This window comes from Loxodonta africana, chromosome 23, assembly GCF_030014295.1.
Source record: "Loxodonta africana isolate mLoxAfr1 chromosome 23, mLoxAfr1.hap2, whole genome shotgun sequence".
Classification (NCBI taxonomy): domain Eukaryota; kingdom Metazoa; phylum Chordata; class Mammalia; order Proboscidea; family Elephantidae; genus Loxodonta; species Loxodonta africana.
Genome location: NC_087364.1, coordinates 69,264,293 through 69,408,471, shown reverse-complemented (window position 1 = coordinate 69,408,471; position 144,179 = coordinate 69,264,293). Strand labels below are relative to the sequence as shown.

At 37.9% G+C, this 144,179-nt stretch overlaps 2 protein-coding genes across 2 annotated transcripts; both read right to left on the bottom strand.

Moving 5' to 3' along the window:
- Positions 1 to 16,313: 16,313 nt before the first annotated feature.
- On the bottom strand, positions 16,314 to 41,993 carry LOC100671111 (arylacetamide deacetylase-like 2). The gene is made up of 5 exons (XM_023555391.2): positions 41,368 to 41,993; positions 38,519 to 38,741; positions 33,483 to 33,552; positions 31,588 to 31,759; positions 16,314 to 17,168 (listed from the first exon to the last, which is right to left on the bottom strand). The coding sequence occupies exons 1-5, from the start codon at positions 41,506 to 41,508 to the stop codon at positions 16,566 to 16,568; spliced, it is 1,209 nt and encodes a 402-aa protein (XP_023411159.1). The 5' UTR covers positions 41,509 to 41,993; the 3' UTR covers positions 16,314 to 16,565.
- A 21,937-nt stretch (positions 41,994 to 63,930) lies between these two features.
- Positions 63,931 to 105,761, bottom strand: LOC100671395 (arylacetamide deacetylase-like 2). The gene is made up of 6 exons (XM_064275386.1): positions 105,610 to 105,761; positions 101,840 to 101,933; positions 83,285 to 83,507; positions 80,058 to 80,127; positions 77,170 to 77,341; positions 63,931 to 64,533 (listed from the first exon to the last, which is right to left on the bottom strand). Exons 1-6 carry the CDS (start codon positions 105,759 to 105,761, stop codon positions 63,931 to 63,933), a joined length of 1,314 nt encoding a protein of 437 aa, XP_064131456.1.
- Positions 105,762 to 144,179: the final 38,418 nt, after the last annotated feature.

The following is a 144,179-nucleotide window of genomic DNA, read 5'->3' as shown; positions in this document are numbered from 1 at the left end:
TGCCAAGAGATATGGAAGACAGCTTCCTGGCCAACTGACTGGAAGAGATCCATATTTATGCCTATTCCCAAGAAAGGTGATCCAACTGAAAGTGGGAATTATAGAACAACATCATTAATATCACACACAAGCAAAATTTTGCTGAAGATCATTGAAAAACGGGTGCAGCAGTATATCGACAGGGAACTGCCAGAAATTCAGACCGGTTTCAGAAGAGGATGTGGAACCAGGGATATCATTGGTGATGTCAGATCGATCCTGGCTGAAAGCAGAGAATACCAGAAGAGTGTTTACCCGTGTCTTATTGACTATGCAAAGGCATTCGACTGGGTGGTTCATAACAAATTATGGATAGCACTGCAAAGAATGGGAATTCCAGGACACTTAACTGTGCTCATGAGGAAACTTTACATAGATCAAGAGGCAGTTGTTCGGACAGAACAAGGGGATACTGATTGGTTTAAAGCCAGGAAAGGTGTGTGTCAGTGTTGTATTCTTTCACCATATCTATTTAATCTGTATGCTGAACAAATAATACGAGAAGCTGGGCTATATGAAGACAAAGGGGGCATTAGGATTGCAGGAAGACTCATTAACAACCTGCGTTATGCAGATGACACAACCTTGCTTGCTGAAAGTGAAGAAGACTTGAAGCACTTTCTAATGAAGATCAAAGACCACAGCCTTCAGTATGGATTACACCTCAAAGTAAAGAAAACGAAAATCCTCACAACCGGACCAATGAGCAACATCATGATAAACGGAGGGAAGATTGAAGTTGTCAAGGATTTCATATTACTTGGGTCCACAATCAACAGCCATGGTATCAGCAGTCAAGAAATCAAAAGAAGCATTGCGTGGGGTAAATCTGCTGCAAAGGACCTCTTCACAGTGTTGAAGAGCAAAGAAGTCACCCTGAAGACTAAGGTGCGCCTGACCCAAGACAGGGTATTTTCAATCGCATCATATGCATGTGAAAGCTGGACAATGAATAAGGAAGACGGAAGAAGAATTGACGGCTTTGAATTGTGGTGTTGGTGAAGAATATTGAATATACCACGGACTGCCAAAAGAACGAACAGATGTGTCTTGGAAGAAGTACAATCAGAATGCTCCTTAGAGGCAAGGATGGCAAGGCAGTGTCTTATATACTTTTGGACATGTTGTCAGGAGGGATCAGTCCCTGGAGAAAGACATCATGCTTGGCAGAGTACAAGGTCAGCGGAAAAGAGGAAGACCCTCAACAAAGTGGACTGACACACTGGCTGCAACAATGAGCTCAAGCATAACAACGATTGTAAGGGTGGCTCAGGACCGGGCAGAGTTTCGTTCTGTTGTGCATAGCGTCGCTATAGTCGGACCTGACTCGATGGCACCTAACAACAACAACAAGGACCAGAAATACTGTTTTCGGGTTGATTTTGATATTTGTTTGGGGTGGGGTTGGGCCACACGTGTTTTCTATGGGGCTTGGGTAAGGGCTCCCAACTGCAAATAAGAACATTTTAAGATGACAAAATAGAATTTGTCAGTAAGGAGAGGTGGGAAAAATCACCAAGTGCTAAAGAGAACGTCCTGGGACATGCGGTTCTAATGGGGCCATTTTTTGAGGAGCCATTTATGCCATGATAAAAGGAGCCTATATTATCTTGTGATGTTTCTAAAACCAAGGGCTGAATGTTCTTAAAATGTCAAATATTCACTAAATTTTAAATTAACAAACATTTATTGTCAAATGTCATACTTCTATGCTGGATTAGAATACACATTTTCTTTCTTTTTTCTTCTTTAATATTAAAATTAGAAGCATCAGGGTAATTTTTCTTTGTTTCAGGGCTTACCTTCATTTAATTATTTTACCTTCATAAAAATATTTCCATTCTTCAGGGATATTTTGCTGGAAAAGTTTGCAAAGCATAAATTTGGACAGTGAGAATTCATGGGTAACTAACTGAGGTACATGCGGCATGGTTAGATTTTACTCTAGAAACATTACTTTATTGTCAGTGGTGACTTAATTGCCCGAAAATGATAAACAGTACCATCACTTATCTGCTACAATTTATATTCCAACCCACGTTAATGCCCAATCAATACCTCTTTACCTCCTACCGCAGAGAGGGGCCTGTTCCACCATTTTTGTCTTGCTAAGCCTTCCCCTTCATTCTGAGCCCAATTATCTCCCCATATCCCCTAGGTCAGTCAAACTCCATCCCACCCCCCAGGCCCTGTATATTCCTTTAATGCATCTCTATTACTGCCATCTTTACCTTGAGCTTATGAGCATGTTCATACAAAAAAAGACACACACACACACCCATTGCCGTTAAAGCCCATTCTAACTCACCACGACCCTATATGACAGCGTAGAACTGCCCCATAGAGTTTCCAAGGAGCATCTGGTGGATTCAAACTGCTGGCCTTTTTGTTAGCAGCTGTAGCATTTAGCCACTATGCCCCCAGGGTTTCCATACATGTTTACAGAGCTCTCATATGTAAAATGGAAATAAAATACCCTTATTCAACTTTTCCTTCCTTTTCCATCTAACACCTGCTTTCTAATTTCCTTCACGTCTTAGCTTATTGGAAGACAGGAGTCACCATCTCCATTTCCTCACTTCTTATCCACTACTAATTTCATTTTGATTTTCACTACATCAAATCTGAAATTAACAAGATTAATATAAACTTGTAAGTTCATGAAACACTTTCTTTTCTTACCTTACTTTGGCTACAGTTTTTGACATTGACTATTCCCTCCTTCTGAAAGAGATTTAACAGGACTTCATCTACCGTAAGACCAGAAGAACTAGATGGTGCCCGGCTACCACTATCGATAGATCGTTTTGATGAGGGCCACAGTAGAATGAATCCTGACAGAACAGGAGAAAAATGTGGAATAGAACCAAAATTCTAAAAAAGTCCAGATTTATCAGACCAGTTGAAAATAAAAGACTCCCAGAGACTATCACCCTGAGATACTCTTTAAACCTTAATCCAAAATATTCCTTGAGGTCGTCTTTTTAGCTAGATAACAGATTGGCTCATAAAATAAAAAATATCACCCATGAGTAATGAGCTCCTTTAAAAAATGATCTATATGAGACCAAATGTTCAAAAATTTCTCCAAAGCAAAGATGAGAAAGTAAGGGGGCAGGGAACTAGAGTACTGGAAATGGTACAAACAGAACAGAATGAGTGAGAATGGTAACACATTGTGAAAAATGCAACCTATATCATTGAATAAATTGTGTAGAACTTCTTAAATGGTAACCTAATTTGCCGTGTAAAATTTTACCTTAAATACAATATAATACTATTTTTAAGAAAGATTTAAAATAATTCCTTTAAACTAACACAGCACCAAAGAAATCAATTTCAAACAGCTGAAGTGTTTTGTTATCTGTGATAATGCTTAACATATACATTGCTATGTCAGAAATGAAATCTTAATAAAATGTTTCTTATATGAGAAATTACATTTTTCAATAAGGGGAAAATTTTTCAATAAGAAGAACATACCAGCACTTCCGAAACACCAACCACCACCATGAATATAAAATAAACCCCTTCTTGGTTTTTCTGACTTTCGCTTTGGCACATATACACGAACAGGAATGTTGTTGAAAGTCATCTCTGTCACAGTGACATTTTCATCAGATATGGGTGGGACTTCTTGAAGGCTTATAAGGAACTTTGCAGCGTCCATTAAATTGGTGATTCCCAATAGTTCAGCAAATATAGCCTAAAAAAAAAAAGAGGGGAAAGAACCCATCAGATTAAAAATATCAAATGCCAAAGTTGTTTACAAACATAGAATTATACAAAAATGTTCAGTATTCAACCAGTGATGTGGTGCCACACTCTCATAGCTGAATCTGAATGACATAGTGAGCGACACTGGAGGTTCAAATACATCAAGCACAAAAGACACCTAAAGAATTACTGAGTTATTACAATTACATTACAAGTGGCAAGTACTGTTAGTGCAAAAACAAATAAGGCAAGTTCTTGACTCTAAAGAAGCTCAGATCGAGTTGGAGACATAGACACATAAGCAGTTATGAAACAACATAACTGCATGTCTCTTAGATATGTGCGAAGAACTTTCTTTGGCAGTACTCAACGGGGAGATAAACTAATTACCTGGAAACAAAGAATGGGCAGGAGTTTTCAAATAATAAGAGACCTTTGATATAAGTATTGAAAAGGGAGTAATGTTTGCCCAAACAAAGGAGGAAAATTCATTCCAGGTGGAAGGAATAGCCACGGGGAAACTCCTATTGTAATCAGAAAAATGCAGGTTATTTGGTGAAGCTGTAAAGCCAGGTCCGCAGGGGGCGCAGGAAAGAAAAGGAGCATCAAGACATGAGGTCTGAGCCAGATGATAAAGGAGCTGTAATGTTGCACTTCTAAAAGTTCAAAAGATTTACTTGACCAGGGCAAAGTCATAGACGCTTCACAGACACATCCAAACTTCCTCAGCGGCTGAGTTACGGGGCTCAGGGCTGGAGACCGTGGTCTCGAGGGAGCAGGGGGAGATCTAGCTCAATCGGAGTAATAAGTCTATAAGGAAAGTTTTCTACATCTGACTGTGGTGAGTAGCGACTGGGGTCTTAAAAGCTTCTGATACATCTAAGATACATCTACTGGATCCATCCCAGTTGGAGCAAAGGAGAATGAAGAAGACCAAAGACATAAGGACTAATGGACCACAACTACCACAACGTTCACCAGACTGAGCCCAGAACAACTAGATGATGCCCGAATACCACCACCAACTGCTCTGACAGGGATCACAATAGAGGGTCCCAACAGAGCAGGAGAAAAATGTAAAACAAAATTCTAACTCACAAAAAAGATCAGATTTCTGGTCTGACAGAGACTGGAGAAACCATGAGAGTATGGCCCCCAGACACCCTTTTAATTCATTACTGAAGTCACTCCTGAGGTTCACCAAAGATTAGATAGGTTTATAGGGCCAAAAATAACATACATGAGGAACGTGCTTCAGAGTTCAATCATGTATAATAGACTAATGGGCACATCAGCCCAAAAGCAAATAAGAGAAGGCAGGAAGTGACAGGAAAACTGGACACATGAAAACAGGGAAACTGGGATGGAGGAGAAAGTGTTGATGCATTGTGGGGTTGGCAACCAATGTCACAAAACAATTTGTGTATTAACAGCTTAATAAGAAACTAATTTACTCTGCAATAAAAAATTATCACAATAAAAAAAAAAAAAGATTTGTTTTCCAAACTTAAATTGAACACATATGGACTATGATCCCAAGTAATCAATTTAACAGCTTACTGAGCTTCTTCCACATTAACTGAGATTAAAAACTAAAAACAAGTTGCCTTTGAGTCAATTCTGACTCAAGTTGACACCATGTGTGTTAGCATAAATCTGTGCTCTGCAGGGTTTTCAATGGCTGATTTTTCTGAAGTAGATTGCCAGGCCTTTCTTCCAAGGCCCCTCTGAATGGACACTGGTGGATAAATTGCCAAACTTTCCATTAGCAACCAAGTGCATTAACCATTTGACCCACCCAGGGACTTCATATTGAGATTAAATGACTACAAAAAGGAATTACCAGGTCACTGAATATCAAAAAGAGAAGTCAGAGAAATATATTTCCCAGAATTCCTTGCCAGTGTTGAGTATAGATTAAACAGTGCTGCAAGGACACACTCTTTTAAGACTGAAAGGGCAGGAAATAAAGAAAAGTCATTCTTTTTGACAAACCACTGTGTGCATTCCTATGGACACTGAAAAACATGACCTCCTGAGAACTACACTTCAGTGATGAAGGTCCCTAGAGTTACTGGTGGCTTCTCCTCATTCCCCCATTTAAAGATTGTGTATATCAAACTCTCTATCCTTAATCTATTCCTGTTGTAGCGTTTGTGTTGTGACACAACCATGACTGATGGAGAATATAGTCTGGAAAGAGTTCTTGGAAAGGAAAACATTTAAGAAGTGCTAAATTAGGCACCGTACCTGGCCTGATTAGATTTAAAGACAGTATTGACTCATCGCCAATGTAAAATGGAACCCTGGTAATGCACAGAATACGTAGCAGAACAGTCATTTAATTCAACACTGGGAGTAGTTCCTATTGAGGGAGAGTTTTGGGAGACTAAGTATTTGTTGCAATAAAATATTCGGGTGAAATTGATGAGTTCAAGTATAGAATGTGCTTGAAAGTTTACAGAGAGAAAATTATATTTTTATACCTTTAGTTTTTCAGCTCAAATCATAGTCAGAAAAGCAGATACCCTCTAAAACTGCCCTGAAAGACATTTCTTATCTTTTATACCTGTCTGAAAATAAAAAAAAGTTTGATCTTACAGATTGGGGAATTACAACACAAAGTGAATTCACAGTCCTGTCAGGTGTCCTAGTTGAAAGTTTAGTCTAACTAAGCGATATCCTGAGTATTGGATAGAAACTTTTGTAGGGCTTCTGATGCATCTAAACACCCTGAACTCCAAGATCTCACCAATTCTCCCAAACCAGCAGTAGCAACCAGTCTCAGCCACAGATACATCTAATGAGGTTAGATGCCAGAATTTTCCACATATTAGAAAAATAGTCATATTGGAGCTAATTTACTATTGTAACTCATGTCCTATTCCCTCACTGTGTGTCTCAGGAAAGTCAGAGGATACCCTCTATACCAAGACATTGAGGAATATATTGATGGGTGGAACGCCAGCGTAATTAAAAAACCTGTAGTGACAGTCATCTGCTTTCCAGGGATGACAGTGGAAGGGGCCGTCATTTACATGGGCCTTCTGATTTCAGCAGAGACAATGACATCCTAAAGTGGTGGAGGTCAATTGGCAGGGACTAACTATCAGCAACAAAGTAGGTGGCATTACTGAAAAGAACAACAGTAGTGAAACAGGCATCTCAGAGATCTCTGGCAATGACTAAGTGATCACGACGTCTAGAAGACTGCAAAGGTTGGCCAACTGGATGGAATCTGACTTATCTCTATTAAGTCATATCTTCTCATCCAATTTCCAAAGATAAGCCACTTCACAGACCCAGAATCCCTTGAACGAAGGGGAGCTAGTGTCACCAAGAGGGAGACTCACATAACCCTATCACAAACGTACTACAGCTTGCCTCCTTGCATTCCTACAAGGAACCAAGACTTTTTGCCTAAATGACTTTACTGGGGAAAGAGAAATATCCAGACTTTGGGTGGGGGGAGGGTTACTGGACATGGTTTCTGAAGTGATATTAATTCATCAGGATATCAAAGCTACCATGGGTGAGTGGAGGGCTTAAGGATATCTGGTGAGAAATGGTGCTTTAGACTGGTTTCACCTTAAAATGGGCCCATTGGGTCTGAAAATCCACAGTATTTATTTCCCATTGCATTCACTGAGTAGTTGAAATAGACGTACTTGGCCACTAATAGTATCTTCGCATGGCTCCTGGTTCTATCAGCTGAGAAATATCATGGAGGTAAAAGCCAAGTAAAAACACCTGAAATGCCTCTTCCCCACTAAAACAGTAAAATGAAAGCAACTGTGCATCCCAGACAATCGCAAAGATGAACGCCACCGCGAAGATCTGAAAGCTTCAGAGGTGGTCGTTTCTGTCACGATCCTAAAGGGCGTGTTGGCGATACGTGCAGAGGACAAATAAATGTTTGAGAACGGTAATGGGCTTATCCTAAACTTATTCAGGTGGTGGATCCTATAGCAGCTGATCTTCCAGATGTGATTTCATTAATGAAGTAAATCGGCACAGTCCCTGGCATCTAGTACGCAGCTCCTGACTTCTTGTTGTTGTTGTTTTGGTTGTTTGTTCTGTTTGTTTTTTTCCCCCTCCTTTGCAGTTAGCAAGGAAAACAGCACATCATCTTTTTACTTCAAGTCTGTACACTTCTGGATAGAGTTGCTGGATAAAATATAGAATACCCACTTCCATTTAAATTCCAGATAAATGGCAAATTATTTTTTGGACAAATAGGCACCAAATACTGCCTAGGACATACTTACACTTAAAAAAAAAAGAATGTGTTTAGCTGAAGCTGAAATATACTTGGTATCCTCTATTTTATTTGCTAAATCTGAAAATCTTACTTCTGGAGAATGATCAAAATGTATCTATATCATACACCAGACAAAATCAGAATGAATCAAGTGTTTAAATATATAAAAAAGTAGCCATAAAAACACTGGAAAGCAACATGGGTGAAGTAATTTATAAACACAGAGTGGAAAAGATCTGTCTAACTTAATTCAAACTCAGCAACCATAAAAGATAACATTAGTAAATTCAAACACGTTAAGACTAAATACGACAAAACTTCTGAATATCAAAGTCAGCATAAGTCAAAAGACAAACAGAAAACTGGCGAAAACATCTATAATAGCAGAACAGAGCTAAAAGAAATTGAATAGCAAAAGGCCTACAACCCTTTAGAAAAAAAAAAAAATTAAGTACTTGAACATATAACCCGTTGCTGTCAAGTCGATTCCAACTCATAGTGACCCTATAGGACAGAGTAGAACTGCCCCATATGGTTTTCAAGGAGCACCTGGTGGATTTGAACTGCCGACCTTCTGGTTAGCAGCTATAGCTCTTAACCACTATGCCACGAGGGTTTTTTACCTGAACACATAGTTCTATAAAAATCAAACAAATAGTCTCATGGAAATACGTCCAAAATAACTCATAAGGAAGATATAATCTCTCATCTATCAAGTGAAAAATAGGCAAGGTTTGTCACTTCTATTGTTGAGGTATGGAGAATACAGACGCCAAACTAAACCAAACTCATTGCCATTAAGCTGATTCTGACTCATAGCGACCCTGTAGGACAGAGTAGAACTGCCCCATAGGATTTCCAAGGAGTGGCTGGTGGGTTTGAACTGCCGACCTTTTGGTTAGCAGCCGTAGCTCTTAACCATTGGGCCACCAGGACTTCATATATTGTTTAGGGCATGGTGCAAAATGGTTCAGTCATTAGGGAGAGTATCTGGGAAGAACTTTAAATTACAAACGCATTTAACTTTTGTCTTTGCAATATAATTTCAGGTAGTTTACCCTAGAGATACACTCGTACACATATGAAATTAAAAATGCATTAGGATATTAATGACAGCATCGCTTGTATTACCAGAAGTCTGGAAGCATTTACTTGACTTCCAGTAGAGTTCGAGTTTTAAAAAAAAAAACCACTGTGTACATTCACACAATACATTTTTAAAAAGCTGAATGGGGCATTTTTCTGCATTCCGATAATGAACTGATCTCTTGGATATATTAAGTGAAAAAAAAATTTTAAGGAATTTAGAATCAAGTAGTATGCTGTATTTTATATACATAAAGGTGAAAAATTAAAAAAAAATGTACTGATAAATGCGTAAACTTTCCTGAGGCACTAATAGATATACACTTAGAGGAAATGGGTAGTAGAAGTGGTTTGGACAGTGACTAGAATGAAAGCCAGATTTCTTTCTTAACCCGTATGCTTTTTTTTATATTCCTAAAAACATTTAAAAACTTAAAAAAAAAAAAAAAACCTGAATGAGCCACCTAGTGAAATAGTCAGCTCTCTATCAGTAGAAATGTTTAGCTAGTCCCAGTGTTCAGCTATTGGCTTTTAAGTTTACTACTAACATTTTCCTGCTCCAGAAAATAATTGCACAGAACCCTCAAGAAGATGGGCCTTCAGATTGCTTTGCTACAGGGAAGCAGTTTGCTATAGAGAAAGTTAAAAGAGATACGGCATGGTTTCATTTCCAAGTAATGAGCCTCACCAGAGAAGAATGGAGCCGTGGTGGCACCGTGGTTAAGAGCTCTGCTGCAAACCAAAAGGTCAGCAGTTCGAATCTACCAGTCACTCCTGGAAATCCTATGGGGCAGTTCTACTCTGTCCTATAGAGTCACTATGAGTTGGAATCGACTTGACAGCAATGGGTTTGGTTTGGTTTTTATAGAGAAGAACCACAGGTCTTTGAGGGCCAGCCATGGAAACCAACAGGTGACAGGTCCTCCCAGCTGATCTGTCACCACAGCATCTCACCCTTCACAACTGCAAACTGTACTGATCCAGTTTTCTCTGGTGCTGTACCAACTGGTCTGTTACTTACTATTTAAGTAAGAATTCATTTTTGCATCTGAATCTACATAAAATGTAGATTACTACATAAAATGCTATAACCAATCACAGGGCTACTCAGTCCTACCATTTCTAAATTCCATACTTCAAAATATGTTCATCCCCTGTCTTTATTCTAACACTATTCATGCTATGAAACTCCTAAGAATTTTTATTTTTATAAGCTAGCACATTGCATTGCTTAATGTTTTAAATAAAAACTCACTCCTCCAAATTCATTCTGTTAAGGGTCTACATTAAAGGTTAAAGACATAAAGGGGTTAAAAAGCCAGCAAGTAAAATTTGAGATCCAACATTCGAAGAAAACGGAAATTTTCAAAAAGTAAAACAGGTAAATTTTCTTTTCTCCTGATCAAACTGTTAAACACCCAGAGTCGACAAAATTCTGAACTTACCAAATTTTTTACAGTTTTTATATAGGTGGCTGTCCACATCAGTCTCCACGGCTCTTCCAAATTATCTGGGAGAGGTATGTAAGCATAATATGCCAGGAGGACTCCCACCGTCAGAAGCAAAAGAGTCTTCTTTCCCATGATGTTTTCCTTCTGCTCTTTCTACTTTGGCTACGCAGCAGATGCACTTGGACACATTAATTGCAGTGGGTCCAAGGCCAGCCATAAAGTGCTACCTAACTTCCGGAATACAAAGTCCACTGCACAGTTTGTCATTTCATAGGCTGTCCAGAAATAATTATATTTAGTAAAAATAAAAGGAGAAATCACTGCAAAACAAAGACCACTTCTTGTCTGCAAGTTCTGTCAAACCAACAGCCTTATTATGTCACTAGGTAGGCAGCTGGACAAACATTTATTGCCCGGTTTCTAGATGCAGATATTTTATATAAAAGAAAGACCATAGGAAAATACAGGAAGCCTGAAATAACAAATTTTAGTGTAGAGGAGAACGAACAAAATATTTTCAAAGTATTGAGAGCTTTTATGAAGTAAGATGGGTGTGGCCACACTTAATATATGTTACTTTTATTCTCTTGCCATAATTACAGTTATCATGCTAATATTATGCAATAATCATGGCGATACCAGTTTTTCCAGTGTCACAGCAACACACAAGGCACTACGGTATGACAAACTGACAGACACATAGTGGTATTCCCAATACCAGCAGGGTCACCATTGATGGACAGGTTTCAGCAAAGCTTCCGGATGAAGATAGACTAGGAATAAGGACCCGGTGGTCTACTTCTGAAGAAATTAGCCAGTGACTAGCAGCAGAACATTGTCTGATCTAGTGCTGAAAGATGAGCACCTCAGGTTGGAAGGCACTAAAATACGACTGCGGAAGAGCTGTCTCCTCAAAGTAGAGTCAGTTTTAATGACCTGAATGGAGTCAAGCTTTAGGGACCTTCATTTGCTGATGTGGCATGACTCAAAATGAGAAGAAACAGCTGCAAACATCCATTAATAATCAGAACGTGGAATGTCAGAAGTGTGAATCTAGGAAAATTGTCAAAAATGAAATGGAACACATAAATGTTGGTGAGATGAAATGGATTGGTTTTAGCCGTTTTGAATCAGTCATATGGCCTACTATGCTGTGACTGACCAATCGAAGAGAAATGGCCTTGCACGTTCATTATAAAAAAAAAAAAATTCAAGATCTATCCTGAAGTACACGCTGTCTGTGATATGATAATATCTATACGCCTACAAGGAAGACCAGTTAATACGACTATTATTCAAATAATGCATCAACCACTAAGACCAAAGATGAAGAAATTGAAGATTTTTACCAGCTTCTGCAGGCTGAAATTGATCAAACTGAAATTAAGATGCATTGATAATTACTGGTGATTGGAATACAAAAGTTGGAAACAAAGAAGAAGGAACAGTAGTTGGAATATATGGCCTTGGTGATAGAAATGATGCTGGAGGTCACATGACAGAATTTTGCAAGACCAATGACTTCATTGCAAATACATTTTTTTTCATCAACATAAATGTCCACTGTCCACATGGACCTCACCAGATGGAGGTCCACAACTACATTTGTGGAAAGAGACGATGGAAAAGCTAAGTATCATCAGAACAAAGTCAGGGATCGACTGTGGAACACACCATTAATTGCCAATATGCAAGTTCAGCTGACGTTGAAGAAAATTAGAGCAAGTTCACAGGAGCTAAAGTTCGACCTTGAATATATTCCACTTGAATTTAGAGACCACTTCAAGGATAGATTTGCTGCATTGAACATTAATGGTCAAAGACCAGGTGAGTTGTGGAATGACATCGAGGACATCATACATGAGGAAAACAAGAGGTCATTAAAAAGAAAGGGAAAAAGAAAAGACCAGAATGGATGTCAGAAGAGATTCTGAAAGCTGCTTTTGAACAGAGAGTAGCTAAAGTGAAAGGAAAAAATGAAGTAAAAAAGATTAACAGAAGATTTCAAAAGGTGGCTCCAGAAAACAAAGTATTAGAGTGAAATGTGCAAAAACCTGAAGATAGAAAACCAAACAGGAAAAACATGCTCGGCGTTTCTTAAGCTGAAAGATCTGAAGAAAAAATTCAAGCCTTGAGTTGCAATATTGAAACATTCTACAGAGAAAATATTTAAAAGATACAAGACATATCAAAAGAAGGTAGAAAAAAATACACACAGCCACTGTACCAAAAGGAATTTATCAAGTTTCAACCATTTCAGGAGATAGCATATGATCAAGAACCGATGGAAGTGCTTCAAGCTTCACCGAAAGCATTGGCAAAAAGCAAGTCTCCAGGAATTGAAGAATACCAGTTGAGATGTTTCAACAAAAGGATGCAGCACTGGAAGCACTCATACATCTATGCCAAGAAATCTGGAAGACAGCTACCTGGCCAACTGACTGGAAAAGGAAAGGCAATTCAACAGAATGTAGAAATTATAGAATATCATTAACATCACACACAAATGAAATTTTGCTTGAAGATCATTCAAAAGTGGTTGCAAGGAGTACATTACCAGAAATTCAAGCTGGATTCAGAAGACAATGTGGCACAATGAATATCATTTCTGATGTCAGATGGATCCTGGCTGAAAGCAGAGAATACCAGAAAGACGTTTACCTGTGTTTTATTGGCTATGCAAAGGCATTCGACTGTGAAGATCATAACAAATTATGGATAGCATTGCAAAAAATGGAAATTCCCAAACACTTCATTGTGCTCGTGAGGAACCTGTACTTACACCAGCAGACGGTTGTTCAAAAAGAGCAAGGGAATACTATGTGGTTTAAAGCCAAGAAAAGTGTGTGTCAGGGTTGTATCCATTCACCATATTTATTCAATCTGTATGCTGAGCAAATAATCTGAGAAATCGAAGAACAAGGCATCAGGATTGGAGGAAGACTCATCAACAACCTGTGATATGCAGATTACACAACCTTGCTTCCTGAAAGTGAAGAGGATTTGAAGCACTTACTGATGAAGATAAAAACCACAACTTTCAGTATGGATTACACCTCAACATAGAGAAAACAAAAATCCTCACAACTGGACCAATAAGCAACATCATGATAAGTGGTGAAGGGAGGATTGAAGTTGTCAAGAATTCCCTTTTGCTTGCACCTACAATCAACATCCATGGAAGTAGCAGTCAAAAAATCAAACAACACATTGCACCAGGCAAATCTGTAAAAGACCTCTTTAAAGTGTTAAAAAAAAAAAAAAAAAGATGTCACTTTAAGGACTAGAGTGCACCTGACCCAAGCCACGACATTTTCAATTGCCTCATAGGCATGTGAAAGCTGGATAATGTGTAAGGAAGACTGAACAAGAATTGATGCCTTTGAATTATGGTGTTGGCAAAGAATACTGAATATACCATGGACTGCCAGAAGAAAGAACAAATCTGTCTTGGAATAAGCACAGCCAGCATACTCCTTAGAAGCAAGGGTGGTGAGACTGCATCTCACATACTTCAGACATGTTATCAAGAGGGACAAGTTCCTGGACAAGGATATCATGCTTGGTAAAGTAGAGGGTCAACGAAAAAGAGGAACACTCTCAACAAGATGGATTGACACAGCGGCTGCAATAAGGATGGCACAGGAATGGACAGTGTTTTGTTCTGTTGCACATAGGGTCACTATGAGTCAGAACCAAATTGACGACACCTAACAGTCTTTTCTAGTTGTCATCTAGCTGACTATGTCTCTTGGCAACCTCGTGTTTGTCAGAGTAAAACTTTGCTCCTTAGGATTTTCTAATGGCTAATTTTTCAGAAGTAGATCACCAGCCTTTCTTTCAAGACTCCTCTGGGTCAATCAAAGTGCCCGCCTTTCAGTTTGCAGCAAGTTAGTTAACTGTTTTCACCATCCAGGGACTCCAATCATGGAGATAGCTAAGAGTTTTTGAGCACTTTTCATCCTGGACAGTGAACTAAAGCATTCAATCTTAGTCCTCTCAATAGTGTTATTCTCCTGTTAGAGAGAAGCTGAGACTGAAGAAGTTCAGGAAATTGTACAGGCTCATTCAGTGGTATGTAGGGAAGCCAGTACATTCTTCCATGAGATCACATTAAAAAAAATTACTTGTCCCGGTATATGATTAGTCTTCTACTACAGATAGGCAATTCAGTTTAAGAAGATTAGTGATTGGCTGAGGTCATACAAAACTAAATGGCAGTGGTAGAGACAGTGACTGTTCACTGAATATCCACGTGCACCTCCTTACATTTAAGATCGCTTACAGCGAGTGAAGATATGGGACTACTACTGACCAAAAGGACCTGATAATAAGTCATGTGTGTCACTTCCAAGCTGAAGTATTTAAGATCAGTGGGATATGGAAACTATCACAAATACGGGTAGTTCAGATTGTTAAGCACCCAAGAGTTCAGTGCTCATACTTCATAAAGATTTTATTGAGGAGCAAGTAAACTGTGCTGTTGTTAGGTGCCATCGAGTCAGTTCTGACTCATAGATGCAGAGATTTAGTACCTCGATGGGGAGAAAAATAACTGATTCCTTCGATATTCACTTTGTTTTGTCTGTGATTATCATGGATGTTTTTTTTTTCCCCCCTTGAGGTGCTGAACTTGAGCCTAAAAAACGGCTCTTAAAACAGAGTTAACCTCTCTGTTTTTTATTTTATTTGCTTTGTGGGCTGTTGGAATTTTAATCTTTAATTGCCTTCTAAAAAATGGAGGTTTGGTGTAATGTCTGGTCTCAATCGAACAAGTTAGATGTCCATTGTTCTTGGCTCAACTAGCTTGGTAGACTTTCACACACAAAATGAAATTCCTTACCACATTTTCAGCTTCCGATCTCGAGTCAACTGATTATGCCTGATACCCAAGATTCATGCTACTCTGCTTCGGATGTTTTCACCTCAATAAATTCTCAGATAGCTGTTTATGATTCCAATCAACAAAGGGATTGCAGAAATTATTTATTATTTGGGGATGATATATTTGAGAGTTTTTTGGAAAATTTTCTACTCCATACTCAGATGTGCTTCATGTTGAGTGTGTATTTAGATTGAATTCTTGAACCGTAATCTTTATCTGCTGCTTTTTTTTTTCTTAAGGAAATTTGACTTAAAATGTTAAATTAAATTAAAAAAAAAAAAAATGAGCCACAGACGATATCCAGTCCTAATCCCTGAAAGCTGTGAATGTTACTTTATGTAGGAAAAAAAAAAAAGTCTTTGCAAATGTAATTAAGCTAAGGATCTTGAGATGGGGAAGTTATCCTTGATTATCTGGGTGGTCCAATGTAATCACACATGTCCTTATAAAAGGGGGACAGAGGGAGATTTGAGACCTATAGACCTATAGAGGAGAAGGCCATGTAAAGTCAGAGCAGAGAGAGATTTGAAGATGTTGGCCTTGAAGACTGGAGAGATGTAGTCACAAGCCAAGGAATGCTGACAGCCACCAGAAGCTGGGGGAGGAAAGAAACGGATTCTCATCTCTGGCAATATCCTGATTTCAGTCCAGTGGTATTGACTTTGAACTCTAATCTCCAGAACTGTGAGAAGGTAAATTTATGTTGTTTTAAGCTACCAAGTTTTGGTGATTTTTTATAGTAGCCACAGAAAACTAATAGAATTATCATGCAACATTTTTTCTTCTTTTTTTTTTTTCTCCTCTTCCCACTCACTACTACAATTTCTGTGCCTGCCTGTAAACTTCTTGAACTTGCCAGTAACCATTCTTATTTCTCAACTTTAATGAATGTTGGCCATTGTTAGGACTAATACAATTATAATCAGTTATAAGAAAGGGAGAACACAGAAAAAAATACAATTATAATCAATTATAAGAAAGGGAGAACACAGACAGGATTACATATATTTTACATATACAGAGCCAATCAGTTAGAAAACTGAAGAACTAGTTCAAGGACACATAGTATACAAAGTATCACAAATTACAATCCATAAAGTGATGGTCGTATGTATATATTCCATGTTTACAAATTCTTATCCAGCCAACTAATATACATATCTCTTATCCTAAGGCCTAGATGTAAATAAAATGGTGAGGTCATATATGATAAAGCTGCATGGAATCCATCCTCTACGTGGTCGTGAGCAACTGGAACTCCAGCATTTCGAAGTCGTGTGACATACATAAAACCATCATCTCTGAAGATATCATATTCACAGGTAAGAATGTAGGTGGATGGCAAATTCCGTAACTGTGAATCATTGGCCAATAAGGGTAATGCTCTATTATCCATAAGTCCTGGTAGTGAATAATTAGGTCTGCCAAGGATTGGTTCAGTATAAACATAGTCCTTTCTGTATTTCTCGGGAAGTAGCGTGCTCCAGTTAACAAACTTGAACAGATGCCTTGACTCCAGAGGCATATGTTGGTTTCTTCGTATCGCCGGGGGAAGTGCTTCATCCTTAGTGAAATATAGACTTACGAGTTTGATGGCTATATCCCGTGTCAAGAGTAAGCCATTCTCGTTTTCAAGGTGAGATGGCAAACAAGAATCAATTACCTGTAAGGCAGGGTAAAGTAAAGCTTGTATCTTGATTTTATGTTTTGTGTCAGGATCATTCTGCATCTGAAAAATATCATGGTATCTTGTAAGGCAAGGACCACCAAAATACAGGAGGAGGAAATTAAATTTGAATCATGTAAGAAATCACCCCCATTAAAATCCATTGCCTTTGAGTCGATGCCTACTCATAGTGACTCTGTGTTAGCTAAAGTAAACATTTCAGTATCTGGATCTAACATTCCTTCTGGGATGCCATATGAAATAACTGGCTTTTTCCACATATGTATCACTATTTTCCACCTCTCTGCCTGCATTATGTTATTTGTTGCCTCATGTTCAATGCTTTTACCTGTCTTTTTGCATCTTTAAGGATCAAGGCAAAGTCAATGTCCTTCAAGATAATGGAAGACAAGCTGCTGGCTGGATCCTCCAAGGCTGGCAATTTTGCCCTAGTCTCAACAGCTATGTTATCAGTCTGGTGTGGACCTTTTACTACACATTGAACATATACTTTTAAACATATATGTGTGATTTTGCATTTAAATATTGATCAAAGCAAACTCCTCTTTCTCTAAATAACTCTGGACTACCAAGGTTCTTTACCTCCTCAGGCCAATTATTACTTTTCTTATAAAATCTTATAAAAATGTCTATGATGACTCTTTCTACTTGATTTTGAATTCCATCAACACTGACATGATATTAAATTATCATTATTTCCCTCAATAGGCCTAACATAGTGAAATGCTCAGTAGTACAAAAAAATGATAGAAGGATAGATGAATGAATGAATGAATGTTGCTGTTCAGTTTATAATTATTTTAATAGGACATTATCCTTGGGATCAGAAATCATGGATGCAAGAAGCAGTAAAATGTATATAACAAGTACGTCCCAACCATACAACTGGATTATGAACTATCTATAGCTTTTTTTTTTTTTTTTGTAGCTTAGTGTTCTCTCCTAGAACTACATAGATTCAAAGACAAGCTACTCAGAGTGCAAAGGTGCAAATAAGTATTAATAGTGAATCACAAGCCCTGAAAGTATCATCTTGGAAAAAGGACAGGGAGATCATATAAATAGATGTTTAGCTCTCATTTTGTGGGTAACTAATATGTACCTAAATGCAAAAAAAAAAAAAAAAAAAAAAGATATTCATCTTAAGATGTTATTATTTCTAAAGTAATAATAAAGTACAAAAGTCAAAAAAGTTGGGAGAACTTATTCAGCTCACGGTAATGAGGTTTAGACACTTCGATAACTGAAGTTGGATTGTCCGTTGTTGTTTTTTTCAAAATGACAGGATCATTGGGGGTAACATCAGTAACTAAAAATCATGGATGAGAGTCCCCACATCCTATCCTAACTCTTAGTATTTTTCAATAATAGCATTATTTCAATGAGACAGCAATGAATATTATGCATCTGAGCTTTCCCTTCATACTTAAACATCATTAATCCTAAACTTACAATATTTACAGTATAATTCTCCCATACAAAGTATTCATTCTGTTCCTTCTTATTAAACCAACCCAATCTGAATCTCTAATTTTTCAAGTTATAGGTCATACTATTTATATTGTGGTCATAAAAAAGTAGTTTAACACTGTAAAACAAAACCAAACCTGTTGCTGTTGAGTTGAGTCCGGCTCATAGCTACCCAACAGGACAGAGTAGAACTGCCCCATCGGGTTTCCAAGGCGCAGCTGGTGGATTAGAACTGCCAACGTTTCAGTTAGCAACAAGCTCTTAACCACTGTGCCGTTTAATTCTCCTAAGTCTATATATTTGAGAACAAAACTTAAGATCATTTCTCAAAAGGCCTTTAATGCCATTCTAAACAGTTTCCAGTGATATGGCCTCATAAGCATTTTAAAAGGACATATTTAATACTAGTATGCTTAAAGTTTAAGGAGACCTAGTAGCGCAGTGGTTATAGTACTCGGTTGCTAACCAGTAGGTTGGTGGTTCCAACCCACTAGCCACTCCGAGGGAGAAAGATGTGGCACTCTGCTTCCATAAAGATTTACAGCCTTGGAAACTGATGGGGCAGTTCTACTCTGTCCTACAGGGTCATTATGAGTTGAAATCTACTCAATGGCAGTGGGTTTAAAGATTGAGGCTGGAGAATTGATTGAGAGTTTATTGCCAAGGTCCAGGCAAGGGATCATCTGAGGCAACAGGGATGACTAGGATAGAAAAGACGTGTGAGATGTTTAGAAATAAAAATATTCAGTAATTTTTAACTGACTAGATGAGCAAGAAGGAGAGACAGAGATGGAGAGAGATCACAGACAACTATCTAAAATACAGCTCAAAACTTTTTTGAAGAGAGAAACTATATTTTATGATTAGGAGAGTCCAAACTAGTCTAATACCCTTAACAACAACAACAACAAAAAACCCATTGTGGTTGAGTCGATTCCGACTCCTAGCGACCCTGTAGGACACAGTAGAATTACCCCATAGGGTTTCCAAGGAGAAGCTGGTAGATTCGAACCGCCAACCTTTTGGTTAGCACCTGAGCTCTTAACCACTGTGCCTCCAGGGCTTCTTTAAGTACATGGACAGGTTTCCTTTACCAAGCACTCACACTTAAACTTTAGCATTTCAGGAACACACTAGCCTCCATTCCTTGAATGTCTTTGTGAGTAATATGATGTCCTGATGATGGTGTATGTGTCAGCAGTTACTGACCCATCACCACGGTATATGTGATGGCCACCTCATCAGGACCCCTTCAGGGTTATGGTTGGTTTTCCCCTGACTGCGTGGCTCTTGATTCTACTTTGTCTTCACATTGTCTTCCACCTTTCTTTTAGCTCCACTCCCAGCAGCCTCTGGGCCAGCCCCATTCTCATACCTACCTCTATTTCTTTGTTCACAGCCAATCCCTGTGGCATGAGTTGGAAGTGGTGGCTGAGGAGAGATTGGCAGCAAAATCAGAGAAGGGATACTCTGTGACTTTATGCCCTGCCCAGAGAGAGCTGTATCAATCCACTGACCCAACTGCTTCGAAACTCATTCAAAGCAGTAGTCTTCCATGGACAACTGTGACTGTCATAAAGCCTGCTTCGGATGGCCTGAAGCATTACTGAATCCTCTCCCACTCCCCAAATACCTTGAGAGATCCACAGGGCACGGTATTTTCTTAGAGAGTGGTTAAGCCAACCTGGTCAAAAAGTCCCTCCATGGAGCCTGTCATCATCCACTGTTCCTCTTAACCCAACTACTGGTTCACAAAGGCTCCTACCATCTAGCCCCTGGTTTGGATATATGTTATTCAAAGCCCTGCAAGTTCCCACCAACTTATCAACTGCCTGATATCCTTAGTAACTTGCTATTTGAGGACTTTCTACATTGCTAGTGATAAGTTTTGTTTACCAAACTTAGCATATCTGCTATTTTCAACCCAGAATACACAGCTTCCTAGCAACTGTGGTTGCTAATTCAACTAATTCCCTTTTGTCACTGATTGTTCCACAGTCAATACCTCCAATTCACAGACAGTGAGTATCTAAATAAATTATGAATCACCAAAAAGGAATTCCATGTGATAGGTCTATTGGCCTCATTATAGGGAGCAGTCTGCAACTGTACTGGCAGCTGGAGAACTCCCACACAAGGCCTTTCAAGAGCCCAAGACGATCAACCTACTCTCCTTCTTATGGATTCATTCTGTTCTTTCCTGCTCCTTATTCTTCCCCGCAAAAAAAGTCCACTTCCCATTTTGTGTCCTAAAACAGGAATAATAAGCTGTATCACTCAAAAGTGTTGGACTCATGGTGCTGCCATGTCCAGGTGCAATACCCAGTTTACTGGGAGGAAGACCTGAAGTCAGCTTTGCCCAGTGGTTAAAACTTCATTACTGGGTGTGAGTCCTGGATTTATAACATTAATTCTACAACCTTGGACAAGTTACTTAACCTGAAGTTATTTAAACTTAAATGTTTGTTGATTTTCAAGCAAGCAAACTCTGAGGGATGTCTGCTCAGTTCCATTTTTGTTTGAGAATGCAGAGGTGGTGTCTGAACTTAATTAGCATCTTTGTAACACCTGTATACCATGCTTCAGACCTCAGAAGCCTTTTGAAAAACATGCCCCCTCGCCACCACCCCCGCAGTGTATTACTCTACAATAAAGCACCTTTGTCATACACTGCCTCTTATAGCCATTTCAATGGCTTCCTCGATCTGGTGTGCTATCTAATTTTCTCCTATTTTCATTTAACGTATTTGTCTTGAATAGTCATTTTTAGATTATCTCCAACTCCACTTTCAAACACAGTCCTAGCTTCCAGAAGCTAGCTCCTAGAAGCTGTTTGGATCAGAATCCATTCCACTTTTCCAGAGAGCTGTGAGCATTGATATCAAACACGATTTCTAACATTCCATGAACATTCGCTATACACCAGACTTTGTGATTAGTGGCTTATATTTAATTTTGTCTTGTATATACCCATTTTCCCATCAACCCTACTTGACTCCTTTTATTCATTGTCCACTATATTCGATAGTTCCCAAGCCCTGCCAATGCCATATATTTTTTTAATTTAACTTATCCACTTTTCTCTGTTGCTACTAACATCACCCTAGTCCACATTATTTGCCGTCCAGGGAAATGCAGCTCTTCCTCTGATGCCCTCCTTTTCACTCGTTCCCACCTTCCAGTCTATTCTCCATTTTGCAACAGTATTATTACTATTTTTTAAATAAATGCAAACGTGATCAAAACTTTTCAATGACTTCTCAGTGCTTTTGGGGTCAAGTAAAAAATCTCAAAAAGCCCTACCTTGAGTTGCCCATGCCAGCCTCTCAAACCTTATCCCTCTCCATCCTTGCTTCCTTTTCTCGTATTTAACATCTACGGACTTCATTCGTATCTTTGGACTAATAGCCTAGGAACTAAACCAACTGTGACTACATAAGCAGGGAGGGGGCAAAAACAATCCACTTACACCTTTCTCAGGCAAACAGTAGAACCTGATTCCAAAGATGAATAGGGAGCTGCTGCTGGTTCCACAGGTGTGCAGTGCCAATGTCTCTCATCTCTAAGTTTGCCCCACACAGTCACATTGAGGATAATCTGTCAAGCTGTGTTCTGTTACACAATGACCAGGATAGAAGAAGTTACTAATCAAGTAAAACAGGTTAAATAGAAAGAGGGAGCTCAAACCCTGCGGTATTTTGAAGGGTGGAGAACAAAGACGGGAGGAGTACAATCATGGTGCCAGAATTTGGAAATACATAACTAAAATTGTCCTAGATTCCAAAACACTTAGAGTATAGTTGGGAACGTGCACACGTGATAAAACATAAGATAACCACTATACTGGAGCTATGTATAAGCCACAAAGGTAATAGAGAATAAGTTTACCTGCCGGAGTTCCCAGAGTCTATGTTACATTCAGGTGGAGAAATCCATTTGGCTATATGGATTTTTAACTCAAGACAGTGATCTTGGAGGAAGACAGAGCTTCAAGAGGTTTCAGCAGATAAATGAGAACAGAAGTCATGAGATCAGACAGAGTAGAATAAGAAATAAGATGACCAAAGTTTAAGCCCTGGAAGTACCAGGTTTAAAGGAGTGTACAGGGAAGTCGTTCATATCACATTGAACATAATGAAGAAAGAGGTAAGATGAGGATCCAAAAAGACTGCTTTTACAGAAGTCACAGGAAGAAAGTATTTTCTAAGATAAAAGTTGGCGAGAGTTTTAAATGATGAAAAGAAGTTATGTAAAATGAGAATGACAACCACCACAACAAAAAAAACTCCTTAGATTTCAAAACTAAGAGGTAATTGACAATTTAGCCCTGGTGAGTTAATAGGAATGCTCTCAGGTGAACACAAAGTGAAGAACTCAGGAGGGAATGCATTGTATGTAAAGAGAGGGAATATAATTTGTTCTTGATTGAAGTTAGAGATGAAAACAAAGACAAGTGAAAAGACAGATGATTTGATAAAGGATTTTTAAAAATCTCATTAGCTTTGCATTTCTTTTTTGCCCTTCTTTTCCAGTGAGAAAGTATAGACATGCTCATACGCTGAAGTCACTCAGCAAATAAAGGCAGAGAGTAGAAGACACCGGAAAGAGAAGGAATAACTGTTAGAGAAAGGCCCCTGAGGAGGTCGGGTCTTGGAGAGACATCATTCAGCAGAGGTAGAGGGATGATCTTAGAAAATCAAACAAACAGGGAGAAGACAGTAAACATATAAACATCTGCAGAGGAATTTCGTTTGGTGGTTGGTTGGTTTGTTTATCTGTCTGTTTTGGGAATAATATAGGACTTATACGTAGTGCCTACCTGGTGGCCATTTGGCCTTTGTCTTTCCAAAGAAAATATATTTGAATTTATACATCATAGACTTAAAAATAAACTTGTGAATCCAAACTAATTTTAAATTGAAAGTCTCTTGTAGAAGAGACTTGGAGACTGGGAGAAGAGAGGAGTTGAGGAGGAAACAGAGAGATAGAGAGAGATTCTTTACCTGTTATTCTTTATTCAGCTAACATAAACGTCACTTATCTTTAAACTTCTATGTTAAACAAAATGACTACTTAAGAAAAACAATGCTTCATTAAAATAATCTTCAATATGATCATGGACCACCTGGAACCCAAAACTCTGTAGCATGGAAGCAAATATATTTCCTTCATCTCTTATTAGTTCATGTTAAAAGGTAAAGCTGTGGCAAATTAATGTAATTATGTACTACTGTACCCTATAGCTCGAAAACCCTGGTGGCATAATGGTTAAGTGCTACAGCTGCTAACCAAAAGGTTGGCAGTTCAAATCCACCAGATGTTCCTTGGAAACTCTATGGGGCAGTTCTACTCTGTCCCATAGGTTTCCCATGAGTCAGAATGAACCTGACGGCAACAGGTTTTTGGTACCCAATAGTAAGGAAGAAAACAATTATCCTACACCGAAAAAGACTAAATTACAATGGCTGGATTTCTGATGTCAGCCTGGAGCATTTTCTAATTATCTACTTGAGCGAAACCAGCTTCCTTACCTGCCAAACTGATCTGTTTCTCACTCCGTGTAAGGTGACTTTTTGTCACACTCTATCTGGTTAACAGCCATCCAGTGTTAAAGGATAATAATTTTAAAGCCCTATAAGTTCTATGCTTAACTTGTACTATCGATGTTTCAATTTTCCAGACCTAAGGAAGTTAATTGTCTCTTAATTAACCCAGCAATCTTACTGAGCTTTTTTTTACTGTTAGATGAGGAAGTACACCCCAAGACTAATTGCTTTCTGTAGACATGTACTCCACTAGGCAGGCACAGGGAGAGAGTTCTGTCACTAATTGCCCTGTAATAGAACAGTCAAGGAATCTCTCTGTCTTAGGACAGGATTACTCTGTCTATGATCTCTCAAACAGATGACAAAGCCCATCCTGACACCACACAGGGCAGTGCCTCAGCATTAAGAGGTCTGCCATTCATTTTTAAGTTCCCTGGGTGGTGCAATGGGGTAAGCACTCAACTACTAACCTCAAGGTTGGTGGTACAAACCCAACAAGTGGCACTGCAGAAGAAAAGCCTGGCAATCTACTTCCACGAAGATTAAAAAAAATCCAAACTAATTATCCTGGAGTCTATTCTGACTAGAGCAGCTGGCGGATTTGAACTGCCAACATTTTGGTTAGTGGCCTGGTCTTAACCACCGCACCCACCAGGGCTCCCCATAAAGATTACAGTCAAAAAACTCTATGGAGTAGTTCCACTCTGTCACGTGGGGTTGTCATGAGTCAAAACCTACTCAATGGCAATGGGTTTGGTTTTTGGTTTGCCATTCATCTTGATTCAGTTAGTATATACATTTCCAGAACTCTGGTGGTGCAAGACTCAAAATAACAGAGGACAGATACTCCTGCTTTCATTGAATTTCAGGTGGTCTGAATAACACCGAGATGCTGGAATTCCAGACAGAGGTAAAGAAACCAAGATATCAGAGACTTGCATACATGCTAATGAAAATCATTCCATGTCGAAGGACGTATGTCTATCATTTTTTTTTTTTTTTTTACTAAAGCATCATCATCAATTATAGTTTCTGATAAATACTTGCTATTGTTTTGTTGGAGCCTTAGTTGTGCAGTGGTAAGTGATATGCCTCCTAACCAAAAGGTCAGCAGTTCAGATTCACCAGCTACTTCTTGGAAACCCTACGGAGCAGTTCTACTCTGTCCTCTAACGTTGCCATGGGTTGGAATCGACTTGACGACAATGGGTTTGGTTTTGAGTTTTATTGTTTTATTAATAGAATGGTCTGTTTTTCTGTTTTTAAAGACGTGTCAAACATGGAAATATGGCATAAAGGCACCATAGAAATATTATCGTAAATCAGATCACAAGACCTTACTACCACCTTATGACAAACTCTCCATGTTAATAGTCAAAGCGGTATATTTTAAAGGGCCAAAACTATCAACCTAAATAAGCACAGTGATATTGCATATCATACCTTCCTTTTTAAGTTACCTATATTGAAATGTTGTGTGCCTTCGAGTCAATTCTGACTCACAGTGCCCCTGTGTGGCAGGGTAGAACTGCCCCATTGAGTTTCCTAGGCTGTATTCTTTACAGGAGCAGACCACCAGGTCTTTTCTGCTATAGAGCCACGGGGTGGGTTTGAATCACCAACCTTTCGGTTAGCAGCCAAGACCTTAAACATTGTGCCACCTGGGCTTCTTATACCGAAAAACTTATAAATATGTATTTTTTAATCTGGAAGAGTGGAACTTAATAATTACTTCAAAATATCAATTCACATTCTCTTCTGAGATTAAGAAGACATTTCTGACCCTAGATAAATAAAAGCAAAGTATAGACCACTTTAAAATAAAATATAGCCATGAAATTGGATTTAAATGCTATGATTAAATTTCAAAAATGTGTTCTTCTTAATTCAGGATTACAGGTTTACGTCCAGAATAGCTCCCTTGACTATAGTGACCATCCAGATAGTTATAACTGACAGTACATCACGTGGATACAGAATGTGACATTACCAGAAAACCCGGAAATCGTAGCTGGAAGAGGACTATTCCCTCACAATAACGGAAATATAATGGAAAAAGAGCATTACAGAAGAATCCATTTGTTTTCCTAATCTAAAAGAATATTTTTTATATTGTGAATTATATATGAAATAATCTGTCATTATTTTCTAATACATACAAGAAAAACGAATCTAAAATTTCCTGTTGATCTTCCTCAGAGTACAAAACAGTGTACTCTCAGTGCTGTGTTCTTATTGATACTGAATTTTCTAAACTATAAATCTATAAGCCACTATCAATCCCAAGTCATGAGACTTTGGGGGGAAAAAAATGCTTCACAAGAATTAGAAAGCGAAAGTTGATTCCAACAACGCAGGTCAAAAATAATCTGATGCAAGGAACAAAACGTTTTGGTGAAAATATAACTCACATAGAAAGTTTTAACAGTCCAGGAAGAACAAGTAACTTAAAATATAATTATAAAAATAAATAAGAAATGGTAATCAATTTTTTAAACGTCATTTAAGCACATGGAGTTTTAAAGAATGTGGTATTTTCTACTATGACAATCCCTTCGAGCAGACAGATCAGAAAGTCAAAATAGCTTCTGTGTTCTCACATAATACACTCAAGGAGCACGATAACGTCAGTTTTTAATTCACCTTCAAGGGAACAATTTGTGCTGCCCTATATTATAGCTTTTACTGAGACTTGCATCTTTTTGGGGTGCCTTGGGCGCCTGTGTTAATATTTAGGTTTTTCCTCCTTGAAAGCTATAATCAGGCCTACACACTGACATAAATTATGGCTACATAATTATCCAATTATGGCTACACCCAATTCTCCTTTCGATCAAGCCTTCTTCACTTGCCAAGGCAAGCATTTTAATGTGCAAGCAGATATAACAGGCATGGCAAAGTATTTCTTGATGATTATTGGGTGATTGTTGGAAAGTTCTTAGAAACTTTACATCTACAAAACCAGTTTTAGGTAAAATTCAAGATCGGACTGCTGTAAAGCTTGGCAGTTAGTAAAATAATCTCAAAGTGGGCATATTCTCCAATTTTTACTCTCCATCTTATGACAGTAAGATCCTTCAGATAAGTGACATGTCATTTCCAATACACAGCAAATTAGTTCAGGATGGAAGAGACCTCAGGAGTCAGCCGTTCTAGGAATTTTCAAACTTTCCTTTTGTCAAAGAAATCACCTTTTATCTTTTTCCTCTAAGGAAAGTTTACACAGAACGCTGAACATGATGAAATTAAAGTGGAGCATCTTGGGTTGAAGGAAAGGTCCAAGTGCAAAAGCCATTTTGATTCCACAATAGAATTCTGTAACTGTGGTATTACAGATTAATATACGCGTATATGCATGTGTGTACATGTGCATATATACATATACATTTATACATATATGGAGCCCTGGTGGCAAAGTGGTCAGTCACTTGGCTGCTAATCAAAGGGTTAGCTGTTCAAACCCACCAGCCGCTCTGCAGGAGAAAGATGTGGCAGTCTGCTTCAGTAAAAGTTTATAGGCTTGGAAATCCTATGGGCCAGCTCTACTCTGTCCTACAGAGTCACTGTGAATTGGAATCGACACAACAGCAATGAGTTGTTTTTTTTTTAATATACGTATATTTGTATGTATATGTGTAAACACAAATATATGCATAAATGTATGTTATATGTATATGTACATAAACTTCTCCTAAGTTCTCCAGCCCTGAGTCTTTTGATGCTTGAAAGAGATTTTTATCCATAAATGGAACAGGAGTTTGCATAACCGTTTTGCCTCAAGTGTTTCTACTGAAGTCTTACTTTTAAAAGGACAGAGTAGTATTTCTCAAGAATGAGTCTGAGGAAGACTAGTCTTGATAAGCTTCTCAGTAAAAAAAAAGTGGAGAAAATTGACAAAATATTCTCTTAGAAATCCACAACTTAAATAAAAATCTCAAAGTATATAAATTTAATTCACTTGTGTAATCCTTTTTTGATCACAGCCTGGTCCCAGCCCCCACTTTGGTATATATGGCCTTAAGAGCTAGGTTCTAGAAACACACATAAAGACCCCTTTAATATAGGCCGTTTTTATGGAAATGATGTACTAATTTTTCGTAGTATAAACTCCCATCATATATAGGGTTTTCCCAAGTACTGAGAAGAAGGAAGGAAGGAAAGAAAGAAGATAGATAGATGGTAGATGATAGATAGGTAGATAGATAAATAGATGATAGATAGATAGACAGACAGATATAACTGAGGAGTACAGCATATATAGGGCTGGGGTGGAGTGGGGTATTATTCTGAAGAAGAATACCCATCAAATTGACCCCATTGCTGGAGCGTTTAAGTAGAAATGGTTATTTTAACTAGTAATGGTTAGTAATTGATAGAACAACTAGACAAAAATCAGTAAGGACATAGAAGATCTGAACAGCAATATTATCCAAATTGCCCTAATTGACAGTTACAATTTTTTTTAAGCAAATACTCTGAATACACATTTTATTCAAGTACACTTGGAAAATTAGCTGACTGTAAATAAGTCTCAAGGACTGTAAGTCTTGCAGCGCATATTCTTTAATCACAAAAAACTTAAATAGAAAATTATTAAAAATAAGAACTTTTGAAAATCCCCCAATTAAAAAAAACGTTTTAAATAAGCTATGGTTCACTAAAGAAGCCTTGGTGGCACAGTGGTTAAGCGCTCAGTTGCAAACAGAAAGGTTGGCGTTTGAACCCACCAACTGCTCCATGGGAGAAAGATTTGGAGATTTGCTTCCATAAAGATTACTGCCTGGGAAATCCTATGGGACAGTTCTACTCTGTCACTATGAGTCAGAATTGACTCAACAGCATTTTTTTTTTTTAATGCATCACTAAGTAAATTAGAAAATATTCCAAATGGAATGATAATGAAACACAAGCTACTAAAATCAATGTGGAGTCCCTGGATGGTGCAAATAGCTATGCACTAGGCTACTAGCCAAAAGGCTGATGGTTCAAACTCACACAGAGGCCCCTGGAAAGACAGGCTTGGCAATCTGCTTTCAAAAGGGCATAGCCTTAAAAACCCTATAGAGCAGTTCTACTCTGCATATATGAGATCACCGTGAGTTGGAATCAACTCAATGGCAACAACAACCAAAAAAAAACAAAATCAGACTAATTCAGTCAAAGCAGTATTTTAAGGGTAATTCATAGCTTCAAATAAATATATTCAAAAAGAACATTTAAAATATATCTGAATTTTCACCTTAAAAAGTTAAATATAAAAGAGCAAATTAAACCTAAGGGAAGTAGAAGGAAAGAATAAAAATAAGAGCAGAAAGCTATCAAATAGAAAACAGACAAATATTAGGAAAAAATTAACATTGCCAAAAGTTGATATTTTGAAAAAAATAACTAAGCTGATCAATTCCTGGCTAAATTAATCAAGAAAAAACCACAAAGTACCAATACCCAGATAAAAGAGGGAATATTACTACTGATCCTATACATTTTAAAAGGCTAATAAAGGAATGTTCTGAAAAACTGTAATCCAATGTTTCTCAGCTTTGTATTGTTATTACTCCCTGCCCCCTCAGTCACCATAAGTAGGAATTGACTCAGTGGCAACTAGCAAAAACAAAAGTACCTCCTTAGACTTTTTTTCTTCACTGGACCGTGAAATGTTAATATCACAGATATACTGTACACATACATGTGCTTTATACATACAATGAATAAGACTTTTTGCCTCCACCAGGAACCAATTTTTGCCCCATTAGTGGTGATATCATCTCATTGAGAATGCATGCCCTACGCCAATGAATATGTTAGGTGAAGTGGATGGATTAAAAAAAAATTAAGAATATCGATTCAAGAAGAAATAGAAAACCTGTATATCCTTATATCTAGTTTTTAATTGAATTTGTATTTTTAAAAGCATTGCTACAAAATGCAATGCCAGTCCTAGATTTTTTTCACTGGTAAATTCTTTCAGACACTTAAGGAAGGGGAAGAACCAACCTCGGAGCCTTGGTGGCACAGTGGTTAAGAGATACAGTAAGCTATGGCTGCTAACCAAAAGGTCTGGAGTTCAAATCCACCAGCTGCTCCTTGGAAGCCCTGTGGGGCAGCTCTACTCTGACCTATCGGGTGGCTATGAGTTGGAATTGACTCGACGGCAAGGGGTGTATGAATCAATCTTATTGAAATTCTTTCAGAACATAGAAGAGGAAATAATGCTTCCCAAATAATTTTATGAGGTTTGTATAACCTTTATATCAAAGCCTGACAGAGTATTTTAAATATTAGAAGTCAATCCCTAAAAAACACAAAATCTTCAATAAAATGTATTAAATGAAACTCAACAATAAATACAAACTTTAATGAATTATGACCAAGTGAGGCTCATTCTTGAAATGCAATGGTAATATAGCATTTGAAAATTAATATGACTTGTCATGTTAAAATAATAAAGGCAAAAATTTACATGATTATTTCAATAGATGGATTAAAAGCATTTGGCAAAATTCAATACCCATTTATACATAAACTATCAGCAAACTAGAAAGGACTTCCTCAATATGATATAAGGCTTCTATGAAAAATCTTCAGTTAACATCATATTTGCTGGTGAAATATTTAATACTTTCCTCCTAAGATTCAGAATAAGACGATTATATTCAATATTGTAGTGGAAGTGTTAACCAGTGTGCTAATTAAGAAAGAGGGGAAGAAAGGCACAAAGATCAGAAAGGAAGAATTAAAACTGTCTCTAGTCACAGGGGATATGATTGTTTATGTAGAAAATCCTTGGAAACTAAAAAAAGAAGCAAAGCACTGGAATCTGTGAGTAAATTTATCAAAGAGATGATGGTAAAAGACCAAAATAAAAATCAATTATATATTTATGTACTGTTAACAAGCACTTGGAAAACATTATTCTAAATCAAATCGTTCCAAAATAATGCAGAAGTAAAACTGAGAAAAGATTGGCACAACTTCTACACTGAGAACAGTAAAATACTGCTGAGGAAATTGGAGAGGATCTATATAAAACATGAGCTATACCATGTGCCTGGATTGGAAATCTCCACATGTCAGTCTTCCTCAAACCAATCCATAGATTCATCGCAATGCCACTCAAAATCCAATTAAGATTTCATTTTAGAAATTAATGATATCCTAATATTTTTGATGAAAATGGGAAAGATACAGAATACTGGTAAGTTTTGAAAAAGAAAGTTGAAGTCAGTGCCATATTGGCATAAAGACAGACATATCAAGAGAGCAGAAGGAAGAATTCAGAAATAGATCTCCATATCATGGTCAACTGATTTTTGACTTCAGCACCACTGTAATTTAGTGGGAAAAGGAGAGTCCTTTCAACAAATGGTGTTGGAAGAACTGAATATTTGTATTGGAAAAAATAAACCTCAATTTCTTGTTCCCACATAAAGACAAATATAATATACCTCTTGAATTACCGCTGCCGTTAAAGTGCCCCCAGAACTGTCTCCTGAAACACAGATTCGGCTGGGATCCACGCCATATTTTTTAAGAATTTTATCCTGAAGAAAAAACTTGACTGCAGTGATGCCATCTTCAAGCTGAACAGGAAAGTGGTATTGAGGAGCTAATCTATAGCTTTGAAAAAAGAACAAGAAAGCATTTATGATTGTATCTGTCCAGGTAGATTTCAAATACTGAACAGACACAATTGAATTGTTGCATCTTTCAAAAATCAAACCTGAGTTTCTACTAACCCTTTATTAAAATGAAAAAAAAAAAAAGCTTTGATAAAAAGATTTTTGACTCTTGTATCTAAGGTCTCTGACATCACTGTGTGAGGGGTAAGGGGAGTGTTAGGGATTCCCTGAAATTGCACGCACAGGTTTTAGCCCATGTACATGTTGGATTGGAGATGCTCTATAGCTGACATTGTATTCTTAATGTGAATCAAACGCTTTGAAACCCATTGTTGGAAAAGCACCACAGATTTGAAATAGCAGCAGATCTGAAAGCATACCCCAGGCAAGTGTCTTATTTTTATTTTTTAAGGTACATAGGTCAAAATTCTGCAAGCTAGCAGGACACAGTCTTCATCACGGGTAATGCTTGAGATGTTAATTCCAAATAAAACTTCTGATATATAAACAACATTTAAATATGGCAGGGAGTTTGCTAGGAGCCCTCATGGTGCAAACAACAGTTAAGCTCTCTGTTAAGAAAGGTTGGTGGCTTGAACCCACCCGGATGCTCAGCCGGAGGTCTGTTTCTGTAGAGATCACAGCCAAGAAAACCTATGGGGTGGCTCTACTCTGTCAGATAGGGTCTCTATGAGGCTGAATTGACTTGATGGCATCCAACAAGAACAGCAATGATTAGGAATCTTGTTTATTTCTGGAAAATTGATTTATCAGGCAAATTATCACCATTTTTTAAATGGGCACAAATGCATTTTTTTTTTTTTCATATACATGGACCACTAAAGAATTGACAGTTCAAATCCACCAGCCACTCCTTGGAAACCCTATGGGACAGTTCTACTCTGTCCTAAGGGGTTGCTATGAGTCGGAATCAACTTAATGGCAACGGGTTTTAATATTTAACATTAAGTATTGACCAGATGGTCCTTAAAATGTTATCGTAAACTATGTTCAGAAAATCCTATACAAAGTATAATTCAAACATAGGCATGTACCAAAAAGGTATTTTGATATGTGTTATTATAAATAGAGTGGATTTAGGTATTTTGGCGCAAAACCAAATCAATTGCTGTCAAGTCCATTCCAACTCAAGACAACCCCATTTGTGTCAGAGTAGAACTGTGCTCCATAGCATTTTCAATAGTTAATTTTTCAGAAGTAGATCACCAGGCCATTCATCTAAGACGCCTCTGGGTGGACTTGAACCTCCAACCTTTCAGTTAGAAGGTAAGCGTGTTTGTACCACCCAAGAAAACATCACATTTGCTCGGCCTCTAACCAAAAGGTCAGTTCAAATCCACCAGTATTTTCTCTCCGTCCTATAGGATCACTATGAGTCGGAATCAACTCATTGGCAACGGGTTTGGTTTGGGTCTTTAGTCCTGCTATGTTACTTGAGACAAAACTAGGACCTTATAGCATCTGGGTTGTATGTGCCCAGCAATATCACAATGGTGTTTCCAAAATTGCTAGCCCTGGGTTCCCACAGTGGTGGGAGAATAATGAGGTACTGGTCCTCTTTAAGGAGTGGTGGATGCTGACAAATAAAAGATACTAATATTTAAAAATTCTATTTGAGGCATAGCTGACTTAATGTGGAAACAGAACCTCTATGTGGTGAAGGCAAAAGCCATAGTAACCAAAGAAAATAGTTCTCTTACTCCACCGCCACAACGACAGCATCAAGTCTGTTTGCCGTCCATCTGTTCAGGAAGTCATAAGCCGTCTGCTCTGAAATGGAAAAAAAATCAATTTAAAGGTGCTCCTTGTAAGTAAAAAGCAACAGAAATGACACTTACGGCTATAAACTTGCAAAGAAATGTTGTTTGTGAGTATTACATAACCCACAAAAACCAAACCTGTTGCTGTCCAGTCTATTCCGACTTATAGCAACCCTAAAGGATAGAGTAGAACTGCCCCACAGGGTTTCCAAGGAAACACTGCACTGTAGGGAAGCAGACTGCGACATCTTTTTCCCCTGGAGTGGCTGGTGGGTTCGAATCGCAGACCTTGTCAGTGAAGGGGGACATCAAACTAATAATCAGGAATCCTAAGTGTTTTTAAAACAAAGTAACATTTTCCCGTCTGTGGGGATTTCTCTGATGCTTACTAAAATGCCAGGTAATAAATACATGAACACTTGGATATTTCATAGACCTTACAAAGTCCTAAGGAGCCCTAGTGGCAGAATGGTTAAGCACTCAGCTGCTAACCAGAAGGTCAGCGGTTGGAACCCACCAGCAACTCTGGGAGTAAGATGTGGCAGTCTGCTTCTGTCTGTAAGATCACAGCCTTAGATCCTGTGGGGCAACTCACTCTGTCCTGTAGGGCTAGTGAGCCGCAATGGACTCAATGGCAATGGGTTAGGGTTTTTTGTTTTCTTTTGTTTTGTTTTATAAAGTCTTGACAATCTGCTTCTGTGAAGACGCCAAACCAAAAAACTAAGTCCGTTGCCGTTGAGTTCATTCAGACTCATAGCCACCCTATAGGACAACACCGAATAAAAACAACATAAAAACTTTAGTGGAATCAATGCATATGTTTGGAGATAAGTGAGGCCAACTTGTTATTTATCTTACACAGGAAACAAGATACTCTGATCATTCTTACACCTTATATAAATTAAACTATGGATGCAATCTACTGAGTACACAAAGGAGGTGAAAAACAGGAGAAAAGCACTGGAGGAACATTTTGGATAAAAGCTCTTTTGAGGATCAATACCAAAAGTCCCTTTAGTTATTCAGTGTTCTGTTTTATTTTTCAAAAGACATTTAATGAGCAGTCTCTGTAGGGAAAGTACTTTGCTAGATACCAAACCAAAACCAAAAACCAAACCTGTTGCCATTGAGTTGATTCTGACTCATGGGGACCCTACAGGACAGAAGAGAACTACCCTTATAGTGTTTCCAAGGAGCGGTTGGTGGATTCGAACTGCTGACCTTTTGGTTGGCAACTGAGCTCTTGACCACTGCACCACCAAGACTAAATACCAGGGATTCAAAAATAAGAGATGAGTCCCTTACTGCGGAGTTACCAAAACAAACACGGAACATAATTTTTAAAACAAAATAATGATTGTTAGCAGAAAGTATATGCAAGCTGCAATGGACATATCCAAAAATTGCTAAATTTTTTTTAGAGTCACAAAAGACTATGTGAAAAGTTAATATTTTAGCTGACCGTCAAAAGAGCGGATTGACATTTTCTTAAGGTAAGATAGTAGGGCCATTCTAGAAAAACAAAGTCATAGGAGGAAGGAGAATGCATGGAGTGTTCAGGGAACCAAAAGCTGTTCCCAAACCCGCTGATTCCAACTCATAGCGACCCTATAGGACAGGGTAGAACTCCCTCACAGAGTTTCCAAGGAGTACCTGGTGGATTCAAACTGCCAACCTTTTGGTTAGCAGCCGTAGCTCTTAACCACTGCGCCACCAGGGTTTCCAAAAGCTGTTCAGTATGGTTGAAACAAAAATATGGAAGGGAACACTGGCAGAAGAAAATGAAGCTAAAGAGTGTAGGGGTGGGAAAGTTGAATGCCGTGCTGCTAAGGACTTTAGATTTATTTTCAGGAAGTTACTGGAGTCCCTGAAGAATCTAGAGCAAAGGAACCATGTGATCAGATTTACATAATAGAGAGGTCCTGAGGACCAAGTGTGGAGGATGAAATGAAGTTTAACAAGCAGAGGGTAAGAGGCCTTAGAGAAGAATATCAGTAAGAGAACTCGAAGTGCTAAATTGTGTTCATGAGGTCAAGGTGCTCTGGAAACAGAATAAATGGGATATGATGATTAAATGTGGGAAGTTTGTAAAGAATTGAGTGGGATAGCCGTTCACCATTTACTGAGCATATTTAAGAGAATGAGATGTGGGTTTGGATGGATGATTCTTTTTTGTTTATTTCTTTGTTTTCTGAGGGTGTTTGTACGAGTCTTGCTTGGCCATATTGAACTTGAATTGTCTGTTTTCCTCCACCTGTACCTGTCCAATTGGCAGTTGTAGGTATGGATCTATATCTCAGGAATTATGTCAGAGAAGGAGAAACAGAACTGGAGCTCAGTAGCATGTGAAAAACTGGAGAAGATAAGGGATTGGAAAACAGAGCATGTGGAGTCAAAACCAGGGGAGGGAGAGAAACCTGGGGTACAAGAACATTTAAGAAACATAAGTCTGGAGACTATTATTTTGCCTGGTTTCAACATTTAAGGAGGTAAATCTGGAGAATCTATTATCTTGCCTTTCATTTTTATTTTTTTGAGTAAGAGATAGGGGCTAGATTGGGGTGGAGCACAGATAACAACAAATGGCAGAAGGAAGTCCAGGAGAAATTTGTCATAGAAAACAAAAGGAGAAGCAGCAAGCGTCAAGGAAGAAGAGAGTGGCCTTATCAAATGCGGCAGATGACAGGGCCTGAAGAATTCATTAAAGGAAGGAAAACAAGGGAGGAGGGAGGACTGGAGCCTACAGTTTGTAGAAATGGATCTGAAAGGAAAAGAAATGACAAAGAACTAACTAAACAGAAGGGTTCTACCCTTCTTGTTAAACAAGGCTTCTAACTAATTCTGACGCACTAAAATTTGGGAACCACTGGCTTAAGAGTTATATGGTGCCTTATGGCAGTAGAAAACAACTGTCCTCCCCCCCCCCGCCCACCCGCTTACTTGTCAGACTGCACGCTCTAAAGTGTATTGTTTCAGGTTTTTTCAAAACCTTAGATGAGAAAGAACAATCTTTATATGGATTTCCTGAAGGGTTTGCAGAGCACCTACTTTCCAGTTCTTATAAAGTTCACCTCTGAATCCCAGACCTCCGCAGAGAATCCTTATGTTTATTGCATCATGTTCCCTACTCTTTGAACTGCTTTTGCTAATTATATGTCTTGGTGTCATGCTATCAGCCTATACTTATAAGGCTGATTTACACAAATGAACAGCTTAGTGCGAGGATGGGTTTTAAGATGTCCATTGTATAATAAAAAGCCTTTATCTAAGGTCTAAGAGCTGCATTTCTCATCTCAGTATCAGAAATCATCCGGTTTTGTATTTTGCTTCTTTACCTTGCTTTGCTCTTACTCTACAGAAAAAGGGAATAAAACACGTGAGAGAGGGCTGTTTCCCACTTTTCTTCTCCTTTGCCTCCTTACTTTTGTTTTATTGCTGTCTACCCTTCTTACCGTGTGAACCATGACTCACAGACAAATCGCAAGGCTTCCAAAAACAACTCTTCTGATGGTTATCAGGATTGCACAAAGCAAACTGAGCAAGGAGCACAAAAGCAGCACAGACCTTCAACCACAAGGTCTGGCGGACGTTGAACACTGCTACCTGAACTGCGACTGTAAAGCCACCTCCACAATTGCCTCATCCTATAAAAATACCATAATCCTCCTTCAGCGGGGAGCCATGTGGTCTTTAGCACCAGCTGAATAAAGTCTTCAACCATTATTTGAGTCACTTAAATCATTTTCTTTTGATAAATCAATGTGAAATTTGTAACTGATTATGTTCTTCTCTGATGTTATTTGGCATAAAGACAGAGAGGAGAAAACCAGAAAGCCAAAGCTGCGTGCTACCCTTTACAGCATTTTGTATATCCACCCGACTCTTTGTGCCTCACTAACTTCCAAGCTTATTTTCTTTTTGCCTAATCCTCATTACTAATATTTGATTAAGTTTAGCTCGCTGTACTGCATATATCTTAAGAGCCTGGCTGCTAACAAAAAAGGTCGGCAGTTCGAATCCACCAGCCAGTCTGGAAACCCTATGGAGTAGTTCTACTCTGTCCTATAGGGTCTCCATGAGTCAGAAGCGACTCGACAACAATGGGCTACGGGCTTGCATATATCTTAACAGGGCTCACAAACTATTTAGAGTTGAATGAAGCCTAGAGAAAAACAGGGTGTAAAAAGAAAAAGGTTCACTTGTTACATTTTCATCTTTCCTCAGTTCTATTTTTTTGTTTAATTTTATTATTTTGATTAAATAGGACAGTGGCTCCCCACATACTATCTTATGATGGTGTTTTCAAAGTTTCCATAAAGGTGAAAGTCTTTTCTGGTTTTGTATTGAACTTGCTGTCTTAGAATCATCACCACAGGTCAGTAGGGAGCCTAAACTTCGTGAGAACAGTTTGTTATGCCTCATGCTATTTTGTGTTTTACTTTTAGAGTCGATACTATCGGATGCATTCTGAGTTTGACCACCGTTCGTAGTCTTGTTATCAGCGACTACAAACTTGATCTTGTAGCATCCAATGGCATAAGTTTCTGATTTGTCATTTAAAACCTCTGCTTCATGTCACTCTTTCTGCTCCTGAATATATTCTGATCCCAATGAAAAAAGCGTTAGTACTTGACAAACTCATATCTCACTTTAATTTGATAGATTTTGGTTCAATGTGAAAGCTGAGAAGTGTTTACCAAAGAACGAAACAAAACAAAAATTGAATTCTGAAATGATATTATTTGCCAAATAGTTTGTCAAAGAACATATGTCTGTATCTAGGGTTATGTATCATATCTATATGTCCATCTATCTTTCTGTCGATCTATTTTCCCATGTATCTATCCTTATTTAATATCTAATATTTTGATATCTAATTTTTATAGTTATATTGCATATAAATATGTATATAAAATATTGCTTATATCAAAAACAGACAACCAGTTACACTTTTTTTTATAATATGACGAACTTACTGAAACTTCCCAAACAAAAACCGCCACCATGCATATAAATTACAGCTCGCCTCGGGGTTTCTGACTTCTGCTTAGGCAAGTACAAACGTACTGGAATGTCAATAAATGTGGTATCAGTCACTGTGATGTATTCATCTGAAAGTGGTTGAGTATAATCCAGCACGATTATCATGGAAAAAAATTCTTCAAATCTCATAATACCTATATTTTCAAGAAACAAAGCCTGTAGGCAAAACAAAATGAAAAATTAAACGTCTCGGTCTTTAAATAGCATAAAATTGGTAAAAAGAGAAAAGAAAAAAACACAAGCAAAGTCAATTAAAAGAAATAGAATATTTTGTAAAAATTATTTCCAAATAGTACTGTATAGATCTATCGCATACCCTGGTTGCCTTTGAAAATCTCGGGTATTCAGTGTTTAGACGAAGAGTTTATCTCACTCAAAAGGCATCAATTTCCTGGGAGTTTCTTTTATTCCTGTTCTAATTATTTCTTGAATCTAACGTCTTATCTGAAAAATTTCAGGTCTTGTAACTGCTCTTCTGTTTTTGTAGACATGTTGCTATATTTCCCTTTTTAATTTTCTTCCTTCTTCTTTTGAATAAATGACTTTTTTCTTTTTTTTTTTTATCGTGATTTAGGTGAAAGTTTACAGACTCAACCAGTTTCTCATCAAACAGTCAATACAAAAATTGTTTTGTGACATTGGTTGCCAGCCCTACCATGTGTCAACATGCTCCCTTTCTCCCCCCCCTCCCCCCGCCCCGCCAGGTTCCCTATTTCCATTCATCCAGTCAAATTTCCCCTCATAGCAACCCTATAGGACAGAGTAGAATGGCCCCCAAAGGGTTTCCAAGGAGCAGCTGGTGTGCATTTGAACGGCCAAACTTTTGGTTAACAGCTGAGCTCTTAAGCAGGATTTTCAGTGCGAGTAGTGCCTGGAACAGGTATATATTCAATAAATCTTGTCCTATTATGATTTAAGTGTTTTTCACTAATGAGAATTCTTAAGAATGTCATACTAATTCAATGTAATCAAGTAGAATATTTCTTAAAGCAAGTTTTGGTAAATAGGTAAATTTAGCTAATTTGTCGTTTGGTGTATTGGTTTTTAAGAATTAGATTTTTTTTGTTTTGCAAATTGTTTTGTCTCTCACATTTCCTGCTTTGGAGTAGACACTTAAGTATTTTTGAACAATAATGAAAGCTACCACTTTAGAGATTGTCTTATGCTGTTCTCGTGGTATACATGATTTTTAATTTTCGGAGGAGCTCTGAAAAATATTTATTAGTAGTATCCCTATGGGCCAAAAAACGTACAATAACAAGTTAAGGAAATTTTCCAGCATTGGGCTGTTGCCAAAACTATGTGCATTCTTCTACCAAATTCTGCCCCCCAATTTAACATGGCAAAGAATGTATGTTTCAAGACCATTTTGTCAAGAACCTTCGTTTTTATTTTCCTTTTGTTACATTAAAAAAATGTGATTATTCTTTCTGGAACCAGTATGCTTAGCTACAAAATTCAGCCACGACAAGAACAAGCAAACCAAATTGCTTCTCCTTGAACAACCAGAGACTGTTAAATTTACTGGAATAATCCTTAAAGTCATTACGTAGGTGCTTTTCTCATTATTTTTTAAAGGGCAATCCACGTTCAATATCAAATACATCAATTGCATACTTTTCGTATTGCTAGACAAGGGCAAAAATAATTTGTAGTTGAGAATGCAAAAGTAGAATTGTAGAGCTGGATGTTCTGAGATGATTCTAATCCTGATGATGACATCAACGCCAGGCTCTCTGAATTATAAGTGCATGTGAAAGAATCAACGAAGACAGAGCAGCAGGTTTTCTGAGAAGCCTGGCACTTGGTTATCCATATATTCTTTCATTTTACTTTAAATCAAGGAGTCAGAGCATTGGCACATTGGAGAAAGAGATAGGAAGAAGGTGATTAGAGAGACAACCATAGATACTCCAGATGCCCCTAAACTAGAAGTGATACGTAATTAGAGACACATGTAAGGACTTAGCAAACACTGGTAGGAACTGTCTGTGGTTTTACAGAAGCATGAGAGGCACCAAGGGACAGCCTTCCCCTCCTACACGGTTGCTCTTCTCTCTGCTCACCTACTGCTATTGCTGCCTTCTCTTTCCGTCTCCAATTGTCACTATCATGGATGGCAGTGGGTTTGGGTTTTTTTTTTTTTTTTTGGTTATTGTCACTATGATCAAACAACATTTCTGGAAGCAACCTGATTTGGCAGAAAGAGCATGAGTTTTGAAATAAGGCTGTCCTGGGTTCGAATTCTGAAATTGTCACCTTTTAGCTACATGACCTCTTCAGAACCTTTTCCACCTCCTCTCTAGCCTGTAAAAATAATTGCAGGATAGTAAGGAGTGAGTGGAGGTATCTACTACACAAACCCCGTACCGTGCACTCTAAGAGCTCACAAGGTTGGTTCCTCACCACATCTCCCATTTACAAAGGAACTATGTTTGCACGAACTCATAAACCACCTTGCATATCCTTAATCAGATAATCCCTGAAATCTGGCAATTTAGAATTGAAGATGAACAAACAGGAGCCACTGAAAAGAATAAACTCCTTAAACATCAAGGAGGTACAAACCATTTAGACATAAACTCCTTGGAGGCAAGAATTCTGTCTCACTCTGCTTTTCGTAGATGCAGTGTTTTTTTTTTTTTTACTTAATGTCATTTGGTTGATTTATCCTAACGAACAAACAGTAGTTCTTTCAAAATTGTAATTAATACAAAGTGCACAAGTACTCATACTTAGACAACAAGACAATCCCAAGAGCAAAAAAAAAAGTTCATCTTACCAAAAATGTACAAGTTTTAGCACCTGCAACTAAGACCATTACTTTCCAGCTTTCTTCGATGTTGTCCGGAATGGGTGTATAAATATGAGAGGCAAAGAGAATACAAAATAGTCCAAAACAGAGTGCTTTGAATCCCACCATCTCTGTTGCAGCCTCTTCTGAGTGTAGAGATTATATTTTTCAATGAATACTGAATAATAGTAGCAGAGCCAATGTAGACTGAGGACACTCTCAGGTGATGTGGTTAGTTTAGCAACATGAAGCTAATTTCCAATTCAAAAATTTCTGAGTCAGCGGTAAATTGTTTTGAAATATAGATTGTCTGAAAGAGATGTTGTAATTCATCAGATTACTCATGTCTTATTGTCATGGAATTGAAAATGCCTACAGTCTTTCTTCACCCTGTAATATCATAGCCAAACCCATAACAACTAACTATTGCTAAATAAGAACCTAAATGAGGGCATTTTTAATGATAAATCAGTAAGCTGTGAAGTAAAATTCCATGATTATTTGGTTGCACGTTTTATAAGAACTTGGGGGGGAAAAAAAGGTTTAACTAATATTTAGTCAAATGCCAGTAAACCCATTAAAATCAAAACCCCATTGCAGTCAAGATGGTTCCAACTCACAGCAGCCCTAGAGGACAGAGTGGACCCGCCTCACAGGACCCCCAAGGCTGGAAATCTTTTACAGAAGCAGGTTCTCTTTCTTCCATGAAGCTGCTGTTGGGGTTGAACTGCTGACATTTTTTGGTTAGCAGCTAAGCGCTTAACCACTGCACTACCAGCTAATGCCACAACCAATGGCATCCTGCTAATGTCATTACCATTGGTTACTAATTCACTTGTTGTGGTGGACTGAGCTTTGGGCCAAACCTTGTCTGCTGAAAGTGAAAAGGACTGGAAACACTTAGTGATGAAAATCGAAGACCACAGCCTTCAATATGGATTATACCTCAACATCAAGAAAACAAAAATCCTCACTCTGGACCAATAAGCAATATCATGATAAATGGAGAAAAGATTGAAGTTGTCAAGGATTTCATTTTACTTGAATCCACAATCAACACCCACGGAAGCAGCAGTCAAGAAATTAAATGACGCATTACCTTGGGCAAATCTGCTGTCAAAGACCTCTTTAAAATGTTCAAGAGCAAAGATGTCACCTTGAAGACTAAGGTGTTCCTAACCCACACCATGGTGTTTTCAATCCGCTCATATGCATGCGAAAGTTAGTCAATGAATATGGAAGACTGAAGAAGAATTGATGCCTTTGAATTATGGTGTTGGTGAAGAATATATACCAAGGACTTCCAGAAGAACGAACAAATCTGTCTTAGAAGAAGTAGAGCCAGAATGCTCCTTAGAAGCAAGGATGGTGAGACTACATCTGACATACTTTGGACATGTTATCAGGAGGGATCAGTCCCTGGAGCAGGACATCATGCTTGGTAAAGCAGAGGTCAGCAAAAAAGAGGAAGACCCTCGATGAGATGGACTGAAACAGTGGCTGCAAAAATGGGCTCAAGCATAGCCATGATTGTGAGGATGGCACAATGTTTCCTTCTGTTCTACATGGGATCACTGCGAGTCAAACCCGACTCAATGGCACCTAACAACAACAATAGCAGCAATATAAAGATGGAGATTTTAATCGGAATTATTTAGGAGCTATGCTGAAAAGAATACATATTTCAAGAAGTTTAGAGAAGGTGTCTGGAATATTTCAAAAGCTGGATATCCTGTGGTTGATACTGATTTTCTCCTATTTGGAAAGATGGGTGGAGATATATGAAGTAATGACTGAATTATTTTAATCAGATTATAGCAGTTAGCCCGACACACAGTAAATACTCAAGAAATATTAGCTATTGTTGTCGCTATTGTTAATATTACAGTGAGTATTCCTGTGATAGCTGGAACTCGATGGGATGGCCTTGTTTTTCTCAGTCTCACAAGTTTTCTGCCTTTGACAGCATGCAGTCTTACCACTTTTCTATCACTCACCTTAATGGAAAATATTTGGGTTTTCTTTCTTTCTCTAACAGGTTTCCGCCTTACTTGGGTTCTGGCTTTTCTCAGGTTTTACTGTATATTGCTGATATTAAGAAAAAGAGGTACTTTGGGGGCATGGGACCCTCAGGAAGACACATATCTGTGCAGAGGGATCTCGGGGGGCTTTAGATCCCCAGATGGCAGTCTAAGGTCCAGTGTCTGGGGAGCTGGGGAGAGGGGTACAGACGAAGAGAGAACACACAAAGACTTTGTCCCATGTTGCAGCTCCCTAGGTCCAGTCCTGGTGTCTCCGAAGATCTTGTATTATTTAGGCATCAGTCATGTCCCCCCGGCCGCCATGTTGTTTATAAGAACAGATCAGATACATGATACGAAGGAGGGATAAAACCGATGCCATCCACTCACAGTCCCAATAGCTAAGGCACTTTACCTACCTTCAGGAATGGTCAGGTGCATTGTTCGATAGCTGGCTTCAGCCGTTATCTGTTTTCCTCGCTAAATGAGAGAAGGGTAAGGCTTTTATGCACATGGTAGCTATTGCCCAAAGTTTGGCTTTTGGTGTGAGGCTATGAAACACCGTGCAAATAGTTAAGGACAAAGTATGCTTATTTTAGCTTCCCCACCGTTTCCACCACATGGAGTTGTTATCAGTCAATAATATCTGTGGAGTCTTGGATGGCCCTTCCTGCACCTCAGCTCTGTTATTTAATTAATCCAGGTCAGACAATCTCAAACACCATTAAGGGTAAGTGATATTTCCCCTTTTTCCTCCAAGATAAAATCCAAATTCCTAAGGAGGGCATTGCATGTTTCCAATTTTATCTGCACAGTGTCTTCCTCTTTTACCCTATAATCCAGGTAACCTCAGCTGCTAAAACAACAAGCCACAGGAGGCCTCTGGGGCGCTTGTCACATCTCCCTGCCTGGAACTTGCCCCTCGTGTTCTTCCTCTTTCCATTCCCTCGTGTAGTACCTTGTCCACTTTTCATTTTCAGCTCACTCTCTTCTCTGTAGCTTTTTGTGATTCTAACAGGTGGGATAGATGACTTTCCACTTCTTTGATCCCTCCTAAAGCAGTACAAAGGAGTCCTAGTGGTGCAGTGGTTAAGCGCTAGGCCGCTAACCAAAATGTTGGCGGTTCAAACCCACCAGAAGCTCAGTAGAAGAAAGATGTGGCAGTCTGTTTCTCCTGGAAACCCCACTGGGGCAGTTCTATTCTGCCTTACAGGGTTGCTACGAGTCGGAATTGGCTCAGGATTTTATCTTAGTCCGGGTAACACCATACTGTATTTACATAAAACCAAAAAACCAAACCCGATGCCCTCAAGTCGATTCCGACTCATAGTGACCCTATAGGACAGAGTAGAACTGACCTGTAGAGCTTCTGAGGAGAGCCTGGTGGATTTAAACTGCCAACCTTCTGGTTAGCAGCCAAAGCTCTTCACCACTAAGCCACCACGGCTTCCATATTTATATCGTGGGCATGAATCTTGATCTCTTAATGGTATGCTGGGGAAATGTCAGGTCTTTTTGTTTGTTTTTCCAGTCAAAAGAAATCAATCTCTGGCCTGAATACATACCAGTCATGCTGCAAACACTCTGCATCCCTCTTGTGACCTAATTTACAAACATTTAAACATTGTGTGGCAATTCCGCTTTGCTGCTTAACAAAAAGCAGTTTCAGAGAAAAACAAAACAAAATATTCACCAGTATTTACCCACCTACTCTTCTTTCTTTTCTGTATCTCTGAGCTTTCATCTCGGATCATTTTACTTATGTCTGAAGAACACCTTTTAATTTAATTTTTTTATTGCGTGTCTGCTGGTGAAAAATTCTCTTCATTTTCATTTGAATGAAAATATCTTTATTTCACCATAATTCTTGAAAGAATATATTGCAGAAAGTATAGAATTCTGTGTTGGTGGTTATTTTTCTCACTTCCTTGGTATAATATTATTTTGTCAGAAAAAAAAGTCTCTATTTCAGCTACTGTTTTATTATTATTATTTTTTAATAGACTTTTTTAATTATTATCTATTTTCGGTGAAAATATGCACAACCAAACATACACCCATTAGACAGTTTTTACATGTAGAGTTCACTGACAATGGTTCTAGTCTCCACACCTTGTCACCATTTTCCCCGTCTCTGCCCCTATTGTTTCACCACAGTTGACTTAGACCTCTGCCCCTTAAAGTTGTCGTCTGTGTTTCTAGTTACTGCTGTCCATTTAACCTCATACAGATAAACCTTCAACAGAGAACAATGCTCAAGGTGAACATTCTTTATGAAATGAGCTAAATTGTTGTTTAGTTTAAAGATAACTTCACGGGATATTTTTGGTTCAAGGCTTAGAATGTGTTTCCAGGCTATACAGACTTGCGGGTTCCTTCAGTCTCAATGTATCCAGTAAATCTGGTTTCCAATAAGAATTTAAACTTCTGTTCCACATTTTTCTTCCTTTTGATCAAGATTCAAATATTGGGTCCTTGATCAAAACATTCAGTAACGGTAGCCAGGCACCATTCATTTTTTCTGGTCTCGTGAAAAACAAGGCTGTAGTTTGGAGCCCTGGTGGCACAGTTGTTAAGAGCTATGGCTGTTAACCAAAAGGTCAGCACTTTGAATCCACCAGCCGCTCCTTGGAAACCCTATGAGGGCAGTTCTACTCTGTCCCATAGGGTCACTACAAGCCAGAATTGACTGGATGGCAACAGGTTTCCTTCATGAAGGCTGTAGAACTGCAGACCATTTCCTTCTTCGATCCGTGTGTTGCCTTGTTTCTCTGTTGCTCCATGCAAATTGAGACCAATCGTTGTATCTTGGGTGGCTACTGGCAAGCTTTCGACACCACAGGCATTACTCACTGAACTAAGGAGTAGAACAGAAACTCCAAAAACATTACCATATATTTACATAAATAACTTGAGCCTTCTATGTTTGTTTGCCAACTGCTCTCTCCACCTGTAAGGTATTTTCATAGCGCTGCTGTGCCAATTTTTTAAAACATGTGTTTCTGTAAAAAAAAAATTAGCATAGCACACTTATGAAAATACCTCATGGGGAAAGGGAACAGTTGGCAAACGAACATAGAAGGTATGTGTTATTTGCCTAAAAATACGGTATTAGGGCAATTGACTGGAAAGGCCCACAAAACCATGCCCCTAAACCTTTGAACCAAGAAAATTTTTCCCATGCGGTGTTTATTTGTTCTTATGTAGTATTGAAAGCTACATCTTTTATTTTTTTGACTTTTTTTGTTGTAAGATTATACATAACATTCCATTTGCCATTTTGCCCCCCTTTTTTTTAATGTCTCCCTCATATATAGGTTAATAATATTGGCTACAAAAGTGAAGTTGTACATCCGTTACCCTTAGCTGATGCCAGTTTTCCCGCATCATAGACAGCAATTCAGTTCTTCCCAAGGAATCGTTCCCCATCTCCCTCCCTGCCCCCCCATCCTTGGTAGCCACTAGTAACCATTTGTTTTTACATATTCGCTTAGTCTTGTCATTTGATATAAGTTATACCATATAATATTTGTCTTTTATGATTGACTTATTTCACTCAGCATAATTCTTCAAGGTTCATCCATGTTGTAACATGCATCAGAAACTATTAGCCAACGTCATTTTAATTTTTAGTGAAAGGAATGTTAATCTAATAATCAGAAATACTTCTATGTGTAATTAAAAGCAAGATTTTCCCCTTACCAGTCTCAGATAATAATTACTTAAGCACGTTAATATTTAACAGATGTCAAATAAATTTTAAGACATCTTTCTTAATAGAAGTGGCAATGTATATTTTTGTCTACTCAGGGGACAAGATACACTGGCCATTCTCATGCCTTACAGAAATTAATTATGAAGCAAACCTAATTACTGTGTACTTAAGAGAGGTGGAAAGATAAAAAAGGTAGAGTAAAATTTTGTGATAACATTCTGTTTGGAAGTCAATGCCAAAATTCTGCTCAGTCATTCAATATACACTCATTCATTCAAGATACGTTGATTGGACATCTATTATGCAGAAGACACTCTGTGAGGTACTAGGGATTTAAAAGCAAAGGCTCTGAAGACTGCCATTAGATATGGGAGGTCAATGCAGGAAAAATATATTAAAAGACAAAGAGTCTTGAGAATGCACAGAGCTCTCAGGCAAATGAATGTAGCTATGAGAAGCTTAAACAAAAAAATTCTGAGGACAGAAAGGGTACAAAGCGAGGTAGTATAGGAATATAGATGTCAGAATGCAGATGCTATGCTAAGGATTTCTTTTTCAACACATGATGGATGTTACTGAAGAATTCAGTAAGAAATTGCGTAATCAGATTTGCATATTTTAAAGGGAAAATCAGAAAGTATGACATAGAAGAGTGAGTGGTGTGTGGGCAGAGAAGAAACGACATAAGGGAACTCTAACGATAAATAATGACAGGCTAAACTCAAGTGTGGACCGAAAGGAGAGGTACATTAGGGAGGAAGATGCACAGAATTGGTTATGAAACGTGGAAACTGAGACATAATAAGGAGGTGACCATTGTGGCCTTTTACTGAAAGAACACAGACGAGGAGCATTCTCTTAGCTTGATTGTTATGTTCATTTATTTTTATTTATTTATTTTTTACCTCTTGGAAGGTAAAGATGATAAGTTCTGTCTGGTAATGTTAAGCTTGAATTATCTGTAATGGACCCAGATGGCTGCCTCATCAACAGTTGCATATATTAATAGAAACTAAGGAATTTTGTAAGATTTGGAAATACATGGCTGGCTGACAGCAGCTTGGGGGTAAGGTACGGTTGGAGAGAATAGGTGTCTAGATAAAAGAGCATGTAGGGTCACAAGCTAATGAAGGGAGTACTGAGGAACTTGAACACTTATATATAAAGACAGGTAATGTGTGCTGGAATGAGTAGTTTTATTTGTTTTGTTTTAAAGAGGGAGATGGTAAGGTAATGAAAGGTGAGGCAGACGGAAGAATTGGAGAAATATGCTCCATAGACACCAAGGGAGCAGAGAGTTCAGTGAAGCAGAAGGGGGAGGTCATTCTCTAATGCGGCAGATTTTCTGGCTTGAAGAATTCATCGAAGAGGGGAAAATGGAGTCTACAGTTTATAGAAATGAGTCTGAGAAAAACGGAGTATGATGGTAGGCACGAACTAGAAGAGGGATATGGAGTCAAGGAAGGTCAAGGTAGAAGAGACTGCAACATATTTAGGGGTCAATAAAACCAAAAACCAAGCTTGTTGCCATCAAATCGACTCTGGCTTGTAACAACCCTATAGGACAGAGTAGAACTGTCCCATAGTGTTTCCAGTAGCAGCTAGAGGATTTGAACTACTGACCTTTTGGTGAGCAGCCAAGCTCTTAACCACTGCAACACCAGAGCTCCAATAGAGAGGACAAATTTGAAGACAGAAGAATAAGACAGAAATACTAATAAAGCCAAATAATGAAATAGGAGGAAATATGATCTCAAGTAAACTAGAGCTATTAAACTTTGCCAAAAGACAAAAAATTTTTTTTTCTCGATAGTAGAAATAAGAAAGATAAGGCTTAATATGGTGCCAATAATTTTTTAAGGAGCTGTGGTGGTGCAACTGTTAAGCACTCAGCTGCTAACTGAAATGTTCAGTTCTACTCCACCCAGTGACTCTGCCAGAAAAAAGACCAGAAGATGTGCTTCGGTAAAGATTACAGCCTTGAAAGCCCTATGAGCAGTTCTACTCTGTCACATGGGACTGCTATGAGTCAGAACATCAACTTATAAGAAAGCATGAGGGGAGGGGTTGAAGAAGGCAGGCAGATTGCAAGAGTGCTGAAGGTTTAGAAATGTCATTGATATGGAGGACATGTGCAAACTACATACAACGGGCAACATTTTGGGGCCATGCTGAGGGCGTGGTTGGGCTGCTCATTGCAGACAGTGTGTGTGATGGTTAAGCCAGTGGGTCCTGATGCCAGGCCTAGGTTAGACTACTGGACTCACCACTAACTAACAGTAGGACTTCAAACAACCTACTTAATCTCTGTTTATTTCTTCACCTCTAAAAATGTAATAATAATTGGATGTGCTTACTTGGCAAAATAAAAGTTGACCATCTACTTGATTTCAGTAGCATTCATGTCTGTTTTAAAATGTTAACAGCTCATGGAGTCAAAATTCTGGGTACACTGAGTCAGGCTGTAGGTTCTTTGAGGAAGGGAGTATTATCATTTGCTTCTTACATTCTCTCAATAGCTAGTAAAATAGCCTTTCTACTTCGTGCCATGTGGTCACCCCAAGATACTTACTGGCAGTCTAAAAGCAAGTGTGTGTGTGTGTGTGTGTGTGTGTGTGTGTGTGTGTGTGTGTGTGTGTGTGTGAAGAAAGTGTGTGTGTGTATTGTGTGTATTAGCCACTCCAGTGCACCTCTTGGAATCATTTCCAAAAAACAGAAAGGAACATAGACTTTAAGGCAAATTAAACACGTCTATTTTATTTTATTTTTGTTAAATTTATGCATTGAATTCTAACCTCTCATTTTGAGTATTATTGCATCACAGTTGACAACTTCAACATGTGTTTGCTACTTGGTCGTTACAAATAGCATTGCTTTTGATTTGGCATTTAAAGGACCATGTTTACTTTGGTTTTTCTGAACTGAAATCAGGTCCATCAGTAATTACAACCCTAGGTTTCGTGTTTACTACTGAACATCCCATTCTATGCTGCCAATTAATGTAAGTTTATTTAGTACTAAAGTTTTTTCAACACAAAAATCTCATCTAATTTTTAAAAATTTTATTTGCCAAGCTGTGTATCAAGAAATATATATGAACCATGATTGAAATAGTCTATTATCTCTCTGCAAAGATACCAACACATACTGACAAATATGGCATATTTCTATCAATAAATGTTCTGCCAATTATATATATATACAATATTGTTTAAAAAATGCACATATGAAATGCACTTACCACTTCCAAAACAAAGGCACCACCATCAGTAAAATTGGCAGGTGGTCTCTGTCTTCCTCTTGCCAAGTTCAAATGTACCGGATGTCATTAAAGGTTGTATCAGCCGCTGATGTTTTCATCCAAAATTGGTTGTGTATAGTCCAGATCCATTAACATGAAAAGCAAAATTCTTCGTATCTCATAAGACCTATATTTTCAAATAACCTACACTGTCAAAGCAAAAAAACAAAATTTAAGTATTAAACTTTTTGATTCCTAATAGCATCCAATGCATACAAATGTGCAATCAAAAAGGAAGAATAAATAATATGATAATAATTCACAGGTGTATCACACATCCTAACAAACATTGTGCTCCTGGAGAAATTCGAATATATAGTGGTCAGAATAAGAGAAATCCGATTTAAAAGCCACCGATTTACTAGCAGCTTATCTTATATCTTGTCTAGCTCTTTCTTAACTATAAACTTTTATCTGAAAAATTACCTGGGATACAGCAGATTTTATACTTCTTTTTTATATGCGCATTTCCAATAATTTGCCTTTACTTCATTAGTCATGCAATTTAATTCAAAAAATTAAGAAGTATCTGGTTACCATTTCAGTAGTAGCCTAAATATCCATTGTTTTTCAACTACAAATAGCTCCTTCTTTTCCTTAAAAACACATGGAAAAAAATTCTACTTTTTAATTTTATTCCATTGAAATAAAGTTCCCTTTAGTATTTCTGGCAAGTTTTCTGACAGCTTTGTTACATGTCACTGAATAGTTCATGAAAAAGGTAGCCAGAAACACTGTGTGGGCAATAGAATGCTACACAGAATTTATCAAGGGCACAGTCTACTCTGTCCTATAGGGTCGCTATGAGTTGGAATCGACTCGACAGCAGTGGGTTTTGGGTTTTTTTTTTTTGTACTGATGCCCAAGAGCCCAAGTTTCTAACCAAAGTTAGGCAGCTAGTAAGTGGCAAATTAAGGTCTAAACACGTTTTTCCTAGGCCACATATTTAGAAATATACGCACACACACATGTAGTTGCATATGTCCATATATCAAGCATTTGTAAAGCATACAGCATCATCCAACCCCTAAAATTGGGGTTTCGGGCTTGGAAATAGGCTAGGTCTGAGAGATAATATAAAGTTCCATATAGTAGACACCTGTTGTTCTTAAAAGCTAAGCAAAAACAAGTACATATCTGAGAAAGGTTTAATAATAATGATTTAATACCTGAAAACAACTTCTACAAATCAACAACAAAGAGACAATTTAATTTTTAAAAAGGCAAAGTACTCGAATAGACATTTCTCCAAAGAAATTACACAAATCTTTAATAAGTACATGAAAAGATGCTTACTGTCATTAGTCATTAACCTCTTGCTACTGAGTTGATTCCAACTCATATGGACACTGTATAATAAAGAAGAGTTGCCCCATAGGGTTTTCAAGGCTGTAATCTTTACCGAAGCAGACTGCTACATCTTTCTCCCACTGTCATTATTAATTAGCGATATACAAATCAAAACCACCATGAGATACCACTTCAAACTCAACATTATGGCTGATAACAGAAAAATGGAAAACAGCATGTATTGGTGGGGATGTGGAAAAATTATAACTCTTATCCATTCATCCATTCCTGGAGGGAATGCAAAACGGTGCGGCCGCTGTGGAAAACAGTATAGCAGTTCCTCAAAAAGTTGAACATACAACTATCATACGACTCACCAAGTCAAAAAGAACTGAAATCCAAAATTCAAGTGGATGCTTGTACACCAATATTCAGTGGATTATTGTTCACAATAGTCAAAAAGTGGAAATAATCCAAGAGCCCACCAACAAATAAATTAATAAATAAAATGTGCTATATGTAGACACTGAAACATTATTCAACCCTAAACGGAAATAACCTACATTATGCAGATGACACAACCTTGCTTGTTGAAAGTGAAGCGGACTTGAAGCACTTACTGATGAAGATCAAAGACCACAGCTTTCAGTATATATTGCACCTCAACATAAAGAAAACAAAAATTCTCACAACTGGACCAATAAGCAACATCACAATAAATGGAGAAAAGATTGAAGCTGCCAAGTATTTCATTTTACTTGGATTCACAATCAACACCCATGGAAGTAGCAGTCAAGAAATCAAAAGACCCATTGCACTGGGCAAATCTGCTGCAAAGGACCTCTTTAAAGTGTTGAAAAGCAAAGATGTCACCTTGAAGACTAAGGTGCATCTGACCCAAGCCATGGTGTTTTCAATCGCATCATATGCATGTGAAAGCCAGAAAAAAAAAAAAAAAAACCCACTGCCATTGAGTCATTCAGATTCATAGTCATAGTGACCCTATAAAACAGAGTAGAACTGCCCTGTAGAGTTTCCAAGGAGCACGTAATGGATTCGAACTGCTGACCTTTTGTTTATCAAGCAGCTGTAGCACTTAATCACTACACATAGGGTTTCCTATGTGAAAGCTGGACAGTGAATAAGAAAGGCCGAAAAATTGACACCTTCGAATTGTGGTGTTGGAGAAAAATATTGTATATACCATGGACTGCCAAAAGAATGAACAAATCTGTCGTGGAAAAAGTACAGCCAGAGTACTCCTTAGAAGCAAGAACGGCGAGACTTTGTCTCACGTATTTTGGACATGTTACCAGGAGGGAACAGTCCCTGGAAACGGGCATCTTGCTTGGTAGAGGGCCAGGGAAAAAGAGGAAGATCTTCAACGAGATGGATTGACACGGTGGCTGCAATAGTGGGCTTAGGCATAACGACAATTGTGAGGATGGCACAGAACCAGGCGGTGTTTCGTTTGTTGTACACAGGGTTGCTATGAGTCAGAACCAACTTCATGGCACCTAACAACAACAATATCTCTTGTAAATTGGTTGCCAAACATCCTCAACAAAGTACTAGCAACTGAATCCAACAACACAACAAAGAAAAAAAAAGTACATACCATGACGAAATAAGATTGATTTAATATAGGAAAATCAAGAATGTAAACATACCCTATCAATAGAATAAAAAATGCATAATCATCTCAATAGAAAAAGAAAAAGCATTTGACAAAAAATACAATATTCTTTCATTATAAAAACATTCAGCAAACTAGTAATAGATATATCCTCAAACCGGTAAAGAGCACATATGAGAAACTCACAGCTAACATCATACTCAATGGTGAAAGCCTGAAAACTTTCCTCCTGATATCAGGACAAGATAAAAATAACACTCTTGTCACTACTATTCATCGTTATAGTAGATATTCTAGCCAGTGCAATTGGGCAAGAAAAATGAAATAAAAGGCATTCAGAATAGAAAAGAAACAGAATATCTCTACTCTAAATGACAATCTTGTATATAGACAGTCGAAAGGAATCTACACCCAAATACATAAAAATTAAAAACTATTAGCTATAATAAACTAGCTTATAAGACTGCACTGTACAATATCAATTTACAAAGTCCAATGCATGTCTCTGCACTGCAAGTCCAAAAATGAAATTAAAAAAACAATTTAATTTACAATAGCATCAAAAATAATAGGAATAAATTTAACAAAAAAAGTGTAGAACTTTACTCTGAAAACTACAAAACCTTGCTGAAACAAATTATCAGAGATCTAAATAAATGAGAACACATCCTATGTTCATGGTTTGGAAGATGTAATATGCTAAGACGACCACATTCCCTAAAAAGATCTACAGATTCAGTGCAATCCTATCAGAATCCAAGATGGCTTCTTTGTAGAAACTGACAAGCTGATTTTAAAATTCATATGGAATTGCGAGGAACTCAGAATATCCAAAGCAACCTGGAAAAAGAAGAATACAGTTAGAGGACTCAAACCTCCCAGTTTCAAAACTTAATACAAAGCAACAGTAATCAGGACAGTATAGTGCTGGCTTATGGTAGTTATACCCATAAACGGAATTAAATTCGAAGTCCAGGTAAAAATCAAACTTTCAACAAGTGCGCCGGGCCTATTCCACAGGAGAAAGGATAGCCTTTTCAAAAAATGGTGCTGGGATAAATGAGTCGTCACATGTGAAAGAATTCAGTTGGACCCTTACTTCACACCACATGCAAAAATTAATTCAAAGTGAACCAAAGACTTAAATATAAGAGGTAAAACTATTAAGCTCCTGAAAGAAAACAGGCATAAGTCTTCATGACCTCAAATTTGGCAATGGATTCTTATACACACCTAAAGCAAACGTGAACAAAATAGATAAGCTGATAAATTACACTCTGTCAAAATTAACAATTTTTGCTATTGGCCTCTACTCATCCAGAGTAAAAGAGAAATAAGGAAACCAAAGACTCAAATAGTTCATTTCATAGGAAAGAAAATTTGGTAATATCTAATAATATGCTTATACCACCTTGAACCAACCATTACATTTCTGGAAGCGGATCTTAGAACTGCACTCCATTTTTATGAAATATTTTTTCATTTGTATATATATTTGACGGCACTGGGTTGGGTTATATGTACATATATACATGTATGTATATAATCATATGTGTGTATGTATATACATTACAGGTTTTAAGTTTCATAGGCCAGCTCCTTCAGAGATGCTTGAAGACCATGACTTCCCATGAGGGTCTTTTTCAATGGGGAGTCAATAGTAGGAGGCTTTATATTGCCTGCACAGGGACAATCTTAGGAACAGCAATGGAAGTCACTACCTGGTTATCACCATAGGGCAAGTCAGGCAGACTCTTAGTTTCTAAGACTTCTTGCCATATTTTTATTTATTCTTGGTAAATTATTAACATCACTAGTAGTTAGAGAATATTGTGTTTATAAAGCAAAATTGGTTTCTACTTTTGTCTCTCCCAAACAGAAAGTTATTCAGAATTACACAACATTTTTAATAATTTATTGTGTACACTTGGATTCTATTTCACTGCTTATATTTGTCTTTTCCCAGATTGAACCAATACTGATAGAGTTATGTAACTTCGTATTACAGAATAATTCAAAAATATTAAACAGCTTTATAAATTTACTACTCTCTAACTGTATCCTATGTGAATGTGTAGTCAAAGCCCAACTTACAAAGAAACTATCAGAGTTAAACCTATAAGTTCATCATACTTGGAGACCCTGGTGGCGTGGTGCTTGAGGGCTATGGCTGTGAACCAACAGGGTGGCAGCTCAGATCCACCAGTTGTTCCTTGGAAACTCTATGGGGCAGTTATACTCTGTCCTACAGGGCTGCTATGAGTCGGAATCAGCTTAGCATGTGCCCTTCATGTCAGAGAGAATGCCAAAGCACAAGAGCCTAAATCATCCCAGGTTCTCTATGGCATTGGGATCACACTGCCTTCCGTTATTTACTCAACACTTCAACACATAGTTGTATAAAAACGAGGCTCTTGACATATCCCCACAGAAAGCTGTATGTTGTGATGTCAGGGGATCTGAATAGCCACTGTTGTGGAGGAAGGACAACATTATACAAAATGTCACATCCAGGCCTATGGACGACACTCATTGAAGAAGATCTGACTACGTGGTAGAGTGAGCGGAAAACATATCCTGTTGAAAACTGAGGTGGCCAGAGCTTCCTGCAGCTGTGGAGACCAATGACTCCATGAGCATGTCCAGATATGTAGTACCTGTTACAGTGTTGTCTGCAAAAAAGTGTCTGCCAAAAACCAGGGACCATGATATTAAAAAAAAAAAGGATTGAACTTTTGACATCCCTTTATGTGTTTCATTGGGATGGGACATGTTGGTTTCACAGTGCTCCATAGATGACTATTGTAAAGATTCGTTTGTCCATCTTGATAAAATGTATCCTCATTCTGAACATGAGGCAATCTGCAAAGTCACCTTCCTGTCCGTTGTGACTCTAGAGCTGCATCAGGTGGTGTGTTGATTCACATCATTTGCTTCCCTCAAAGCCGGGAGCTAGGAAAGGTAGTAAGTTACGTCTCCAGGCTCATGAAGAATTTTTTGGATGTGGATTGAGGCACACCTATCTCATGGCTGAAACTACCTATACACTTGCTGGGATTTCACTGAACGGTACCAAGCTATAATTAGAACTTTCTCGGACACATGTGGCAGCCCTGTGTTCTGTCTTTGGAAATGTACTCCTTCTGGTCCATCTGTTTATACCAGCACAGGTGTCAAAAACTAGTGCATAGGAAACTCTGACAATGTATTTGCACAGCCGGATTTAGAGAAACATAAGTAAACCTCTAAAAATTCATGTATACATGTTCATTCGTAAACTGGTTGCAAAATAATTTTGTTTTTGAACGTGTTTTTTCCTTTTCTCATCGCCTTGAATGTTATGATTTCTGGGAAAGCCAATCAATCCTGGTGATCTTCTTTTGAAGAAGTTTCTTGACTATTTTTCAAGATTTTTCCTTCCCTATTTTATAGCTTTTTTTTTATAACTAAAAGGATGTTTTGCTGACTATGTTTTGCTGACTATGCAAAGGCATTTGACTGTATGGATCATAACAAATTATGGATAATATTGTGAAGAATGGGAATTCCAGAACATTTAATTGTGCTCATGAGGAACCTGTACATAGACCAAGAGGCAGTCTTTGGAAAAGAACGAGGGGACATTGTGTGGTTTAAAATCAGGAAAGGTGTGCATCAGGGTTGTATCCTTGCACCATGTTTATTCAATCTGTATGCTGAACAAATAATCCGAGAAGCTGGACTATATAAAAAAGAGCGCAGCATCAGGATTGGATATACAGATGACATGACCTTGCTTGCTGAGAGCCAAGAGGGCTTCAAGCACTTACTGATGAAGATCAAAGACCACAGCCTTCACTATGGATCACATCTCAACATAAGAAGCCAAAAATCCTCACAACTGGACCAGTAAGCATCATCATGAGAAACAGAGAAAAGACTGAAGTTGTCAAGTATTTTATTTTACTTGAACTTACTATCAACATGGAAGCAGCAGTCAAGAAATCAAACAGTATATTCCATTGGGCAAATCTGCTGCAAAAGACCACTTTAAAGTGTCAAAAAATCAAGGATGTCACTTTAAGGACTAAGGTGTGCCTGACCCAAGCCATGGTATTTTCAGTTGCCTCATGTACATGTGACAGCTGGATGATGAATAAGGAAGTCTGAAGAACTGATGCCTTTGAATTATGGTGTTAGCAAAGAATATTGAATATACTATGGACTGCCAGAAGAATGAACTAATCTGTCTTGGAAGAAGTACAACCAGAATGCTCCTTAGATGGGAGGATGGTGAGACTTTGTTTCAAGTACTTTGGTCATGTTATCAGGAGAGACCAGTCCCTGGAGAAGGGCATCATGCTTGGTAAAGTAGAGGGCCAGTGAAAAAGAGGAAGACCCTCAATAAGATGGATGGACACAGTGGGTGCAACAATGGGCTCAAACACAGCAATGATTGTGAGGGTGGGGCAGGACAGGGCAGTGTATCCTTCTATTGTACACAGGGTCATTACGAGTTGGAGCCGACTAGCCAGAACCTAACAACAACATAACCTTTAAGATTGTTTTATCCAACACTAAAACAATAAAGACAAAATCCTCAGCAAAAGATTGAATTTGAATTTCAGTATATGTTTGTGAATTCAGCAAGAAATGGACTTTTTATGATAGTTTCTTTTTGTCTAAGAACATCATATGTATTTCTAGTTTTCCATATCTCATTTTTTATCCTTCAAAAAGATGCTATTGTTTCTTAAAATGATTTATATCCTCTCTTGAAACTCTTACCTATTAATTTTACTTTTTCTGTTGTTAATGGAATACTTTCTAATGTAATTTTTAGGTTGCATTGCTGGAATAGACAAACCCCATCTCTTTATTTATTTTATTTTTTATATAGAAAACACGGAAGAATTTATTTATTTATTTATTTTTAATTAACTTTTATTGAGCTTCAAGTGAACGTTTACAAATCAAGTCAGTCTGTCACATATAAGTTAATATACATCTTACTCCTTACTCCCACTTGCTCTCCCCCTAATGAGTCAGCCCTTCCAGTCTCTCCTTTCGTGAAAACTTTGGCAGCCTCCAACTCTCTCTATCCTCCCATCCCCCCTCCAGACAGGAGATGCCAACACAGTCTCAAGTGTCCACCTGATATAATTAGCTCACTCTTCATCAGCATCTCTCTCCCACCCACTGTCCAGTCCCTTTCATGTCTGATGAATTGTCTTCGGGGATGGTTCCCGTCCTGTGCCAACAGAAGGTTTGGGGACCATGACCGCCGGGATTCCTCTAGTCTCAGTCAGACCATTAAGTATGGCCTTTTTATGAGAATTTGGGGTCTGCATCCCACTGATCTCCTGCTCCCTCAGGGGTTCTCTGTTGTGCTCCCTGTCAGGGCAGTCATCGGTTGTGGCCAGGCACCAACTAGTTCTTCTGGTCTCAGGATGATATAGGTCTCTGGTTCATGTGGCCCTCTCTGTCTCTTGGGCTCTTAGTTGTCATGTGACCTTGGTGTTCTTCATTCTCCTTTGATCCAGGTGGGTTGAGACCAATTGATGCATCTTAGTTGGCCGCTTGTTAGCTTTTAAGACCCCAGATGCCACATTTCAAAGTGGGATGCAGAATGTTTTCAGAATAGAATTATTTTGCCAATTGACTTAGAAGTCCCCTTAAACCATGGTCCCCAAACCCCCGCCCTTGCTCCGCTGACCTTTGAAGCATTCATTTTATCCCGGAAACTTCTTTGCTTTTGGTCCAGTCCAGCTGAGCTGACCTTCCATGTATTGAGTGTTGTCCTTCCCTTCACCTAAAGCAGTTCTTATCAGTTAATTATCCATCTCTTTATATTTAACTTGCAGTTGAATTACCTTAGCAAAGTCCCTTGTTAACTCATATACATTTTAACTAAAGTTCTGTAAATAAGCATTAACATCATTAGGGAACCCACTGGTTGCAATTAAGTCGATTCCGACTCATGGCAACCCCGTGCGTGTCATAGTAAAACTGTCCTCCACGGCGTTTTCAATGAATGATTTTCCAGGAATAGACTCCAGGCATTTCTTCTGAGGAGCCTGAGTGGACACCAAACTTTCAGTTAACAGACAAGCAAATTAACCATGTGTAGCACCCACACAGGGATGGCATAGCCGAAAGGGATCGTTTTATCTTTTTCTTCCCTCATTGTTTACATAAGATATTTGCTTATCTTAAATTCCTATTTTTATTGCAACTTCTAAGTTAACGTTAAAGAGTAATGGTAATAAAACCCCAAAAAACTGAACCCATTTCCATCTAGTCAATTCCTCACTCACAGAAACCCTATAGGACAGGGTGGGGCTGCCCCGTAGGTTTCCAAGGCTGTAAACCTTTCACAGATGCAGACCGCCACATCTTTCTCCCTTGGGACAGCTGATGGGCTCCATCCGCAACCTTCTGATTACCAGCCTAGCGTTTTAAGCACCATGGCTCCTTGCAATGGTGGTAACAGGCGTTTTTTAAATATATATATGTGTCTTGATTTTAGTTGAAATTGCTTAGTGATTCACCATTTTGGATAGATTTGTTGTTGGATATTGAAAATTAGACATTTTAATATTTAGGTTTTCCCATCCATTTTCTTTAGGGTTGTATTTAAATTTAGAATAGAGTGAATTTTATCAAATATTTATTCATCATCTATTGGTTTAATTATATTGTTTTTTCTTTTTGATTTTTTAAAAATATAATTGGTTATTGGATATATTTTATAATTGATTCTGCCTGACATTTCAGAAATAAACCCAGCTTGATCATAGTGTATCATTCTTTTGCTTTATTATTGATTTCTCTTTAATAAAGTTTTATATGGATTTTTTTCATTTATATTTATAATAGCGTTTTTGTTGTTGTGTTATTATCATTATCATGGTTTGGTATGGAAGTTATGCTGAATTCATAAAATAAACTCTATAGCCTTCAACTTTTGATTTCACCCAAATACTCTCAAAAGACTTATATAAGCAGATTTTCAACATTAGACAAACTTGGCTATGAATTCACCAGGTGTCTTTTTTAAAAAACTCTTAATTTTCCAATAACTTCTATACTAATCACTCTATTCTATTTTTTTCCATTTCGGCTTCTTTTATGACCCTTTTATGTCCGACTAGAAAATTTATCCCTCTTTCCATTTTTTTTTTCAATTGTGGTGAAAATATACACACCGAAACATTCACCCACACAACTTCCAAATTTACAGTTCAGTGACATTGATTCCATTTTTCCTGTTGTGCCACCATTATTACTATCCTTTTCTAAAGTATTCCACCACCATTAACATAAACTCAATGCCCTGCAAAAGAACACTCCTTCTTTCCCCCTCCCTCCCATCTCTGGTAACCACTAATTAGCTTTGGTTTCTATATATTTATTTCTCATCAGTGAATTCATGCAGTATTTGTCCTTTTGTGACTGACTTATCTGGCTCATCATAATGTTTTCAAGGTTAATGTATGTCGTGGCGTGCATCAGAACATCATGTCTCTTTATGGCTGCATAATATTTCATTGTATGCGTATACTGCATTTTTTTTTATCCATTCATCTGCTGATGGATTTTTGGTTGTTTCCACCACTTGGCTATTTTATTATGAAAAGTGCTGCAACTAACACTGGTGTACTTCCTCTGTGTTTTTAAACTTCGAGTTACATGCACGACTCATTTAATTCTATTTCTTTCTACTGATTGTCTGGTAATGTGTCCTTTTTTATTGCTAATATTACCTCCTTTTACTCTTTATATTTTCAAAAATGACTTTTTAATGTATATTTTCATTTACTATTTGTGTGCTGGTTGCACAGTGGTTGAGAGCTATGACTGCTAACCAAAAGGTCAGCACTTCAAATCCACTAGGTGGAAACCCTATGGGGCAGTTATACTCCATCCTATAGGGTTGCTAGGAGTAGGAATTGACTCGATGGCAACAGGTTTTGTTTTTGTGTTTTTGGTATTCGTGTTCTATACAGGAAAAGGTATCATTTATATTTTGCTTTACACAGACAAGAAAGTAAACTGTTAATTCCATACCTATATCCAAAATATGTTGTTGTTGTTGTTGTTGGGTGCTGCCAAGTCAGTTCTAACTCATAGTGACCCTATGTACCACAGAATGAAACACTGCCTGGTCCTGCACCATCCTTATAAGCGTTGTTATGCTTAAGCCCACTGTTGCAGCCACCATGCCAATCCATCTCATTGAGGGCCTTCCTCTTTCCACTGACCCTGTACTTTACCAAGTATGATGTCCTTCTCCAGGGACTGATCCCTCCTGATAATATGTCCAAAGTATGTAAGACCCAGTCTTGCCATCTTTGCTTCTAAGGAACATTCTGGTTGTACTTCTTCCAAGACAGATTTGTTCATTATTTTGGCAGTCCAGGGTATATTCAATATTCTTCACCAACATCATGATTCAAAGGCATCAATTCTTCTTCAGTCTTCCTTATTCATTGTCCAGCTTTCACATGCGTACAATGAGATTGAAAATACCATGACTTGGGTCAGCCCCACCTTAGTCTTCAGGGTGACGTCTTTGCTCTTCTACACTTTGAAGAGGTCCTTTGCAGCACATTTGCCCAGTGCAATGCTTCTTTTGATTTCTTGACTGCTACTTCCATGGCTGTTGATTGTGGATCCAAGTAAAATGAAATCCTTGACAACTTCGATCTTTTCTCCTTTTATCCTGATGTTGCTCATTGGTCCAGTTGTGAGGATTTTTGTTTTCTTTATGTTGAGGTGAAATCCATACTGAAGGCTGTGGTCTTTGATCTTCATTAGTAAGTGCTTCAAGTCCTCTTCACCTTCAGCTGGCAAGGTTGTATCATCTGCATAATGCAGGTTGTTAATGAATCTTCCTCCAATCCTGATGCCCTGTTCTGCTTCATAAGTCCAGCTTCTCAGATTATTTGCTCAGCATACAGATTGAATAGGTATGGTGAAATGATACAACCCTGACACACACCTTTCCTGACTTTAAACCACTCAGTATCCCCTTATTCTAGCCGAATAACTGCCTCTTGATCTATGCACAGGTTGCTCATGAGCACAATTAAGCTTTCTGGAATTCCCATTCTTTACAATGTTATCCATAAATTTGCTATGATCCACACAGTCGAATACCTTTTCATAGTCAATAAAATGTAAGTAAACATTCTTCTGGTATTCTTTGCTTTTAGCCAGGATCCATCTGACATTGGCAATGATATCCCTGGTTCCATGCCCTCTTCTGAATCCAGCCTGAATTTCTGGCAGCTCACTGTTGATATAATGCTGCAACCACTTTTGAATGGTCTTCAGCAAAATTTTGCTTGCATGTGATATTAATGATATTGTTCGGTAATTTCCACATTCGGTTGGATCCAAAATATAACGTGTACAAAATTACACTGTCACAAGCACTTTGTTTAATATTTTATTAAAAGTATCTGTGGAAATATGCTACATATTATAATAAGACTATCAAAGCTTATTTTTTTATATTAATGGTAAGACAGATTGATCATTTGAATGATGATGGATTTAAACAAAACACAATTAATTCTGGCATACTTTTTTACTTTCAATCCTCTATGAATATTTACTTCAAAACATTTCCATTATGAATGAGAAAATGGCCCCATTCTCTCACCCTTTGTCCATGTTTGTAGATTTTTGAAATTGAATACTTATAAAGCATACTTAAGAGTTTTGTAAATAAATCAATAAGCAAATGCATTCATGTATGCTGGGATTAGCCTAGAGACCTTTCCTAGTGAATGATGTTTACAAAGCAAATCTTGAACATAAACACTACCAACTCACATGATCAGTCTGATTAGTGGTTAATTCAGGAAAATGATTTTTGTCAATTCTGTTTAAAGATGAGTAGCACAATTTCCATCCTGTTTTATAAATGAAACAGCCAGGTGCTTGTTGCATAAGATATTATAGTTTCACACATATTCTGGGACAACCAACAGCAAAGAAAACACTAATCAACAGGTCCTGGAGTTGATGCAATAGCTCAGTCTTCGAACTTCAGGGAAGACCTTTCTATGGTGAAATCTGCTTAAGGATTCAAGAAAAGATTATATGTTGTGATAACCAAAAGGCAAACATCAAGCTACAGACAAACAAAATGTGTTTTGAGATCAGATTTTCAATCACACACCCATAACACAATTGGACAATCACAGCAGCAAATTTCCTTATCTTTAAGAAAAGACACAGAACAGGGGAAAGAACACCACACAAATAGCAATACCACAGGAACGTCAACACAGTCGGAACATATTTTGGTTGTGAAGTTGATGCGGGCTGAGTTTGGGTCCCATCATCACAGTCGATCTGGAACTCATCAGCTTAAGTATCTAGGTAGTTATGTAGCCCCTGTGAGGGCAAGCTCTTTGCCACTCCAGAAGTTCAAAATAATAGAGTAAATAATCCCAACTCCCAAGTGTAGTAGACTAAGGAACTTCTTGGATGAATAATCAGTTATTAACAATGAATGCTGTGATCTCACCTACCTTTAAGGCTGATTTTGCTACAAGTTTAAGTAAGGGCCAAATATTTAGTCTGTAAGAAGAATTTATAGATTTTCGTCTAGCCAACTAATATACTTATCTCTTATTCTAATTCCTAGATGTAAATAAAATGGTGGTCCCAAGTATGATATTGCTGCATGGATTCCATCTTCTATATGGTTATGAGCAACTTCAACTCCAACTTTTCGAAGCCGTGTGACATACATAAGGCCATCATCTCTTACGGCATCATGTTGGCAGGTAAGGATGTAAGTTAATGGCAAATTTTGTAGCAGGGTATCATTAACCAACAAGGATGATAACCTATCATCCATAAGTCCTGGATGTGAGAAGTCAAATCTTCCAAGAATAGGTTCAGTATAAACTTGGTTCTTTCTGTATTTCTCGGGAAGGAAGATACTCCAGTTGACAAACTTGAACAGATGTCTTGATCCCTGTGGCATATGTTGGTTTGCTTTAAGTGCCCGGAAACACACTTCATCCGTGGTCAAATATAGACATCCAATTTTAAGTGCCATATCCCTTGACAGTAATGGACCATGCTCATTTTCTCGAAAAGATGGTGTGTATAAATCAAGTGTCCGTAGCTGAGGGTAAACTAAAGCCTGTGCCTTAATTTTAATTTTGAATTCTGGATTATTCTTCATCTGAAAAATGAAGTAAGTCATACAAAAGTTTCTAAACGTTGGGAGAGAAAGGTTTACTTCCATCTTTATGAGGTAAATAAAGGCATACAAATTGAAGCAATACCAGAACAGGCTGAATAATGGCCTCACAAAGCCCTGGAACCTACAAATGTTATCTTATTTGGAAAAATGGTCTTTGCAGGTGTGGTTAAGAATCTTGAGATGAGGGGATTATCCTCCATTACCTGAGTGGGCCCTAAATGCAATCACATGTCTCCTTCTAAGAGGGAGGCATGGGAGATTTGACACACACAGAGAGGAGAAGGTGATATGAAGTTAGAGACAGAGGCTGGAGTGACCTTAATGACATGGATGGAGTCAAGCTTTGGGGATCTTCATTTGCCGATGTGGCAAGACTCCAAATGAGAAGAAACTGCTGCAAACATCCATTAATAATTGAAACCTGGAATGAATAAAGTATGAATCTAGGGAATTGGAAATTGTCAAAAATGAAATGAAATGCATAAACATTGATATCCTAGGCATTAGGGAGCTGAAATGGACTGGTATTTGTTGTTTTGAATTGGACAAACATATGGTCTACTAGGCCAGGAATGAAAACATGAAAGGGAATGGTGTTGCATTCATCATCAAAAAGAACATTTTAAGATCTATCCTGAAGTACAACGCTGTCAGTAATAGGATAATACCCACATGCCTACAAGGAAGACCACTTAATACGACTATTATTTGAATTTACACACCAAACACTAAAGCCAAAGATGAAGAAACTGAAGATATTTACCAACTTCTGCAGTCTGAAATTGATCAAACATGTACTCAGGATGCACTGATAATCACTGCTGATCTGAATTTGAAAGTTGGAAACAAAGAAGAAAGATCGGTAGTTGGAAAATATGCCCTTGAGGATAGAAACGGCGCCAGAGATCGCATGATTGAAGTTTGCAAGACCAAGGAATGACTTCTTCATTACAAATACCTTTCCTCACCACAATAAACAGCAACTGTACACGTGGGCCTTGCCAGAGGGAATACGCTGGAATCAAATTGACTACATCTGTGGAAAGAGACAACAGAAAATCTCGATATCATCAGTCAGAGTAAGGCCAGGGGGTGACTGTGGATCAGACCATCAATTACTGATCAAGTTGAAACTGAAGAAAATTAGAATAAGTCCATGAGGGCCAAAGTATAACCTTGAGTATATCCCACCTGAATTTAGAGACCATCTCAAGAATAGATTTGACACCTTGAACACTAATGACCGAAGACCAGACGAGTTGTGGAATGACATCAAGGACATCATACCTGAAGAAAGCAAGAGGCCATTAAAAAGACAGGACAGAAAGAAAAGACCAAAATGGATGTCAGAAGAGACCCTGAAACTTGCTCTTGGATGCCCAGTAGCTAAAGCAAAAGGAAGAAATGATGAAGTAAAAAAGCTCAAGAGAAGATTTCAAAGGGTGGCTCGAAAAGACAAAGTAAAGTATTATAATGACTTGCAAGGCCTGGAGATAGAAAGCCAGAGGGGAAGAACACACTCAGCATTTCTCAAGCTGAAAGAACTGAAGAAAAAATTCAAGTCTCGAGTTGTAATACTGAAGGCTTCTACAGGCAAAATATTAAACAATGCAGGAAACATCAAAAGAAGATGGAAGGAATACACAGAACACTATACCAAAAAGAACTGGTCAACGTTCAACCATTTTAGGAGGTAACACATGATCAGGAACCGATGGTACTGAAGGAAGAAGTCTAAGCTGCACTGAAGGCATTGGTGAAAAACAAGTCTCCGGGATTTGACAGAATATCAATTGAGATGTTTCAACAATCGGATGCAGTGCTGGAAGTGCTAACTTGTCTATGCCAAGAAATTTGAAAGACAGCTACCTGGTCAACCAACTGGAAGAGATCCATATTTATGCCTATTCCCAAGAAAGGTGATCCAACCAAATGCAGGTATTATCAAACAATATCATTAACATCACACATAAGCAAAATTTTGCAGAAGATCATTCAAAGGCAGCTGCACAGTATATCGACAGGGAACTGCCAGAACAAGCAGGATTTAGAAGAGGACTTGGAATCAGGGATATCGTTGCTGATGTCAGATGGATCTTGGCTGAAAGCAGAGAATATCAGAAAGATGTTTAAAAAAAAAAAAAAGATGTTTACTTGTGTTTTATTGACTATGCTAAGGCATTCAACTGTGTGGACCATAACAAATTATGGATTACATTGCAAAGAATGGGAATTCCAGAATACTTAATTTTGCACATGGACCAAGAGGCAGTTCTTCAAAGTACAAGGGGATACTGCACGATTTAAAGTCAGGAAAGGTGTGCATCAGGGCTGTATCATTTCACCATGCCTATTCAATCTGTATGCTGAGCAAATAATCCAAGAAGCTGGATTTATGAAGAAAAATGGGACATCAGGATTGTAGGAAAACTCATTAACAACCTGTGTTATGCAGATGAGGCAACTTTGCTTGCTGAAAGTGAAGAGGACTTGAAGCACCTTCTGATGAAGATCAAATACCACAGCCTTTACTATGGATTACACCTCAACATAAAGAAAGCAAAAATCCTCACAACTGGATCAATAAGCAACATCACAATGAATGGAGAAAAGATTGAAGTTGTCAAGGATTTCATTTTACTTTTATCCACAATCAACAAGCATGCAAGCAGCAGTCAAGAAATCAAAACATGAGTTGCATTGGGCAAATCGGCTGCAAAAGACCTTTTCACTCTGAAGACTGAGATGCTCCTGACCCAAGCCATGGTGTTTTCAATCGCCTCATATGCATGCGAAAGCTGGACAATGAGTAAGGAAGACAGAAGAAGAATTGATGCCTTTGAATTGTGGTGTTGGCAGGGAATATTGAATGTACCGTGGACTGCCACATGAATGAGCAAATCTGTCTTGGAAGAAGTACAAGCAGAATACTCCTTAGAAGCAAGGATGGCAAGACTAAATCTCACATACTTTGGACATGTTATCAGGAGGGATGGTCCCTGGAGAAGGACATCATACTTGGTAAAGTAGAGGGTCAGTGAAAAAGAGGAAGACCCTCAACAAGATGGATTGGCAAAGTGACTGCAACAATGGGCACAAACATAGTAACAATTGTGAAGACGGCACAGGACTGGGCAGTGTTTTGTTCTGTTGTGCTATGAATCGGAATCTACTTGACGGCACCTAATAATAACAATGAGCATGCGAACAATTGCCTTAGCTCCATTTTTGTCTGAAGAGGCATATGTGAAGTCTGATGTGGTGTGGCAGATGAAAAAATATGATAAATATCAAATTAAAAGAATAAGAACAATGATTTGGGGACAACAATTCTACAAGATATTAAAGCACATTTAAAAACACAATGTGAATAACACAGATATTAGAGCCTTAATAATTTCAGAAGTAGAACAGATCATATAGAGAAGAAATACGTACATGATATTCAAAAATAACTCTATCAAATTCCTAAAAATTAAAGCTTTTTTTATTCTTAAATGTAATAGAAGAAATTTTTTTAAAAGACAAGATTGATACGGGTGAGGGGTGAGCTTCTTGGCTCAAGCAGACACATAAGACTACGTGGGCAGCTCCTGTTGGAGGCAAGATGAGAAGCCAGAGGGGGACAGTAGCTGGTTGAACGGACACGGGGAATACAGGGAGGAGAGGAAGAGTGTGTTGCCTCATTAGGGAGAGAGCAGTTAGGAGTACATAGAGAGGTGTATATAAGTTTTTGTATGAGAGACTGACTTGATTTGTAAACTTTTACTTAAAGCACAATAAAAAATAATAATAATGAAAAAACATTTAAAAAAAAAAAAAAAAGACAAGGCTTTACCAGTCATTAGTTTGAAATTTTCTAAATGTAAACAAACAAAACACTTCCTGCTCTGGAGATTAGCTAATCAAGCTTCTCATCCTATTGAGCCTTTGTGTGATGATGATGCCATGAAACAGAACAATAAGATAATGCACAAAAGTTTGCCCTGTTGATGAGCTTTGTATGGGTGGTTATATTAAGATTTTCTGTTATTAATTTAGCCAGAATTGTATTACTTGTTAATGAGAAAGGAAGTTATCTTTAAATATGGAAGCACTCATTGAGAGAGCGTTAATGAACAGTATTGGCTCTGTTGAAATCACCTTCAAAATACTAAAAAAAAAAAAAAAAGTTTATTTTAAAATTATTATATGGAGAACTTCTGCCCATAGACCTAGGAATTACTGAACATAGAATCTATCTCCACACCCCACAGTCTTCACTGCTTTGTTCTTTGGAAAGTTCTTCTAGACATCATCTGTCTTATTCTCTGTGTTGAAAGTCCATCTCCTGAACTCCCTCTCCACTTCTCCCTTTGTTGCTGCTGAAGGTTTTCCCAGGTGCAGACAGGGAAGGTTTTAATCCATGACCAAAACCCAACTTGCCCATCTGCTTGAAGACACATAAGCCCTCAAGTCTTAGAACCAAGGGGGGAGCTCTGAGATCATGAAAGACTTAGGGGGGAGGGACAGGATTTAGGACTTACTGTCCTCCTCTTAAAAGCTAAATCAAATGCCAAAAAGTCACCACGGTGAATGACTTTTTAAATTCTGTTTTATTTTATTTTTACTGAAAGGTGGAATCAGAATTGCAAACTAACTTTTAAGAAGACCACATCTAATTGACATGTAGAGGTCAGCACGCTCATTAAAAATGGTACCCGAACAGAGGAGGCGGAGCCAAGATGGCGGACTAGGCAGACGCTACCTCGGATCCCTCTTACAACAAAGACACAGAAAAACAAGTGAATCGATCACATACATAACAATCTACGAACCCTGAACAACAAACACAGATTTAGAGATGGAGAACGAACTAATATGGGGAAGCAGCAATTGTTTCCAGAGCCTGGAGCCAGTGTACCAGTCAGGTACGGCACAGGCACAGAGAGTGGTTCCAACCCCCTGAACTAACCCCGGGAGGGGGACCAGCCGGTTCCATGGGCAGCGTGGGACGCAGCTGGTAGGAGAAGTCCCTGGGAGGCAGTGACTGGTCTTGGAGCAGAAAGAGCAGCGTCCGAGCCGGGGAACCGTCGCGCAGGGATTTGGACTGGACGCAGGTACGGCATAAACACGGAGAGTTGCTCCACCCCCCTGAACTAACCCCGGGAAGGGGACCAGCCGGGTCGCGCCGGCGGCGTGGGACGCAGCCGGTAGGAGAGGTCCCTGGGAGGCAGCGGCTGGTATTGGAGCGGGGAGAACAGCGTCCCAGCCAGGACACTTGGTCACGGCACAAGCACGGGGACCTGCTCCACCCATCTGAACTAACCCCGGGAGGAGGCCCAACTGGTTCTCGGGGGCCGCAAGGCCACGCGGCTGGAGGGACGAGAAGTCCCCAGGAGGCAGCGACTGATTTTGGAGTCGAGAGTGCACTGTCCCAGTAGGGGAGCCTTGACGCTGGGCGTGGGGCTGGAAGCAGAGGATCTGACCGTGACTCCAGCGGGCCAGACCCCCCGGGGGCAATCTCCACATAGCCAGCACACATAGGCGACGCACCCGCGGGAATCTCAGATATAATAGTCATTCCAAGCAAGACAAGCAACTCTGGCTATATTCTGAGGTGCTACTCTCCTATCTCTCTGTTCCCTCCCCCACCCTCCCCAGGCGGCTTCATTAACATCTGAATAGCCTGAGCCAGAGGGAGAACTCTGATAGGGATCTGACTGCATTTTTTTTTTAGCGGATTTTCTGGAAAAACTAGTTTCCCAGTGATGGCTCGGAGACAGCAGTCCATATCAAACCACATAAAGAAGCAGACCATGACAGCTTCTCCAACCCCCCAAACAAAAGAATCAAAATCTTTCCCAAATGAAGATATAATCTTGGAATTATCAGATACAGAATATAAAAAACTAATTTACAGAATGCTTAATGATATCACAAATGAAATTAGGATAAATGCAGAAAAAGCCAAGGAACACACTGATAAAACTGTTGAAGAACTCAAAAAGATTATTCAAGAACATACTGGAAAAATTAATAAATTGCAAGAATCCATAGAGAGACAACATGTAGAAATCCAAAAGATTAACAATAAAATTAAAGAATTAGACAACGCACTAGGAAGTCAGAGGAGCAGACTCGAGCAATTAGAATGCAGACTGGGACATCTGGAGGACCAGGGAATCAACACCAACATAGCTGAAAAAAAATCAGATAAAAGAATTTAAAAAAATGAAGAAACCCTAAGAATTATGTGGGACTCTATCAAGAAGGACAACCTGCGGGTGATTGGAGTCCCAGAACAGGGAGGGGGGACAGAAAACACAGAGAAAATAGTCGAAGAACTCCTGACAGAAAACTTCCCTGACATCATGAAAGACGAAAGGATATCTATCCAAGATGCTCATCGAACCCCATTTAAGATTGATACAAAAAGAAAAACACCAAGACATATTATCATCAAACTCACCAAAACCAAAGATACACAGAAAATTTTAAAAGCAGCCAGGGAGAAAAGAAAGGTTTCCTTCAAGGGAGAATCAGTAAGAATATGTTCTGACTACTCAGCAGAAACCATGCAGGCAAGAAGGGAATGGGACGACATATACAGAACACTGAAGGAGAAAAACTGCCAGCCAAGGATCATATATCCAGCAAAACTCTCTCTGAAATATGAAGGCGAAATTAAGATATTTACAGACAAACTCAAGTTTAGAGAATTTGCAAAAACCAAACCAAAGCTACAAGAAATACTAAAGGATATTGTTTGGTCAGAGAACCAATAATATCAGATATCAGCACAACACAAGGTCACAAAACAGAACGTCCTGATATCAACTCAAATAGGGAAATCACAAAAACAAATTAAGATTAATTAAAAAAGAAAATACACATAACAGGGAATCATGGAAGTCAATAGGTAAAAGATCACAATAATCAAAAAGGGACTAAATACAGGAGGCATTAAACGGCCGTATGAAGAGTGATACAAGGCGATATAGAACAATACAAGTTAGGTTTTTACTTAGAAAAATAGGGGTAAATAATAAGGTAACCACAAAAAGGTATAACAACTCTATAACTCAAGATAAAAACCAAGAAAAACGTAACGACTCAACTAACATAAAGTCAAGCACTATGAAAATGAGGATCTCACAATTTACTAAGAAAAACGCCTCAGCACAAAAAAGTATGTGGAAAAATGAAATTGTCAACAACACACATAAAAAGGCATCAAAATGACAGCACTAAAAACTTATTTATCTATAATTACCCTGAATGTAAATGGACTAAATGCACCAATAAAGAGACAGAGAGTCACAGACTGGATAAAGAAACACGATCCATCTATATGCTGCCTACAAGAGACACACCTTAGACTTAGAGACACAAACAAACTAAAACTCAAAGGATGGAAAAAAGTATATCAAGCAAACAATAAGCAAAAAAGAAGAGGAGTAGCAATATTAATTTCTGACAAAATAGACTTTAGACTTAAATCCACCACAAAGGATAAAGAAGGACACTATATAATGATAAAAGGGACAATTGATCAGGAAGACATAACCATATTAAATATTTATGCACCCAATGACAGGGCTGCAAGATACATAAATCAAATTTTAACAGAATTGAAAAGCAAGATAGATACCTCCACAATTATAGTAGGAGACTTCAACACACCACTTTCGGAGAAGGACAGGACATCCAGTAAGAAGCTCAATAGAGACACGGAAGACCTACTTACAACAATCAACCAACTTGACCTCATTGACTTATACAGAACTCTCCACCCAACTGCTGCAAAGTATACTTTTTTTTCTAGCGCACATGGAACATTCTCTAGAATAGACCACATATTAGGTCATAAAACAAACCTTTGCAGAGTCCAAAACATTGAAATATTACAAAGCATCTTCTCAGACCACAAGGCAATAAAACTAGAGATCAATAACAGAAAAACTAGGGAAAAGAAATCAAATACTTGGAAAATGAACAACACCCTCCTGAAAAAAGACTGGGTTATAGAAGACATTAAGGAGGGAATAAGGAAATTCATAGAAAGCAATGAGAATGAAAATACTTCCTATCAAAACCTCTGGGACACAGCAAAAGCAGTGCTCAGAGGCCAATTTATATCAATAAATGCACACATACAAAAAGAAGAAAGAGCCAAAATCAGAGAACTGTCCCTACAACTTGAACAAATAGAAACTGAGCAACAAAAGAATCCATCAGGCACCAGAAGAAAACAAATAATAAAAATTAGAGCTGAACTAAATGAATTAGAGAACAGAAAAACAATTGAAAGAATTAACAAAGCCAAAAGCTGGTTCTTTGAAAAAATTAACAAAATTGATAAAACATTGGCTAGACTGACTAAAGAAATACAAGAAAGGAAACAAATAACCCGAATAAGAAATGAGAAGGACCACATCACAACAGAACCAAATGAAATTAAAAGAATCATTTCAGATTATTATGAAAAATTGTACTCTAATAAATTTGCAAACCTAGAAGAAATGGATGAATTCCTGGAAAAACACTACCTACCTAAACTAACACATTCAGAAGTAGAACAACTAAATAAACCCATAACAAAAAAAGAGATTGAAACGGTAATCAAAAAACTCCCAACAAAAAAAGCCCTGGCCCGGACGGCTTCACTGCAGAGTTCTACCAAACTTGCAGAGAAGAGTTAACACCACTACTACTAAAGGTATTCCAAAGCATAGAAAATGACGGAATACTACCCAACTCATTCTATGAAGCCACCATCTCCCTGATACCAAAACCAGGTAAAGACATTACAAAAAAAGAAAATTATAGACCTATATCCCTCATGAACATTGATGCAAAAATCCTCAACAAAATTCTAGCCAATAGAATCCAACAACACATCAAAAAAATAATTCACCCTGATCAAGTGGGATTTATACCAGGTATGCAAGGCTGGTTTAATATCAGAAAAACCATTAATGTAATCCATCACATAAATAAAACAAAAGACAAAAACCACATGATCTTATCAATTGATGTAGAAAAGGCATTTGACAAAGTCCAACACCCATTCATGATAAAAACTCTTACCAAAATAGGAATTGAAGGAAAATTCCTCAACATAATAAAGGGCATCTATGCAAAGCCAACAGCCAATATCACTCTAAATGGAGAGAACCTGAAAGCATTTCCCTTGAGAACGGGAACCAGACAAGGATGCCCTTTATTACCGCTCTTATTCAACATCGTGTTGGAAGTCTTAGCCAGGGCAATTAGGCTAGACAAAGAAATAAAAGGTATCCGGATTGGCAAGGAAGAAGTAAAGTTATCACTATTTGCAGATGACATGATTATATACACAGAAAACCCTAAGGAATCCTCCAGAAAACTACCGAAACTAATAGAAGAGTTTGGCAGAGTCTCAGGTTATAAAATAAACATACAAAAATCACTTGGATTCCTCTACATCAACAAAAAGAACACCGAAGAGGAAATAGCCAAATCAATACCATTCACAGTAGCCCCCAAGAAGATAAGATACTTAGGAATAAATCTTACCAAGGATGTAAAAGACCTATACAAAGAAAACTACAAAGCTCTACTACAAGAAATTCAAAAGGACATGCTTAAGTGGAAAAACATACCCTGCTCATGGATAGGAAGACTTAACATAGTAAAAATGTCTATTCTACCAAAAGCCATCTATACATTTAACTCACTTCCGATCCAAATTCCAATGTCATATTTTAAGGGGATAGAGAAACAAATCACCAATTTCATATGGAAGGGAAAGAAGCCCCGGATAAGCAAAGCACTACTGAAAAAGAAGAAGAAAGTGGGAGGCCTCACCTTACCTGACTTCAGAACCTATTATACAGCCACAGTAGTCAAAACAGCCTGGTATTGGTACAACAACAGACACATAGACCAATGGAACAGAATTGAGAACCCAGACATAGATCCATCCACGTATGAGCAGCTGATATTTGACAAAGGACCAGTGTCAATTAACTGGGGAAAAGATAGCCTTTTTAACAAACGGTGCTGGCATAACTGGATATCCCTTTGCAAAAAAATGAAACAGGACCCATACCTCACACCATGCACAAAAACTAACTCCAAGTGGATCAAAGACCTAAACATAAAGACTAAAACGATAAAGATCATAGAAGAAAAAATTGGGACAACCCTAGGAGCCCTAATACAAGGTATAAACAGAATACAAAACATAACCAAAAATGATGAAGAGAAACCCGATAACTGGGAGCTCCTAAAAATCAAACACCTATGCTCATCTAAAGACTTCATCAAAAGACCACCTACAGACTGGGAAAGAATTTTCAGCTATGACATCTCCGACCAGTGCCTGATCTCTAAAATCTACATGATTCTGTCAAAACTCAACCACAAAAAGACAAACAACCCAATCAAGAAGTGGGCAAAGGATATGAACACACATTTCACTAAAGAAGATATTCAGGCAGCCAACAGATACATGAGAAAATGCTCTCGATCATTAGCCATTAGAGAAATGCAAATTAAAACTACGATGAGATTCCATCTCACACCAGCAAGGCTGGCATTAATCCAAAAAACACAAAATAATAAATGTTGGAGAGGCTGCGGAGAGATTGGAACTCTCATACACTGCTGGTGGGAATGTAAAATGGTACAACCACTTTGGAAATCTATCTGGCGTTATCTTAAACAGTTAGAAATAGAACTACCATACAACCCAGAAATCCCACTCCTAGGAATATACCCTAGAGATACAAGAGCCTTCATACAAACAGATACATGCACACCCATGTTTATTGCAGCTCTGTTTACAATAGCAAAAAGTTGGAAGCAACCACGGTGTCCATCAACGGATGAATGGGTAATTAAATTGTGGTATATTCACACAATGGAATACTACGCATCAATAAAGAACAGTGACGAATCTCTGAAACATTTCATAACATGGATGAACCTGGAAGGCATTATGCTGAGCGAAATGAGTCAGAGGCAAAAGGACAAATATTGTATAAGACCACTATTATAAGATCTTGAGAAATAGTAAACCTGAGAAGAACACATACTTTTGTGGTTACGAGGTGGGGAGGGAGGGAGGGTGGGAGAGGGTTTTTTATTGATTAATCAGTAGATAAGAACTGCTTTAGGTGAAGGGAAAGACAACACTCAATACATGGGAGGTCAGCTCAATTGGACTGGACCAAAAGCAAAGAAGTTTCCGGGATAAAATGAATGTTTCAAAGGTCAGCGGAGCAAGTGCGGGGGTCTGGGGAACACGGTTTGCGGGGACTTCTAAGTCAATTGGCAAAATAATTCTATTATGAAATCATTCTGCATCCCACTTTGAAATGTGGCGTCTGGGGTCTTAAATGCTAACAAGCGGCCATCTAAGATGCAGCAATTGGTCTCAACCCACCTGGAGCAAAGGAAAATGAAGAACACCACGGCCACACGACAACTAAGAGCCCAAGAGACAGAAAGGGCCGCATGAACCAGAGACCTACATCATCCTGAGACCAGAAGAACTAGTTGGTGCCCGGCCACAATCGATGACTGCCCTGACGGGGAGCACAGCAGAGGACCCCTGAGGGAGCAGGAGATCAGTGGGATACAGACCCCAAATTCTCATAAAAAGACCAAACTTAATGATCTGACTGAGACTGGAGGAATCCCGGCGGCCATGGTCCCCAGACCTTCTGTTGACACAGGACAGGAACCATCCCCGAAGACAACTCATCAGAAATGAAAGGGACTGGTCAGCGGGTGGGAGAGAGATGCTGATGAAGAGTGAGCTAATTATATCAGGTGGACACTTGAGATTGTGTTGGCAACTCTTGTCTGGAGGGGGGATGGGAGGATAGAGAGAGAGAGAAGTCGGCAAAATTGTCACGAAAGGAGAGACTGAAAGGGCTGACTCAAGAGGGGGAGAGCAAGTGGGAGTAGGGAGTGAGATGTATGTAAACTTATATGTGACAGACTGATTGGATTTGTAAACGTTCACTTGAAGCTTAATAAAAGTTATTTAAAAAAAAAAAAAATGGTACCCACCTGCTTCTGCTAATTTCCTTGTATGGAAACAGCGGTTTGGGAGTTGGAAATTATGTAATGGACTGAATCTAGTTCGCAAATGTATTAACTATTTGGAAAGTTAATATTTAACTGCACACAGCAAGGATTTTAACATGAGACCAATTTTACCTTCTGTTACCATAATGATTCTTCCATACGAGCATGATACTTGGCCCACATGTTATGTGATGGCATTCTGCATGGTACATAAAAGGGATTACAATACTCTCAAATGCTTGGCAGATTATAAAATACCTAAAGATAACAACGACAGCTGTCATATTAAATGGTAATTTTGAAACATAGAGAACTGTTTCTTAAAATTGGCAGGATAAGTAAGAGCTTTTTTTTAGCATTATAGCTCCAATGCCCACAGAGCAACATTTATCTAAAGGTAAAATTATGCAAAAATGACTGAAGGTTTGTTTTCCTCCCTTTTCACATATTAAAATATAAGAGCAATAAAAATATTGTAACTAAAATAATTCGGTTGTGTTAGAATTATTATAAGTGTGTGTACCGTAAACATATGCAAAACATAAAACATACCAGTTGAATCACTCTTGTTGCAAATGAAGCCCCACAACTGTCTCCTGAAACACAGATTCGGGTGGGATCCACTCCATATTTTGTGAGAATTTTATCTTGTAAAAAGAACTTAACTGCAGCAAAGACGTCTTCCAGAGCAACAGGGAATTGATATTTAGGAGCTAGTCGATAACGTAAAAGAAAGAAAAAAAAGCAACAAAATATTTATGATTAAATATTGCTCATATACGGCCAGGTATTTCTCATTTTAACCGTCAAATCTATCGAACAAAATCGGGGCAGGGTTTACTGCTCATACCAGTCAAACCTTGATTTGCTCAAAAATGAAAAGTAAATTCTGATATAATGATGTTTAAATCTTGGGTCTATGAGGAAATGGGAGACATTGTCTAGTCAATGCATAAAATTGTGTGTAAAAGTTTCATCTAAACAGAAATTAGTAGTGGAAATTTCCGACGTCGTTCCTCAGATTCTAGATGAAACCAGTGACACGAAAATTTTCAGAACAATTGTTGGGAGGGCACAAGGGATTTTACAAGCAGCAAATTGGAGAACCAATAATTTGTAGATGATACATTAGAAATTCATTTATGCCAAAATTCTACAAAATCGTATGTTTCACTTTGTGTCATTGGCACTACCTGAAAACTTGATTCAAATTATAACTGAAATATAAACAACATTTGATAAAGTAAAGAAGCTTGCCTAATTGTTTTAATTTGTAGGGAAAATTATTATAGCATATTTCAGTGTGTACAACCATGTTACAAATATACATGCGTGTGTATAGAGAGAGAGAGAGCCCTGGTGCACAGTGGTTAAGAGCTTGGCTACTAACCAAAATGTTGGCAGTTTGAATCCCCCAGCTACCCCTTGGAAACACTATGGGGTTTTTATATATAAAGCCTTCTTTTTTTTTTTTCTAATATAGGAATGCACCTCAATTGGGTTGTCTTTTTTTAATCTATAGTAGTAATCTCAATGTCTATTAGAATTGGTGAATTTTTCATATATCAATACTAAACATTAAATGTTGACCACAGGGCCCTTGCAATTTGTCATACTGCAATCTATATCTAAAATATCTGAAATATAGTGTGATTTAAACAAGGTAACATATCAAAAACGTAACTGATACTAAAACATTATTTAGTGCAAAAATCAACACATATAGTAAGTGATTAAAGCAAAAAAAAAAAAAAAAACCTGCTGCCGTCAAGTCGATTCCGATTTACAGTGACCCTACAGGACAGAGTAGAACTGCCCCATAGAGTTTCCGAGGAGCACCTGGTGGATTTGAACTGCTGACCTTTTGCTTAGTAGCCATAGCACTTAACCTATATGCCACCAAGGTTTCCAAGTAAGTGACAGAACTCTCAAATAGAACACGTAACAAGCCAGTACTATCCTAGTCACTATTACTGCTTTAGAGCAACCAGAAGAACTCATCGTGTCTTCAGAGATACTTCTGATTTATAATAACTGGGATGTTCTCCATTTCTTTTTATAGTTTTACCTAATATACTGTATCATTTCAGCCATACTTTTAAAATGGTGATATATGCGTGTACCTGATTTAAAAGTAAGTGATAACCCATTGCCATCAAGTTGATTCTGACTCATAGTGACCCTATAGGACAGAGTAGAACTGTCGCATATAGGGTTTCCAAGGAGCAGCTGGTGGATTCAAACTGCCGACCTTTTGGTTAGCTGCCAAACGCTTAACCACTGTGCCACCAGAGCCGAAAAAGTAAGTGATAGAACCCTTAACTCAGGTACATGCATATATCACCACTTTTAAAAAAGTATGGTTGAAATGATATAGTATACTAGGCAAAACTATAAAATGAAAGGGAGAACATCACAGTTATTATAAAGTAGAAGTGTCTGTGAAGATATAATGAGTTCTTTTGGTTGCTCTAAAGCAGTAATCATGACTAGGATAGCACTGGTTCGTTTCGTGTTCTATTTGACCTCCCTAGGCTCTAATTTAGTCAAGAAATTCCACTATGTCCTCTTTTCAGTATTGGGCTAGAAGTCTGTAAGTATATTCCTGCACTGTGGAATTGATAGCACTGGTTTTTTTATTGGAAACCCTGGTGGCATAGTGGTTAAGTTCCACGGCTGCAAACCAAAGGGTCGGCAGTTCAAATCCACCAGGCACTCCTTGGAAACTCTAGGGGCAGTTCTACTCTGTCCTATAGGGCCTCTATGAGTCGGAGTTGACTTGACGGCACTGCGTTTGGTTTGTTTTGGATGGAAAAAAAAAACTCTACCCTGAGGATGATAGCTTAGGAAGTACAGAGTACATTTATGTAGTTCCACATCATACTGGATATGTACTAGTTTTGCTGATATATTCTTGGAAACTTAGGCAAATATCAATAGCATCTGAGATCTCTCATTTTGAGAGTGACTTAAAATTTTTAGACGCCTCCAACATTTGCTACCGGATGTTCCTACAACCAAGAATATATCTATATCTAACTAATCTTTTCTTTTTTTTTTAATTACCAGTTCAAACAAAACTCAACATCCCAAATGCGTAATAGGTAACTAAGTTCCCTCTAAGTACGTTACCTGGGGATTAAGTTAGGTCCTTCCAGGCCTCAAATTTATGTCCCTAGAGATTATCACAGCTGCGTTGCCAAACATGCTCACTCCAAGTGCCTCTCAGAAGTCTCTATTATGTCAGAGATTAAAGAGAAACTGGGCCCCTTTGAGGAATTATGGGCATTATAATGTCAATAAAAAACATCATAATACATCAAAAATTGCTAAGATCCCAATCTTTTTTGAGGCTTGGATGACTTAATTTGGAAACTAAACCTCTAAGTCATGAGAGTAAGAATCACAGTATTAAAAAATAATAATAATAGTTCTCTTACTCCACTCCCACAACAACAGCATCAAGTTTGTTTGCCGTCCATCTGTTCAGCATGTCATAGGATGTGAGCTCTGGAATGAAAGAAATAAATATAAAGGTGTACGCTACAAATAAACAGAATGGAAAACCACCCACACCTGTGAAATGTGGTAGACCTATGGATTGTGATTCACTGGTGTTAAATAAGGATCTATATTCCCAACCTCTCTTACCACTGAAGGAGCTTCCATAAGAGTAACAAGAACTGCCGAATCCTCTATCTACTAAATCATTCCTAACCAAAGTCAAAGACGTGACTTCTCTGATTGGTGACAATGGGAGAAGCTCAGCATGTCCTGTTGACCTCTTCATTTTCCACCAGAACATTCCTTCCAGGTTCACTGTATGGTGTACTTCAGAGGGCACTGTTCACCAAGGATAGCCCTGATGTGTCATGTTCTGCTCTGCATACAGCTGGTATCAAACGGAGCAGGCCTTTTTTTGTGCAGTACTGGTAGTAACTATGACTAAGTGTCCTTAATTCAAAGATGATCCATTATCAAAAGCTCAGGACACATTCTTCAAAGATTTGTTAGTAATAAGCACAATATTTAGACCTTTGCCTGAGTGAATCCTGTTATATCTCAACTGTTGCAGAACTAAAGAGAGGAAGAAACTAAGTGTACGTATTGACTCTCTAAACCTGCAACACTCATTACCATGGCTTCCCAAAAGTTCCATCTGCTTAGAATACACAAGAACTCTGGAATTGAGATGAGCATTATGAATTTCATGTATTCAGAGGTTCAACCGTAGTACTTTTTTTTGTAAACTACTGGTCAATATCATTGTCCTAATCAATGATAGGGATAGTAATCTAACAGTCAGAAATACTTCTGTGTGTAATGAAAACAAAATGAGTTTTCTGCTAACTGAAGTCTCATACAATAATTACCTGTAAAAATTAATATTTAACACATTAATATTTAACATTTAATAATATTAATATTTAATAGACACATAAAATAAGAAGTGAAAATTTAGGTTTTTATCTAAATCAGGGTACAGGATAATAACGCCATTCTAGTACCTGAAATAGAAATTAATTATTGATCAAATCTAATTACTGGATATTTTTAAATGGTGGATAGATAAGCTTCATGCAAAATTTTGTGATAATATTCCCATTGGAAATCTATGCTAAAATTCCTCTCAGTCATTCATTATTTATTCATGCATTAAAAAGACGTTAATTGTACAATCATTATGTAGAAGTCACTCTGCTAGATACCAGGGATTCAAAGATAAAGGATGCAGTGATGGCCATCAAGTGGAGAATGTCAATTCAGGAAAAATATATTCAAAGACAAACAGTTATGAGAATGCATGGACAACTCAGGAAAATAAATGTAACTAAGCACAGTTTAAACAAAAAACTGACAGGGGAGAAGGGGTATAAAGTGAGACAATTTGGGTATAGGTAAGTTATCATAACTTAGATGCTTCGCTAAGGGTTTCTTTTTTAAGAAATGGATGGATGTTACTAAAGAATTCCATAAGAAGTTATATGGTCCTGTTTGCGTATATAATGGGAAAATCAGAAAGAGTGTGAAATAGAAGAGGAAACGGTGAATAAAGAGTAGAAACACTATAAAGGAATCTAAATCATAACTAATGATGGGCTAAACGACTGTAGTGTGGACAGAAAAGAGGCTATTTTGGAAGCAGGACATACAGAATTGATTACGAAATATAGACGCTAAGGGACAATAAGTAAGTGACAGTTGTGGTCATTTACCGAAAGAATACAAGCTGAAAAGCCTTTTCCTGGCTTGGTTTTTGTTGCTTTTGTTGTTTGTTTGCTTTTCTCTCTCTCTCTCTAAAACTCTTTGAAGGTAGAGATGGTAAATTCTGTATTGTTATGTTAAGCTTGAATTATCTTCAGTTCATCCAGGTGGTAGCCTTATTAGCAGTTGCATATATTAATGGAAACTCAGGAATATTACTAGAGTTGGAGATATAGAGCTGGACGACAGCATCCTCGGGGTGATGTAGGGTTGGAGAGGATACGGGTCTAGATAAAAGAGCATGTAGGTTCACAACCTAAAGAAAGGAATACCGAGGAACATAAACATTTATAAAATGCAAAGACAGAAAAACCTGTGTTCGTGAGTGGGCTTGTATTTGTTTTGTTTTAAAGGGGGAGATACAAAAGAAAGGAAGGGGTAAGGCCTAAAGAAGTCAAAGGGAAATTTGTTGTATAGAAACCAAGGGAGCAGAAGGGAGAGGTCATCCTCTAGTGCAGCAAATTTTATGCCCTGAAGAATTAATTAAAGAGGAGGGAAAATAGTCTACAGTTTAAAGAAATTAGTCAGAGAAAGGAAGAATATTGATGATAGACCATTAAGTACAAAGAGGGATGTTGAACCAAGAAAGGTTAATATTGAAGAGATTGTGTGTCTTTAGGAGTCATAGAGAGGACAAGTTTGAAGGTAGAAGAATGTAAGAGAAATACTGATAAAACCAACTAGTGAAATAGAAGAAAATGTGATCTCGAGTAAATAAGAAAGGAACATAGACCTTAAGACTGATACACAGTCCTATTTTATGTTTTCATTTTGTTAAAATCATGCATTGAATTCTAACCCTCAACATTATAAGTATGATTGCTTCACAGTCTACAATTTCAACATGTGTGTGCTACTTGGAAATTACAAATAGCATCACTTCTGATTCAACATTGAAAGCATCTTTTCATCTTCAGTTTTTCTGAACCTAAAGTCAGGTCCTTCAGTAATTATAAACTTAAGTTTCACATTTACTCCTTAAACTTCACATTCTACACTGCCAATTAACAAAAGCTTGTTTAGTACTAAAGTTTTTTTTTTTTTTCAAAATGAAAATCTCATTTAATTTTTTTTATTTTGTTTGCCAGATGTGTATCGAGAAATACATATGAACCTTGCTTGATAGAGTCTACTCTCTCCCCGCCAAGATACATACACATACGCACAAACATAAACCCAGACCCAGTGCTGCCGAGCTGATTCGGACTCATAGCGACCCTACAGGACAGAGTAGAACTGCCCCATAGAGTTTCCGAGGAGCGCCTAGCGGATTCGAACTGCTGGCCCTTTGGTTAGCTGCTGTAGCACTTAACCACTATGCCACCAGGGTACAAACGTCTGCCAATAATAAATATATATTTGAATAAGAATATATACAATGTAACATATATGATCCACTTACTATAACTTCCCAAAGCAAAGTTTCCACCATGAACAAAAATTACAGCTCGTCTCGGGCTTTCTGACTCCCCCTTTGGGAAGTACAAACGTACTGGAATATCACTAAAGGTTGTATCAGTCACTGTGATGTTTTCATCTGAAATTGGTTGTGTGTAGTCCAGTTCCAGTAACATGGAAAACAATTCTTCATATCTCATAAGACCTATATTTTCAAATAACGTAGCCTGTCAAAACAAGATTTAAAATATTGAACATTTTGATTTGTAATAACAAAAAATCAAAAAGAATAAATAATATAAGTTTATAGGTTTTATTGTACATCCTAAAAGACACATTATTGTTGCTTCTAGAGAAATCTCATATGTAGTTTTTAGAATAAAGGAAATCTCCTTTAAAGTCATCAATTTACTGGCAGCTTGTTTCATGTCTGGCCTAGTTATCTCTGAAATGTAAACTTTTATCTGACATGTTATGTGAGAAATAACAGGTTTATACCACTTTTTATATACATGTTTCCAATACTTTGATATTATTCCATTAGTCATTCAATTTAATTCAAGAATTTAAAAATCATCTGGTTATCACATTACTAGTAGCCTGAATATCCATTTTTTTCAACGACAAATAAGTTCTTTTTCTTTTCCTTAAAAAGACATGAAGAAATAATAACTTTGTCATTTTATCCCATTGAATTAAAGTTCTCTTTAGTATTTCTGGAAACCCTGGTGGTGTAGTGGTTAAGTACTACGGCTGCTAACCAAGAGGTTGGTGGTTCAAATCTGCCAGGCACTCCTTGGAAATTATATGGGGCAGTTCTACTCTGTCCTGTAGGGTCGCTATGAGTCAGAATCAACTCGACGGCAGTGGGTTTGGTTTTGGTTTAGTATTTCTGTCAAGCTTTCTAACAGCTTTGTAACACGTCACTGAATAGCTCATGCAAAAGGTAACCAGAAACACCGTGTGGACAATAGAATGGTACTGCACATTTATTGAGGGCACTGATGCTCAAAGAGTCCAAGTTGTTGACCAAAGTTGGGCAGCTAGTAAGTGTCAAAGCAAGATCTAAGCCCCGTTTTTCTCAGCCAGTGTTTTATACGCTCCTCTCCATATAAATGCCTTCAGTGCACCTTGGACTTTTTCCTTCAGTACCATTGGTTCTTGATCATATGCTACCTCCTGAAATGATTGAATATCAACCAGTTCTTCTTCTTACAGTGACTATTCCTTCCACCTTCTTTTGATGCTTCTTGTATCATTATTTTGCCCTTGTTGTTGTTGTTCTTAGGTGCTGTCCAGTAGATTCCGACTCATAGCAACCTTGTATTTGCCCATAGTATTTTACCCATAGACTCCTTCAATATTGCAGCTCGAACTTGAATTTTTATTTCAGTTCTTTCAGCTTGAAAATGCAGTGTGTTCTTCCCTTTTGGTTTTGTAACTCCAGGTCCTTGCACATGTCATTATTACACTTTGCCTTCTTGAGCCGCCCTTTGAAATCTTCTGTTCAGCTCTTTTACTTTGTCATTTCTTCCTTTCACTTTAGCTACATGACATTCAAGAGCAAGTTTCAGAGTCTCTTCTGACACCCATTTTGGTCTTTTCTTTCTTTCCTGTCTTTTTAATGACCTCTTGCTTTCTTCATGTATGACGTCATTGATGTCATTCCACAACTCCTCTGGTCTTCAGTCATTAGTGTTCAATGGATCAAATCTATTCTTGATATGGTCTCTAAATTCAGGTGGGATATATCAAGGTTGTACTTTGGCTCTCATGGACTTGTTCTAATTTTTTTCAGCTTCAACTTGAACTTGCATATGAGCAATTGATGGTCACCATATTTATTCAGTCTGAATGCTGAGCAAATAATCCGAGAAGCTGGACTTTATGAGGAAGAACAGGGCATCAGGATTGAAGGAAGACTCATTAACAACCTGTGTTATGCAGATGACACAACCTTGCTTGCTGAAAGTGAAGAGTACTTGAAGCACATACTGATGAAGATCAAAGACTACAGTCTTCAGTATGGATTATACCTCAACATAAAGAAAACAAACATCGTTACAACTGGACCAATAAGCAACATCATGATAAATGGAGAAGAGATTGAAGTTGTCAAGGATTTCATTTTACTTGAATCCACAATCAACACTCACGGAAGCAACTGTCAAGAAGTCAAACGACACATTGCATTGGGGAAATCTGCTGCAAAAGACCTCTTTAAAGTGTTAAAAGGCAAAGACGTCACTTTGAGGACTAAAGTGTGTCTGACCCAAGCCAGGGTGTTTTCAACCAACTCATACACATATGAAAGCTGGACAATGAATAATGAAGACTCAAGAAAAATTGAAGCCTTTGAGTTGTGGTGTTGGTGAAGAAAAGTGAATATACCGTGGACTGCCAAAAGAACGAATAAATCTGTTTTGGAAGAAGTACAGCCTGAATGCTTCTTAGAAGCAAGAATGATGAGATTTTATCTCACATACTTTGGACATGTTATCAGGAGGGACTAGTCCCTGGAAGACATCATGCTTGGTAAAGTAGAGGGTCAGCAAAAAAAAAGGAAGACCCTCAATGAGATGGATTGACACAGTGGCTGCAACAGCGTGCTCAAACATAACAATGATCATGAGGATGGCGCAGGACCAGGCCGTGTTTTGTTCTGTTGTACATAGGGCCACTATGAGTTGGAACCAACTGGACGGCACGTAACGACAACAACTACATATAAATTATTCCTAGATTATGTGAAAGAGAAAAAAAAAAAAAAACACTGAAAGAAATCAAAAGAAAGAGATTATTAAGGGATAGAGCAATTAGAACAGATTTTGAGAAAGGAAAACTTGACTTCGAACTTGAAAAAATTACTAAGGTTAGAACTGTTAAATGAGGAATAATGCGTGAGAAATGACATGTTTTATGGGATGTGGCCTTGAAGCAGCCATTTTGACATACTGACACTTTTAAGTATCTTTAAAGTACCATTAAACTTAAAACACACTCATATTTGAAATATACACACACATGCATATACATATATATACCAAGCATTTATAAAGTATATGGCAACATCCAATCTCCAAAACTGGTGTTTGGGGCTCAGAAATAGGCTAGATCTGAGGGATGATGTAAAGTTTCATATAATAGACTCCTGTTGTTTTTAAAACATAAGTACCCGTTCTTTTAGTAACATCGTTCCAATTCAGCTTAAACTACTATCTCTCACCTCTCCATTGTTTGAAGCCTTTGGTGGACCAGTTGAGCAAGGAGACGAGCAAGAGTTGAGAAGTATATCCAAACTAGACACCTCAAGTGCACCCTCTGTGAAAACTGAATCTCAAGAAGAAAGACAAAAAGAACGAAAACAATTGGAGAATAATTATACCCACAATTGCACCCTGTAAAAAAAAAAAAAAAAAGTAGACACCATTTATTCCAGGCTACTGACTTCTGTGGAGACTAGAACTTCAACTTTCCTTCAATTCCGTTATTGTTATTCCCTCAAATTATTTATTTATTTGTTTTGTCACTACAAAACAAAACCAAAAAATTTTACATAATATAGCCTGTTCTGGGAAAAAATCAATACACCGGGAGGGCTTAGTGCTAAACTGAGAGGTTTGTCTCTTTTCACATTACTAGGTAACGGAGCCCTAGTGGCGCAGTGGTTAAGAGTTTGGCTGCTAACCAAAAGGTTGGCAGTTCGAACCCAACAGCTGCTCCTTGGAAACCCTGTGGGGCAGTTCTACTCTGTCCTACATGCTCGTAATGAGTTGGAATCAATTCGATGACAATGGGCTTGGCTTTTGGTTTAGGTAATGAAAGATTGTCATTTGCAAAACTAGTGATGCCATGTTTTATCTGTGATATTGATGGAGGCAGGATAAAATATTTCCAGAAAGAACTGTTCTTCAAAACACCCTTCTTTATAAATGATGTGCCTGACTCAAGAGTTTCTCTCTTCTGTTAGAGCTGACAGCAGCCTCAGAGAACACCTAGTCTAATTTCCTAATCATAGTTAAAAAAACACTGTTACCTAAATGTTGAAATGATGTGCCCAAGGTCAAATAAATAAATAACTTCAGGCAGTGCCTGAGCAAAGACCTTCGCATTTGGCTGATGGCACTTTCTGATACCAGACTTCCTCTCTGATATGGTCTACTGTCTCCCTGCCATTATACATATACATACACACAAATATAAATAATATCTTATACCAACAAAGTCTGCCAATTAGGAATATATAATATACTTGAATAAGAATATATATAATGTAATATATAGTGATTAAGTGCTATGGCTGCTAATCAAAAGGTAGGCAGTTCAAATCCACCAGCTGCTCCTTGGAAACCCTACGGGGCACTTCTACTGAGTCCTGTACGGTAGCTATGTGTTTGACTGTACTTGACAGCAGGGGGTATTTTTTTTTTTTTCTTTTAGATGCATAATCTACTTACCACAACTTCCCAAGATAAAGGCAGCACCAGGAATGAAAATTATAGCTGGTCTCTGTCTTTCTGGCTTCTGTCACTCATCTAGTCACAAAACTTTGGGAATTTGCTTTGCCAGGCTTAGCAAATTTAACTCCTCAGACCAATTTTCAAGATCCTCCTTAAGGTGTTATTTTAATACTTCCTCAAACATATTGGCTTTAGTTTCTAACACATATCTTTCATTCTATCTTAAAACATCTAATTATTTTCTGTCATTAAATGTTAATTTTTTTTAACACCTTTGGTTTATAAATATTCTTCCTCTGGATTGGATGGTTTTTTTCTAGAAACAAGAATATTTTCCACAATCTTTTTCGAGGCAGAATTTTGAAGAAGACACATCTAAACACTGATGACAAAATATAAAATAACGTTTTCATCCAAATAACATAGGCAGCAAACATCCTCATCGCTCACCCCCTGCTTGACCCTAATTTCATCCTGGAAGCCCTCATAACAGGTAAAGTTCTTCCACAGTGTAAGGAGAGGAGCTTTATCAAATAGCTGGAGTTCCAAATATTGAAAGGGAAAAATTTATGCCGTGCCAAAACAGTCCCCAGTCAAAAGGCCTGCAGATAAACATTACATGCCCATTATCCAGATAGGTTTTCCAGGTCACTCTGAAGCAGACTAATGAGATAAGACTGCAGGACGCGCACAGAGAAAATGAAGATGTAATGAAAATTTATTTGATGTGAATCATTTGGGAAATGAAGGAGGTGAGTTATTTCACTTTTTAATAATCCACCTGCTGATTTTCAGCTTGCTCTCAACACGAGCTCCAAATATATTACTTATTTTACCTCCACTTGTTGTTTACTTCAATTATAGTTACACTTATTATCAGACAAAAGTCAGACAATTCAGGTGATGAAATGAATTGTCAGACTCAAGGTTCTGGCAAGAAATGGAAGAAGATACTAATTTTCTCCTTCCCTCACTTCATTTATTTATTAATTACTCATTTGTTTGAGAAAAACAGTTTGAATGTAGATCCAATAAATTATTCACTTTGTTTCCTGGACAGTCATAAACTCTGAATCCATTTTTCTTGAATCAAAATATTGAATAATCAACTTCTCAAAGGAAATTTGCTGAAGAATATACTGATGGAGTAAAAAAATTCAAATTCACTGTAGTTTTATATGATTTTTTAAAAAATATGTTCAAAGGTATAAATGCACTTTCTATAAATATATTTATAAATTTTAATCTTTTCTCATTAATTTATTCTTCTTGAAATCTTGGATAATATACTCGTGGTAAATATACTTATTATTTCTTCTTGTTCATAATGTAGTAGTTCAAATTATAGCTTCCGGTGGTTTTCAGTCTGGCCAACATGGAGTAAGCTCACTGAAGCAAGTCCCTCCTATTGATTAAAACTAAAAAAAAATCTCTCAAAGAATACAAAAGACACTACTTGGGGACTCTGAAAAATAAGCTAAAGAAGCTGGATTGGAGAAGGAAGTCAAAACTCAAGTAAGGATCCATAAAAGAAGGAGAGTGTCACATTTTTTTCTCTTTTGTCTTATAGCCTGAACTGAGAGCAGGCTGATTCCAACCTCACACTGGGAACCAAAAGGAAATACTCCAGGAGAAATCCGCTATTCTCAACAGAGGCCCAGGAAACACTTATCCTGTGCACCAGAATGCAGTGGGTGGGGACCAGGAGAATTCACCTTTTATTTTCCTTTATTTTCTCTCTTTTTCCCTCCCATTATGCTCCATTTGCAGAACTGTTTGTTCACAGTGGCGAAGGTGCAGGAATATAAAACCCTGAGGGAAGACTTATCTCTCTGATCAGATAAACTGTAAAAAGTGGTCTCTGTTGTCCAAAGAGCTTGAAGGAGTCCTCCTTTTTTTTTTTTTTTTTCTTTTTTTCAAAGCTCCACCCCGAAGGTGGGCCCAGTTATGTGGAACTGCACCTATTCATGGGTGACTAAAACTCTAAGTAAAATACTCTTTCTGTTCAGAAGCACTGAAACACAGAAAGAAGAAAAAGAATCATGGGATCTAGAGAGTATAGGGAAAATCACAGAGAGGAGTTAGCTGGAGAAGGGTATTCCTTAATTCTGTAAATGAGAAATGTTAAGTCATGGGCTCATCTGAAAACTGTGCATGTGTTAAGAAGTATTTAGAAAGCCTGGAAAAGGTTTTCACAACTGAACTGCAGTATAAACCAGTGCCAAATCCCTAGACTAACACCTGAGTGGTGTGTCCCTGAGCAAACACAGCATTAAAATGCATAGAAAACTCAATTGACATTGGAACAACTGCCTACACACAGAAAGGCAGATCTTTCAATCTAAAGATAGCCCAACTGATCACTTCCCAAAACAAATTAAGGAAATAGTATCCAGAGAAATTTAAAGAGATCCATAGTCTCACAACAAAGTATTCAAAAGGTTGAGGACACAATCAATAATCAATTGATATTAAAAAAACAAGACAAATGAAAACATTTTTCAATGGACAAGGTAATCAACAGATACCAAACTTGAGGAAATCTATATATGGAAACCTCAGACAAGAATTTTAAAGTAGACATTTTAGCCATCCTCCATGAAATAAGATGAATACTCTTGCAATTTATTAAATAATTCTCAAAACAGAAATAAAAAGTGTAAAACTGAACCAAAGGAAAATATTAAAACTGAAAAAAATATGTATGTGTGTATCTGAAACAAAAAATTTCCTAGATGGGCTCAATAGCAGAATGGAGATGACAGAGAGAAAAGTCAGTGAACTTAAGATAAATCAAAACCAATTATACAATTTTTAAAATGTAGAAAAAATAATTGAAATAAATTGAAAGATTTTTCAGGGATCTATGGGGCAAACAAAAGGTCAGACATTTATGTCATTGGAGCCCAAGGAGAAAGAAGAGATGGGTTCAGAAAAGATATTTGGGGAAATAATTACTGAAAATATTCTCAATTTATTGAGAGACAAATATCATTTACAGATTCAGGAAGCTTAGCAATCCCCAAACAGGATAAAGTCAAAGAAAACTACCCCCAGAAAAATTATGATAAAACAAAAAAAAAAGGATAAGGGGGGAAAAAAATCAAGTAGCCAGAGAAAGAAAGCCACATTACATACATGGGAACATTAAAAGGACTGCCGATTTTTCATGAGAGAACATGGATACCACACAAGAGTTGAAGTATTAGTTACTAGTGCTGACATAAACTCACTATGTGTCTGTCAGTTTGTTGTACTGTAAAGAAGACTTAAAGCATTTACTAAAGAAGATCAAAGACCACAGCATTCAGTGTGGATTACACCTCAACATAAAGAAAACAAAAATTCCTACAACTGGACCAATAAGCAATATCATGATAAATGCAGAAAAGATTGAAGTCATCAAGGATTTCATTTTACTTGGATCCACAGTCAACACCCATATAAGCAGAAGTCGAGAAATAAAATGATGCCTTGCACTGGGCTAATCTGCTGCAAAAGATCTCTTTAAAGTGTTAAAAAGCAAAGATGTCATTTTGAGGACTAAGGTGCACCTAATGCAACCCATGGTGTTTTCAATTGCCTCAAGTGTATGTGAAAGCCGGACAATGAACAAGGAAGGCTGAAGAAGATCTGATACCTTCAAATTATGGTGTTGGTGAATAATGTTGAATATACAATGCACTGCAGAGGTATAACCAGAATGTTCATTAGAAGCAAGGATAGCAAGATTTGCTCTCACATACTTTGGACGTGTTATCAGGAGGGACTAGCCCCTGGAGAAGGACATCATGCTTGGTAAAGTAGAGGGTCATTGGAAAAGAGGAAGATCCTCAAAGAGATGGGTTGACACAGTGGCTGCAGCAATGGGCTCAAACATAACAATTGTGAGGATGGCACAGGACCGGGCAGTGTTTCCTTCTGTTGTACATAGGGTCGCTAAGAATTGGAACTGACTTGATAGCACCTAACAACAACGGTGCTGACATAACAAAAAATGTCACAAAGTGGTGGCTCTAAAGAACAGAAATTTACTTTCCTGCGGTTCTGGGGTCCAAAAGTCCAAATCAGGATCTCAGCATAGTTAATTTCTTCTGGGGGGTCTCTCTCCTAGTGTTTGGTGACCCTGGCAATCCGTGAAGACATATCTGCTTTTGTCTTCACATGACGTCTTTCTTTGTGTGTGTGTTTCTCTGTGTCTATGCTCCCCTTTAAAGATACCACTCAGAAGGGATTAAGCTTAGGACCCACTTTACTCTGGTACGGCCACATTAACATAAAAAGAAAACATATTTCATAATAGAATCACATTCACAGGTACTGTAATTAGGACTTCAACATATATTTTGAGAAGATACAGTTCAAACCATAACAGTTAAATATGTACGGAAAGAAAAGACTTGACACTCTGGAATTTTATATGCAGTGAAAATATGCTTTAGGAATGTAGGCAACATTCAGACATCATCAAATGAAGAAAACTTGGCAATTTCATCCCCAGCAGACATGTGGTAAAAAGAAATGCTATGAAATTATACCAGAGAAAGTAAAACTTCAGAAATCAAGGAAGAACAACCAGGAAAATACAATAGGTTAATATTCTGGGCTAAAACAACATGAAATATTTACTACTGTTAAAAAAAATTGTTAATATGCCTGGGAAGGGTTAATGTACAATACCTAAAACATCTATAATGCAAAGGGTTAATGGTAAGGGGACTGTCATAGTTTAAAACATCTATGTCCTACTTAAGAAGCTAAACTATTAAACCTTTGTAAGACGTGAAAAGTTGGGAATGCATGTTCTACGTAGTAGAAATACCATTTTTCAAATCGTATAAAAATATAGCCAAAAAAGTAATAGAAAAATAAAAATTGAACACTAAAACAAATAACTTTCCACAACTTACTCAACAAGAAATAGATAACTTGGATATTCTGTTTTATAAAGAAACTGAATTTGCAGAAGATAAACTTTCAAAAAGAAAACTTGAGTCCCAGAAATATTCCCAAGCAAATTCTACCAGACATTAAGGAAAAAAATCATACCAATTCAATAAAAAATTCTATAAAATAGCTTGCAGAAAATAAAACACAAAAAAATACTATCTAATTGATTTTATTGAAACAGTATTATCCTATTACCAAAATCAGAAAGACATTACCACAAAAAAAACCCAAAACTATAAACTAATATAGAAGCAGAAATCCTCAATGAATATTAACAAATTCAACCTAAAAATATACAGAAAGGATAGATAACACATCACAACAAAGTTATGTTTATCACAAGAATGCAGGACTAGTACGACATTTTAAAACCAATCAATGTAATTCTCATGCTAACAAACTGAACAAGAAAAATAACATGATCCTCTTAATAGATGCAGAATTTACTTAATCCAGCACGTATTCATGATGAAATCTCTCTACAAACTTAAAATAGTGGGAACTCCCTTAACCTGATAAAGGACATTTACAGAAAAACTAAAACAATATCATATTCAGTGGTGAAAGAATGAATGCTTTCCCCTAAGAGAAGGAAAAGGGCAAAAATACCTGCACTCTCCACCCCTAGTCAACATAATTCTGGAAATCATAGCCAGTGCAATAAGGCAAGAAAAAGTTAAACAGTTTGGAAAGAAAGAAATAAAAGTAGCTCTTATTCCTATCCAACGTAATTGTCCATAGAGAAAATACATCAGGGTCTACAAAAAACTCCTAAAATGAATAAATGAGTTTAGTAAGGTCAAAGAATACAAAGTCAATATAAAAAAAAAATCATTGTAATTCTGATTTAATAATGAAAAATTGGAACTCAAAATTTAAAATTATTACTAATCATAACAGCACCAAATTTTTAACTAATTATAAATATCATGAAATAAGTCTGGTATTTGTGCACTGAAAACTGCAAAACAGTGATGGAAGAAATCAACAGAGACCTAAATAAATGGAGAGATATGCATTGTTCATGGATTGGAATTTTTTACATGAAATGACAATATTGTCACTATCGTTAAAATATCAGTGCTTTCTAAATTTATCTATGGATCCAACCTAATTCCAGTCAAAATCCTAGAAACTTTTATAGATACCAATAATCTGATTTTATTTTATTTTTTATGGAAAGGAAGATGAATTAGAACAGCCAAAGCAGTTCTGAAAATGAAGAACACAGTTGGAGGATTCACAAAACCTGATATCGAGATTTATTAATGGACTTACTTATGGTCATCAGACAGTGTAATATTAGTGAAACGCTGGACTCCTATATCAAAGTAAGAGAATAAAGTCTACATATAAATCAATACAAATATGTCCCTTTATTTTTTATATAGGTGCCGTGCAATTTAAGGAAGAAAGGTAGACATTTCGACGAAAGGTGTTGGAAATATTGGACATCTATATGCAAAAAATAAATGTACCTTAATCTATATACCTCACACCTTACACAGAAATTAACTCACAATGGATCCAACAAATAAATCTAAAATTTGAAGTTACAAAGCTTCTAGAAGACAACATAAGATAAAATCTTGGTGATCTTAGGTTAGGCAAACAGTTCTTAGGTCTGACATAAAAAGAAGAAAAGAAATAAGACTTCAATACAATTAAATGTTCTTCTCTGCAAAAGTCACTTGTTAAGAATGGAAAAAGAAATCACTGGGAGAAAATATCTGTATGTCACTTATCTAGCAAATGACTAGTGTTGAGAATATGAAGAACTTGCAACATTCAACAAAGAGAAAGTAAACTCAATTTTTAAGAACAAAAGATTTGAACATACACATTTGCACAGAAAACATACAATGGCAATAAGAGTGCATTCAAAAGGGGACAGCTAATTTGGAAATCAGTTTGGCATATTCTACTAAAGTTAAATATGCTGTTGTCGTGTGCCTTCGAGTTGATTCTGACTCATATCGATCCTATAGTTAACTACACACTTATCATATGACCCAGCAAATCTAATTCCAGGCATTTTCCAGAGAAATGAGAATTTATGTTCACGCAAAAACTTGTACATGAATGTTTTATTAGCTTTATTCACATCCACACAAAATTATAAACAACCCAAATATTCCTCAATGGGTTATTATGGGCAAATAAGCTGTGGTTTTTTTATACAATGGAATACTACACAGCTTTAAAAAGGGGTACACATTTGATACACTCAGCAGCACGGATTACATTTGAATGGATCGTGAAAAGTGAAAGAAGTCAGACTCAAAAGGCCACATGCAATATGATTCCATTTATCTGACATTCTGGAAAGGGTAAAATTATAAGGCCATAGAATGGATCAGTGATTACCAGGAGCTAAGGGTGGGGGAAGTGTTTACCACAAATGGGCAGCATGAAGGTGGTTTTGGGAGTTATGTTTCCATATATTGATTGTGGTGGTGGTTACATCAATCTAGGGATATGTCAAAACTCATAGAACTATACACCCAAAATGAAACTAAACCAAACCCGTTGCTGTTAAGTCAATTCTGACTCATAGCAACTCTATAGGACAGACTAGAACTCCCCACAGGGTTTCCAAGGAGCCCTTGGAGGATTCGAACTGCCAGCCAACCTTTTGGTTAGCAGCCCTACCTCTTAACAACTGCGCCACCAGGGCTCAATTGAATATTATTGTATGTAAATTTAAAAATAGGTGCAATGATTTTTAAAAAATGAGAGTCTGCATCTCAATTGTTAGGGTTTGAGTACAATTCTACAACTTATTAACTGCATTACCTTTGTTTACTTACTTCATGTGCCTCGTTTTCCTCATTTATAAAATGGGTATAATAACAGCCACTTCTTCAAAGTGTAGTTGTAAAGATTAAATAAGTTAATACATTTAAAACAGTAAAATAAGACCAGATGCATTGTAATTGCTCAATAAATTTTAGCTTTTTACATTATTAATACATACTTAATATATTCTTGTATATTTTTATTGCAAGTTGAAGATAAAACCCAAGCCCATTTCCATTAGTCGATTCCTATTCACTCATAGTGACCCTACAGGACAGAGTAGAACTGTCCCATAGGGTTTCCAAGGAGCAGCTGGTGGATTCGAACTGCCAACCTTTGGGTTAGCAGCTGAGCTCTTAACCACTGTGCCACAGGGCTCCAGTTGAAGATAATCAGGTTGAATATTCTTTCAACTTAGTAAATGTGTCATTTTAAAATTAGTTTTTAGAAGTAGAGTTTTGGCAGATTGGTTTGCTTCTCATCTCTCATAGTTCCTATCATGGAGCCAATACTGACAAGCTCTCTTCTGAATAATAAAAATTACCATATAGACCCTATTAAGCAATATTTTGGAACACACATCCTCCAATTTTTTAGCAACCTATAACATGTGCTAGATTTCCCATTTTACAGGTGAAAAAATTGAACAACAAGGGGATCGAGTAGACTCCCAAGATCTGACTCACGGGCTCCAAAGCTCATACATGTGTAATTACAGTTTGAAATTTTTTCTAGACCATTTTGTCAAGAACTCTGATGTTTGCCTCTCTGACATATATTAAATATTAATATCTCTCCTGGAATCACTTGAGTTACTGTAATTCAGTCATGACAAGAACAGGTAGAGATTGATCAGTTACTAGCACAATCCTTAAATGATTCTCTCAATATTCCGTTTCCAATTGCATGTATATCTATAGTGCATATATATACATATATAAACCAAAACCAAGCCCATTGTCGTTGAGTCAATTTCAACTCTCATAGTGACCCTATAGGACAGAGTAGAACTGCCCCATAGGGTTTCCAAAGAGCAGCTGGTGGATTTAAACTGTCGACTTTTTGGTTTGCAGCCAAACGCCTAACCATAGGGTCATCAAGGCTCCTATAAAGAAAAAAGTTTTTTTTTTAGATACATACAAATATATATAGTCAAATGCATAAGTCAATAATTTATTTTGGGTGAGGCAGGGCCAAGATGGCAGAGTAGTCAGACACTTCCTGTGGTCCCTCTTACAACAAAGACCCTTAAAGAAACAAGTGAATCGATTACCTATGACAATCTAGGAACCCTAAACATCAAAGACAAAGTTGAGGAGTCAGACTGAGTAGAAGCGGGAGGGAGAGACAGTTCAATGGCAGCAAGGATTTGCCAAACCTGATCTGGCCAGCACCCTGCAGGCTGGATTGGTTGGTGCACACCAGCCGATGCAAGCAGTAGTGCTTGGGGCATTTTTTCCACTTTAGAAGAAACCGAGCAGCTGAGAGTCGGCTCAGGCTTCTGGAGCCAGGGCGAAGTGGCACCGAATCAGCAAAAGGTAAGTACAAGCATTTAACCTATTGCATGCATCAAAAAAAAACGCTCCCCTCTTTGGGAAGTACCTCTCTCCAATTTAACTGCCCCTCCCCTCTTCTGCTCCAGGTCCTGGTCTGGCTTCAGCAATTGCTGCACCCCCTGGGCCAGAAGTAGGACCCGTTGCACATCCCGAGCCATTCTCCTGACTTTAGAGAGGGAACAAATTAACATACTGGAAAAAATAATCTGCCGGCTCCCCTAAGCCAGGAACTCAGGGCAGGCACAGCCCCTTTGCTAGGCACAGGCCTAACGGGTCCACAGAGTTTGAATGCCTTTCACCCCTCCCTAGATTTGTGCGGGCCCATTTCAACAGTGTAGGCTCATTAGTACAGTACAACAGGGTATATGCCTGAAGTCTACTTTCAACTGCAACACCTAAGGGAGAATGGCAGATTTGTGATATTTTGACACCACCCTGCCCATTAAACAGGGTCCTCACCTACCCACATCAGGGGCCAGAGGACTGGCAGCTCCACCCATGCCACCTACCAACCCACAACAGTGGTCTGAGAATAAGTGGCACCTCCCAGTCCTTACAGCCAACAGCAGTGGGTGCCTAAAATACCGAAAGTCCAGCTGCAAAACCCACCAACCTATGTGCTGTAGAGAACAAGGACATGCCTTCCACCCAGGCACTCAGGGGCAGCCATCAGTCCCCTGCCTTACTCAGCACATGACCCCCTACTGCAGCCAGATACCTGTGCCTACTGCAATCACCCCTGCCGATCTAGAACTATAGGTGAGATCCTGCACCATGCACTCAGTAACTGACAACCTGGACACCTGAGCTGAATCCACACAAGAAAAGTAAACAGACTCCTGGGCTCACATACCTAGTAACAGCTCTAACCACCTGGTGACAGGGCTTTAGAGCTTCAAACACTCTGATAATCAAAGTAGCTCATATGACCAGCCTATTTGGGCATACCAAAACAAGAAGCTAGGACACAGTAAGCAAACATTAAATAAATGTAATAACTTATTGATGGCTGGAAACAACAGTCAATATCAAATCACATAAAAAGGCAGACTATGATGGCTTCAGGAAGTGACCAGATCAAAGACCCAAGAAACCAACCAGAGGAAGATAATTTCTTGGAAGCAGAATTCAAAAGATTAATGTACAGAGCTCTTCAAGAGATAGGGAAGGAGATCAGGCAAAATGCAGACCAACTCAAGGAAAATACAGACAAAACAACCTAAGAAGGTTATGCAAGAGCATAAATGACAAATTTACAGAATGCAAGAATCCACAGAGACAGCAAACAGAAATCCAGAAGATTAACAGTAAAATTTCAGAATTAGACAACACAGTAGAAAGTCATAAGAGCAGAACTGAGGCAATGGAAGTCACAGTTAGTGAGATTGAAAATAAAGCACTTGACACCAACTTATTTGAGGAAAAATCAGATAAAAGAATTAAAAAAAATGAAGAAACCCTAAGAATTATGTGAGACTCTATCAAGGAGGATAACCTAAAAGTGAATGGGATATCAGAACGGGGAGGATAACAGAAAATACAGAGAAAATTGTTGGCAGAAAACTTCCCTGATTCTATGAAAGATGAGAAGATATCTATCCAAGAAGCTCATCAAACCCCACACAGCGTATCCTAAAAGATAAGTCACCAAGACATGTTAAAATCAAACTTGCCGAAACCAAAGATAAGGAGAGAATTTTAAGAGTGGCTAGGGAGAAACAAAAAGTCACCTATAAAGGAGAGTCAATTAAGACTAATCGCAGACTACTCAGCAGAAACCTTGCAGGCAAGAAGGGAATGGGATGACATATATAAAGCCATGAAGGAAAAAAAATGCCAGCCAAGAATTACATATCTCGCAAAACTGTCTCTCAAATATGATGGAGAAATTAGGGCATTTCCAGATAAACAGAAGTTTAGGAAATTTGTAAGAACCGAACCAAAACTACAAGAAATACTAAAGACAGTCCTCCAGTTAGAAAATCAATAACATTAGATAACAACCCAAGGCTAGAAAACAGGACAGAAAAATCAGATCTCAACCCAGATAGAGAAGTCACAAAAATAAAGCTAAAACACTGAAAATAAGGAAACAGAGACATCAATACGTAAAAGATGACAAGATTAAAACAAAAAAGAGGGACTAAATAATGTAGTCATAGAACTTTCATAGGGAGAGGAAGTCGAGGCAATATCAAGAAATAAAAGTTAGTTTAAACTTAGAAAAATAGAGGTAAATATTAAAGTAACTGTAAAGGAAACTAACAATCCTACACATCAAGACAAAAAACATGAAAAACATAAAGACGCAGAAAACTCAAAATCAACAACGAGAAAGATGAAGAGAAAATACATAAAACAAAAACAACTCAGCACAGAAAATTAAGTAGAACAAAAAACTGTCAACAACACACACAAAAATACACCAAAATAACAGCACTAAACATAAAACCTATCAATAATTGCGCTGACTGTAAGTGGATTAAATTCACCAATAGACAGACAGACAGTGGCAGAACAGACTAAAAGAACACGATCCCTCTATATGCTGCCTACAAGAGACACACCTTAGACTCGGAGACACTAAAACTCAAAGAATGGAAAAAAATGTAACAAGCAAACATCAATCAAAAAAGAGCAGGAGTGGCAATATTAATCTCTGACAAAATACTCTTTAAAGCAAAATCTACCACAAAGGATAAGGAAGGACACTGTATAATGATTAAAGAGTCAATACACCAGGAGTACATAACCATAATAAATATTTATGCACCCAATGACAGGGTTCCAAAATACATAAAGCAAACTCTTAACAGCATTGAAAAGAGAAACAGGCAGCTCTACAATAATGGTAGGATACTTCAACACATCACTTTTGGTGAAGGATAGAACATACAGAAAGAAGCTCAATAGAGACGCAGAAGATCTAAAATTTAACAACAACCAACTTGATCTTATAGACATATACAGGACACTCCACACAACAGCAGCCAAGGATACTTTCTTTTCCAACACACATGAAACATTCTCAAGAATAGACCACATATTAGGCCACAAAGCAAACCTTAACAGAATCCAAAACATTGAAATATTACAAAACATCTCTTCTAACCATAAGGCCATAAAAGTAGAAATCAATAATAAAAAATCAAGGAAAAAAAAAATCAAATACATGGAAATCGAACAACACCTTGCTCAAAAACTACTGGTTGTACTTCTTCCAAGACAGATTTGTTCATTCTTTGGCAGTCCATGGTATATTCAATATTCTTCGCCAACACCACAATTCAAAGGCATCAGTTCTTCTTTGGTCTTCCTTATTTGTTGGTGGTTAGTAGGGAATGAAGGGAGGCACATATTACAGAAAGCCTAGTATACTGAAAGATCTCCAGAATGGAATATAGAAACTACAGCACGCCTTACGAAGGACCACTTTTTACATGAACCTTAAACCACACCTTATATTACAAACTGGAAAACCTGACGGCATAGTGGTTAAGCACTATGGCTGCTAACCAACAGGTTGGCAGTTTGAATCCACCAGGCACTCCTTGGAAACCCTATGGGGCAGTTCTTCTCTGCTGTGAGTCGGAATTGACTCAGCAGCAGCGGGTTTGGTTTGGTTTTTTAATACTACAAGTGAGGGAAAAAAAATCTAAAATCTTGCAATTTACAATTGAAGATAAACAGGAGCAGTGGATTTAAAAGTGTGGTCTTGGGACCCTTGCAGGTCTCAGCACCATTAACTGTTCCCAGATTTTTCTTCCCCCTTAAAAGAAGCTCAGTGTCCCCTAAGCATTGGGTCTCCCTTTGCCCCTCAAACCCTTACAAGTTTAAGAGAATGTCTGAGACTAAGTTTTCTCAGGAATGTCGAATCTAATTTTTTTTAACAATCTCCAAAACATTCCTTTTAGACAATATTATTTTTAAAATTTTTATCACAATAAGTGGTGTCTTTATCTTCATATACATAGGCTCTTCTCAGCAAGGGTTGTGTCTCCTGCTTTGCACATTTACAAGTAAACGTATTCGTGGATTAATTAAATTAAACATATTAATACTATTTGGCTGATTTATTCTAAAAGAAAGCCAAAGTTTCTTTAAAAAATACTAATTGAAAATTTATCTGGACCCATAACAAGACATTCCAATATCATAAAAGAGGGTGGAGGGAAATCTTACCACAAATGAAGTAGTCTTTATAGCGGCATCTATGATGGCTACTTTCCAGGGTTCTTCAAGGTTGTCTGGCATGGGTGTATAAAGCAATAAGCAAAAAGGACACAGGCCAGTCCAAAGCATAGAATTTTGCACCCCATGATATTCTTTTCCTATTGTCTGTGCCAGAATGATTAAATGTCACTCCATATACACCAACAAATAAGTAATAGGATGAAGGGAGATTGCAAAATATCTGAAGTAATATGATAATATCAGCAACAGTGAGCTGTTGTTCAGATCCAAGATTATCAGTGATAACAGTAAATGGTTAAGGAATTAATTACACACTCCGTGTGAAAAACTTTCTGGATTATGTGCTAAGTCTGGTGAAAGGGTACAACCCTGATGCACACTCTTCCTGACTTTAAACCACGCGGTATCCCCTTGTTCTGTTCTGACAACTGCCTTTTGATCCACGTACAGGTTCCACATGAGCACAATTTTGTCGTAGGTGGGTTTGTTCATTTGGTGCCCTTCCCAATTTTCTCTGCTAATTTTACAGCAGAAGTTGCTGCTATTGTTGCTCTAATAGCTATTTTATTCCTATGCCATAAATTCTTACTGCAACCTTACCTGATTATCCAAACCACAGACTGGCAGGAAACAAGGCAACTCTTCTGAAACTGTTAAGGAATAAAAACTATATGGATGGAAAAGGATAAGGAGGCTGAAAACAAGAAAAATATAAACAACCCAACATGAGTAAAATGAATAGTCAACATTTTGAAGTATTAACCCAATTGTGTGCTCTCTGCCTTCCCAGTCATCTCACCTTTACGTGGAAATTTTCCCTCTTTGGCCCTGCCCCTCTTCCCATTCAGGCAGCTAAGCTCTTTTTTGCACATTTTCTCCAGGATAGAATGCCTTCAGAAAAGAGAAATAGAAATTTTTCATACCTTCTGCATTTGGAATTTTAAGTACTTACACCATTGGAAAGCACTCTGGGCAAAGACATGATATTGTGTGATTGATTAAAACCAGGAGGACCTTAAATGCCGACATTTGCCTGCTTGGCTGGCAGTGTTTTCTACGAGACTTTCACACGTGGAATGGCAAGAGGGGCTTTAGCCAGGTGAGAAAGCACTGCAATAATGACCATTGTTTCACAGCACTTGTGTATCAAATTCATGCTAAACAAACAACAAAAATGAGTCTTCCAACTGCATGAGACAGAGCTCAGTCTCAAAACTTCAGAAACAGAGGCCACCCAGCCACAACCCAGGTCAATTTCTGATTGGTTTGAAGTGATCAGTCATTCACATGAGCCGCAAACTATAGGTAAGGATGTGCCCTTTCTTTGTAAAAAAAAATCAAAAATTACTTCTGTTTCTATAATTCTTCTAAAGGCAATGCCTATTATATACACACACACAGACAATGCAGTATAAGCGGGTGCACAAATAACTCAGATGTTTGAATTAACAGCAGCAAAATGATATTAAAATAACTTTGGGTTTTTTTGGTGAAAATAAACACAACAAAATACATACCTGTTGAACAATTTTTACATGTACAGTTCCTCGACAATGGTTAAAGTCTTCACATTTTGCCACCATTCTCACTCTCCCTGCCCCTACTGTTTTCACCACTGTTAACTTAAACTATCTGCCCCTTAAAGTTCTCATCTGTGCTTTGGAGTTACTGTTGCAATCTCATATAGGTAATTCTTCAATAGGGCACGATGTTCAAGCCAGATAGTCTTTATTTATTGAGCTAAATTGTTGTTTAGTTAAAAAAAAAAAAAATGACTTCATGGGATAGTTTTGACTCAAGAAATAAAATAACTATTTTAAATATGTTAAATATATTAGGGCAGGAAAAAAGATAGATAAAATATGTTAAGAAATCATGACTCCATCAGAGAAAAGAAAATAAATGGCCATTCTAGTGTTCAAAAATACAGTAGCTGGAATTAAGGATTCATTGGGTGGATTCAGAAGAAGACAGTAAACTTGAAGACAAAAAATAAAAAACTTGAAGACACGCTGATAGAAATTACCTACACTACAACTGAATCATATAAATTCAGGATTTTTTTTTTTAATGTAACAAAGCACCAGAGACATGTACATGACAGCAAATGGTCAAATATATGTTTAACTGGATTTCTACAAGGATAGGAGAGTAGAAATGGAGAAAAAGCAATATTGTAAGTGTTAATGAATGAGAAATTTCCAAAATTGATAAAAGACATGAACCTGTATGTCTTAGTTTGTGTGATGGTGAAGATTGTGTGTCAGCTTGGCTGGGCCATGATTTTCAGTGTTTTGGCAGACGTGCGATGGTTGTGGTGACTTCCCTGTTGAAATCTGATATGTGATCACCCCACGATGGGATCTGCTGTGAGTAGCCAATCGGTTAAAGGGGAGTTTCCTTGGACATCTGGCTGGCATCAAGTATGGGCAGACATTCTGGCAGGGCTCAGGTGCTTTTGCTCGTTCTGGATCCTGCAGCTGGTTCCTGTTTCTCTAACCTCCAGTTCTTGGGACTTGAGCTAGCAGCTTACCTGTGGTCTTATCTGCCAATCTTAGGTTCACCAGCCCCTTCAGCTACGTGAATCAGAAGCCTCTATCTTGACCCACGGATTGGGACATTAAAGCCTCCACAGCTGTGTGAGCCATTTCCTTGATATAAATCTCTCTCTATATATATATTTATACATTTTACTGGTTTTTCTTTTCTAGAGAACCCAGTTTAAGACAGTTTATTGGGACTGCCATAAGAAAATGCCACGAAGTGGGTAGCTTTAAACAACATAAATTTATTTAACAGCTCTGGAGGGTAAAAGTCCAAATCAGAGTCTTGGCTGTGTTGATACTTTCTGTAAACTTCTCTCCTAGTTTCTGGCAGCTGTCCCAATATTTGGCATTCCTTTTGCTGCTTATAGGTGTGTCTGCCTCCATCATTGCACAACATCTATCTTTCCTCTGTGTGTCACTCCCTTTTTATCACACCACTCAGAAGAAATTAGGACAAGAACCTGCCCTACTCCTGTATGACCTTGTTTGGCCCAACTGATATGAAAAAATCATATTTTCCCCAAAAAGTTCACATTTAGAGGTACATTTTAGGAAATTCAATGTGTCTTTTTGGGGCACACAATTCAATACATAACACCATATTTCAAACAATCCCCAGTGAATTGCAAGCAATACAAATACAAAAGAGTTTCATCTGAAACCACAGAAGCCAAGAAGTAGCACAGCATGTTTTAGTACTAAAAGAAAGGAACTGTCAACGACAAATTTTGCAAACAGTGACACTATCCTTCAGAAATGGCGGGGGGGTGGCGAGCATTCACAGATAATTGAAAAATAAAATAATTCATCACTAACGGGCCTAACCTTAAAGAAGGTTTATGGAAGTTCTTCAAACAGAAAAAAATGATAAAAAAGAGGAATCTCGGAGCATCAAGAACAAAGAAAACCCATACCCCCTGGTGTCGACTTGATTCTGATTCATAGCGACCCTATAGGACAGAGTAGAACTGCCCCATAGGGTTTCCAAGGAGAGACTGGTGGATTCCAATTACCAACCTTCTGGTTAGCTGGTGAGTTCTTAACCGTTGCACCACCAGGGCTCCAAGGACAAAGAAAGACCAATGGAAAGAGCAGCATCATGGGTACATGTAGTAGACTGTTCTTTTCTTCATGTGTTTTATAAATTATATTTGATAAATGAAACAAAATTTACACCACCATCTGATATTCAAGTTAAAGATATTTAAAATTAGGAAAGATACACGAACCTAAATGGAAGTAAGGTTTCCACACTTGACTTGAAAGGTAAACTATTGAGACAAGTAGACTGCAATAAGTCACATATGTATATAGTATACCCAGAGGAAACACTAAAATATTTGTACAAAAAAAAAAGCACTTGCAATCATTATAGATTAATCAAAGTGGAGTCCTAAAAACATGTTAAAGTGAGCTCTGACAAGTAAAGAGCTTGGAAGTCTTCACCCCAATCCTCACAACAAGAAAAAGTTGAGCAAACAAAAAAATCTATGAGTTTTCTTAGATCTATCAGAGAACTGAGGTAACAGGGTATCTTGGCTAAGGTCGTGTGTCAACTTGGCTGAGCTATGATTCTCAGTGTTTTGGCAGTTGTATGATGTTGTGATCACTTCCACGATGAGATCTTATATAATGTGATCACCTCCATGATAGAATCTGCTGTGAGTAGCCAGTCAGTTGAAAGGGAGTTTCCTTGGGCATGTGGCCTGCATCAAATATAAGTGGACCTTCTGGCAGGGCTCATGGCTTTTGCTCTCTCTGGGTCCTGCAGTTGATTCCTGTTCATCTGACCTACAGTTCTTGGAACTTGAGCTAGCAGCTTACCTGCAGTCTTGCCTGCCGATCTTGGGATTTATCAATCTTCGTAGCCTGTGAGCAAGAGCCCTGCTCTCTGACCTGTTGATCTTGGCTTCACCAGCCCCTGCAGCTACATGAAAGAGGAGAAGCCTCCAGCCTGACCTACAGACTTGGGTCATTGCGGTCTCTACAACCGTGTGAGCCATTTCCTTGATATAAGTATATACATATATGCTTTACTGGTTTTGTTACTCTGGAGAATGCACTCTAAGACACAGGGCAAGCAACCCCTGAAATCTGAGAGACACCAGAATGCAGAAAACCACAGCCGAACTCAACTTACCTAAAGCAAATATCACTGGGGCAAGGAATTGATAGGAACACTTAAATGGGAATTTTGACAAATTGCTGAGGCTCAGTGTGGACTAACCTGACAGTCCAGTTTTATAGGGTCCCTCACACTTCTGTGGGTATTAACTCCAGAGACATCAGATTCTAACAGAGAATATCAGAGAAAAATTGTCCCCTGTTTCAGGCAGGAGAAAGGGAAAAGTAACTGTTTTGAAATATACCCAGGGGAAAAGTAGCCATTTTGAAATACATTGAAAGAATTCTCCACAACAAAGGGCCTGCTCATCAGTGAAAACATTTTATCACAGACTTACTGCCTTAAGTGGGGTTAGTCCCAAGTCCCAAATCCCGGGTCAGGCTGGAGTCTTCTTCTGACTCATGTAGCTGCAGGAGCTGGTGAACTCCAGACTGACAAGTCAGACAACATAGGCTGCTCATAGCTCATAGGCTGCAGGGACTGACAAATCCCAAAATCGGCAGGTAAGCTGCTAGCTCAAGTCCCAAGGATTGGAGGTCAGATGAACATGAGCCAGCTGCAGGATCCAGAGTGAGCAAGAGCCCAAGAGCTTTGTCAGAAAGTCCACCTATATTGGATGCAGGCCACATCCCCCAAGGAAACTGTCTTTCAACTTGTTTGCTGCTCATAAGGGATTTCATCATGGAAGTGACTACATTGTTACATAGCTACCAAACTATACCGTAACTGCCAAACCACTGAGAATCATGGCCCTGACAAGTTGACACACAACCTTAACCATCACAGGTTCTAATGCAAAAAGTGGACAACATGCAAGAACAGCATTTTTTTAGTGCTGAATGGGAAGAACTGTCAACAGCAAATTGAAAAAGTGGACAACTTGTAAGAACAAGTGGGAATTGTAAGCAGAGAGATAGAAACTCAAAGAAAAAAAATACAAAGAAATACAAGGAATCAAAAACACTAAAACAGAAAAGAAGAATGCCTTTGGTGGGTTCATAAATATACTGGAAACGGTTGAGTAAAGAATCAATGAGCTCGAAGACATGTCAATAGAAACTTCCCAAACTGAAATACAAAGAGAAAAATATAATTAAAAATTGAATATCAAATAATTTAGGGCCATTATAAAAGGTGTAACATATATCTAATGGGAATTTTTTCAAAATTAATGACCTATACCAAACCATAGACCTAGGAGCCCAGAGAACACCAAGAAGGAAAAACACCAAAAAAGTGTTGCTGTTAGGTGCTGTTGAGTCAGTTCCAACTCATAGCGACCCTATGGACAACAGAAAGAAACACTGTCCAGTCCTGCACTGTCTTCATAATCATTGTTATGCTTGATCCCATTGTTGCAACTACTGTGTCAATCCACCTCATTGAGGATCTTCCTCTTTTTCACTGACCCTCTATTTTACCAAGCATGATGTCCTTCTCCAGGGACTAGTCCCTCCTGGTAACATATCCAAAGTCTCACCATACTTGCTTCTAAGGAACATTCTGGCTGTACTTCTTCCAAGACAGATTTGTTCGTTCTTTTGGCAACCTATGGTATATTCAATGTTCTTCACCCATACCAAACAAGTAGACTTGGGTAAATGTCATTCAAACTGCAGAAAGCCAAATAACAGAATGAATCTTGAAAGAAGCCAGAGAGGGGAGAAAAACACTTGACCTATAGAGGAACAAGGATGATGATTACTTTGGGCTTCTCTTCAGAAACAACACAAGCAAGAATAGAATGGAATGAAATATTTAAAATGTTGAAAGAGAAAAATACACCAATCTAGAATGTTGTATCCAGCCAAATTATCATTCAAATGTGAAGTAGAAATAAAGACATTCTCAAACAAAACACTGAAAGAATTTGTAGCCAGGCCAGCTGTCTTGCAAGAAATGTTAAAGAAGAGATTCAGAGAGAAGAAAAATAATATTGGTAATAAACTCAGATCTATATAATGGCAGGAAGAGCATCAGAGAAGTAATAAATGAAAGTAAAACAAAATCTTGTGTTTCTTATTTTAACTGATCAGTAGAATGCTATTTATCGTATTTGAACTTACTGAACTGTTTGTTCAAAGTAATAATAGGAACAATGTATTGTTGAGCATAGGATATGTTTAACTGAAATGACTGAAACCAATATCAAAAGGGTCAAGAGGGAGGAACTGGAAATACTCTGCTATAAGTTATCTGCACTACCAGCAAAGCTGATTCTCAAATTTACATGGAATTGCAAGGGTCTTCAAATAAAACAATTGTGAGAATGAAGAACAAAGTAGGAAGACTCACACTTTGCAATTTAAAAACACACTATAAAGCTACAGTAAACCAAACAGTGTGGTATTGGCATAAAGATGCACACACAGACCAATGGAATAGAATTGAGAGTCCAGAAGTAAACTCACACTTCTATGCCCAACTGATTTTCAACAAGGGTGCCAAGTCCATTTAATGGAAAAAAGTAGTCTCTTCAACAAATAGTATTGGAACAACTGGATTTCTTCATCCAGAAGAATGAAATTGGACCTACCCCTTACACCATATGTGAAAATTAACTCAAAATAGATCAATAACCTAAATGTAATAACTAAAAGCATAAAACTCTTAGAAGATATAAGTGTAAAATTTTAGAACTCTTTTTTGACAACACATTCTTAGAAATGAAATCAGAAAGAAAGAAGGAAATATTGGACTTCATCAAAATTAAAACCTTGTACATTAAAGAATTTCATCTAGAAGGTGAATAGACCACCTACAGAATGAAAGAAGATATTTGAGAATCATATATCTAATAAGGGTTTAACATATATAACACATAAGCAACTCTTACAATTCAACAACAAAAAGACAAAAAATTCAATTTTTAAAAAGGCGAAGGACTTGAATTGACATTTATCCAAAGAAGTTGTACAAATGTTCAATGAGTACATGTAAAGATCCTTAATGTCATTAGGAAAAATGTAAATCAAAACCACAATGAGATACCACTTCAAACCCAAAAGACGAACATCAGAAAAAATAGAAAATTACAAGTGATGGCGAGACTATGGAGAAGTTGTAACCCTCATCCATTGCTAGTGGGAATCTAAAGTGGTGAAACCATTGTGAAAAAACAGTTTGAAAATTCCTCAAATAGTGTAGAATTATCATATGGCTCAGCAGTTTCACTCCTTGGCATTTGCCCAAAATAATTGAAAGCAGGGATTCAGTCAGATACTTGTACATCGATGTTCAGTGGACCATTGTTCACAATAGCCAAAAGACGGAAACAACCCAAGAATCCACCACAGACGAAATGATGAACAAAATATTGTTCATACATACAATGGAATATTATTCAACCATAAAGAGAAACGAAATTCTGATATGTGCTACAACATGAATGAACCTTGAAAATATTACACTGAGTGAAATAAGCCAGACACAAAAGGACAAACATTATGTGATATCACTCATAGGAGATATCTAGAATAGGCAAATGCATACAGACAACAGTTTATTAGTGGTTACCAGGGAATAGCGTAAGAGGAGAATGGGGAGTTATTGCTTAAGGGGCAATGAGTTTCAGTTTGGGGCATGTCATGGATTGAATTGTGTCCCCCCAAAATATTTGTCAAATATCTGTCAGTTTGGCTAGGTCATGATTGTCTTTTATGATGGTCTACCGTTTTATCTTCTGATGTGATTTCCCTATGTGTTGTAAATCCTATCATTATGATGAAATGAGATGGATTAGTGGCAGTTATATTGATGAGATATACAAGATTAGATAGTGTCTTAAGCCAATCTCTTTGAGATATAAAAGGGAGACGTGAGCAGGGAGATGGGGGAGACTCGTACCACCAAGAAAGCAGCACCGGGAGAAGAGCACGTCCTTTGGACTGGAGGTTCTTCCACTGAGATGCTCCTGGACCAAGGGAAGACTGACGACAAGGACTTTCCGCCAGAGCCGACAGAGACCAAAAGCCTTCCCCTGGGGCCGACACCCTGAATTTGGACTTGTAGACTACTAGACAGTGAGAGAATAAATTTCTCTTTGTTAAAGCCATCCGCTTGTGGCATTTCTGTTCTAGCAGCACTAGATGACTAAGACAGGGTGATCAAAAGCTTTTTGAACTAGATAATAATTATGGTTTTACAACATGGTGAATGTAATTAATGCCATTGAATTGTGCACTTACGAATGGTTAAAATAGCAAAATTTTGTATATATTTTACCACATTAAAAAAGTGACAAACCTTTAAGTATATTGAGCAACAAAGAGAGAAAAGACTCAAATTACTAGAAATAGAAGTGAAAAAGGGAGACTTTACTACCAACTTTACAGGAATTAAAAGAATTATACAGGCATATTAGGAATAATTGTTTACGAATTCATTTGATAACTTAAATGAAAAGGGTAAATTCCTAGAAAGACACAATGTACTGAAACTGACTTAAGTTTTAACAGGCAGTTTGAATAAACCTATACCAATTAAAGAGACTAAGTTAGTACTCAACAACCTACCACAAAGAAGAGCTATGACCAAGGTAGTTTTCCTAATGAATTCTACCACATGTATAAAGAATTAATGCCAGTTCTTTACAAACTCTTTCAAAACACAGAATTCCCAACTCACACTATATGCATTTGAATTTTAGACTGTTTAAATCAACTAACAATTAATTAAACAATTAAAATTAAATGATAAATTGAAGAAATACAGAAAAAGACAGGCATATACAAAACCCACATATATCAATGCAAATATATCAATAAAATTTAAATGGACATGTTTTTCAGTTAAAAGGTTAGAGATTCTGTAAAGACAGAGGTAGAAAGTGAGACATGGCTTTTAGAACTCCCTGAGTACCCCCATGAAAACAAATAGAGAAACTAGGTAGCAATGTTTACAACAAACCTAGGTGACAAATTACTCTCACAAAATCCAAGATGTGAATAGGTGGGATGAACCATCAATAGCCACAAGATTTAGGAGAAAGAGGGAAGCAACGAGCACCTGACAGACCTGGTTAAAGGAGTACCACAAATTGGCTCACAGGTATTTCCTGAAAAACAAAATGAGCAAATCTGAGAACAATGGCTGAATCTGGGGAGGCATTTTGCTCACAGAAATAGCTGCTGAGTTTAGGAAACGCAACCTGAGTAATGAGCAGTATATCATCCCCACAGACAATGAAGCCCTGGTGGCGCAGTGGTAAAGAGCTCAGCTGCTAACAAAAAGTCAGCAGTTTGAATCCACCAGCTGCTCCTTGGAAACCCTATGGGGCAGTTCTACTCTGTCCTATGGGGTCTCTATGAGACAGAATCAACTCAATGGCAATGGGGTTTTTTTATAGACAATGAATGTATACCAAATAAAAAAAAAAGACCCCCCAAAATAAATAGATACATAAATATTAATTTAATATACTATTTAAAACTGAAGGTAAAAATTAAGAAAATAAATCAAGCCTTAAAAGAAGAACAAAATTAAATATGATACGAAAATACTCAGAGAAGAATTAGACATAAAACCAAAAATATAATATTAAATAGAAGACACACAAGAACATAAAAAAAAATGAATAATTAATTAAAAAAAAAAAACTCACTGCCATTGAGTCGATTCCAACTCGTAGCGACCCCATAGGACAGAGTAGAACTGCCCTATGGGGTTTCCAAGAAGCGCCTGGTGGATTTGAACTGTTGACATTTTGGTTAGCAGCTGTAGCTCTTAATCACTATGCCACCAGGGTTTCCAATTGATTAAAAGAAATGAAAAAGGACAGGAGTCAAATTTTAAAATCAAGGAAAAAAAGAGAGAAATAGGAAATCAAGAAAAAAGAATGACACATATTGAAGGCGGGTAAAGGTACAACGCATGAATAATAGGAGTTATTTTAAAAAAAAACAAAAGAAAAGCCTAAGTAAGGGAACAAAAAACATACTTAAAAACTATAATTCAAGAAAATTTTCCAAGATTTAAAAAAAAAAACTTGAAACTGTATAATAAAAAAGCATACCGTATACCCAAGAATATTGAACCATAATAACCAACACCAAGATATATCCTTGTAAAATTACTGTACTCTAAAGTTAAATGAAAAAAAATCCTCTGTACATCAAGACAAAAAGATAATTAGGCTTATCAGGGAAAGAAAATTATGATCAGACTCTGGCAGACATCTTCTCCTTTAACCCAGAAGAAAATAGAGTACATATTTCATATATTTAAGGAACATAAAGTGAGCAAGAATTTCTTATCAAGACTCTACAATGTAAGAACTTGGGCAATATTGTACCCATGAGCAATTTCTAATAAATCTACTAGAGAATAAGCTTCCTAAAATCAAAATTAATAGAGAGACACCAACACAACTACTGATGGACATCATTAAATATAGTTATTCTGGAATTACTTTTGAACAATTGTTAAAAGAGAGGGTAGTGTACAATGGCATTGCTGACACAGTGTAGATAAAGTACAACCATAAAAAGTAGGGGAGAAAGAAAATAGTATACGCAAAAAGAAGCTGTTTTTAGTCATGAAATTCAGGGTTGGAGGGTATTCATATTGTTATTCTAAGACATTAAACTTGTAAGATGGGAAAAATTAGATGTACACTAAAATTAGTGTATTTTAGTTCTCTCATAATCTTTGTCGGTAAGAAACTGGATTCTTGGATAATCAATGTGGGAGAAGTGAGAATCAGATGTAACATAGAAGACATTAAGTAAAAATCAGTAGCCCTGAATTCAAGTTTGAAATACAGATTGAAATCATGAGTTATTTCAACTGTATTGTGTAGGTGTTCCCTAAAATAACTTAGTGTTCAGACTGTGATATTAATACGTCATTTCCTTTGACAGAAGGAAACCAGAGTTTTTTGATATATGGCTGGTTCTAAATCTTGGCCAGGCAATGTATAACACAAAACTGGAACATCTTAACATACCAGACAAGTAACTCTCAATGACTTACAGCATCATCTCAAACAGACTCAAGACAACTTGAAGACGCTCCCAATGGCCAAAAATGAGATAATTTGAACTATTATAATGATAATTGTAATGAATTTTAACCAACCAAATAGGTTTAAATCCATCAGTTCATAAGTTTAAGTTCATTAATTCACGTTTTAAAACTAAGTGGTTCCAATCCGAAGATAATAAAGAAGCAAACCATTATCTTGAAAACTTGATAAATAATAAGAAAGAATCAAATATTACCCTGCCTTTCCTTTATGAAGTGTGCCATTGGGTAAATAACAAGTAGCTGAGGGTGACCATCCCCTTATACAATTTTTTCAGGTACTATATAATAATAAAATAATAGAATTGAGATATCATCATTTTGTACCTTTTAATGAATTAATGGAGCAGAACCTTGATGGCTACTAAGATTGCAAAAAAGAGAAACAACAATTTTTCACTTCCTATGGCCCAGTGGTTAAGTGCTATGGCTGCTAACCTAAAGGCTGGCAGTTCAAATCCACCAGGTGCTCCTTGGAAACTCTATGGGGCAGTTCTACTCTGTCCTGTAGGGTTGCTATGAGTGGGAGCCGACTTGATGGCACTGGTTTGTTATGAGTTTAATGAAAGAAAGGAGCCCTGGTGGCACACTGGTTACGAGCTCAGCTGCTAAACAAAAGGTCAGCATTTGGAATTCCCCAGCCGCTCCTTGGAAACCCTGCAGGGCAGTTCTACTCTGTCCTGTAGGGTCGCTATGTCTCGGAATTGACTCGATGGCAATGGGTTTATTTTACATGAATTAGTAAACCACCCCGCATATTAAGAGTCATGAAAGCACTGAAATCTAGCAACTTGGAATTAAAGATGGACAAGATGGAGACAATGAAACAGTGAGGACATTAACAAGCAAGAGCAAACAGAACTGAAGTAATGCATGCATATATGGCACAAAAAAATTTAACACTCCAAAAAAATGTGTTGCCAGTGAGTCGGTTCTGACTCAGAGGGACCCTATAGAATAGAGTAGAACTTCCACATAGGGTTTCCAAGGCTATAAACCTTTACAGAAAAAAAAGAGCTGCATCTTTCTCCCCCAGAGCAGCTAGTGAGTTTGAACTACCAACCTTTCGATTAGCAGCCAAGCGCTTAACCACTGTGCCACAAGAGCTCCTCATAAAAAACTGATGGGATTACAATTTCACTAAAACTTGAAGCATAATCACATCGTTTAACAACCTCCAAAACTTCTCCATAGACAGCACCATTTCCTTTATACTTACAATATCAGGAAATCTGTCCCAGAATCTACGACATCAACAAAATAACATAGAAAAACAGTAGAAAACAGAAGACTCTTTCAAAACGCTAATTGATAGCAATTTAGATACACTCATTTTCTGTCAGTTAGGCATTTCAATCCCCAAAGGGAAAATAATAATAATAATCTCAGATACTTTGGACATGGTATCAGGAGGGATCAGTCCCTGGAGAAGGACATCATGCTTGGTAAAGTAGAGGGTCAGCGAAAAAGAGGAAGACCCTCAATGAGATGGACTGACACAGGAGCTACAACAATGGGCTCAGCCACAACAATGATTGTGAGGAATAGCACAGAACTGAGCAGTTTTGTTCTGTTGCACATACAGTCGGTAAGAGTCAGAACCAGCCTGACGGCACCTAACAACAGCAACAACCATCTTACCATAAATGAACTACATTTTAGAAAAGACTCCACAGCCACCACCTTGCAGGGTTCTTCAGTGTAGTGTGGTACGGGGCTATAAGTATAATAAGCAAAGAGAGCAGAAGACAGTCCCATGATATTCCTTTCTCCAACTTTCTGCATAGTGATGAGATTAACGTTACTCCATACACACTGGGAAACCCTGGTGGCATAGTGGTTAAGAGCTATGGCTACTAACCAAAAGGTCAGCAGTTCAAATCCACCAGGCACTCCTTAGAAACCCTATGGGGCAGTTCTACTCTGTCCTATAGGGTTGCAATCGACTCAACAGCAGTGGGTTTGGTTTTTTAGTTCACACATATTGAATGGGAGTAGGATGGCAAAGATGGATGAAGAATTCAAATATTACCATCATCTTAGAAAACTGGAGTGAGTTTTAGTTCCAAGAGAAATAGTGAATTTAGTAACTTGCTTTGCAAGGACACAGATATTTGAAAGAGTACATCATGTATTCATTAAGCGAGCATTAATGTGCTTGGTAGTAGGCAGGGTTGAGAGGCGGGCAAAGCTGGCACAGTTCACTCCTTTGTGAAACTGAGTGCGCCCTGTATTTCTGAGACTAATTTTTCGCATGTTGTTTTTGGGAGTTGTTGTCCTAGAACTACCAGTTTAATCAGTGCCCAGCCCAAGTTTGCAAATGATTTTGCAGAAAAACCTGTCACTCCATTTGCTGTTCATTTTACTCTTGTTTCATAATTTCTCATTGCAACTGTGTCCTTTTTTATTTTTATTTTTTTAATCTTCTGTTCTTTGCACCTGGACCCCAGTAGTGTAGTGGTTAAGAGCTTGGCTGCTAACCAAAAGCTCAGTGGTTCAAATCCACCAGCTGCTCTATGGGAGAAAGATGTGGCAGTATGCTTCTGTAAAGATTACAGCTTTGGAAACCTTAAGGGACAGTTGTATTCTGTCCTATAGGGTCGCTATGAGCAGGAACCGACTCGATGGCATCTAACAACAACAATCTTTGCACAGGCCTGAGCTGGAGACAGGATCATAGCTCTCAAACAGCTAAGGAATAAGGACGACGTGGGTGGTCAAGACTACAAATAAGCTGTATCTGAACATCCCCCATGTGCAAAATGGCAAAGGCAGTACTTGTGGCAAGATGTATTTGAACGTGAACGTATGCTGGCGTGCTTTTAGGTTCCCATCTTCTCTGCCCCACACTTCCTTTTCCTTATTGGCCCACTCTTCTTCCCGCCCAGGCAGCTAGACACTTCCTTTTTCAAGAATAGGATGTGAGAGCAGAGGGCAGGGAAAAAAAGTGAATTCTTTCTACATTTTCCGTTGCAAAACCTCAGTCCTCAGGGCAACAGAAAGGAATCTTGGCAAGAACACAAGCTGAAATGATGGACTGAAATCTGGAAGGACCCAAATACAGAAGCAACTGTTCTAGCCAGCTAGTTCTTCCCCTCGGGACTTTGACTGTGAGTGAGATTGTGAGACAGAGGGTGCAAAGCAGAAAGTCAACCCCTGTAATTCTCCAGGGCTTTAGGTCGGAAAGGTCTGCTAGAGTGATAAACCTGTAATGCCTATGAGACAGGCCTGGTCTGAGAAGCCTCTTTGTCCCTCATCCTACCCTGGGCCCAGATTCTTTTCTCTCATCCAGAGACACTGGCATGGGTGGTGGGTAGAACCAGCAAGAGGGATCCAGCTGTAGCAAGTCGCTTTGTCCCTAATGTCCCAGGACCCCGCTTCCCTAGTAGGGAAGGAGAGCTGGGCTTTGCCGGCAGGATCTTCCCAGCAGCTGTCACACTAATCCTGTGTGAGCTGAATTTACTGCTAGGCCTTTGAGTAAACTTGCAATGACTAAAAGATACTTAAAAAAAAAAAAAACGGTTTTGTATTTTGGAGCAATTACATCTAGATCTATGTTAAAAATTGATGTGAAATGTTATATGTGCATAATTTCATAAATGCTCTAGCATTGAGGGGCTATCTTGACCAGGAAAAGATTAAAAAAGAAAAAGTGTCGATGGGATGCAATCCCCTTGTTTTTTTCACTCCAGGGAGTGAGTTAGAGTTTAAACTCTTAGGGTATTGGAAACCCACTGAGTCTCCATAACCGCGAGTTTTGCTCTGACTTAACGCCTGTGGCACAGCCTCTGGAAAAAGGGAGCCAACAGGAAAAGCGAGGCCATCTCCAGATGAAAACATACATCTGAAGTTTTAAAAGCAGCTCTTAGTTTGCTTAAAAGCCCTTGTAGAAACCAGATATCTAACCCTTACAGGTTGATGACGCTTCGAGACTGCTGTGCCTATTTTTGAGTGGGCCAACTTGAACTTAAGACTGACAAGGTTTTTTTAAAAAGGGGGGTGAGGGGACGGGGACTTGGGAAAGCCTTACTTGTCACTTGGACTTGGAACAGGGCTGTCTTGTCTTACAACATCTCAGCTTCGCTTGCTGCAGAAGATGGCAGCTTGTTTTTCTGTAACACTGTTTGCCTGGATATGACTTCAAGCTGAAACCTGAGCTGATGTCACTCACCCTCAGCACTTGCTGTGCTGAGCTGAAATCTCATGAAATAGCTCCATGTAACGTAAACACAGCTCAGGCCCTGAGACCTTGACAGATTTAGGACACCCCGCCCTGTAGGTCCATCAACTATGAAAACATCGTGGCTATGAGGGTAGAGGGGGGCTGTCTGGGTAACTTCAGATGCCCACAGAAATGTGCCTGTTCTCCGACGGGACCATGTGATATAGAGCTCTGCATTTCTGATGCTGAGGCTAATTGCTTTCCTATCGTGTGAGTCCTGCAGAAAGCTGCAAATTGGGAATGGAGAACATCAAAGGATCCGGGACACCTTCCCGATCTCTGACAGATCAGATCCTTGACCCTTTCTCAGGGATGTACCGCTGCCAGTGACTTGCTGCGTTCAGCTCTCCAGATAAGCTGTAATTTGTAAGAATGGCCTGACAGCCTAACTCTACCTCCTTTACCTTTCTCCTGGTTCACACACCTTAGGAAGCTGTTTGATGATGAAATATAGCTGTTGCCTGGCAGGACAGGTCTTTCTAGGCTGCTAGATAAATGACCAGGACAAAAGGAATGGGTGCTTATATAAACTCATTGTTTAAATTTTTGAAAATGCAGAATTGCATCCTGGCCAATTTCTGAATATGATGTGTCTAATAACTTATATAAAATTTTTTCCTCTTCTTCTTTTGAGAAAACGCTTTTGTCCCTCTTGAATACAACCCTTCCAGATGAAAGATTTGGTTGAGAGTAGGGGATTGAAAAAAAAATGCATTTGCGAGTAATGAATGGGATTAATGAATGGGACATGTTGCTTTTGTAACAACAGAAAACATCAGTAACAACAAAAGCCTGGGATCTGGGGAGCCACTATAGAGGGCAGAGGACGTTAACGAGCTTCTTTGCTTTTCCAGAAGTGCTCTTGTAAGGTTTCACCTCCTCCTGAAGAAAAATGAAAATGTCAATGTTATCCTCCAAGGTACTGGAAGCGCTGACCAAGCACACTTAGGAGGACAGGAATGACACATGGGAAGGACACCCAAACCTCCACAGAAACCCTGGTGATACTAAAAACCTGGGCAGGAGGTGCAAAAATTGTTTTCCTATTGCTTCATGAATTCCAGATGAAAAACCAGCTGTTTAGAGCTTCCAGATCCAAGAACATCTAAACTTTCCCTTGACCTGTAGAGTTCTAGCACAATTTCAGCCAAGAGAAAAAAATAAAAACTTAAAGCCAGACACAGAACAAAGCAGCTGGCAGTTCATACCAATGGGAGAAATGGTCACATCTACCGAGTCAGATATGTGGTAGGGTCAGCTCTGGCACTATCTTCAAAATTAACATAGTTGACTTGTGAACATGTGACACGGCCAGCATCAGAGAAGATCCTTGAGGGCACCAGGACAGAGCCCAGGGAAAACCTTCAAAGTGGGTCAAATCCTTCAAATGTCCTCCTCTTTGTTTCTGTATGTTAACTAAAAAGTAAATAAACTTTTAAAAGTGAGGAAGATCTTTTTGAATTATTATTATTGTTGTTAGGTGCCGTCGAGTGAACTGCCGATTTTTTGGTTAGCATCTCTTAACAACTACACCATCTCTGTATGGCCTCAAACCTTCAACCTTTAGGTTGGCAGCTGATAGCTTAACCATTTGCACCACGCGGGGACTTTCAAACAAGTTTATGGTATATATGTCCCATGTCCTCCAAGATAAAATCCAAGTTCCTGCCTAGGGCATCATATGTGTTCAATGTTTTCTTCATCAATTTCCTCTTTATACTCTGTAACCCAGGCTTATCTCATCTGCTGGAAGTTACCCTCAATCTACAAATGACATAAGGCTTCTGGAGCTCTTGTCACATTCTCCTCCCACCCGCTGTGGAACAGCCTTGCACTTCTCAGCTCAAGCCTAAGCCTTACCTACCACTTCCACGTGGTCCTTTGTGAACCCTCACAGGTAGCATTGGCCACTTCTTCATTTGTGCCTCCTCCCAAAGCAGTACGGATTGCTAACATACTACCAGGAACACTGGACTGTGCTTTCCCATGTAGCAGGCAGGAGTCTCATTCTAGATGCTGCACAAGAAATGTCAAGTTCCTCATATTCTTTCAGTCAACATAAACCCACCTCTGCGTGTTATGTTGTTTGCAATTCTAGACTTTCCACTTTTTAAACAACTTCCAGTTAGGTGTCAAATTTTTCTGAATTATGCCTTTTAAATCCCTGAACTCGGCATAGAATGTTCTAAAGCTGTTTGTGGTAACTCTGTTATCTAGATTCACCATGGGTCTGTTTCCCTTATCTACACTTTGCTTGGATTTTTTACCAGGTAATCTTGCCTCCTTATGTTCCTGGAAATGCTTTTAATTTCTCTTTGAGCGTCTGGCAAAGTACAGGAAAACTAGAAATAATTGGAGACCTAGTATCATGTTCTGTTCCCCTTCATTTTCATTGACAAATTCCTCCATTACCTTAATCCAATTATACGTCAATTGAATCTGGATTTCAGTACCTGTTAGGGTCACTTTGACTGCAGTCATATTTACTCCTGGGTTGGAGTCCCAAGCCAAACTTTCAGGATGTCCACCAGGGCTGTACCTCTTTGACTGACTAGGAACTCCATTTTTTGTCTTCCTAGGCCTATGAGTAACTCAAAAGATCTCCCAGTCTCTCAGAAGGAGCTTATACAGGATAAGCTGACATCTCCAGGAAGAAACCAGTAAATTCATCTTTATCTGGATATTAGCCCTACAGTTTATCAACACCTTGTTGGCTCCCTGATGACTTCAAGCAGATTTTCTGAAATATATTGTACACATTTTCTAATTGCTTGCAGAAGGGTTGTTTTTTTTGGTTCACTACTGGTAGAAGAAGAAATCCTACTTTAGTTCATTACATTATTAGGTGCCCTTGAGTCGCTTCCAACTCAGCAACCCTATGCACAACAGAACAAAACACTGCCTGGTCCTGTGCCATCCTCACAATATTTGCTATGCTTGAGCCCATTGTTACAGTCACTGTGTCAATCCATCTCATTGAGGGTCTGCCTCTTTTTACCTCTTAGCTAATTAATACTTCAAAATTACATGCTCAGAAATGTTCTTGTCAACAGGAGAGGAGGAACATGTGTCTCTTGAATAGACTAAAAAGACCTTATAGTTAGTTAGAGGTAGGTAGTTATGTGTAGTCTTAGGCTGAAAACTCCATAAGGCCTGCCTATTTGAAACACATGTAGATAACCCATATTAGAAGTGACAAAGTATCTTCTAAAATATTTTGGATCTTTATTTTTTGTTTAGATATTAACATTAAAACTACTGATACTGCAGTCTAACATGAAGATTAATTTCTTCATCAATGAGCCCCAGAACCCGCTTGCTGTCAAGTCAATTCTGACTCATAGCAACCCTGTAGGACAGAGTAGAACTGCCCCATAGGGTTTCCAAGGAGTGCCTGGTAGATTCGAACTTCTGACCTTTTGGTTTGCAGCTCTTAAGCACTACGCTGCCAGGTTTTTTCTTCATCAATAGAGGGAAGCAAATCAATAAAATACAAGTCCTCAATGTTTTCTTCTTCAATATTTAAACACTCATGTGCTCATTTCATAATCTTTTTAAATAAGAAGTCTTTATTGGTCACACATTTAGACAAATTTGAGTCTAATACATACATTTGAGATTCTTCATTTTGTTTTATGTAATAAAATTAAGGATTCTTTCTAGTTGTATGAATTACTGTAATAGAATCCCACCCTGTGGCTTATCTTTTTTCTTTGACATGTTTTAGTTTAAAGAAGTTTTCATCTTTTCCTTGTTGGCTTGTGTATTTTATATCTTGTCGAAGAAATCCACCCAGATGTCATAAAAATATTCTCCTATATTCATTTCTAGAAGTTGTAACTTTCATGCATCTAATTTAATTCATCTGAAATTAAGTTTTATGGATAGTGTGAGATATGAGTCCAGTTTTTCTCAATAGATATTCCATTGTCCATATACTATTTTGTAAGCCTTCTCTCTCTTATCTGTTATGACTACATTGCCCTATATTTTAACATATGAATGGCTATGCTTCTGTACTTTTAATTTCTCTTCTATGGGTCTATATGTCTATCTTTGGGTCAATACCACACTATTTCAATTAGTATAGCTTTATGCTGTTTTTCTATCTGTTAGGAAAGTTCCCCAATCTTGTTCTTGACTACATAACATTATCTTACCAACCTAAGCCTTTTAATCTTTTATATAAACTTTGGAACCAGTTTTTCAAGTTTCACTATAAAAATTATTGAAATCTTTCCTGAAGTTTAATTGCAATTATAAATTATTTTGGATTAAATTGGTAATCCATGAGCATGGTTCATCATTCATTTAGGTCTTCTTTAATGTCCTCAGTAATATTTCATTCTTTTTTCCACAGAGGTCTATGCAGTTTTTTTTGTTTTGTTTTGTTTTTGTTTGTTTGTTTTGTTTTTTAGCTTTATTTCTGGATAACTTATGTTTCTGGAAGTTACTTTTGGGCTTGTAGGCAAAATACAACTAACTTTTATATCATTCTTATATTATTCTACTATGTTATTGAAAGATTTTTTGGAATTTTTCCACAAATAATGACGCCATAAAAAAGTTATTTCTTATTTCCTATTTTTTATTTCTTTGATTAAGTTTTCTCACCTTATGACACTGTCTAGCTAGAACCTCCATCAAAATGGTAAACACAAGTGGAGATAGTGACAGAAAGCTTTCAATCTTTCAAAGTTATGTCTACTGCTTTTTGTAGTTTTCTTTTTAAACATCTTTTAGCAAAACTCACTCAAGAAGAAATACAAAATCTGAATAGTCCTACATGTATATAAAAATGATTTTGCCATTAAAAACCTGCCAAAAAGTAGAACTGCAGGCCCAGATAATTTCACTGGAGAGTTCTATCAAGACTTTAAGGGAAGAATAATAACAATTCTACATAATCTCTTCCAGAAAATAGTAGAGAAGGGAACATTTCCTAATTAATTTTATGGGGGCAGTATTATGCTAATGGCAAAAACATGACAAAAAGAACAAAAGAAAAATGGAGACCAATATCCCTCAGGAACATAGGCACAAAAATTGTAAAAATAACATTACCATATTGAACCCACTAATATATAAAAGATAATTCATGATAATACATCATAAAAAGTATAATTCATTCCAAGAATTCAAGCCTGGTTCAACATTCGACAATCAATGAAATCTATATTAATAGATTAAAAAGAAAAACTACATTATCTAAATAGATACAGATAATGTGTTTGACACAATTAATAATCCATTAACGATATTTTTAAAAACTCAGTAAATAGCGAACTTCCTTAACCTGATAAAAAGCATCTACAAACTTCACCAACTAACTTCACAGTTAAAGACCAGATGCTTTAGCCCCTAAGATTTAGAACAAGGCAAAGATGTTCTCAATCATCACTGCCATTTAGCATTGTACCTGCAGTCTTAACAGTTGCAATAAGGCAAAATAATAATAAATAAAAGACATAGAGATTAGAAGTGAAAGAGTGAAAATGTCTCTATGCACACACTATTGTCTACATAGGAAATCTTGAAGAATCTATCAAAAAAAAAAAGCTCCCAGAGTCATAAGTGAATTTTTCAAGGTTGGAGACTATTTCATGTACTGGCAATGAACAATAATTGGCATTTGAAATTTGAAAAACATCCATTTGTAATAGCAGCAAAAAATTAAGCATATTTCAGTTTAATTCTAGCAAAATGTGCTCAAGGTATGTATACTGAAACTATACTGAAAGCTCCAATCATATGGTCTACTCTGTCAGGAATGACAAATTGAAGAGGAATGGCATCAATTCATCATCAGAAGAAGCATTTCAAGATCTGTCCTGAAGTACAACACTGTCAGTGATACAATAATATCCATACACCTACAAGGAAGTCCAGTTAATACTAATATTGTGCAAATTTATTCACCAAATACTAAGGTCACAAATGAAGAAATTAAAGATTTCTACCAACTTCTGCAGTCTGAAATTTACTGAATGTGTAATTAAGATGCATTGATAATTACTGGTGACTGGAATGCCAAAGCTGGAAACAAAGAAGAAGGATTCTTACTTGGAAAATATGGCCTTGGTGATAGAAACAATGCTGGAGATTGCATGATTGAATTTTGTAAGACCAACAACGTCTTCAATGCAAATACCTTTTTTCAACAACATAAACGGTGACTACACACCTGAACCTCACCAGGTGGAATACACAGGGATCAAATCAACTACATCTGGGGAAAGAGACAATGGAAAAGCTCAATATCATCAGTCAGAACAAGGCAAGGGACTGACTGCAGAACAGACCATAAATTGCTTATATGTAAGTTCAAGTTGAAGCTGAAGAAAATTAGAACAAGTCCACAAGAGCCAAAGTACAACCTTGAATATATCCCACCTGAATTTAGAGACGATCTCAAGAAAAGATTTGACGCATTGAACACTAATGACCAAAGACCAGATGAGTTGTGGAATGACATCAAGGACATCATACATACAGAATCACACATAAAGATAGCAAGAGGTCATTAAAAAGACAGGAAAGGAAGAAAAGACCAAAATGGATGTCAGAAGAGATTCCGAAACTTCCTTATGAGTGTCAAGTAGCTAAAGCAAAAGGAAGAAATGATGAAGTCAAAGAGCTGAACAGAAGACCTCAAAGGGCGGCTTGAGAAGACAAAGTAAAGTATTATAATAACATGTGCAAAGACATGGAGTTAGAAAACCAAAAGGGGAGAACATGCTCTGCATTTTTTAAGTTGAAAGGACTGAAGAAAAAATTCAAGCCTCGAGTTGCAATAGTGAAGGATTCTATGGGCGAAATACTGAACGACACAGGAAGCATCAAAAGAAGAAAGAAGGAATACACAGTCACTGTACCAAAAACAATTGGTTGACATTCAACTATTTCAGGAGGTAGCATATGACCAAGAACCAATGGTACTAAAGGAAGAAGTCCAAGTTGCACTGAAGACACTGCTGAAAAACAAGACTCCAGGAATTGACGGAATACCAATGGAAATGTTTCAACAAAAGGATGCAGTGCTGGAAGCGCTCACTCTTCTATGCCAAGAAATTTGGAAGATAGCTACCTGGCCAAGCAACTGGAAGAGATCTGTATTTACACCTATTCTGAAGAAAGGTGATTCAACTGAATGTAGAAATTATCAAACAATATCATTAATATCATACCCAAGTAAAATTTTGCTGACAATCATTCAAAAGTGGTTGCAGCAGTATAATGACAGGAAACTTTGGGCACTATACCAGACACTGCTCTGCTGGTATTCATAAAGTTTTCATTGGCCAATTCCAACTGGATTCAGAAGAGGACGTGGAACAAGGGATATTTGCTGATGTCAGATGGATCCTGGCTGAAAGCAGAGAATATCAGAGAGATGTTTACCTGTGTTTTATTGACTATGCAAAGGCATTCGACTGTCTGGATCATGACATATTATGTATAACATTGTGAAGAATGGGAATTCCAGAACACTTCATTGTACTCATGAGAAATGTGTACGTAGGTCAAGAGGCAGTCATTCACACAGGACAAGGGGATAATACATGGTTTAAAGTCAGGAAGGATGTGCGTCAGGGTTGTATTCTTTCACCTTACTTTTTCAGTCTGTACGCTGAGCAAATAATCTGAGAAGCTGGATTATATGAAAAAGAATGTGCCTTCAGGATTGAAGGAAGACTCATTGACAACCTGCAATATGCAGATGACACAACCTTGCTTGCTGAAAGTGAAGAGGACTTGAAGTTCTTAATGATGAAGACCAAAGACCACAGCCTTCAGTATGGATTGCACCTCAACATAAAGAAAACAAAAATCTTCATCACTGGACCAATAAGTAACACCAGGAAAGATGGAGAAAAGATTGAAGTTGTCAAGGATTTCATTTTACTTCGCTCTACAGTCAACATCCATGGAAGCAGCAGTCAAGAAATCAAATGATGCGTTGCACTGGGCAAATCTGCTGCTACAAAAGACCTCTTTAAAAGTGTTAAAAAACAAAGAGGTCACCTTGAAGTCTATTGTGTACTTGACCCAACCCATGGTGTTTCGATAGTCTCATATGCATGAAAAAGCAGAGCAATTAATAAAGAAGATCAAAGAATTACTGCCTTTGAATTATGGTGTTGGTGAAGAATATTGAATATACCATGAACTATCAAAAGAACGAACAAATCTATCCTGGAAGAAGTACAGCCAGAATGCTCCTTAGAAGCAGGATGGTGAGATTTCGTCTCACATACTTTAGAAATGTTATCAAGAGGGACCAACCCTGCTTTGTAAAGTAGGGAGGATCAGTGAAAAAGAGGAAGACCTTCAAGGAGATGGATTAATACAGTGGCTGCAACAATGGGCTCAAGCATAACCATGATTGTGAGAATGGCTCAGGATCGGGCAGTGTTTCATTCTGTTGTGCACAGGGTCACTATGAGTTGGAACCAACTCGATGGCACCTAATAACAACATATTGAAAGCTACTAATTAGAGGCTCTAAGGATGCCTAAATAATGTAGAGATACACCATGTTCCACTAACTAGAAGATTCAATATTGTTAGGATGTCTTTGTATCTCCTATAAAGGTCAGTAACTACTTCCATGTTTGTGTGTGGCCATGGTACAGAAATTCTAAGTAACTCAATGAAATATAGTGGCAGTCATATACAGTTGTTCAAGGAATATTCTTCATTTAATAAACAGTACATATCAGGCCCTGCAGGAAACTCATCTGTCTTCATGGTTGATGCCTCAATATCATAAAAAAACAGTTTTCTGATGAAAAACACACTATGAGAAGCAAATTTAAGTAAGTCTGACTATCATATGGATCCCAATTGATATAAGAGATTGCAAGAGAATATACCATTCCCATGAAATGCTCTTACGATTTTCTTTCGTTAACCTTACACCTTTCACTCATTATTATTACTCTCATCACTTCCTGAAAAGTATAATCACCTCACTTCTCTTATTATAGCTGGTCTATATTAGAAACTGCTCCATCAAAATGAATTAGATGCAGGATCTAAGATCAGAAATAAACAATGTCCAAGGAATATAATCATTATTATAACTCTCATTTGAACCTAGTTTGACCAACACTAATTTTATCATTCTTTCCACTATACTCCAAGACATCATAATGTAACCTTTGAATTAAAAAAACCCAATCCACTAAATGATGGGCTATATGTAAATACTATATATATATATATATATTTTAATTTTCATTTATCCAACTAATATATGGTGCTTACTGGTAAATGAAAAGGTAATGCTACAAACATAAGAGTTCCATGGAATCCATCCTCTATTTGGTCATGATCAACTTGAACTCCCACATTTTGAAGACCTGTAACATACGTAAGTTCATCATCTCTTATAAAACCGTACTGACAGGTAAGAATGTAGATTGATGGCAAATTCTGTAACTGGGAATCCAGGCAATAGTCTATGATCAGTGAGTCCTGGAAATGAATAATTATATATTCCAAAAGTTGGTTCACAACAAATACAGTCCTCTCTATACTTCTCAAGAAACAATGTACTCCAGTACTTAAACAGATATTTTGACTCCACAGGAATATGTTGAGTTTTTTTCCATTACTTGGAAAATTCTTTTTCTTTAGTCAAATGAAGACGCATAAGTTTTATTGCCAAATCACTTGTCTGAAAGGGAACATGCTTGTTTTCTAGGTGAGGGGGGCATGTAGGTATCAATGGTGTGTAAGCCAGAGTAAATGAAAGCCCCTCCCTTAAGCTTTGTTTGTTTATTTCAGGTTAACTCTGAACTTATAATATTATATGAGTAAAACCTTCTGGAAAAAAAAACCCCCCGCTGTAGTCAAGACAATTCCGACTCATAGTGGCCCTATAGGACAGAGTAGAACTGCCCCATAGAGTTTCCAAGGAGCGCTTGGTGGATTTGAACTGCTGACCTTTTGGTTAGCAGCCATAGCACTTAACCACTACGCCACCAAGGTTTCCTCTAAAATAAAAGATTGGGAAATTTTATTCCAAACATAGATAACTATGACATAAAAGTACAAAATCAGTATGATACTTAATAAACATTTGCACAATTTTGATAATATCTTTTAGGGTCCTGCAAAAGTATCACGAGAACTTCAATATGAAACTAATTTTACAGATATAAATTTTTTTCAACAAACATATATACACATACAAACACACATACACACACGTGCAAATACATATGCATAAAATGAGGAATGTTTCAAAGTATAGATATAAACAATATGAATAAACATAATAATAAAACATCATGATCATGAAAACTAAGGAAGAATTCTCAATTTTACATATTATGCAAATAGTGTGTGCAAATGAAAAACATATAACAATAATGGATAATAACTTCCTCTAGAAAGAAGGCCATGATGTTGTGGGAAATTAGGGAAAGAAATTATGAAAAAAACTTGGCTAATATCCATGAACTTGAAAGGCAGGACATTTTATTTAGAGCCTCTTTATCTTTCCAAAGATGAAAGACTCATTCTCAGCTCTTGGGCAAGAAAAAAACAAAACGAACAAACTCATTGCTGACTCACAGTGACCCTATGGGACAGAGTAGAACAGCCCCGTAGAGTTTCCAAAGAGCACCTGATGGATTCGAACTGCAGACTTTTTGGTTCACAGGTGTTGCTTTTAACCACTACAAGTATATTTCCCTTTTCTATTCTTCTGGCTCTGCAACTACAGAAGAGAACCTGGAATTAATCTCCCAGGAGTAATTGTCTTAGCTACAGAGTGTCATCTATATCAATGGCACCTGGGCAAATGGAACTACCCGTTGCCACTCCAAATGAAAAGCTTAGGATCTGGAGGATGTTGGCCTACATCAACCTATCACCACAGCTGCAAAGAAGATCAACCATGAACTTCGATCTCAGAAGCTGCGGGGAAGAAATCCACAGAGATCACACAAGAAGACAACAGAAAGATTTCACCCACCTCCTTCTCAGGCAGGGGCTGCTGGCTCAGAGGGTATACACAGCCCATGGGTTCAATCTCTTCCTTTGCCAAATTATATTGGAATAAAGAAATTAGATGTTTGATATAACCCATAGTGGTATAGATAAAAGTGAGTAGACTGTTTTTCCTAGTAGGGATGGAAGAAAACCTTCAAGCTATGAACCAAGGGAACCTAGAAGCAATCTTGGACTATAGTCAGCAGGCAATGAAAGGAGCAGGATAAAGTGCTTTTGTTATCATGATATCTTGAACCACTGTTGTCCCCTCCTGTGCCAAAGCCCACTATGATGAAGCCAATAAGCTGAGATGATAAGAATTCCGTTTCCCACCTCTGGACTCACAGCAAAATCACACTTGTTTATGGCAGTCCCCAAAACAGTGCTACCTAGTACACTACAGGGTTATCTGAGGGTCATAAATCAAACCTTCAGAGATACTTGGGGAACTATGACTGGCCATAAGGGGTTCATTTTTCACATGGGAGGCTGTACAAGAAGGTGTCACACTGCCTGAATTAACCTAGAATACTGGCAACCTTAGGAACAGCAGTGGAAGTCATTGCCTAGTTCCAACCACAGAGCAAGGCAGACGATTTTGGTGCTGAAGCCAGATGGAGTCACCTGATAGCCTCCCATGCATCTGAAGAGAAGCACTGCTGGTGAATGGTCTGGAATTTCAAGGACATCTGACACTCATTGGGAGGGGAAACAGTTGGGCTCTTTACAACTGGTACAAGAGTGCCCCCTTGCGGGAGCAAAACTCTTCTACTCATTCAGGGGATGCTTTGCCCAAGACTAGACTTGGTGTCAGAACCTCTGAAGTTAATAATCCCAGGTGCTTACGGACAAATTAAACTGTTATTTCCTCAAAAACAAAACTTGAAGAACTTGGAGAGAGATACAAGTATGAACGGCAAGTCTACAAAAGTCACTTGGTTGATTAAAATAGTTTTTAATTTCCTAGGTACCATGAGCAGAGCAGTAGAGTTTTCGTCCATAATGGCAAACAAAGGCATGGAGGATCAGGGGCCCCATGAAGGGGTGGTGACAACGCTCCAGGCTGGTCTCAGTTTAAAGACACTGGAGCAGCTTATGAAGCAGCAGCCAAAGCCCAGGAACTCCCTCGTGGGGGGAGCAAAATAAGTTACCCTACATTTATTATTACACCTTTTTAAAAAATCATAGTAATACCTTATTAAGATTTTACAGGGTATTAGAAATTACGTAACCAACAAACTTTAGAGATGCAGTAATTGAAGCCCAGAAAGCCTGACTGACATAGTAGAAAATGCAAACTTACAACTTTACACAGCTAGAAAATGGCAAAGTCGGTTCTAAGCCTATTTTTCTAGGTCAGTGTTCTATCTGATATAAAATTTTAATTAATTACTAAATTCTGTGAAAGAGCCTCTGTGAACCTAAAAGAGATTAATGAGGGCTAGAAATATCAGCGCATGTGAAAGCTGGACAATGAATAAGGAAGACCGAAGAAGAATTGATGCCTTTGAATTATGGTGTTGGCAAAGAATATCAAATATACCACGGGCTGCCGGAAAAATGAACAAATCTGTCTTGGAAGAAGTACAGCCAGAATGGTCCTTAGAAGCGAGGATGGCAAGACTTTGTCTCACGTACATTGGAAATGTTATCAGGAGGGAGAAGTCCCTGGAGAAGGACATCATGCTTGGTGGAGGGTCAGCGAAAAAAAAGGAAGACCCTCAATAAGATGGGTTGACACAGCTGCCGCAACAATGGACTCAAACATAGCAACGACTGCGAGGATGGCGCAGGACCAGGCAGCGTTTCGCTTTGTCGTACATAGGGTTGCTCTGAGTCGAAACCTACTGGACATGCCTAACAAAAACAACAAATGCAATCGGCCTGATTTATCAAAAAAAAAGACTCTTTCAAAACACAAGTCACTAGAAGGTCCACAGGCACTCATTTGTGGTCCATGGGGCATTCCAACCCCTCCTCGACAAATAACTTTACCATAAGTGAGCTAGTTTTTATAAAAGACCCATGACCATTAAACTCCAGCATTTTCTAATACGGTCTGGCATAAGTGTATAAATATAATAAGCACAGAGAACACAAATTGGTCAAAGCACAGAGCTTTGTTCCCCATCATATTTCTTTTTCCAGTCTCTGAACAGTGATAAGTTTATTATCACTCCCATAAAAAATGTTCAGTAACAGAGGACTGCCAAAAGAACAAACAAATCTGTCTTGGAAGAAGTACAACCAGAATGCTCCTTAGAGGCAAGAATGGTGAGGCTACATCTCACATACTTTGGACATGTATCAGGAAGGATCAGTTCCTGGAGAAGGAAATCATGCTTGGTAAAGTGGAGGGTTACTGAAAAAGAGGAAGACCCTCAACGAGGTGGATTAACACAGTGGCTGCAACAATGGGCTCAAGCATAGCAACAGTTGTGAGGATGGGGTAGGACCCCGCAGTGTTTCATTCTGTTGTGCACAGGGTCACTATGAGTCAGAACCAACTCGAGGGCACCTAACAACAACCCCAACAGAGCAAACGTAGATTGACAGTACTCTCAGGTATTATCATTTTCTTAGCAACCTGGAACTAATGTTCAGTTCCAAGGCTAACAGTGATAGTAGTAACTCCCCTGCAATTATACAAGCTCTTTGAAACAGAGTAGACAATATGTCGAGTACGCATCCTTAGCAAAGAAAAACTCTCATAGTGATCTTTTGTCCTTTGACAACAAGCCAGCAGCAATTTTTTTTTTTTTTTTGAGGGCTAAGTAGATGGTTGAACCAACCAAGAAATGTAATTATATGATCGATTTGCTGCAAATTTTAGTAAGAAAGGATTAAAAATCTGTCTACTGATATCTAGTTAACTTCAGGGCTAATACCTTTAAAATGAATCATTAGCCATCAAAAACCACTGCATGATGCTGTGAGCTGAGCTTTGTACAAGAAAACAGGGGTTCATTATTGTCCAAGCTCCATCATTCATTCATCCAATCCAGAAATATTTATTCAGTGCCTGCTATATGCTGGAAATTAACTATTTCAGTGCATCTTGCTGTTTAAAACCCTTACGTATTTCATGGATCATATAGAATTTCACCCACTTTTTATGCCTCTGGAGTTCTTTGAGGGGATACTTTTCCCACTGGAAGTATTTGTTTCCCTCCAGTGGAGACTTGTATAACAGGGAAAGGTAAAAGAAATGTTCGTTGAAGCAAAATAGCTGGGATTTTGGGCAAAACCAAAGGTGCCCCATGTACCCAAATGGAAGGCACCCCACTATAAAGCCTGCTACCCAAGACCAGTGGACCAGATGGACTCCCACAAATCAGGTATCTTCACATAATATTTCTCAAAATCTGTATTGCCAACCAAAAATTTAAACACACTCAATGACTCAGTTTGCATTCCATTACTGAAAACACATGGTATCAACAAAAAATTCAAAGCAGAAAATAATTGAGTCTTGGAAGGGTTAATCATGGGAAAATCATAAGACCTGGGAGAATCACTACTCTATACACACACTTGCTGTGGCGTTACAGGGTCCTTCCTCAAGATGATGATGATAGAGATATTGATAGATCACTCTGAATCTGAAAAGTGTTTAAGCTAGGAAAATTGGATAAGGGATTGCTACTTCCCATTGGAGTGGCCGACATTAGTCTTCTGCTCATCCATTCTTTAACTTTTCTGAAGATACACAGGTGATGATAATGATGATAGAGATACCAGGAAATACCCTTGTGACATACCCATATATCTTGCCCCTAAGAACCCTTGGCCTATTGGTTATCACTATTGATTCCTGTGGGTCAAGGACCCCTAGTGACCAATCTGACATTGCTATTCATTAGGTGATAATTAAGATGATATGCACTTTTTTTTTCTATAATGATTAGGTGCTGCCACCTGGCTTCTGTAATTTCAGAATTCTGTCATTCCCATTAACACTGTTGTTGTTTTTTTAGGTGCTGTCAAGTTGACTTTGACTCATAGTGACCCTATGTACCTCAGAACAAAACACTGCCCAGTCCTGTGCCATGCTCACAATCATTTTTATGCTTGAGCCCATTGTTTCAGCCACTGTGTCAATCCATCTCATTGAGGGTCTTCCTCTTTTCACCTGACCCTATACTTTACCAAGCATGATGTCCTTCTCCACGGACTGATTCCTCCTGACAACCTGTCCAAGGTATGTAAGGTGCAGTCTTGCCATCCTTGCTTCTAAGGAGCGTTCTAGTTGTACTTCTTCCAAGACAGATTTTTTTCATTCTTTTGGCAGTCCATGGTGTACTCAATGTTCTTCTCCAACGCTACAATTCAAAGGCATCAGTTCTTCTTCGGTCTTCATTATTCATTGTCCAGCTTTCCCATGCATATGATGCTGTTGAAAATACCATGGCTTGGGACAGGTGCACCTTAGTCTTCAAGGTGACACCTTCACTTTTCAACACTTTTTAAAGAGGTCCTTTGCAGCAGATTTGCCCACTGCAATGAGTCTTTTGATTTCTTGACTGCTGCTTCCATGGGTGTTGATCCCATTGACACTAGGGAACTCATTTTCGAAATAGTGTCTCCTACCACAGGCCACCAGCTGGAGCGGACAATTATCAGTGAGCTTCTTAGTGATGTTGATGCCACCTTCACCAGTTCACAGTTTACCTTAAATTTGCTGGACAATTTCAGGAACCATGGTCATTTCTGAGATCTTGGACCTTATATATTAGATCAGTTCTAGTATGTCTAGGTACTCTTAACATTGGATCCCTTTCTCAACATTCTGCCAAGGCATTTCTGGCATTTCCCTTGCATTTAACGTCAGTCATCATTTTATCCAAGATTTCATAAACTATTTCAGCAGCATATTAGGACTGTTCCCAGGTCCCTTCTCAGGGCATTAAATCTTGAGCCACATAAGAGTGGACTCATGTCAACAGACTCTCCATTATGCAACCTGGAGTCCACATTCTTTAGTCCAGTACTTTCGAGATCACTTCTTAGACATTCTCTAATGTTTCCTGCCAGCTTATATCAGCCAATTGCAGGAACTCCTTCTGTAAATATTCCCTTTCCTCCTTTATAAGGACGAGCAGTTTTTTCATTGGACAAGGCCGATTGGCCTAGACCCTAAGAGGGAAGATAATGTGGATCTTGACAAAGGCAAGTACTGTCTTGCAAGGCTTCTGTTTCAGGTAAGTCCTCTTCAGCTAAGAGGGGTGTGACTCTGCTCTAGCAAGGTAAAATGGACCAATTCTTCAATTCTAGAACATTCGAGGATGTCTGAATGTTCTCTGTATATCCAGTAAATTTTCAGCTGAATCCAGAGGTTCAATCACGCTCAGGTCCAATCATTTGAAAAGACTATTTTTTTTTTTTATAGGTAGTGGGAGATTTTCTTTTTACCATTAGGAGGCACGAAACAATTGTCTCCTTTTTTTAATATGACCAACCACTTACTTTTTAATACCTAGACCCATTAATTCATTGGGAGTTGCAAATTGGTAGTACTCTAATTGTATAATTTTCGTTGCACATATTACCTAGAAATATTTTATGAGGGGATGCTTCCACTCCCCTGTTATATCCCATGGTACAGATAATACAGGAAAGAAAGTATGAATGTTTGATTCTTTTATTTACCTTATTTTCAAGATAATAAATTATAGTTCCATCATCCTCAGAAAATGATCAATTAGCTTCTTTTAAAACTTCATTGCGAACGCATCTTCTAGGCTTAAATTAATGGCAATTCTTAATACTGAAACTCATGTCCCGTCTTTTTGGCCAGCCTTCCAGCTGACTCATGAGTCCTTTTAATGTAACCCTAACAAATGACTGATGGCTTTCTTAAATCTGTAATCTCAAAATATTCCAGGCTTCTGTTGACGGACACAAGCTGTTTTCACCTTTTGGTTGTTGTGATTCATGCTGCTATAAAAATAGGTGTACAAGTATCTGACTCTAGAGGAAGGTCCTTCTTTGCCTCTTTTATCTTCTAATAGATGCTAGCAATCCTGGGCATAAACAAAATGTATATACATAAAATGTGTCACCTCTCACCCACTTTCCACTCACCTCTCTATGGAGCACCTACTTAACTTTTGCTTCTCAGTTCAAGGGTTACTTAAATTCTCTCTCACAAGTAGGACAGCCTACTTCCTTCTTTTGTGCACATCTCTAAACTGGTGCAAACTTCCATCACAGTAAATAGCAACATTTTACCATTTTTATTTATATAAAGGGCATACATTTGAACTCATTGACTCAGATGGGCAAGAAATGCCAAATTTCTACTTTGTTTAAAACAAAATGAATCAGGGTTTGAATCTTGTTCTTTAAAGGAGTGGAGGAGGCCATCCCATCATGGGACATTAGACCCTGTCGTTCCTGGTGAGATGTGAATTTAACTAGATTTTCATAGTTCCTTCAAACCCCGTGGCTCTGCTGTTTTCCTTACACTCTTCAGACAAGAAGGAAAAACTCTTAGTATTGGTGGGAAGCTGGAGCCTAATACTTAACTTCATTGGATGCATCACACATTTATGGAGCACTCCTTTAATTATAGGGTCCCTGGGTGGTGCAAACAGTTAATGTGCTCAGCTGTCAACTGAGAGATTAGAAATTTGAGTCCACTCAGAGGAGCCTCAGAAGAAAAGCCTGGTGATCTACTTCCAAAAAATCAGCTATTGGAAGCCCTAGGGAGCACATTTCTACTCCGAGACACGTGGGGTCACCATGAGTTGGAGTCACCTTGGCCACTGGAGACTGGAGCCACTAATCACAGGGGCTACCACTCCCTTCCCAGTGTCCTGAACCTCTCTCTACTCTACTCAAAGGCATGTTTCATTTCAGCTTTTGTTTCAGGCTTCATAAAAAAAGAGAAGTCTGTCCTTACTGCCTTACAAAAAAAATTCTTGAGGCAAAAAAAAGAAAGAAAGAAAAGGACCCAACAACCTGCTTGGAACAGTGCAGAAGGGAAAGCTCAGAGAAATCACACACAAATTAATATCCCAAGAAATTAGCCTACAGTTTCCGTGAGGGCACAGCTGGACTTGTCTGGGTTACGACTTGATCTCCAGAACCCAAACACTGCCTGGATGGGTAGACCCTTGATAAATACTGGATAGTGCATTAAAAACAGTGTCTCCCTGCTCAGATGAAGCTCCCTGAGGACAGTAGTTGTGTGTACTTACAGGCCATAAGTGCTTGGTCAATGTATGTGAAATGGATGAATGAATGGAAGGATGAATTAATGAATGTTTTCTTTGGCACACATGTCGCTTTAAGGAATTGTATTGCCAAGAATGCTCGCATATAAATATACATGTCCACTTTTTATGGATAAAAGTACAATATAAGACTTAAGATTGATCAACCAATAAATTCTATGACAACTAAATTCTGTGATCCACCACAATGATTTTGTCCATAGGAGCACCTTAGCAATGGTTTGTATGTTTGTACAAAAGAAATAAATCCAACAAAGGGAGAGACCACGGAGTTATAGGAAGTGTCTGGTCCTTTCTCCATTATGGAGCCCTGGTTTCCCAGGGGTTAAAGAGCTTGGCTGCTAACCAAAATCTCAGCAGTTCAAATGCACCAGTTGCGCCTTGGAAACCCTATGGGTCAGTTCTACCCTGTCCTATAGGGTCTCTATGAGTGGGAATCAACTCGACGGCAACAGTTTTTTGGTTCTCTGTTATATGCGATCTAAGATAAACTATTTGTTTTTCTTGTGTCTCCGTTTCTTTATTCATAAAATGAGAATATTCACACCTTTCATCCCTATCACACAGATGAAGATTAAATTAAGTAACATATGAAAGGGCTTTTATAAACCATATAAAACTATGTAAATGTAAAGTTAGCATTGTAAGCTCACTGCCCAAGTAACGTTTACCTCTCCCATTACAAGTGCCTATGGACCAGGTAGATGCTAGTACTCAGTATGGGTACAGTTTGAAAAGTTCATTTCATGACTTCTACAAAGAATTTCATGTTATTCAATGATGTGAAGTTTATAAAACTGACCAAAAAAAAAAAAAAAAGGAAAACTGTGTTCTTAATCCAAATATTGCATGCAGGTAGGATGCAATAGGGGCCTCAGCTGTAATGATGCCCTTTCAAAGATTTTCCCTGGCTTGCTTGAATCGGAATTCTATGCAGACTTGTATTACATCATTATACAAGTGAGGGATATGTAAATAAAATAAAAAAAACCAAACCCTTTGCCATCGAGTCCATTCTGAATCTCAGCGACCCTAGAGAACAGAGTAGAACTGCCCCATAGAGTTTCCATGGAGCGCCTGGTGGATTCGAACTGCCGACCTTTTGGTCAGCAGCCGAACTCTTAACCACTATGCCACCAGGGTTCCCAGATATGTAAACAGATGTAGCAAAACTAGCAACAGACAGAAATTGAAACAATTCCTCTACTAGGGTGATGAGGTACTAGTTGACTAAATGACTCCTTTAACACTTTTTTTTTCCTTCAATTTTAAAAATGAAAAACCTAAATATTTGTCATTTTAGGTGAGAAACATTCTGGAAAGATTTTGTTAAGTTCATATTTCTCCAAAACGGCCTTGTTATTACCCACTATCTGCACCACTATTCAACATTTTACTAAAGTTATTAGTCAATTCATTGTACAACAGAAATTAATTGAAGCATAAAAATTGGTCAGGCAGAAGCAAAACCACCTCTATTTGCAAATGATATGTAGTATCCTTGGAAAATCACAAAATAAAATCAACTGAAACACTGAAAATTTCAGGAAGGCTTTGTTTTCATGTTCTTACAATTAGTTTGAAGACACAGTGGTGGAGGATAACTCATTTATGATGGCATCAAAGAAAATTAAATACTTCGGAATAAACTTTTAAAATAATGTGCAAAACTTCCATGAGGGAAACTTTAAAACACCCTGAACGACTCCAACTCAGTGGTGAAGCAGTCAGCTACTAACCAAAAGGATGGCAGGTTGAGTCCACCAGCCAATTCTTGGAAACCATGTGGGGCAGTTCTACTCTGTCCTATAGGGTTGCTATGAGTTAGAATCATTACCTTGTTTTCTTCATTTTTTTACAAAACTTAATTTTATGATTTCGTAACACTTCTACCGTTTTGCGATTTTTCTCTTCCCTTCTTGTAGTTAAATATGACTAATATTCAGAAGATTATGTAAAAACATATATATTTTAAAGAAGAAGAATGAAGCTAACACTATGCACCCACCATTCAGGATAAAAGAGCTTTGCTGGTGCCCTAGAAGGTCTCATGTGCCCTCTCTGTTCACATGGACCCTCAATCTACTAACTCTTCTGCAACTCTTTGTTTCTTCTCTGAACGTTAGACGTTAGGAGTCCAGGAATCTCCCTCCTCTTCGCTTCTTGTCTTTGATTTTGCCCTTTCTGTATGATGTCGTCTAAGTCTGTCATCAGTGATGATCTACATGCTGATTCCTCTCCAAAAGACCATATATTTTATGGCAGAGATAGACTCATTGTCACAGCATGTAAGTATTAAAAATGCAACTCTATGTGTTTGCTATAATGAAACCTCGTTTAGTTCTTCTTATAATCGCCCATGAGGGGAAGTCTATTTTTGTTAATTCAGTTGTAGTTTAAAATTCATTCTCTTTTCGGTAATTGCTTAGTTAAATTAGGATTCTCCTCTGACTTTTCCTCCCTTTAACAACATTGCTATTCTACGTTCTGTTGGAGGTCAGTAGTAGAAATATCCGATCCCGGGCTGCCTTCTGTAGGTACTATGTCTGATCTATTGACCCCTCTGCCAAGAAATGGACCTGGTGCCTTTCCTCCTCACTATTCTTTTTCATGTTTCTTCAGTGTTTGGCTCATGAATGAAATTGAAATTTCAAAAACTTGAATAAGAATATCCTTTCAACACCCTGCAAGCTTCCAGTTCACTCAGGTCTGTTCTGGTACTTCTAACCATGGACAGTCTTGAATAAATTATGTCTTCAAGATCATAAACCAATTTTGCCTGTAAAATCATAAATCAATTTTAAACACTGAGGCAGTTCTGAGGACCCTCCATTTGATTTCACACATGGGTCCTCACCTGACATAGAGCAACCCCACAGGTTTGAGAAAACTGTATTTTCCTCTTTTTTTTATCTCTATTTTTAGCATAGCGTCTTTCAGTTAGGTCGTAAAGGTAACTCCCTAAAAAGGAGACACATTTGCCCCTTTTGATTACTTAATCCAGTAACAAATGCTGGGTAATGTCAAGGGAACAAAATATTCCCTTTGTTCTAATCCATGAGCAAGTCCTTGATGAACCACTGTTTTCCTTGAAATTCTTGGCGTAGTCCCCTGTTCAGGCACACACACACGCACTCTCTCTCTCAGACAAAGCGAAATTAAGCCGAATTAACTGGTGAAGGTCTCAAAATGGACTTTGAGCTCTCTAATTTGTAGAATTTGTTGTTAGGACACCAAAGCCTAGATCAGAAGTAACTTGGTAAATGCCTGAACTCAGAACAATGGAGGTTCACAGAGGCCACTTTTCCAAGTTTATTGTGTCCCCTCGCTTCGGTTTGGCAATCGCCCCTTAGATTATATCAGTCTCCCTTTTGCAAATAAAACTCATTCATTCCTGCTTCAGGGGAAACATATCATGAAATTATGAAATATCATAGCTTCTGGGTATTCAAACAGTGAGGACATAACACACGTATAAACACAACACAATTTATATTACTGTTACTCTTAAGAACTCCTGAAGTCAAAGTACTGAAAAACCTGCTACTGCAGATTTTACTGTTTTTTACTTTATAAAACACACAAGTTGGAATCAACTCGATGGCAACTAACCACAGCCAACAATAATTGAAATAAATACTAAATGAGCCACTGAGAGGCAGTATAGTCCCAAAAATTATCCTTTGTCCCATTAAAAGATAGATCTTAATTTCCCTTTTGTCTCCAGTGTATACTCTCAAAGATTTTTGTGTACATAAGGGATGAGAAAAATATCATATCTCATTCTTTTCCCTGGCTCTATTTTCTATACAACCAGAAAACTAACCATTTTGGAAACACACGCTGGAAAATTGGAAGTTTTGATTTAAAAAAAAAAATGTTTTCACAGCAAAATCATAAAATGAAAATACATATTATCATAAAGGAGAGAAAAGGGATGAATTCAACCTTTTCCAAGTATCTATTTGAGCCAAGCGCTCAATTTGACCCATTTCTAACAAACAATTTCACTGGGAAAAATATGAAGCAAGGATTAAATGATTCACCATGAAGATATAAGGCAGGTTTGTAAGACCAAACAAAAGCAAACTTACACCCAAACATTTTTATTGAACTGGTGGAGAGAACATTCCTGGCTCCTGTTCCATCATCAAGTGACATTATCCAATGACTATGCCACCCACCACGTCATTCCTGTGAAAGGACACTCAGAGACCTGAGAGTTAAAAAATAATTTTTCTCTCTTGCAATGATTTGCAAAAAATATCCATACTTTAGGAAAACTGACTGTCCAAAAAGAAAGAACACAGCAGTTACTTTAAAGTAAATACAAAAATAAACAAGTAAAAAAAAAAAAAAAAGTTACCGAAGTTACAATTAGTCTGTTCAAGTGGGAAAATAACAGTTTGCTCTCATGATTTTCATATCTACAAGGGTCAAAGGTCATCACCTATCTCTAGTCATTGGTATTTTAAGTCAGGGAGTGAACTCAGAGAAAGGGCTCAAGGGCTTATTGTGGCATAGTGGCTAAGCTCTCAGCTGCTAACTGAAAAGTTTATGGTTCAAACCCACTAGCTGCTCCAAAGAAGAAAAGGCCTAGTGATCTGAACTTCCTAGTGGTCGGAAGTTCAAACCTACCAGGTGCTCTGTGGGAAAACTATGTGGCAGTCTGCTTCTGTAAAGATTACAGTCTTGGAAACCCTATGGGGCAGTTCTACTCTGACCTATAAGGTCACTATCAGTGGCAATGGGTTTGGGTCTCTTTTTTTTTTTTTGGTTACTAGATAAAAAGAATAGAGTCCTGGTGGCACAATGGATAAGCACTTGGCTGCTAGCCAAAAAGTTGATGGTTGGAACCCACTAGTTGCTCTGCAGGAGAAAAGACCTGGTGATCTGCTCCTGTAAAGATTAAAATCAAACCAAACCTGTTGACATCGAGAAAATTCCAACTCAAAGGGACCCTATAGGACAGAGTAGAACTGCCCCATAGGGGTTCCAAGGCTTTAATCTTTAAAGAAGCAGACTGCCACATCTTCCTCCCACAGAGCAGCTGGTGGGTTTGAACCATTCAGTTAGCAGCTGAGTGCCTAACTACTCAGCCACCAGGGCTCCTCCGTAAAGATTACAGCCTTGGAAACCTATGGCGCAGTTGTACTCTGTCCTTTAGGGTGCCTATAGTTGGAGTAGACTTGACTGGCAGCATTGTTTGTTTGTTTTGTTTTGGTATGACTCTAAGGCACACAACAAACCCTCGATTGAATGTTTTTGCTCTTTTTAGTTTATGTGAGGATGCGAATGCCCTTTTTTCTGTTAAGCAGTGTGCTTAGGCAAAATGGCAGCAGGGAAAGGTATACATTTCGCACCCTCAGTCTCTGCTTTTAGTCAAACTTCATACCCAAAAGCTTTTAAAGGTTTGACTACATAAGTTTGTTTAGCTATTTTATAATTCAGTATCAATAATTTGATGTTTGGCTTATTTGGCCTGGTTTCCATTTATTTTACTGTAATTAATAAATGAAAAGGGACTTGATCTGATTAACAGAACAAGAGCCATATGCAACTACAGTCTGAACTTTAATTTCTGTCTGAAGGCTTTGTAAAGCCCTCGAGGTCATAAGTTAAGCATTTTTATTTGCCAGAAGTGCTTTCATGGCCTTTATAAGCTTATAATTCCAAGACAAGGATGCAGGAAGCAGTCAATGTACCCCTACCAAGTTTTGCCTACCCGCTAACCCTGTTGCTGTCAAGTTGATTCGATTCACAGCAACCCTACAGGACTGTTAAATACAGAGGTATTGTTCTTTCTCCAATATCCCCTAATCCGCCAGTATTCCTTTCCTACCAGAAAGTGACATTCTTTCCAAATCCATAAGCCTAGGAATCAAATCACAGAACAGATACCCGGCAGGATTTTGTGGCATTATGCTCACATGAGAAGTATCCTCCTTGTTCTCCAACAGTGAACTTCACATGTCTCATATAAAATTTATCTGTAACTGAAACGTTTCTGGCACACTCATGGCTACAAATCTTATTTATCCAATTATATCCTGGAAAGAAGGCAGATTTCTATAGAAACTATGCAAATAACTACATTGTAATAAAAAGTAGTAGAACACAGTAGGACACATTTTGATTATTTAACCATTATTCTGAGTAGTTTTTTTTCAAAAGGACCAAACAGCATGCCTTTTTTTTTAATCCATGTCCTTACATTTTTCTGATGATTTATTAGTTTATGATATCTATTAAGGTATTTTAAGAGGACTTTTTCTGAATTCTAAGGTGTCAGTTGGATAAGATACCACTTAAAGAGATTTTCCAGTTTGTAAAAGCATAGCTTGTTAAGTTGACAGATGAAGAGGAAAAAAAAAATTGGATTTTATGCTGTCATTAAGTAATAAAACATTAAAAAAGAAACCTGCTGCTGTTAAGTCGATTTGGATTCATAGCGACCCTATAGGACAGAGTAAAACTGCCCCATAGGGTTTTCAAGGAGCGCCTGGTGGATACAAACTGCCGACCTTTTGGTTAGTAGCCAAGCTCTTAACGGCTACGCCACTAGGGCTCCAATGTGTACACAGGCAATCATTTTCACATCCCTCTTTTTATAAAGTGAGGGTGCAAGTCGTTGATGTCGTCCAGCAGCCTCTTAGGTGTAAAAGGCAACTTGACAGTTTTAATACTCTGGATTTGAGGTCTGACTTCATCATTCTCAAAAGGAGACGAGACAGGAGCTATAATTGTTTAAAAATAATAAATAAAAGAAATGGTTACGATCTTGATTTAGACTGAAATAAATACAGCAGTGAGTAGCAAGCACTATTAGGAACTCTAGCTTTTTCAGAGGAGACCCTGGGTGGTGCAAATGGTTAACAGACACAGTTGCTAAATGAAAGGTTGAAGGTTCAAGTCTACCCAGAGACACCTCAGAAGTAAGTCCTCGTGACCTACTTCTGAACGATCAATCATTAAAAACCCTGTGGAGCACTGTTCTACTCTGACACACATGGGGTCACCATGAGTGAGAGTTGGCTTTACGGCAACTGGGTTTTTTTGAAGAACTTTGGGAGCAAAACTTTCAAACTTGGTATTTGCAGATTCTATACTTTATTGCCTAGTCCTATGTTCTCTAAAAACATCTCATAATGCTACTGTTGTGGGTTAAGGAAAAAAAGGGGGTGGATGTGACCAATTTGTCTGATGCAGTTGGGTATGCCCTATACCTTAAGATATCTGCCCATCACAAAACCACAAGTATGGATTTCACGATAAAAATTATGCTTGGTAATGTCAACAAATCATTTAAGAGGGCCCAAGCTGTGTCAGAAATTAAAGTGGTACATCACCAGTTTATGGTGATTTTTAGGATCTTTATGATGTTCCTTGTAGGGTGGGGGTGGTGAGTCTTCAACCATAAATTCTTTGTAAGGATAGTTGTTCTGCAGAGAATTTCATTCAATGTGACTGGTTTTAATAAGGGATCTTTAAATTGGACTAAATATCAGCGACTGCTTAAAAAGTCTTCATACAAAAGAGAATGGTTTTCTTTCTCATCTGTTGTTAATTACCCAATGAGGACTAGCACAAATGAAAACAAACGGCTTCATTTCATAAACCATCTTTTGAATAAACACACAACTCCATAAAAGAAAAATAAACCCAGATTAAACAACTCACATATTTGAGGCAGGCCTAGGCCAAACCATCTTTAATTAAAAGAAGATGAACTTTACACACAAAATCAGAAAACATGTGCCAGGTCGATGCGAATAATCTCTGCTGCTCAAAAATTTATCCTGTTGTTTTATATATTATGTTATTGTGCGCTTATATGCTAGTGTTTTAAAAGATTATGAGGCTGTTTTTGAGACATCCTTAAATCAGAGGCACGATGTAGGATGGAAGCAAAGCTAGAATTCTTTGAATAAAAATTGAATATTCAACAATAAAGTAAGTTTATATCAAGGTATCTAGATTCCAAGCACCCACAGGATTAATTTACATTGTTTTAAAATCTGATTAAAGCTGTTTTGATTTTATACAGGTGGCAAAACTTCTTATAAACATTTGTCGTCCTGTTTTTACGCCTTTCAGATTAGACTAGGCAGATGCCTGAGAAAACCTTAATGTAAGATTTTCTAGAGCATGAATAAAAACAGCAGGCCACATGAGGCTTAGAGGATCTGAACAGAGCTTCATCCTGGGAAGTAAAATATCTCGATACCTTTACTTAAAAGAAAAAAGTACTTAGAGGAGTAGAGTGAGTAGAAAGGTCATTGTAAAACAACAATATAATTAACCTTTAGGTATAAATAATTCTGTGTGTGGATATACACGTAAAATTTTCTAGTCCTGTCAACCAAAAAAAGTCTTAAAATAACCTATAATGACTAATCCATGAAAAATGAGCATTCCTAGTTTCTAGACTGTGATCTTGAAATACTATCGCAAAATGAAAGAAACCAGGACATCTTGAAAAATGGCTTATTCCAGTGCAAGAAATGTGCAAGTTGAGCCTAGAGTACCTTGTCTTACCACACAGTAAGGAAGCAATGAAATTCTACCAGGGTCATGTTAAAAGGAGTCAACTTGAAAAAGTCTCTTGCTGACCAATGGTCAGTACGAGCTTTAATGTAGAGAAAAACTGAAATGAACTGATGCCCATCAAAAATATTTAAATCCCTGGGCTCATAATGATATTAAAAAATAAAGCAACAAGCTAGTCACTTTCTGAGGATGACGGAGAAGCAACATATTATCTTTAAAACTGTACATAAAG

Bases quoted from the DNA above. Each gene is read 5' to 3' on its own strand.
- LOC100671111 (XM_023555391.2), bottom strand. From the start codon at position 41,508: ATGGTGGGATTCAAAGCACTCTGTTTTGGACTATTTTGTATTCTCTTT. The intron at 38,742-41,367 runs GTAAGATGAACT...TTTTGCCTACAG, and splicing joins CTAAAACTTGTACATTTTTG to GCTTTGTTTCTTGAAAATAT. The intron at 31,760-33,482 runs GTAAGAGAACTA...CTTTTTTCAAAG, and splicing joins GCTGTCGTTGTGGCGGTGGA to CTATAGATTAGCTCCTCAAT.
- LOC100671395 (XM_064275386.1), bottom strand. From the start codon at position 105,761: ATGACCCAAGTCTGTAGGTCAGGCTGGAGGCTTCTCCTCTTTCATGTA. The intron at 80,128-83,284 runs GTAAGTGGATCA...CTTTCATTCCAG, and splicing joins CTTTGCTTTGGGAAGTTATA to AGCTCACATCCTATGACATG. The intron at 77,342-80,057 runs GTAAGAGAACTA...CTTTCTTTTACG, and splicing joins GCTGTTGTTGTGGGAGTGGA to TTATCGACTAGCTCCTAAAT.